The following is a 144179-nucleotide window of genomic DNA, read 5'->3' on the forward strand; positions in this document are numbered from 1 at the left end:
ATAGTGCCCTCAAAGCTCATCACTAAGCTAAGGATCCTGGGACTAAACACCTCCCTCCGCAACTGGATCCTGGACTTCCTGACGGGCGGTAAGAGTAGGTAACAACACATCCGCCACGCTGATCCTCAACACAGGGGCCCCTCAGCAGTGCATGCTCAGTCCCCTCCTGTACTCCCTGTTCACTCATGACTGCAAGGCCAGGCACAACTCCAACACCATCATTACATTTGCAGATGACACAACGTTGTCGGTCTGATCACCGACAACGACAAGACAGCCTATAGGGAGGAGGTCCGAGACCTGGCCGTGTGGCGCCAGGACAACAACCTCTCCCTCAATGTGATCAAGACAAAGGAGATGATTGTGGACTACAGGAGAAATAGGACAGAGCACGCCCCCATTCTCATTGACGGGGCTGCAGTGGAGCAGGTTGAGAGCTTCAAGTTCCTTGGTGTCCACATCACCAACAAACTAACATGGTCCAAGCACACCAAGACAGCAGTGAAGAGGGCACGACAAAATATATTCCCCCTAAAGAGACTGAAAAGATTTGGCATGGGTCCCCAGATCCTCAAAAGGTTCTACAGCTGCACCGTCAAGAGCATCCTGACTGGTTCACTGCCTGGTATGGCAACTTCTCAGCCTCCGACCGCAAGGCACTACAGAGGGTAATGCGAACGGCCCAGTACATCACTGAGGCCAAGGACCTCTATACCAGGCGGTGTCAGAGGAAGGCCCTAAAAATGGTCAAAGACTCCAGCCACACTAGTCATAGACTGTTCTCTCTGCTTCCGCACGGAAAGCGGTACCGGAGCACCAAGTCTAGGTCCATGAGGCTTCTAAACAGCTTCTACCCCCAAGCCATAAGACTCCTGATCATCTAGTCAAATGACTACCCAGCCTATTTGCATGTCACATACTATAAAACGATGTAAGACTCAACATATGTGTATTCAGACACAGCCTCTGTGCCTTAAAAACACAGAGATAAAGATGAGAAAACCAACTCACATTCCTTTACTGTAAATTATATCCTGCTGAATATGTTGAAGCACTGGGGAGTCTGGGGGATTGAAGGTGAGGATCAATATATAGCTATTTTAGTAGCACACACACACACACACACACACACACACACACAAACACACACACACACACACACACACACCTTGACTGGGCGGGCGGGCTAGAAAATAAATTGCCTCCAAGCAAAGCGTCATCCAATATATTTAACTAGTCACACATCCAAAGTCTGAAAATGCTGCCTGCAAGCTGAGCGTCATCCAATACATTTAACTAGTCACACACCCAAAGTCTGAAAATGCTGCCTGCAAGCTGAGCGTCATCCTATACATTTAACCAGAGTCACACCCCAAGTCTGCAAACACCGACACGAAGGGTGGACAAGATGTCCCTCTTGTGAGGTGACATGCGGCCGTTTATGAGATTAATGTCCATCATGAGGGTAGATCTAATCATGGTGACATCTATTGTGGTAATACCAATCAATACTGAGGAGAGGTCAATCACCAATCATGATATCAATTTATTCAAAACGTATTAATACCATTGATTAATTATTGCGATAATCAATCTGGTCGACGACCCACCCCTAGATGATTAGTTGAGAGCCCAATGAGCGGATTTGAGCCACAGCATTTTATAGCAAAGTACATCCTCCTGAATGTTCATGACAAACAACAGATGTATGGAATGGGTCACAAGATTAGGATTTGTATGAAAGATACTAATAATTCACAGCAGACAGTATCTGCTGTAAAGACTGTTCTCATTGTGTAGAAACCAGGGTCTAGCCCCCAAAACAAGGTTTTTTCTCATAATTATCCATACCGGAGCCATCTCTACCTGTTACCTTCCAGTCAAACCGGAGCCATCTCTCCCTGGTAGCTTCCAGTCAAACCGGAGCCATCTCTCCCTGGTACCTTCCAGTCAAACCGGAGCAATCTCTTTCACGTGAATAGAATGTGGCCCAAAGCAGTGTAAATCTTCTGTCAGCATTAAGCCCCAGAGGCCCACTCTCAGTTCACACAGACACAATAGAGCTCTAAGAACCCCCTATTCTGATGCAATAACAGTATTCTAAAATAATATTGTAATTTTACCCACTACACACCCACTTCATCTCCATCCATCCACCCATCTAGACACAAACCCAATCACAGATGCCTAGAAGAAACGCCAAGGCTACTGAGTTATAGGCTCCCGAGTGGCGCAGCGGTCTAAGGCACTGCATCTCAGTGCAAGGGGTGTCACTACAGTCCCTGGTTCGATTCCAGGTTGTATCACATCTGGCCATGATTGGGAGTCCCATAGGGCAGCGCACAATTGGCTCAGTGTCATCCGGGGTAGTCCGTAATTATAAATAAGAATTTGTTCTTAACTGACTTGCCTAGTTAAATTATATATATTGTTTTCAACCCTGGGGAATTCTTACAGACAAACAAAGTCTCTGGAGTTCTGGATAGGATTTCTTAGAGAAAACACCTTCATCTCCCTTCACTCTCATTAATGTTTTATGCCTTAGGAAGACAGTCCGTCTAGGTTGGTCTGGCGCTTTAGGAACCCCGTTGCCTAAGTAATGAGATGAAACATTACCACAGACTTTTAGTTCAATATTAAACGTTGTAAATTATGTACATGTAGATAGAACGTCAGCTCAGTTCACATAGTCATAAAACACCAGGACCTGTGAGCACAGCTTGTTATGGAACTCTCTGAATGCGTCAGGTCATCTAGTTTTGTTGTGCATACAGTATATAGAGGAGTAGTGGTCGAAAGTCATTTTGCATGTCTAACACATATGGTTTGATTCCCGCGGGGACTAGTACGAAAAAAGTATGAAAATGTATGCACTAACTACTGTAAGTCTGTCTGGATAAATCTGCTAAATGCTGCAATAGTAATCTTTTGACCCCACAAAAGTCGCACAGCTCTCTGCAACTTAAAGCAAAACTTTTCCTGATATCGAACTTTCAAAATGTACACAAAACGCAGCATCATATGACACAAAACGCAGCATCATATGACACAAAACACAGCATCATATGACACAAAACGCAGCATCATATGACACAAAACGCAGCATCATATGACACAAAACGCAGCATCATATGATGAAAAACGCATCATACGGGGATGACTTCTGTAAAGCTATGTATCTTAATTTGATTGGTGGCTGACTAAATACTTTTTTGCCCCACTGTACCTTAATTTGATTGGTGGCTGACTAAATACTTTTTTGCCCCACTGTACCTTAATTTGATTGGTGGCTGACTAAATACTTTTTTGCCCCACTTTATCTTAATTTGATTGGTGGCTGACTAAATACTTTTTTGCCCCACTGTATCTTAATTTTATTGGTGACTGACTAAATACTTTTTTGCCCCACTGTATCTTAATTTGATTGGTGGCTGACTAAATACTTTTTTGCCCCACTGTATCTTAATTTGATTGGTGACAAGCAAAGGTTTGATGACTATGTCAACAATAGACTTATGAAACAAATACCAAATGATAGTTTTTTGGGTGGACTCTTCCTTTTTAATACTATAATGAATCATTGATTGATTGAAGAAAACAAAAAACACAATATAGAAGCAAAGTGCTCAAAGCCCTTTACATGACGTCTCTGCCTCATCCCTCATCCGCCACCAGTGTGTACCACCCACCTGGGTGATTCATAGATCCTCTAGCACATTGAAAAGCTGTATTCCAATGCAATCCATTTTCATGATGAAGCCCGCTCATTGCTACAATGCATCATGTCATTGAGATTGAACTGAACAACAGAGTTCTATCAATAACGGATCAGAACACTTTGTTAAGCCATTTCTCCTTCAGTGAAGCTGTAATGTCTAGGCTAAACACAGTGTGAGCTGGCACACAAACACAATTGAATAAGTGTCTGAAACTTAGACTCTGAATGGATGTACAGTAGAATGTCAGGACAGTGTGATTTACCGGAGGTCCTAGTTCTGTGTGTATCTGTCCCTCTGTTTCCCCTGAATGGCCTTCACCAAGTCCCAAAACCTCCCCTCAGAAACCTAGAAGGATTGCATAGGTGTATCCTGGTAGGCTAGGTTTCCACCATATTGCCTAGACCCATTCTGATTCTGTCAGATCTCTAATCTTCCTGGATCTACTCTGTCTAGTGATGAGAGCCAGGGGCTGAATGTGACTTGTGTATACTGTGTTTTTTTTAAAGTAACCTTTATTTAACTAGGCAAGTCAGTTAAACCTCTACAGTCTAATGTGATTAGCATGAGGTTGTAAGTAACAAGAACATTTTCCAGGACATAGAAACATCTGATATTGGCAGAAAGCTTAAATTCTTGTTAATCTAACTGCATTGTCCAAATTACAGTAGCTATTACAGTGAATGAATACCATTGCTAATGTTTTAGGAGAGTGCACAGTTATGAACTTGAACATGTATTAATAAACCTATTAGGCACATTTGGCCAGTCTCGATACAACATTTTGAACAGAAATGCAATAGTTCATTGGATTAGTCTTAAACGTTGCACATACACTGCTGCCATCTAGTGGCTGGAATCATACATTATTGCCTTTCTCTTACAAAGATGATGGTACAACAACAACAAAAAACGCATGTTTTTTTCTTTGTATTATCTTTTACCAGATCTAATGTGTTATATTCTCCTACATTAATTTAACATTTCCACAAACTTCAAAGTGTTTCCTTTCAAATGGTATCAAAAACATGCATATCCTTGCTTCAGGTCCTGAGCTACAGTCAGTTAGATTTGGATATGTCATTTTAGGTGAACATTTAAAAAAAGGGTCCAATCCTTATTAAGAACAAATTCTTATATACAATGACGGCCTACACTGGCCAAACTCTGATGACGCTGGGCCAATTGTGCCTCGCCCTATGGGACTCCCAATCGCAGCCAGTTCTGATACAGCCTGGATTCGAACCAGGGGGTCTGTAGTGACGCCTCAAACACTGAGATGCAGTGCCTTAGACCGCTGTACCACTCAGGAGCAGTACAGCTGGCTGCACTGCATGTATCTGAGATCCATCCAGCCCTCTTACTTGGCGTAAGACTCAGCTTCAGCATCTGGGTCTAATGATGATGAAGCACATGCATATGCTGTCCGGAGAGTAGGCTATTCATAATGTAGAACTGATGGCTACCATCACTCTCAATGTTAGGCTGGGACAATGTGTGTGTTCCAGTACAAGTGTCCACATAATGAGTTGTACAGTACAGAGATATTCAGCATACCTGTTTGTGTCAGTACTGTAAGTGTAGGTGACAAATTCTGCAATGTTTTTGAGAGTAGGTTTTTCGAGTGTTTTATTTGGTATTTTGGTATTTTATTAGGATCCCCATTAGCTGTTGCAAAAGCAGCAGCTACTCTTCCTGGGGTCCACACAAAACATGACACAACACAATACAGAACATTAATAGACAAGGACAGAACTACATCAATAAAAAGAATACAAAGTGCACGAAGCCAACACATACATACACACTATCTAGGTCAAACAGGGGAGAGGCGTTGTGCCGTGAGGTGTTGCTTTATCTGGTTTTTAAACCAGGTTTGCTTTTTATTCAAGCAATAGGGTTGAGTGTGTGTGTGTGTGTGTGTGTGTGTGTGCGCACGATATGTGTGTGTTCATTCTCTCAGGGTGATAACTCCGCACACACAGATTACCTCCCTAATGAAGTGGCCTGTGAGAACAGCCCAGCTCATTTCAACACCGGAGCACTGATTTAGAACACTGAGCTGGGTGTAAATCACACAGGAAATGAGGAGCGCTGATTTAGAACACTGAGCTAAGTGTTAATCACACAGGAAATAAGGAGCACTGATTTAGAACACTGAGCTAGGTGTAAATCACACAGGAAATGAGGAACGCTGATTTAGAACACTGAGCTAGGTGTAAATCACACAGGAAATGAGGAGTGCTGATTTAGAACACTGAGCTAGGTGTAAATCACACAGGAAATGAGGAACGCTGATTTAGAACACTGATCTAGGTGTAAATCACACAGGAAATGCATGAGTGTTTCTGGGTATGAGCTGCCATGTGGGTGTGCATGTGCACGTGTGGGTATATTAAATATGTATGCCACTCTACACAGAAATATGGCCAGCCCTCGCTCCATTGCCCTAGGGACAAGAGAGATCATTACAGATCACCTCTAAAACCCCCATGTATGACAGACCATTACTTACCACTGTTAATCACAACACACTGGATATAGTCCTGACTACATATACAGTGAGGGGAAAAGTATTTGATCCCCAGCTGATTTTGTAAATTTGCCCACTGACAAAGAAATGATCCGTCTATAATTTTAATGGTAGGTTTATTTGAACAGTGAGAGACAGAATAACAACAAAAAAATCCAGTAAATCACATGTCAAAATATTATAAATTGATTTGCATTTTAATGAGCGAAATAAGTATTTGACCCCTCTGCAAAACATGACATAGTACTTGGTGGCAAAACCCTTGTTGGCAATCAGAGGTCAGAAGTTTCTTGTAGTTGGCCACCAGGTTTGTACACATCTCAGGAGGGATTTTGTCCCACTCCTCTTTACAGATCTTCTCCAAGTCATTAAGGTTTCGAGGCTGACGTTTGGCAACTCGAACCTTCAGCTTCCTCCACAGATTTTCTATGGGATTAAGGTCTGGAGACTGGCTAGGCCACTCCATGACCTTAATGTACTTCTTCTTGAGCCACTCCTTTGTTGCCTTGGCCGTGTGTTTTGGGTCATTGTCATGCTGGAATACCCATCCACGACCCATTTTCAATGCCCTGGCTGAGGGAAGGAGGTTCTCACCTAAGATTTGACGGTACATGGCCCCGTCCATCGTCCCTTTGATGCGGTGAAGTTGTGCTGTCCCCTTAGCAGAAAAACACCCCCAAAGCATAATGTTTCCACCTCCATGTTTGATGGTGTTCTTGGGGTCATAGGCAGCATTCCTCCTCCTACAAACACGGTGAGTTGAGTTGATCCTAAAGAGCTCCATTTTGGTCTCATCTGACCACAACACTTTCACCCAGTTGTCCTCTGAATCATTCAGATGTTCATTGACAAACTTCAGACGGGCATGTATATGTGCTTTCATGAGCAGGGGGAACTTGCGGGCGCTGCAGGATTTCAGTCCTTCACGGCGTAGTGTGTTACCAATTGTTTTCTTGGTGACTATGGTACTAGCTGCCTTGAGATCATTGACAAGATCCTCCCGTGTAGTTCTGGGCTGATTCCTCACCGTTCTCATGATCATTGCAACTCCACGAGGTGAGGTCTTGCATGGAGCCCCAGGCCGAGGGAGATTGACAGTTCTTGTCAATCTTGTCCCTGACATTCTTGGAGAGCTCTTTGGTCTTGGCCATGGTGGAGAGTCTGATTGATTGCTTCTGTGGACAGGTGTCTTTTATACAGGTAACAAGCTGAGATTGGGAGCACTCCCTTTAAGAATGTGCTCCTAATCTCAGCTCGTTACCTGTATAAAAGACACCTGGGAGCCAGAAATCTTTCTGATTGAGAGGGGGCCAAATACTTATTTCGCTCATTAAAATGCAAATCAATTTATAACATTTTTGACATGCGTTTTTCAGGATTTTTTTGTTGTTATTTTGTCTCTCACTGTTCAAATAAACCTACCATTAAAATTATAGATTATTTCTTTGTCAGTGGGAAAACGTACAAAATCAGCAGGGATCAAATACTTTTTTCCCTCACTGTAGCTAGGATGTGGCTATTCTAACTATACTTCAGTTCCTCAAACATCTCTATCCCTCAAATCTAATGGTCTGATCAAAGGGATTTGTCATCAAATCAAAGTTTATTGGTCACGTACACAGATTTTCAGATAGTATTGCAGGTGCTGCAAAATACTTGTTTCTTGCTCCAACAGTGCATTAATACTTGTTTCTTGCTCCAACAGTGCATTAATACTTGTTTCTTGCTCCAACAGTGCATTAATACTTGTTTCTAGCTCCAACAGTGCATTAATACTTGTTTCTAGCTCCAACAGTGCAGTAATACTTGTTTCTAGCTCCAACAGTGCATTAATACTTGTTTCTAGCTCCAACATTGCAGTAATACTTGTTTCTTGCAATACTTGTTTTTTGCTCCAACAGTGCAGTAATAGTTGTTTCTAGCTCCAACAGTCCAGTAATACTTGTTTCTAGCTCCAACAGTCCAGTAATACTTGTTTCTAGCTCCACCAGTCCAGTAATACATGTTTCTAGCTCCAACAGTGCAGTAATACTTGTTTCTAGCTCCAACAGTGCAGTAATACATGTTTCTAGCTCCAACAGTGCAGTAATAGTTGTTTCTAGCTCCAACAGTGCAGTAATACATGTTTCTAGCTCCAACAGTGCAGTAATAGTTGTTTCTAGCTCCAACAGTCCAGTAATACTTGTTTCTAGCTCCACCAGTCCAGTAATACTTGTTTCTAGCTCCACCAGTCCAGTAATACTTGTTTCTAGCTCCAACAGTGCAGTAATGCCTAGCAATAATAATTAAAAAAATACACACATAATCCAGAAAAATACAGAAGAAATACCAGAACGAGTGATGTCAGAGACCAGATCATACTGAATATATGAAGTATGTTTTTTCTCCAGATTACCCATTAGAGTAAGATACAGTACCACACTAGATACCAACCTATGCTGCAAATAGCTGTCAGAAACAGACACTCTTTGTGTTCCAGGAAGTACTGACATCAGTGATCGTCTCTTACTGAGGCTGAGTCAAATACAGTGAGCTGATGAAGGACCGCCCCCTGCACTGTGAACCATGATTTCTCTACTGTCGCTGTGACCTTTTATTGACCCTTTCAACAGCACAGCAATGAGAAGATTGCCCCTATCGACCTCTAATCCATCCACTATACTTCCCTTCTCTCTTCTCCCATCCCCTAATTTCTCTTCGACTCTATTTCAATCTGACGCTCTCTCTCTTTCTCTCTCAGCTTTTTATAGCTCATAAGGTTAGTTATTATCCTCTGAAAGAGAAGGTTTCAGAATCCATTTGGCTGTTAGACTCTGACAGAAACAGAAGGCATGTCGTTGACCTGTATGACAGTGTGCTTGCGTGCAGGTACGGGTATGTGACTGGGCCTGGGTCCCTGTGCGTTGGAGTGAGCGGAGCCCCGTGTAATAAATCTCCTCCATGTCTCAGTGATCTCCCCGGCTCTCTCTCCAGATCCAGCTCATTGGCTGGAATGGCAGCGTGTAGCTTCCGCTGGTCTGTCACTCTCCGCCAGGGCAGCACCAGGCTTCACTGCCTGGCCAATCCCAGTCATTGCAATAATGGGCCAGAGCAAATCACTCTGGCAGAAAGAACCAGGGAGCTCCATCTGTGGAGAATCTCCAGTACGGTAGGTGTTATCTCTGGTTCTTAGGGTGGATTTACATTAGTCAAATATGTCTAGTGAGATGTATGTCACTTCACCATCAGATCTTCCTGTTTACACTAGCCCTGGTGCAGTGAGTGCATGATTCCTGCTTCATGTGTGAGTTCAGCTTTTAGCATATACCGTAAATACCATAGTATATAGACAAATGAAATAAGGATAGCTTTTCAAACTATACAGGAGATTCTCATCTAAACCATATTGCACAGCGTTACACACTTTATTAATGCAATGATTCAGAAATGTGGGGATGTTTTTAAAGCCTTTCATTTTCAATTTGTCTAACAGTGAAAAAATGCTGTCTAGTGGTATTAAGGTAAATCTCGCAGTGAGGCGTTGTCTTTATACTGTACTACTCAGAGGGGGTGTAGATGTTGTGTGGTGTAGATGTCTCCACCCGGAGGTAGTGTGGGAGACATATCTTAAAGAGAGATAAGTCTATACACTATAAGTACAGTAACTCTCCTGGATCTAGTTTGTGTTAAAGTCGTGTAAAGACCCTCCCTCCCTCCCCTCCATGGTGGAGAGGTGTTGAATGGTCTGTGTCGAAGCAACCTTCTGTCCGGTCTACTCTGTTCACTCATTTCATGGGTGGAAGTACCACCAAAAGACCAGGGAGATGAGACCATTGATCCTGTTCCAGTCATGTGCTCAGTCTAGCTGCAACATTTACATGTGTCAACAGATTCATTTTCTTAAAATCTCCCATCGTCACAGTTCTATTAGCCATGGCCATGTCATTCTCTGTCGCACGCATGCACACGCACACACACAAATCCAGTGAGAGGGTGGAATGTATCCCATTCAATCTCATCAGCCCCACCCAGTCATGAAGGTCAGTGCTGAGGATGTGTCCCATTCAGCCTGTAGAAAAGGTCATACCCACATCCTTAAAAACAGAGGTTCTGGGCTAATATAGAATACATGTGAAGAACAGGAAGGCCCACTGTTTATGCTCCCAGTTCACCTGTAATATAGAATACATGTGAAGAACAGGAAGGCCCACTGTTTATGCTCCCAGTTCACCTGTAATATAGAATACATGTGAAGAACAGGAAGGCCCACTGTTTATGCTCCCAGTTCACCTGTAATATAGAATACATGTGAAGAACAGGAAGGCCCACTGTTTATGCTCCCAGTTCACCTGTAATATAGAATACATGTGAAGAACAGGAAGGCCCACTGTTTATGCTCCCAGTTCACCTGTAATATAGAATACATGTGAAGAACAGGAAGGCCCACTGTTTATGCTCCCAGTTCACCGCGTTATTGACAAAGTTTCCATCAGAAACAGCTCTTCGTCAGGTCAAACAGACTCAGCTATGATTTTCATGGGAGGGTTGAGCGAGGGAGAAGAGGAAACCATGAATGGCCCAGGAGGGTCAGCAGCACCGCGGACGTGGAAGAAGTGTGGGACGAGCAGAGGAGCAAGGCCGCTATTGGACACGCAGTCAGAATGCCTGAGTGTGATTAATCTTTCTTCACATCCCATCACCACTTCATGTGAGTTGGTCTTGAGTAAAGGCTGATCTTTCATCCCCACTGCATCACGTAATGGTTCTGACACTACAATAGTTTCAGAAATTATTTTGTACAATGAGACTTAGGGAGATCTTCTGCCCCATAAATGTGGATGTGTCAAGTATGGGTGAGACCAGTGTTCAGGCTATGGGTGACACAATAGAGAATGACATTTCCCAAAGAACGAAAAACCGTTCGGAGCCAAATCCACCGTTTGTCCGCCCAGATACAGAAATCCCTCCCTAGAAACAGACTGGTGGAAAAAGATGTCTCCTATTCTGAATAAGAAACGAGAATACAGAGTCTCGAATAATCTCCCTAAAGAACAGAGTCAAGCGTTAGATAAATGATAGTGCATAATGCTGATAACGGCGGAGCCGTGGGGTTGTTAAAACTGAATAATAATGTGAATGAGATCCAGGGACAATTAAACACCACCACTTTCTCCCTGCATATGTATGTGAGTCTATGGACATGATTAACCCCCTTAAGACAATGCACAATATCAGTAGTGATACTTACCGCTTGCTTTGATGTTGAATCCCTGTCTACAAACATCCCCCACCAGGGAGGCCTACAAGCTATGGCACACGGTCTTAGTCAACAGACCCACTGGTACACTGCCTAGTACCACCTGTATTGTTGAACTGGTAAGAACTTTTCCATGTTTGAAAATGACATGTTCATTCAACAGAAGGGAACTGCTATGGGTTGTAGAATGACACTGAATTATGTCAATCTGTATGTGGGGTTGTTTGAGAAGAATGTGATTTTCAGCCTTAACAATACATTCTTGCACCATCTCAAGCTCTGGAAACACTTCATTGATGCAGTATTCCTTCTATTCCAGGGCACAGCAGAGGAACTTCATCGATTCCACTCCATCAATTCAAGCAGTGAACATCTGAAATTCACCCTCACCTTTGATGCGCATGAAACAAGATCTCAACATTTTGATGAAGGGAGGGGGGGGGCTTTAGCATGGACCTATACAGGAAGCCAACTGACAGGAATTCCCTGTTAAAAACAATCAAGCATCCCAGAAAAGTGTTAGAAATAGCCCACATTAATATGTAGCCTAAGAAACAAGGTTCATGAAATCGATAACTTGCTAGTAATAGATTTTTAAATGTTATTTTACTTTATTTAATTAGGCAAGTCAGTTAAGAACAATTCAATTCATATTCTGACTATCTCTGAAACTCAGTTAGATCATACCTTTGATGATACAGTGGAAGCAATACATGGTTATAACACCTACAGAAAATACATAAATGCCAATGGGGGCGGTGTTTTGCGGTCTGTATTCATAGCCACATTCCTGTAAAGCTTAGAGAGGATTGCATGTTAAATACTGTTGAAGTAACATGGCTACAGGTTCACCTGTCTCACCTAAAGACTATTCTTGTGGGAAGTTGCTATAGACCAAGTTCTAACAGTCAGTATCTGGATAATATGTGTGAAATGCTTGATCATGTATGTGATATCAACAGAGAGGTATATTTTCTGGGTGACATTAACATTGACTGGCTTTCATCAAGCTGCCCACTCAAGAAAAAGCTTCAAACTGTACCCAGTGGCTGCAACCTGGTTCAGGTTATCAGTCAACCAACCAGGATAGTTACAAACTGTAACCAGTGCCTGAATCCTGGTTCAGGTTATCAGTCGACCTACCAGGATAGTTACAAACTGTAACCAGTGCCTGAATCCTGGTTCAGGATATCAGTCAACCTACCAGGGTAGTTACAAACTGTAACCAGTGCCTGAATCCTGGTTCAGGTTATCAGTCAACCTACCAGGGTAGTTAGAAACTGTAACCAGTGCCTGAATCCTGGTTCAGGTTATCAGTCAACCTACCAGGGTAGTTACAAACTGTAACCAGTGCCTGAATCCTGGTTCAGGTTATCAGTCAACCTACCAGGGTAGTTACAAACTGTAACCAGTGCCTGAATCCTGGTTCAGGTTATCAGTCAACCTACCAGGGTAGTTACAAACTGTAACCAGTGCCTGAATCCTGGTTCAGGTTATCAGTCAACCTACCAGGGTAGTTACAAACTGTAACCAGTGCCTGAATCCTGGTTCAGGTTATCAGTCGACCTACCAGGATAGTTACAAACTGTAACCAGTGCCTGAATCCTGGTTCAGGTTATCAGTCGACCTACCAGGGTAGTTACAAACTGTAACCAGTGCCTGAATCCTGGTTCAGGTTATCAGTCGACCTACCAGGGTAGTTACAAACTGTAACCAGTGCCTGAATCCTGGTTCAGGTTATCAGTCGACCTACCAGGATAGTTACAAACTGTAACCAGTGCCTGAATCCTGGTTCAGGTTATCAGTCGACCTACCAGGATAGTTACAAACTGTAACCAGTGTCTGCAACCTGGTTCAGGTTATCAGTCGACCTACCAGGGTAGTTACAAACTGTAACCAGTGCCTGAATCCTGGTTCAGGTTATCAGTCGACCTACCAGGATAGTTACAAACTGTAACCAGTGCCTGAATCCTGGTTCAGGTTATCAGTCGACCTACCAGGATAGTTACAAACTGTAACCAGTGTCTGCAACCTGGTTCAGGTTATCAGTCGACCTACCAGGATAGTTACAAACTGTAACCAGTGTCTGCAACCTGGTTCAGGTTATCAGTCAACCTACCAGGATAGTTACAAACTGTAACCAGTGTCTGCAACCTGGTTCAGGTTATCAGTCGACCTACCAGGATAGTTACAAACTGTAACCAGTGCCTGCAACCTGGTTCAGGTTATCAGTCGACCTACCAGGGTAGTTAAACTGTAACCAGTGCCTGAATCCTGGTTCAGGTTATCAGTCAACCTACCAGGGTAGTTACAAACTGTAACCAGTGCCTGAATCCTGGTTCAGGTTATCAGTCGACCTACCAGGATAGTTACAAACTGTAACCAGTGCCTGAATCCTGGTTCAGGTTATCAGTCAACCTACCAGGGTAGTTACAAACTGTAACCAGTGCCTGAATCCTGGTTCAGGTTATCAGTCGACCTACCAGGATAGTTACAAACTGTAACCAGTGCCTGAATCCTGGTTCAGGTTATCAGTCGACCTACCAGGGTAGTTACAAACTGTAACCAGTGCCTGAATCCTGGTTCAGGTTATCAGTCGACCTACCAGGATAGTTACAAACTGTAACCAGTGCCTGAATCCTGGTTCAGGTTATCAGTCGACCTACCAGGATAGTTACAAACTGTAACCAGTGTCTGAATCCTGGTTCAGGTTATCAGTCGACCTACCAGGATAGTTACAAACTGTAACCAGTGTCTGCAACCTGGTTCAGGTTATCAGTCGACCTACCAGGGTAGTTACAAACTGTAACCAGTGCCTGAATCCTGGTTCAGGTTATCAGTCGACCTACCAGGATAGTTACAAACTGTAACCAGTGCCTGAATCCTGGTTCAGGTTATCAGTCGACCTACCAGGATAGTTACAAACTGTAACCAGTGTCTGCAACCTGGTTCAGGTTATCAGTCGACCTACCAGGATAGTTACAAACTGTAACCAGTGTCTGCAACCTGGTTCAGGTTATCAGTCAACCTACCAGGATAGTTACAAACTGTAACCAGTGTCTGCAACCTGGTTCAGGTTATCAGTCGACCTACCAGGATAGTTACAAACTGTAACCAGTGCCTGCAACCTGGTTCAGGTTATCAGTCGACCTACCAGGGTAGTTAAACTGTAACCAGTGCCTGAATCCTGGTTCAGGTTATCAGTCAACCTACCAGGGTAGTTACAAACTGTAACCAGTGCCTGAATCCTGGTTCAGGTTATCAGTCGACCTACCAGGATAGTTACAAACTGTAACCAGTGCCTGAATCCTGGTTCAGGTTATCAGTCAACCTACCAGGGTAGTTACAAACTGTAACCAGTGCCTGAATCCTGGTTCAGGTTATCAGTCGACCTACCAGGATAGTTACAAACTGTAACCAGTGCCTGAATCCTGGTTCAGGTTATCAGTCGACCTACCAGGATAGTTACAAACTGTAACCAGTGTCTGCAACCTGGTTCAGGTTATCAGTCGACCTACCAGGGTAGTTACAAACTGTAACCAGTGCCTGAATCCTGGTTCAGGTTATCAGTCGACCTACCAGGATAGTTACAAACTGTAACCAGTGCCTGAATCCTGGTTCAGGTTATCAGTCGACCTACCAGGATAGTTACAAACTGTAACCAGTGTCTGCAACCTGGTTCAGGTTATCAGTCGACCTACCAGGATAGTTACAAACTGTAACCAGTGTCTGCAACCTGGTTCAGGTTATCAGTCGACCTACCAGGATAGTTACAAACTGTAACCAGTGTCTGCAACCTGGTTCAGGTTATCAGTCGACCTACCAGGATAGTTACAAACTGTAACCAGTGCCTGCAACCTGGTTCAGGTTATCAGTCGACCTACCAGGATAGTTACAAACTGTAACCAGTGCCTGCAACCTGGTTCAGGTTATCAGTCGACCTACCAGGATAGTTACAAACTGTAACCAGTGTCTGCAACCTGGTTCAGGTTATCAGTCGACCTACCAGGATAGTTACAAACTGTAACCAGTGTCTGCAACCTGGTTCAGGTTATCAGTCGACCTACCAGGATAGTTACAAACTGTAACCAGTGCCTGCAACCTGGTTCAGGTTATCAGTCGACCTACCAGGATAGTTACAAACTGTAACCAGTGTCTGCAACCTGGTTCAGGTTATCAGTCGACCTACCAGGATAGTTACAAACTGTAACCAGTGTCTGCAACCTGGTTCAGGTTATCAGTCGACCTACCAGGATAGTTACAAACTGTAACCAGTGTCTGCAACCTGGTTCAGGTTATCAGTCGACCTACCAGGATAGTTACAAACTGTAACCAGTGTCTGCAACCTGGTTCAGGTTATCAGTCGACCTACCAGGATAGTTACAAACTGTAACCAGTGCCTGCAACCTGGTTCAGGTTATCAGTCGACCTACCAGGATAGTTACAAACTGTAACCAGTGCCTGCAACCTGGTTCAGGTTATCAGTCGACCTACCAGGATAGTTACAAACTGTAACCAGTGTCTGCAACCTGGTTCAGGTTATCAGTCGACCTACCAGGATAGTTACAAACTGTAACCAGTGTCTGCAACCTGGTTCAGGTTATCAGTCGACCTACCAGGATAGTTACAAACTGTAACCAGTGCCTGCAACCTGGTTCAGGTTATCAGTCGACCTACCAGGATAGTTACAAACTGTAACCAGTGTCTGCAACCTGGTTCAGGTTATCAGTCGACCTACCAGGATAGTTACAAACTGTAACCAGTGCCTGCAACCTGGTTCAGGTTATCAGTTATGAAATGTAATGTCATATAACTACTGTAATGTTGCTGGACTCCATGAAGAGTAGCTGGTGCCTTGGCAGCAGCTAATAGGATTCTTAATAAATCCAAATAGCTTCCACCCTACACCCCTGAAAAAGAGCCTCCCTATCAGCCAATACAGTCGCATAGGCAGGGTCTGTAGAACACAGAGTAACTATGACAAACAAGCCGACTGTCTGGATGAGCGTTTCAGACAGCGAGGTTATCAGAGGAAAGGCTGCATGACGCAAGGGATCATTACAAAAATATGACCCAGGATGACAGCCTGACGCCCAAGCCACCTCGCCCCCTGACCAACGGGTTCAATACTTCCTTCAGTACTCCCCACTTGGTAAACAGTTCGACCACATCATTAAAAAACATTGGTACATCTTGAGCGCTGATCCACAACAGGAAAAGGCGTTTAAAGAACCCCCGCGGGTCGTCTTCAGACACGCCCCCCAACATCAGTCACATGGTGGTGAGGTCTGGTCTTCCACCGGTGCTACATAGCACCTTTCTAGACAATGTGCCAGATGGTAATTTAAGATATGGCCGATGTACCCAGTGTAACTTTACGAACAGATGCACAATGTTCAATCCCCCTATCACGGGCAAGGCCATTAAGATAAATGGCATCATCACGTCTTACACAAAAAAATGTATTAAACCTGATCAGGTGGATGTCGTCTATGCTATGAAGGAAAACAAGCTCTGAAAACAAGGAGAGCAGAAGACAGGAGTAATATCAGGACTCTTGGCCAGAGAAACCCTTTGGCTGAGCATTTTATGGAGGCTCGTCACATCAGCTCTCTGAGATACAATGGTATCGAACATGTTAAGACTCCTAGGAGGAGGGAGATACTGAGAGTCTATTACTGAGAAGAGAAATGTATTGGATTCACCGTTTGTCTCCTAAAGGTCTGAACCAAGAGTTTGATATCAGAACATGTATCACATGAATATGTCACGTTGAATTGTCCTGCCATCCAGATCTCCACGCAGACATTTTGTACATATAAATGAGATTTTCTGTAACTACTACATGTAACTACTACCTGTGTCCATCTCATGGATATAAAAGGATTAAAGGTACACAAGTTGTTTTTGAAATAGGTCACTGTAATTATATCTACGGGCACCATGCATCCTGCACATCATGGTCATATGGGCGGGTATTCAAACAGTTTCCAATGTGATCTTAACTATCACATTTTTTTTACTGTTGCCTAGGTTTTAACTTGGATGACCTTTATGACCAAATGTACCTCTGTGATTAATTAGGATTGACTGGGCACAAAAGCAGTGATGTAGTAAGGTACTTAAGTGAAGTACTTAAGTAAAAATACTTGAAAGTACTACTTAAGTCATTTTTGGGGGGTCTCTGTACTTTACTTTTTATATTTTTGACAACTTTATACTTTTACTTCACTACATTCCTAAAGAAAATAATGTACTTTTTACTCCACACATTTTCCCTGACACCCAAAAGTTCTCGTTACATTTAGAATGCTTAGCAGGACTGGAAAATGGTCTAATTCTCACACCCTTATAAAGAAAACATTCCTGGTCCTCCCTACTGCCTCTGATCTGGCGGACTCACCAAACACAAACGCTTCGTTTGTAAATTGTGTCTGAGGGTTGGAGCGTGCCCCTTGTTATCCATAAAGGGAAAAAAAGGGGGAAAAAATGGTACCATCTGGTTTGCTTAATATAAGGATTTTGAAATGATTTATACTTTTAATTTTGAGACTTAAGTATATTTTAGCAATTACATAAACGTTTATAAAACCAAATACCTTCACTCAAGTAGGATTTTACCATGTGACACACTTTTTCTTGAGTCATTTTCTATTAAGATCTCTTTACTTTACTCAAGTATGACAGCTGGGTACTTTTTCGCACCACTGCGCAAAATGAAATTTAATTGTTTCCACACCGACCATGCATCATGTACGTAACGATCATGTGAGGTGAAACGTGTATATTATGGGATGTGAGCACTCAGTCTGTTTGACCTGGCGAAGATCCGTTTTGGATCGAAACGTTGTCAATAAAGTGGTGAATTGTGGGAATAAACAGTGTGTGGGCCTTCCTGCTCTTCCCATTCAGCCTGTCTCATCAGCCCCATCCAGTCATGAAGGTCAGTGCTGAGGATGTTCCCGGTAAATCCACAACTAATCCAGACAATTTCCCATTCACACAGAAAAGCACATTAAACTTTTAACTGTGACTCTCTTTTAGTTCCTCTCCCCTTCAAGTCACTGCTGCATCCCACTGAGTTACTTAGTTTACCATCACCATGAGTTAGTTAGTTCACCCAACCTACTGAGTTAGTTCACTCTCCCACTGAGTTAGTTCACCCTCCTGCTGAGTTACTTAGTTCACCATCACCATGAGTTAGTTAGTTCACCCAACCTACTGAGTTAGTTCACTCTCCTACTGAGTTACTTAGTTTACCATCCCACTGAGTTACACTACCGTTCAAAAGTTTTATAACACCTACTCATTCCAATGTTTTTTCTTTCTTTGACTATTTTCTACATTGTAGAATAATAGTGAAGACATCAAACTTTGAAATAATAGATATGGAATCATTTAGTAACCCAAAAAGTTTTAAACAAATCAAAATTGATTTTATATTTTATGATTTAAATAGCCACCCTTTGCCTTGATGACAGCTTTGTACACTCTTGGCATTCTCTCAACCAGCGGTAGTCACCTGGAATGCATTTCAATTAACATGTGTGCCTTCTTAAAAGTTAATATGTAAAATGTATTTCCTTCTTAAAGCGTTTGAGCCAATCAGTTGTGGTGTGACAAGGTAGGGTGGTATACAGAATATAGCCCTATTTGGTAAAAGACCAAGTCCATATTATGGCAATAACAATTCAAATAAGCAAAGAGAAATGAGAGTCCATCATTACTTTAAGACAAGAAGGTCAGTCAATACGGAACATTTCAAGAAAGTTTCTTCATGTGCAGTTGCAAAAACCATCAAGTGCTACAGTGCCTTGCGAAAGTATTCGCCCCCCTTGAACTTTGCGACCTTTTGCCATATTTCAGGCTTCTAACATAAAGATATAAAACTGTATTTTTTTGTGAAGAATCAACAACAAGTGGGACACAATCATGAAGTGGAACGACATTTATTGGATATTTCAAACTTTTTTAACAAATCAAAAACTGAAAAATTGGGCGTGCAAAATTATTCAGCCCCTTTACTTTCAGTGCAGCAAACTCTCTCCAGAAGTTCAGTGAGGATCTCTGAATGATCCAATGTTGACCTAAATGACTAATGATGATAAATACAATCCACCTGTGTGTAATCAAGTCTCCGTATAAATGCATCTGCACTGTGATAGTCTCAGAGGTCCGTCAAAAGCGCAGAGAGCATCATGAAGAACAAGGAACACACCAGGCAGGTCCGAGATACTGTTGTGAAGAAGTTTAAAGCCGGATTTGGATACAAAAAGATTTCCCAAGCTTTAAACATCCCAAGCAGCACTGTGCAAGCGATAATATTGAAATGGAAGGAGTATCAGACCACTGCAAATCTACCAAGACCTGGCCGTCCCTCTAAACTTTCAGCTCATACAAGGAGAAGACTGATCAGAGATGCAGCCAAGAGGCCCATGATCACTCTGGATGAACTGCAGAGATCTACAGCTGAGGTGGGAGACTCTGTCCATAGGACAACAATCAGTCGTATATTGCACAAATCTGGCCTTTATGGAAGAGTGGCAAAAAGAAAGCCATTTCTTAAAGATATCCATAAAAAGTGTTGTTTAAAGTTTGCCACAAGCCACCTGGGAGACACACCAAACATGTGGAAGAAGGTGCTCTGGTCAGATGAAACCAAAATGGAACTTTTGGGCAACAATGCAAAACGTTATGTTTGGCGTAAAAGCAACACAGCTGAACACACCATCCCCACTGTCAAACATGGTGGTGGCAGCATCATGGTTTGGGCCTGCTTTTCTTCAGCAGGGACAGGGAAGATGGTTCAAATTGATGGGAAGATGGATGGAGCCAAATACAGGACCATTCTGGAAGAAAACCTGATGGAGTCTGCAAAAGACCTGAGACTGGGACGGAGATTTGTCTTCCAACAAGACAATGATCCAAAACATAAAGCAAAATCTACAATGGAATGGTTAAAAAATAAACATATCCAGGTGTTAGAATGGCCAAGTCAAAGTCCAGACCTGAATCCAATCGAGAATCTGTGGAAAGAACTGAAAACTGCTGTTCACAAATGCTCTCCATCCAACCTCACTGAGCTCGAGCTGTTTTGCAAGGAGGAATGGGAAAAAATTTCAGTCTCTCGATGTGCAAAACTGATAGAGAGATACCCCAAGCGACTTACAGCTGTAATCGCAGCAAAAGGTGGCGCTACAAAGTATTAACTTAAGGGGGCTGAATAATTTTGCACGCCCAAGTTTTCAGTTTTTGATTTGTTAAAAAAGTTTGAAATATCCAATAAATGTCGTTCCACTTCATGATTGTGTCCCACTTGTTGTTGATTCTTCACAAAAAAAATACAGTTTTATATCTTTATGTTTGAAGCCTGAAATGTGGCAAAAGGTTGCAAAGTTCAAGGGGGCCGAATACTTTCGCAAGGCACTGTATGTTGAAACTGTCTCGCATGAGGACCGCCACAGGAATGGAAGACCCAGAGTTACCTCAGAGGATAAGTTCATTATAGTTACCAGCCTCAGAAATTGTAGCCCATAATAAATGCTTCAGAGTTAAAGTAACAGTTACATCTCAACATCAACTGTTCAGAGGAGACTGTGTGAATCAGGCCTTTGTGGTCGAATTGCTGCAAAGAAACCTCTTCTAAAGAACACCAATAAGAAGAAGAAGAGACTTGCTTGGGCCAATGACCCCAACACACCTCCAGGCTGTGTAACGGCTATTTTACCAAGAATTAGAGTGATGGAGTGCTGCATCAGATGACCTGGCCTCTACAATCCCCCGACCTCAACCAAATTGAGATGGTTTGGGATGAGTCGGACCGCAGATTGAAGGACTAGCAGCCAACAAGTGCTCAGCATATGTGGGAACTCCTTCAAGACTGTTGGAAAAGCATTCCAGGTGAAGCTGGTTGAGAGAATGCCAAGAGTCTGCAAAGCTGTCATCGAGGCAAAGGGTGGCTATTTGAAGAATCTCAAATATAAAATATATTTTGATTTGTTTAAAACTTTTTTGGTTACTACATGATTCCATATCTATTATTTCAGAGTTTGATGTCTTCAATATTATTCTACAATGTAGAAAATAGTAAAATAAAGGCTGTTAGCCAGCCTGCCAGCTTAGTGGAGTCTGCCACTAGCACAGTCAGTGTAGTCAGCTCAGCTATCCCCATTGAGACCGTGTCTGTGCCTTGACCTAGGTTGGGCAAAACTAAACATGGCAGTGTTCACCTTAGCAATCTCACTAGAATAAAGACCTTCCTGACATTATTGAAAGAGATCGTGATACCTCACATCTCAAAATAGGGCTACTTAATGTTAGATCCCTCACATCCAAGGCAGTTATACCTGTAGTCAATGAACTAATCATTGATCATCATCTTTATGTGATTGGCCTGACTGAAACATGGCTTAAACCTGATGAATTTACTGTGTTAAATGAGGCCTCACCTCCTGGTTACACTAGTGACCATATCCTCTGCACATCCCGCAAAGGCGGAGGTGTTGCTAACATTTACAACAGCAAATTTCAATTTACAAAAAAAAAAAAACGTTTTTGTCTTTTGAGCTTCTAGTCATGAAATCTATGCAGCCTACTCAATCACTTTTTATAGCTACTGTTTACAGGCCTCCTGGGCGATATACAGCGTTCCTCACTGAGTTCCCTGAATTCCTATCGGACCTTGTAGTCATAGCAGATAATATTCAAATGTTTTGTGACTTTAATATTCACATGGAAAAGTCCACAGACCCACTCAAAAAGGCTTTCGGAGCCATCTTCGACTCAGTGGGTTTTGTCCAACATGTCTCTGGACCTATTCACTGCCACAGTCATACTCTGGACCTAGGTTTGCTCCATGGAATAAATGTTGTGGATTTTAATGTTTTTCCTCATAATCCTGGACTATCGGACCACCATTTTATTACTTTTGCAATCGCAACAAATAATCTGCTCAGACACCAACCAAGGAGCATCAAATGTCGTGCTATAAATTCTCAGACAACTAAAAGGTTCCTTGATGCCCTTCCAGACTCCCTCTGCCTACCCAAGGATGTCTGAGGACAAAAATCAGTTAACCATTTAACTGAGGAACCTAATTTAACCTTGCACAATACTCTAGATGCAGTTGCACCCCTAAAAACATTTGTCATAAGAAACTAGCTCCCTAGTATACCCCCCCCCCCCCCCCCCCCCATATCCTTGTCTCAGGATGGTAAGTTGGTGGTTGAAGATATCCCTCTAGTGGTATGGGGGCTGTGCTTTGGCAAAGTGGGTGGGGTTATATCCTGCCTGTTTGGCCCTGTCCGGAGGTTTCATCGGATAGGGCCACAGTGTCTCCTGACCCCTCCTGTCTCAGCCTCCAGTATTTATGCTGCAGTAGTTTATGTGTCGGGGGGCTAGGGTCCGTCTGTTATATCTGGAGTATTTATCCTGTCTTATCCGGTGTCCTGTGTGAATTTAAGTATGCTCTCTCTAATTCCTTAGGACCATGCTTCAGGACTACCTGGCATGATGACTCCTTGCTGTCCCCAGTCCACCTGGCCGTGCTGCTGCTCCAGTTTCAACTGTTCTGCCTGCGGCTATGGAACCCTGACCTGTTCACTGTCATTACTATTAAATGACCATGCTGGTCATTTATGAACATTTTAACATCTTGGCCATGTTCTGTTATAATCTCCACCTGGCACAGCCAAAAGAGGACTGGCCACCCCACATAGCCTGGTTCCTCTCTAGGTTTCTTAAAAAACCTGTGCACGTCGTGATTGCATTCAATTTATTCCATGTGTAACTCTGTGTTGTTGTTTGTGTCACACTGCTTTGCTTTATCTTGGCCAGGTCGCAGTTGTAAATGAGAACTTGTTCTCAACTGGCCACCTGGTTAAATAAAGGTGGGGAAAAAATGAAAAGTAAAAAATCCTTTAAAGATGGAATCCTTAATGGTGTAACTGACACGTTTGTTTGCGATATTACAACAACACAGAAGTGACTGCAAACAATCAACACTGTGACACCAGAGAGAAGAGGAGAGGAGAGGAGAGGAGAGGAGAGGAGAGGAGAGGAGAGGAGAGGAGAGGGACCAGAACATTACAGGATAAAATGTCTCTGAAGCCTGACAATGATATACATTTACTTTAATTAACTGACAGAATCCATTGATTAGGAGATGACCCCAGAACCGGGAACTCGTGTCTTGTCACATTGTCATGATCTGCTTGGTAGACATTACTTCACACAATATCACTCCACACACACACACTACATTCCCCAGGTGCAGGGTGCAGTGTGAGGGATAACAGTGGGGAGATGGCACATGGTGCTAATTAGCAACACTAGCAGCACTGTTAACCATGCCATTCTATCTACCACCTGATACAGACATGGCATAGAGGGGAGGAGACTAGAAACCGCACTAGTGGACCCTACTGACCATCACTTACCATTCAGTGACCATTACAACAGGTCAGCATGTGACCGACCGGGTACCGAACCAGGGTTGTCTGTGTGCCTCAAGACCATGTTTAGCCCACTGAGCTAAAGCCTAGGCATTACAGGTGGTAGATGAGGAAGAATGACCCCCATGCCAATACAAACAGTACTCTCTCTCAAAATACAATCAGCAGGTTAATAGATACCTTATATAGTAATCACCTTTCCTCAATTCAATGCAGCTCTGAATAGAAATCCCACGGACTACATCAAGCAGTATGCACAGTCATGATAAGAGAGAGACTGGAAGGGTTGTTCTTCACCACTGGCTTGAGGAATTGACAGAAGTTCAGATTTTCATATTCCACAGAGACAAACACTCCTATCGATACACACATTCACAACACAGACAAATCAGATGGTTTTATACCCGTACAAATAGAGTCAAGTGGCATGTAATTGCCTAAAGACGCAGCGTCGATTTCACACGTAGTTCTACGTACTTTTGTGTGGCTCAAATTTTGGTACGGACCGTATACGACGCTCGGTCGGTCTGTTTGCTTGAAGTGTATAGCTGCCTTTAAGCCCTAGAACTGGGATAACAAGAGATGGAAACTTCAGCACTCAAACATTAAGAGCAGCAGGGAAGTTGAGACTGAGACACAAACACACGCAAAGACACACAGGCACTCAAACACACACACACACACAGTCCTCCGTTTCCCTGACATCTCTGTACACACCGTAATTAACTTTGACACACTAAATCAGTGCAATAAGGTGAAGCGGGACCCCAGCCAGCCGAGCCATGGCCTGTTCTCCCCACTTCCATCACTAAGACGCGGGCAGCACAGGAGCATCATGGCAACAACTGGAAGACTGGCCAAGAGCTTCAACCCCCAGAACATCAGGCTGCTGAATAGACACCACTAGTCAGCTGTTTCTACCCCCCAGACCATCAGGCTGCTGAATAGACACCACTAGTCAGCTGTTTCTACCCCCAGACCATCAGGCTGCTGAATAGACACCACTAGTCAGCTGTTTCTACCCCCAGACCATCAGGCTGCTGAATAGACACCGCTAGTCAGCTGTTTCTACCCCCAGACCATCAGGCTGCTGAATAGACACCACTAGTCAGCTGTTTCTACCCCCAGACCATCAGGCTGCTGAATGGACACCACTAGTCAGATACCTACTCCCCCTGTCCCCCTCAGCATTGGACACAAGAGTCAAAGTAAGCAGCCCACTGCCCCAGGCGTAAGACTGAAGGTCAGTAGCCTGGTGAGCTGCACCACAATCTATCATTGGAGAATTGTAACAGTCATTTTATTGATAGAGAGAGGACACAGATTGGGATGTCAATAAGTAATGACACAGCCAGTCTTTGTCCTTGCTCAGCACCATCGATTATTCTAACCAATGTGATGTAAAAGCAATTACATGACACAGTGTGAGGAGAGCCTCTCATAGAGTGGAGGTCTGTGAGGTTAACTTCAGTCAAAGCCATGTTGTCAGCACTCGTGGGCAAAGGGCAGGTCTGCAGTATAAGGACCTCATAGTGCTGACGTTGGGAGAAAGTGACTCTGCTCTGGAGGGAACACAGGTGGTGTAGGAATATACTGTTTATTTAGCTCTGCATAGGCTAGGGTATCACTTATCCACTGTGTGTTGGGCGGGGGAGGCTGTGTGTGTGTGTGTGTGTGGGGACGGGGCCACAGTGTCCCCTGATTCCCCCCCCCGTATCAGCCTCCAGTATCTATGCTGCAATAGTCTATGTGCTGGGTGGCTAGGGTCAGTCTGTCCTATCTGATGTAATTCTCCTGTCTTGTACTGTGTGATCTTAGCTATGCTCCCATCTCTCGCTCTCCTTCTTTCCTCTCCTCGAGGACCTGGCCTGATGACACCTGGCTGTCCCTGTCCCTAGTCCTGCTGCCGACCCAGTTTTGGCTGTTCTACCTGCGACCACAGAACCCTGACCTGTTCACCGGACCATCTCCCCCTGCACACACTGCTCCAGTTTACTCAAGGTCGTCATACAACACTACACTACTTCATTGACTGTTTTCAGAGGGTGGGGGAGAGAGTTGGTTACTGTAAGCTGAAGATGTGGTTCCCATAGCGACACCATGCACTGTAGTGGTTCTTTGGATTAAAGAGAGGCGAGCCACAACAAGTAAGCGCTGGCCTAGATCTGTCTAAACTAGCCAACACTTTCCCTTTAACTAACAGCCATAGTATCTACTTTAGCCTGCCATGCACAGTCTTGCGTGGCAGACATGGCTCCGTGAGATTAGCCGTACGCATGCCGACATGACATACAGTACAGAGAGATAAACCTAAGCAATAAAACATGAGATGATGTGTGATATGGGGATTTAACACAGCCACTCTCACCAACAAACACCACAGTCATGCTTAAGTCCCCATAACGCACACCCTCTTTTGATGAAAAAAGTTTACCCTGAAAGCAAGAATTCTGACCCTAAATGAATGTGGGTCTATATCACTGAGGGTTCTAGTGAAGAGGTCTGCCAGCCTGTATGACTGCCTTCATCTATATCCATCCATGCTCATTCTAACAGCCCATTCATGCCTAGAGGTGTTTTATGAATGGCAAAGCAGAGCAAACAGAGAGGGGGAGGAAATAGGGTTCTGACTAGATGGGATACAGCTTTTGTCAGATTTGACTTTTCGTAGCAAATGAAAATAACTCACGCAGCAGGTTAGGATAATTAACGTAGCAGGTTATGAGAATTAGGATAAGGTTAGGATAAAGGTTTGGGTTAGCTAAAATGCAAAAAAAAAAACGTTAATTTGACAAAAGCTGTATCCCTTCTAGCCTTGATCAGGAAGTGGGAAAGAGATGGAAAGGAACAGCAGATAATGGAAGGAGGGCCACTAGACTAGAACACTACACCACATAACAATGGATTCTACAAAGTACAATGACATTTCCCCCAGAGACTGATCTATGGTCAGCGTTATGTATTTCCCCCAGAGACTGATCTATGGTCAGCGTTATGTATTTCCCCCAGAGACTGATCTATGGTCAGCGTTATGTATTTCCCCCAGAGACTGATCTATGGTCAGCGTTATGTATTTCCCCCAGAGACTGATCTATGGTCAGCGTTATGTATTTCCCCCAGTGACTGATCTATGGTCAGCGTTATGTATTTCCCCCAGAGACTGATCTATGGTCAGCGTTATGTATTTCTCCCAGAGACTGATCTATGGTCAGCGTTATGTATTTCCCCCAGAGACTGATCTATGGTCAGCGTTATGTATTTCCCCCAGAGACTGATCTATGGTCAGCGTTATGTATTTCCCCCAGAGACTGATCTATGGTCAGCGTTATGTATTTCCCCCAGTGACTGATCTATGGTCAGCGTTATGTATTTCCCCCAGTGGTTATAAAGAGGATTTGAGAAGTATAAATCTGAACCTAGATCAAATCTGGGGTAACTTTTATGCAGAGAGGTAGAGTAAAGTGGTGGGCTGTGTGTTGAGTCTACTACACGCAAGCTGCCTTATGTATGAGAAGTGCAGTCATGAGAAATACATTGACTACGCATCGGAGAGTTAGAAGAAGCATAGCCACTATCTAAAAAGGCTGCTTCTTTACCAGATTGAAGAGCAATAATCCCAACAAACTTTCCCCAATTCTCCTGGTCGCTGGAGACAAGGATTTATGTGTGCCACTACTGAAAGCTGACCCAGATGCACTGTAGGCTTGTACAAGCCCACAGCACAGGCACATTACACACATGTCCACGGAGTGCACAAAACATCAGGAACACAATTCTAATATTAAGTTGCACCTCCCCTTTTGCTCTCAGAACAGCCTCAGTTAGTCGCGGCATGGACTCTATAAGGTGTTGAAAAGGTTCCACAGGGATGCTGGTCCATGTTGACTCCAATGCTTCCCACAGTTGTGTCAAGTTGGCTGGATGTCCTTTGGGTGGAGGACCATTCTTGATACACACAGAAAACTGTTGAGCATGAAAAATCTTGCAGAATTGCAGTGCTTGACACAAACCAGTGCGCCTGGCACCTACTACCATGCCCAGTTCAAAGACACTTAAATCTTTTGTCTTGCCCATCCACCCTCTGAATACCACACATACACACGGTCTCAATTGTCTCAAGGCTTAACAATCCTTCTTTAACCAGTCTCCTCCCCTTCATCTACACCGATTGAAGTGGATTTAACAAGTGACATCAATAAGGAATCAGACTGACCAGGTGAAAGCTATGTCATGGAAAGAGCAGTTGTTCCTAATGTTTGTACACTCCGTGTATATTATACATGAGAAGAGATGTACAGGGGAGATATGGTAACCTAACTTCTACACTCAATGTGGACGGCTCTATTAACCTCCTTATATGTGACCAGGTAATCAACACCATCCACGAACAACAACCTGTAATCTCAGCATTACTCATAAGGCACTGCAATGAGACACTGCAGAGGAACAAAAGAAATGTGCGACCATAGAGTCTATCTATACGACCCCAGTGTAACGGTATAGATATCCATCATAGGAATGTGCAGGGGCAGCAGTTGAGTGAGATGGCACACTGGGTACAGACCTCAATTCAACGTCTTTCCATGTTGGGTCAATGGAAATTACATGGAAGCAACCTTGATTCAACCAGTGTGTAACCAGTGGGAGGCCAGCTAATGTATGGACAAATATCCTAAAAACACAACAGGTACAGTCTATATTGTATGATCTAGAGACCTATAGGCTATTAACCACAATAGCCTACATGCACTGAGAGCGAGAGAGAGGGTAGATCAAATCGGTGCATAATCATGATGAACAATAGATTAAGGTCATCAGTATACAGAGGAAATAGCACAAACACCTCAGAGACAGTCTTCAGATTGAGAGGAAGAAGCAGTTGGTGAGTTACATCATAAACAAGCAGGAAACAAAGAAGCCAGCTGCATTCTCGCGCAGTGTTGCAGCCTGCCGCGAGCTCAGCACAAAGCACATTCCCTATAGGCTCTGTCCATTCTCTCTCTTCCTCTCGCCCTCAGCTTTAGTAATGATGCATGCAAGTACTTAATGATACCGAAACGTGGTGCAATAGAAAATGATGAGCATTGGGACATCTCTTTCAGAGGTATTGAACAGTATGTGGTCGGTATAGCGCACGTCACGTTTTCAAAGCGCATGGTGGAGCTTTGATGGTTAACTTTTTCTGGGGATGAAAGAGTGTATTCATGATCTTGTCTCATGCATGTGTAGATATGGCAATACTATTAGAACCCATATGCTCTTCCAGCACGTTATCCTGAATGTTGTAGCCTACACTTAACATAACATGTATCGAATATTGCGTCCATCCATAACAATAGCGGTCCAATCCACAACAGTGGAATATGCAATGAATCAATGACTGTGCGCTGCCTGAAATATGAATGAATAATATTGAATATTTATCGGAACAGGAGAGGGGTAAGGTTGGAGTGCCAATAGGCCTATTGCAGCATTTAGCAGAAATGCTATGCATGATACATCCTCTGTTATAGCCTACAATAGCCTGCGATGGACAAAACAATGGTCAAATTCCTGTGCATCCTTACCCTCTGTGGCCTGCGCACACTGCAACAGAAGTAAGACCATTCCTATGTATAACAGACAGTTTGCAGACATCCCTTCTGCTCCATCTCTTCTCCTGGTTCTCCAAAACCACCCTGCTTCTCGCACTCTTATCCATCCCGGTGAGCGCCCGTCTCCAGCCGCCGCGCCGCAGGCATGCAGTTTGGTGAAATCTCTCCGCGCACTCCTCAAACTGGGAGTCATTTGCGTTTCCAGTGGATGCATAGTTGAAGTTTCGGTCGTGAACAAGACATCTGATCAATCAATCCGTGTCTGGACAGTTAACGAAGCGGTCCACGGGTCTCGCCTGCAGTCCGCGGCTCCGAGGAAGAGGCATTGAGCTTTTTTTAGGGATGAGTCTCGGGGAGCGCTGCCTTCGGTCCACCCATCACTATGCGGCGCAGCGCGGCACTATGAGATGCGAGTACAAACGTCTAACATTTAGCTCAGAGCAAAAAAAATTGTCCTTAAACCGATAAGGTCAGGCCAGCTTCTAGGGCCAGTTGTGACAATGTATTGTTGGGGTGTGAAATCATTTTCTGCACGGTTTTAGTGACTCCTCCAAGTCAAGCGTGTGAGAGAAAGCGTGTACATTAGTAATGAGGGAGTTACGACCTCTGGTGGTTGTGGCAGCAGGTTGCTGTTGTCAGATTGGAGGTGATGATGGGCAAGCTGGAGGCAGAGTTCAGTTGCCTTCTTCTCTCAGAGGTCAGATTGAGTGCTGATGTATAGATGCTGTTTGATGGTCCAAGGATAATGCACCATGCCCGCTTCTGTGTTCTCTCCAGATTCTCAGTAGGAAACACAGACACCTGTCAGAGTTTAGAGAGATGGTATGGACTCACATGAGGAGAGGGGATAAGAGATACAGTACGAGTCCTGGGTCATGATGTGCTGAAATTGGTATTTCAAAATGTGGGGTGTTACTGGGAATATTCAAGTGTGAAGCTGAGAATTCCCATTCTGATTTGAACACAGCATTTACCTTTACTATCTTAATCCACAAGGTGGCATTCAAGGATAACGGCAATTTAAATGAAAAAGAAAACTTAAAAAGGTGACCTCTGTATAATAGAAGCCATTTAGCAGGCCGCTTTTATCCAAAGCAACTTAGTCATACGTGCATACATTTTACGTATGGGTGGCCCAGGGTAATCGAACCCACTATCCTGGCAGTGCCAGCACCATGCTCTACCAACGGAGGCACCATGCTCTACCAACGGAGCCATACAGAGAAGACCTGGACGAATGAGGTGAAAAAGAGAAGAACCACCGGGAATGAAGAAAACCGTCCAGAACAGAGTCCGCTGGAGATGCACTGCTAAGACTGTTTGTTCCACGAGGAGCTGAAAGGAGTCGAGGAAGTCAGAGGATACCTTTCATCAACCCCATTAAAGACGAGTAAGACGAGAGAGAAAGAAATCACACCAAGACTAAGTGGATTTGCAGCAATAGATGATTTGTTTAATTCAAAGTGAATCTTGACAATAATACACCATAGAGTCTTATTTTGACACTCACCAAAAGAGTCACCTGGAAACCCGCTTAGCGTGACTAAGTAGCAAAGGCTTGGTCACACCTAAATCACTGAGAACTAGAGGAAACACTATCAAACTGTTAAGAGACATCACATCCAGATCATTCCTTTCCCCAGTCCTCGTACTGGAAATATTGCACAGTGCAATTGCTACATGGCAAACTAGTGTGGCATAAAACCAACAAAAGCAAAACAAAAAATAAAAACAAAGCCACAAAAAAAATCTACAAGTATTAAAAACAGTAACAGTTCAGATTATAACAAGTGTATTATTTAGATGATCTAAACAGATGATTCTATAAGTTGCAGCATGAATTGACCTTTGACCGGACACAGTCGACCAGAACGCCCAAAAAGGAGAAAACAGGTTGAGAACTGATCAAAACCAAATAGTAAGTATTGAAGTGTAACACAGTCACACATTGAACAAACACATAGACCCTGAATCAACATCTTCACAACAGATTAGAGGATTCTTCAAAATCATAAATGAATCATACTGATCATTTTACAAACTGCTATGTCTTCTGTTGTTACGTTTCATCTCAAACATGTTGTACGAGTTCTCTGACAACGGTTCATTCATGTGTTCAGTCATATGGAGTTATAACTGGAGAAATAAAAACAGTCTAGGATCATACTTTGTATCCATCTGTGTTTTTAAGTGTGGGAGAGTTTGTGCAGGCGCATTGCTGGTGAATACCATTACAGAGGAACAAAGTTACAGTTAACATGCTTATATCACTGGAGAACACATATCAAGCACTCCAGGTCTGCCAAGTTCATGCCTTGTCGTAATTTCAGCTTTTTACCTAAATAAAAGATGCCATAACAAAAGCATGAAACTGAAAACATGGTTGATAAAACACCTGTCCGGCAATATTTTGGTGTTGAAATGTGTAATACCTTACGCTCCTCAAGAGTAATGAATTTCAAGTGGTGCCACAATAATCTCCAGAGAGCTCCTTAACACACCGCAAACTAAATGTTTATTCCAGAGCAATTCTCTAACGTCTTATATTAACAGACTCTGTTTGGTCAATCAGCCCTTTGCGAACAGCAACAGTTTGTGGTTAAAGTCTAGAAGTCCTCTGGACTCAGTTCAGAGTTCTCCTTAACTACTCAGTCCTACAATGAGTCCACCATGTGTTATCCACTGGTTCTGACTGTCATGGTTGCAAGGTGTTTGGTTTATTGACAATGAGTCCACCATGTGTTATCCACTGGTTCTGACTGTCATGGTTGCAAGGTGTTTAGTCTATTGACAATGTGGGGAAAATGACAGACTTGGAGTCAGTATTTCCCCACAGATTAGTGCAGCTGACTCGGTGGTGTATTTGCACAGTATCGGAGCTGGCAGGAGGAGATGTAAGAACACTTGGTGGTACAAAGACCATAACGTTAAAGTATTGCATTTGCTGTTCAACAAGAGTGACTATCGAGAGGACTGTTAAATCAGCACGTCACTCAAAGAGCCTCTCGGTGTGTGTGAGTGAGAGACTTTGTTGGCCTATATCTATTAAACACATATGCCCTCTACACTACTGTCATGACAACGCTCATCAAACAAGTCTTTTTCTAATCCCTGTTATGAGAGGTTGAATGACAGGCAGGTTGTGAAACGTTCCATTTTCTCTAGGTGATTTTTGGTCAAGTGGCCATTACTAACTCATTACTAACTCATTACTAACTCATTACTAACTCATTACTAGCTCATTACTAACTTAATTCTGCAGGATGGATTTTTGTTAGATCCTCAACCCCTCCTCCCCCTCCAACACAGAGCAGGTAGAGGAGAGGGGTACTGTTACTGTATATGTGACTACCATTGTCCCTGTCCCTATTTCGCTGACCCTCTGATTCTCAAGGCACAAGCACAGTGCTGCTCACACTGTCTGAACATCAGTACAGAACATATATGCCCAGAGACCTCCATTGATAAACACCCCTCTGTTATGAGACACTTCTAAAGGGGAGAGCGATACAATGGAGAAACCTCCTAAACAAACAGAAGACAGATTATTCCAATATGGAACCAATGTAGAAGGGGAACCACTCATGTCACGGACAGTGACAATACTGAACAGATATAAATGTTTGAGTAAAATCCATATTTTAAAAGGAAATAATCATTTACATTTATAAAATATTGAATGGGAACAAACACCTTGGGCTAAATTAGACATATTTTGTGTTTAATTCCCCGCGGGACCATGAGGAGTCAATACGACAACCCCTTACTAGCAGACTACTGACAGGTTGTTAGTGGTGTGACTTGGGGATAACATGTTACATACTGTAAGCCTTCCATTGAGTGTCCTGCTACCTCACAGTGCTCCTGCCATACATAAGACGCTATTAGAACTGTATAGTCAAATTACTACCATGATGAAGAAAGTTAAATCAATCTTGCAAGCTATAGCTTTACATGTTTACAAAACGGCAATATGAAAACATACAAAAAAATGAAATGACATTGATACATCCATTTATATGCAGTGACGAGCCCAGAACGGTTAATAAGGATAAAATACTGCAAAAACACACAGACCCCCAAAACCAGAACGAATGCAACTAACGCCCATCAGCAATACAGTAGTTACAATGACGCTTCAAACATGAACGCAGAAAACCCCACAAAAATCAAAACCACTTCTATTTCAGATAATTAGGGACCTATACAAAAATAGGAACGCTAGTTTTGAACTAAGAGAAATCACCTAATTTCACAGCTGTGGATCATATAGCAGCTTGTCTATGATACATTCAAGAAAAATGAGACGGCTTATTAAAATGTCCGGAAAAAGCTAAACATAACCTCAGCCATGTATTATAAATGTTTTTGTTTATTTTTAAATACCATTTGTTGAGATGTAACCCCAGCTCTACGACTATAGTATACTAGATAGAGGTCTATTGTGTGAAAACATAATATATCTAGCTACCTTGCTCAGGAAATGAATTACAGTCTTTGGTGCTGCACAAGCAACTTCATTTGGAAAGACGAAAAACGTAACGCACAGAACTAGCAAAAACAAATGGAAAAATGCACACAGCATATATATATATATATTCTCCCTGACGGAATGTATAAAATAAGCAGTAAACACCAATAAACCTTAAACAAATGGTATAATGTAAAGGGGAAAAAGTTAACTTTGTCACATGCATAAATGAGAGAACTGCACGCGACAAACTCACACCTTATTAAGCATCTGCACTAAGTAGACTAGCTCATGTATATGTATATATATGTGTGTGTGTGTGTATGTGTGTGTGTGTGTGTCAAATACTGCATGGTCTGCTCAGGCTTAGAAGAATCCATACGGTTAGTGAATTAGCATTGTTGTCCTCAGCTAGTCAACGCCCACCACACTGGTAACGCAGATAGAAAAAAGAAAAACACACTCAAACACTTCTTTTTTTAAATACAAAGACAAAAAAATTAAAATCAACATCTATTTAGAGATTGTATTGCAGTTTCATCGAACAGTACAAACACTGTTAGTAGTAAGAGTTTCACTAAATAGAAATTGATTATGAAATATTAAGCAAATATTCAATGCTTGCTCTTTGTCCACTAGTTCATTCAGGGGGGAGGACGATGTCAGAGAAGGAGCATGTAATAACGGACCAGCGAGCATCTGCTACAGCCAAGCACGTCGTCCTTCTTTAAGGAACAAAAGACTACCTCACTACACACTGAAATATACACCGAATCCAAACCATGAGCACCGCTATCCGCGATACCTCACGTCCACGCAGGCTGTGCAGGGATATATATCCACACACAGGATGCATGGACTGGTAGGACCTTCAAGTGCTGCAGTCCAGTACATTAATATATTCATGGATATATTTATATATAAGTAGTAACATCAACCACCTCAAATATATAAGGCACTATGGCTGGGGACAAGTATACGATGCAGCGAGTCTCGTGACGCCATCAACAAGAGCGACGTCTAACGTATCAACTTCCTGTTTACATTTTGATCTGCTCATGCAAGATCACATGCAGCTTGAGGAGCAACAACCCTACTTTAAATCGGTTAAGTGACTCCACATTTTTAAATCACCAAAGACACTGAGAAAAGGTAGAAATACTTCAAACGCGGTACGACACACACCGTGGACAACAACCTGTCGGCCTATCGAGCTAGAGACGGGGATGGCTTTACAAATGTGGATGTGTCTTGCACACGTTCAGAAGGCAATATAGAAAAATAGCTGGGATAAGGTCTGACCTAGCAACGCCACCCGATTAGTCACCTGTTTTTTGAGGAGTATTGGTAGAAGAGCCTATGTGAAGGTATATTAAAATGTGCAAAACACAGAGAGTGAGTTACTTATCTACATTCAATCATTCCATCCATCCTTCCTTGCCCCCCTTCCTCATCCTCCATTTCACCCTCCTCCACCCAAACTTTGTGATTTTATTTTTTATAGCTCATATTTCAATTGCACCCAAGTCTACATGATTGATAAAAATAGCTTGTTTCTCTGTGGTTGTGCCATGGCTCTGGACATGAAAACCATGTTGTGGTTGTTTGTTGTGTATTCTGAGAAGGCGGCCCCTCCTGCTCGCTTGGCCCCCGGGGGGGCGCGAGGTGCATCTGGAGGGTGGGCCGCTCCGGGACCCTGTCAGATGTAGGGGTACTGGTTGAGTTTGGTGGGGCTGAGGGGGAAGGTGGCGTAGGCAGGCGAGGCCATGTAGGGGTGCGGTGGGAAGAGGGCCTTGAACTGGCCCTGGGGGTGGATAGTGGGCGAGGGCAGCAGCCGGGGGTTGATGCCCACAGTGACCTGGTGGACGATACCGCCCGGGTGAGAGATGCTGTAGGCGGGCTGCAGGACGGGCCGTGAAGCCCCGGGGGAGGCCAGGATGTGGGCCACAGGGGCTGCTGTGACCAGGGGCCCAGGGGGGGGGTAGGACAGAAGAGTATGCTGGCCGTGCGGGTGGGGGTGATGGCGGGGGCCTGAAGTGTGGTTGGGGCTGCCGTGGGGTAGGGTAAAGGAGTGCCCATGCATAGTGGGGGGGATGTAAGCCTGCGGGCGCCGGTGGGCATAGTTTCCATTCCATTCCTGGTGGCAGGAGCCGTAATGCTGGAGCTGGAAATGGAGAGAAAGAGGGATGGTTAGATATCATACACAGATTACGTGTGTGTGTGTGTGTGTGTGTGTGTGCTGACCTGTCCAAAGCCCATGGGCTGCTGTTGCTGGTGCTGGAATGCAGTGATCTTCTGTGGCCGGTTGAGGAGGGGGATGGAGTGGTGCGGTTGACGGCCCGGGATACCTCGCCCTTTGAACTGGAAAGACTCTAAGACTGGAGGGAAGAGAGAAACAGAGAGCGAGACGGGGGGGGATGAAAGAGAGGGATGAGTTTAAACACAGACATCATGACGGGCAGCAGCATCAACCCACAGAGACAGACAGTAGAGTTAAACCCTGACTGTAGTATCCATCAGCCATTGTGACAGTAGAGATTTTGCATGCTCACCACTGACTTCCACTGGGTTTGACCAAACACAGCTCCTTAACAAGTGCCATCTGTTCCCCAAGCATCATGTGGGTGTTTATAAATAGACTAGAACTGATCTGGGATCTTGTGAAGGGATGGAAGCCAAATGGGTAAGTAAGCTGGTTCGTATTCATAGTGGGGGTCATACCATTGGCTATTAATACCCCCCTAGTAGCACTAGAATAGCAAGTTGTGGCCTTTTCTGTGGGCTTTAGCTGGGAAGTGTTTCTGAATGTCAGCTATGGGAGGGGCCTGGCTGGGACATGAGAGGCCATAAGAGACTTATAAATTACCTATAAAACGGGACCTTAAAAAAGCCCAGCCCCAGGAACAGAGGGAGAAGACCACAGCTGTTATAAAGCCTACATATGACATACATAACCCCTCGGTAACACCCCACGAACGCATTCATAAACATCTAGGTGTTCATGACAGCCAGCGAACACAATGTGGCGCATGTGTGCGTGTCTGGTTGTCATCCATGTCTATGAAGGCCTAAGTCAGGTTGTAAAGCGTTCCAGGGGATGTTACGCCTGTCATACGTAGCTTCATAAGCTCCAGATCCACACAGGTAGAATAAAGGATAGATTCAAAGAAAGGGCTGTCAACAAGAAGCAACTAGATTAGACAGTCTACAGGAAACACAAGTCCACTCCAGAGGCCGAAGCCAAGAGGTCTGAGGTGAGAGGTCAGGGCTGCAGCCATAATCACCTGCGAGTACCTCTGTGCCCTATAAACGAGGAGTAATCCCACACCATGTGACCTGTGGAGCAGACATCATCAGCAGTGACGAGGTATCTGACCCGCTGTGACCCTGTTAGCCCTGTGTCCGTGTGTGTCTGATCACTGACAGTCCTGACAGATTAAGGTTACTACTGGGTTCCAGGTTCCAGTGTGTACTGTACATGTGACCTGCTGTGTTTTCTGTTGCCCTGTCTGCCCTGGGCAAGGTGTGTCTGTTGTGGTTACCTATGATGAGAGAACTGTGGCCACCTGTTCATGACTACTGAACCTGTTTGTTCAACCATAGGGCTGTGTGAACCAGGTGTGTCAAGTGTACGTCTAGGGTGAATCAGCAGTTTCCTGTGGGTGAATCAGCCGGTTGTCTGTTTCCTGTGGGTGAATCAGCCGGTTGTCTGTTTCCTGTGGGTGAATCAGCCGGTTGTCTGTTTCCTGTGGGTGAATCAGGTGTCTGGTGTGTGTGTGTGTGTGTGTTAGATGCTTACTGGTGTTGCCTAGCGTCTCGTTGATGTGTGGGTGGGGGTTGTTATTCTGCACCCTCATGGGCGGCACCACCATGGTGCGCACCGCCGGCTTTCTGGGCTCCGTTACCGGGGCGACGCACGCTACACGGGGCCCGCGGTTCTGGTTGCCATCAGCGATGTAGCGTTGTTCGGTGAAGGGGCTGTTGCTAGGGCCAGAGGAGTCGGAGGAAGGCGAGCCGTCCACAATGTCACAACCGCTCTCCTGCTCGTCATCTGACATACTGTAACAGACCAGATCGCACACAGAGATTATACATTCTATATTGTAACAGACCAGAGCAAGCACACACAGATTATACATTCTATACTGTAACAGACCAGATCGCACACAGAGATTATACATTCTATATTGTAACAGACCAGAGCAAGCACACACAGATTATACATTCTATACTGTAACAGACAAGAGCAATCACACACAGAGATTATACATTCTATACTGTAACAGACAAGAGCAATCACACACAGAGATTATACATTCTATACTGTAACAGACCAGAGCAATCACACAGAGATTATACATTCTATACTGTAACAGACAAGAGCAATCACACAGAGATTATACATTCTATACTGTAACAGACCAGAGCAATCACACTATGACAGGTGTAGGTGCAACATTTAGGTTAGGGCCCAACATGTATGTGTGCGGCTGTTGTCATTGGGTCATACCTGTTGGGGCGTTTGCAGGGTGAGGTGCTGGATTGGGCTGAGGCAGAGGAGCTGGTGCTGAGGGTGCTGTCTGGACTGCTGAGGGAACATACTCTCTCCATACTCACTGTGCTCTGACACGCCTCACACTCAGCACTGCCCTTACACCTGGGGGGAGGGGGAGAGAAAGAGAAACAGAAAGGGGGGGGAGAAGAGAGGGTTTTAGTTACAAGTTACATACAGAGTTTGAGACGATAATGACTTCGATATTTGAAGAGACTGATTGTGGACTGTAGTGGATATTTGAAGAGACTGATTGTGGAGGAGCTTGAGAGTTACTTACTCCCCCAGTGAGTGTCTCCGTGTTCTCTCTTCCTCCTCCTCTTCCTCATCACTGCTGATACTAATGACAGTAACAGTGGGGCTGGCCAGATCAGACATCACCATGGCCTGCCGCTGCTTATAAGAGGCAGACTGCTCTTCAGAGTCTGAACCTGCCTTACAGCAGCTAGGCTCCTCCTCCTGCTCTGGTTCAGGTTCCAGCTGTGCAGCTCGCCCCGCCTCTGGGAATCTACCCTCTGGGACATTCCTTGTGGTGTCGGCCATCTTTGGGGACTGGCATGATGAGTTTTGGGTGTTGGTGCTGTAGGTGAAATTGCTGCCTCTAGGGAGAAATAAATGACGGGAAGGGTTTTTTTATGATCAGATTGTATGTGTGTGTGTGTATGTGTGTGCGTGTGCGTGTGTGTGTGTGTGTGTTTACCTGTTAAAGCAGGGCTTGTTTCTCTTGTTTGCAGAGGGCTGTGGCCACACCACGTGTGCGATGCCTATGCTGATTGGCTGGTGGGCAGACATGGTCATCTGGTTGGTTAAGAACGGCTGATGGTGGTGGGGCATCATAGAGCTGTATTGGTTGCCATGGGGACGCACCTTCCTGCAAATGACAATACGGGATAACGAGCCAAAGGTTATTATCTATATTAGAGACTTAACTGACTGATCTCACTCGCCTGCTTCAAAGGAGAGGCATGTGACTCATTCTCCATCAGTCTGACAGACAGCCATCACACTGTGTCCTATATTCTCAGAGAAGTCCTTGTCAAGGGTAGAGCATAGCAACAAAACAGACTGACAGACAAAGCAGTTTCAAAAAATTCATTTGGAGCTTCCCTATTGGCTCCCTACGGAGAGAAAAAATGAATTAGTCACTGACGGTCGCTAAAGAGAACAGACAGTCAACAGCTGACAGACAGCACTCACCCCCATTCTCCCAGTCTCTGTGGGCCTGCCACAGTGTCAGACGCCATGGTGGCTGATGGGGGCGCCATTGAAGTCACCTGCTGCCAGGCGGGCACCAGGATCTGCTGGGGGCGGTTAGACCAGGTCTGCTGCAAGGGAGAGGAACACCGTTTCCATGGTTTCTATAGCTATCTAAACTTATTCATTCAGTGGTATAGAGTTGCAGGTAGCCTAGTGGTTTGAGCGTTGGGCCAGTAACTGAAAGGTTGCTGGATCGAATCCCCGAGGTGACATGGTAAAAATCTGTAGTTCTGCCCCTGAGTAAGGCAGTTAACCCACTGTTCCCCTGAGGAAGGCAGTTAACCCACTGTTCCCCTGAGCAAGGCAGTTAACCCACTGTTCCCCTGAGCAAGGCAGTTAACCCACTGTTCCCCTGTGCAAGGCAGTTAACCCACTGTTCCCCTGAGCAAGGCAGTTAACCCACTGTTCCCCTGAGCAAGGCAGTTAACCCACTGTTCCCCGGTCACCGGAGATATGGATGACGATTAAGGCAGCCCCCCGCACCTCTCTGATTCAGAGGGGTTGGGTTAAGTTGAATGTATTCAACTGAAATTCAACATTTCAGTTGAATACATTCAAAACATCCCCAGCACAAATGCATCCAGGATGTGTCTTGCTGATTCTCCATCACTGTCAGTTTCTCTGTTGGTCTGAATCACTCAATCACAGCTAGCCCGAATACTAGGGACTCTCTCTCTCCCGCTCCCCCCTCTCTTCTCGTTACCTGTGTGATGAGCCCAGGTCTGATCTGTAGGGGCTGGATGGAGGGAGCTTGGGTGACCAGAGGCACAGCAGTCTCCATGCGTACGGAGAAGCCCTGAGGCTTGGCCGCGTTAGTGGGGATTCCTGGAGGACCGGAAAGGGAAACATGTGTTCCACAGTAAGTCCAAGTCAGTAGATTTTGCTATAGAGGTGGATGGAAAGGAGGGAGAAAGAGGAGGGGGGAGGAGAAAGAGAGAAGAGAGGAGGGGGGAGGAGAAAGAGAGAAGAGAGGAGGGGGAGGTGAGAGAAAAGAGGAGGGGGGAGGAGAAAGAGAGAAGAGAGGAGGGGGGGTGAGAGAAAAGAGGAGGGGGGAGGAGAAAGAGAGGAGGGGGAGGAAGAGAGAAGAGAGGAGGGGGGGAGAAAGAGAGAAGAGAGGAGGGGGAGGAGAAAGAGAGACGTGAGGAGGGGGGAGGAGAAAGAGGAGAAGATTAAGAAGTCATACCCTGCATCGTTGGGGGGCACAGGATGAGTGCCTGTTGAAATGAGTCGCTGCAGCCAAACTGGCCATTTCCTGTTTGGTGCGGTATCCCAGGGTGCATCACTGAGGGGGCCGAGGGGGCTAAAGCCTGAAGACAACACAGAGACATGAGCCCCCTGACATCTACTACAGAAACTAATGGGTTAGATCAACACAGAGACATGAACCCCCTGACATCTACTACAGAAACTAATGGGTTAGATCAACACAGAGACATGAGCCCCCTGACATCTACTACAGAAACTAATGGGTTAGATCAACACAGAGACATGAGCCCCCTGACATCTACTACAGAAACTAATGGGTTAGATCAACACAGAGACATGAGCCCCCTGACATCTACTACATAAACTAATGGGTTAGATCAACACAGAGACATGAGCCCCCTGACATCTACTACAGAAACTAATGGGTTAGATCAACACAGAGACATGAGCCCCCTGACATCTACTACAGAAACTAATGGGTTAGATCAACACAGAGACATGAGCCCCCTGACATCTACTACAGAAACTAATGGGTTAGATCAACACAGAGAAATGAGCCCCCTGACATCTACTACAGAAACTAATGGGTTAGATCAACACAGAGACCTCTACTACAGAAACTAATGGGTTAGATCAACACAGAGAAATGAGCCCCCTGACATCTACTACAGAAACTAATGGGTTAGATCAACACAGAGAAATGAGCCCCCTGACATCTACTACAGAAACTAATGGGTTAGATCAACACAGAGACCTCTACTACAGAAACTAATGGGTTAGATCAACACAGAGAAATGAACCCCCTGACATCTACTACAGAAACTAATGGGTTAGATCAACACAGAGACATGAGCCCCCTGACATCTACTACAGAAACTAATGGGTTAGATCAACACAGAGACATGAGCCCCCTGACATCTACTACAGAAACTAATGGGTTAGATCAACACAGAGACATGAGCCCCCTGACATCTACTACAGAAACTAATGGGTCAGATCAACACAGAGACATGAGCCCCCTGACATCTACTACAGAAACTAATGGGTTAGATCAACACAGACATGAGCCCCCTGACATCTACTACAGAAACTAATGGGTTAGATCAAAACAGAGACATGAGCCCCCTGACATCTACTACAGAAACTAATGGGTTAGATCAACACAGAGAAATGAACCCCCTGACATCTACTACAGAAACTAATGGGTTAGATCAACACAGAGACATGAGCCCCCTGACATCTACTACAGAAACTAATGGGTTAGATCAACACAGAGACATGAGCCCCCTGACATCTACTACAGCAACTAATGGGTTAGATCAACACAGACATGAGCCCCCTGACATCTACTACAGAAACTAATGGGTTAGATCAACACAGAGAAATGAACCCCCTGACATCTACTACAGAAACGAATGGGTTAGATCAACACAGAGACATCTACTACAGAAACTAATGGGTTAGATCAACACAGAGAAATGAACCCCCTGACATCTACTACAGAAACTAATGGGTTAGATCAACACAGAGACATGAGCCCCCTGACATCTACTACAGAAACTAATGGGTTAGATCAACACAGAGACATCTACTACAGAAACTAATGGGTTAGATCAACACAGAGAAATGAACCCCCTGACATCTACTACAGAAACTAATGGGTTAGATCAACACAGAGACATGAGCCCCCTGACATCTACTACAGCAACTAATGGGTTAGATCAACACAGACATGAGCCCCCTGACATCTACTACAGAAACTAATGGGTTAGATCAACACAGAGAAATGAACCCCCTGACATCTACTACAGAAACGAATGGGTTAGATCAACACAGAGACATCTACTACAGAAACTAATGGGTTAGATCAACACAGAGAAATGAACCCCCTGACATCTACTACAGAAACTAATGGGTTAGATCAACACAGAGACATGAGCCCCCTGACATCTACTACAGAAACTAATGGGTTAGATCAACACAGAGAAATGAGCCCCCTGACATCTACTACAGAAACTAATGGGTTAGATCAACACAGAGACATGAGACCCCTGACATCTACTACAGAAACTAATGGGTTAGATCAACACAGAGACATGAGCCCCCTGACATCTACTACAGAAACTAATGGGTTAGATCAACACAGACATGAGCCCCCTGACATCTACTACAGAAACTAATGGGTTAGATCAACACAGAGACATCTACTACAGAAACTAATGGGTTAGATCAACACAGAGAAATGAACCCCCTGACATCTACTACAGAAACTAATGGGTTAGATCAACACAGAGACATGAGCCCCCTGACATCTACTACAGAAACTAATGGGTTAGATCAACACAGAGACATGAGCCCCCTGACATCTACTACAGAAACTAATGGGTTAGATCAACACAGAGACATGAGCCCCCTGACATCTACTACATAAACTAATGGGTTAGATCAACACAGAGACATCTACTACAGAAACTAATGGGTTAGATCAACACAGAGAAATGAACCCCCTGACATCTACTACAGAAACTAATGGGTTAGATCAACACAGAGACATGAGCCCCCTGACATCTACTACAGAAACTAATGGGTTAGATCAACACAGAGACATGAGCCCCCTGACATCTACTACAGAAACTAATGGGTTAGATCAACACAGAGAAATGAACCCCCTGACATCTACTACAGAAACTAATGGGTTAGATCAACACAGAGACATGAGCCCCCTGACATCTACTACAGAAACTAATGGGTTAGATCAACACAGAGACATGAGCCCCCTGACATCTACTACAGCAACTAATGGGTTAGATCAACACAGACATGAGCCCCCTGACATCTACTACAGAAACTAATGGGTTAGATCAACACAGAGAAATGAACCCCCTGACATCTACTACAGAAACGAATGGGTTAGATCAACACAGAGACATCTACTACAGAAACTAATGGGTTAGATCAACACAGAGAAATGAACCCCCTGACATCTACTACAGAAACTAATGGGTTAGATCAACACAGAGACATGAGCCCCCTGACATCTACTACAGAAACTAATGGGTTAGATCAACACAGAGACATCTACTACAGAAACTAATGGGTTAGATCAACACAGAGAAATGAACCCCCTGACATCTACTACAGAAACTAATGGGTTAGATCAACACAGAGACATGAGCCCCCTGACATCTACTACAGCAACTAATGGGTTAGATCAACACAGACATGAGCCCCCTGACATCTACTACAGAAACTAATGGGTTAGATCAACACAGAGAAATGAACCCCCTGACATCTACTACAGAAACGAATGGGTTAGATCAACACAGAGACATCTACTACAGAAACTAATGGGTTAGATCAACACAGAGAAATGAACCCCCTGACATCTACTACAGAAACTAATGGGTTAGATCAACACAGAGACATGAGCCCCCTGACATCTACTACAGAAACTAATGGGTTAGATCAACACAGAGAAATGAGCCCCCTGACATCTACTACAGAAACTAATGGGTTAGATCAACACAGAGACATGAGACCCCTGACATCTACTACAGAAACTAATGGGTTAGATCAACACAGAGACATGAGCCCCCTGACATCTACTACAGAAACTAATGGGTTAGATCAACACAGACATGAGCCCCCTGACATCTACTACAGAAACTAATGGGTTAGATCAACACAGAGACATCTACTACAGAAACTAATGGGTTAGATCAACACAGAGAAATGAACCCCCTGACATCTACTACAGAAACTAATGGGTTAGATCAACACAGAGACATGAGCCCCCTGACATCTACTACAGAAACTAATGGGTTAGATCAACACAGAGACATGCGCCCCCTGACATCTACTACAGAAACTAATGGGTTAGATCAACACAGAGACATGAGCCCCCTGACATCTACTACAGAAACTAATGGGTTAGATCAACACAGAGACATCTACTACAGAAACTAATGGGTTAGATCAACACAGAGAAATGAACCCCCTGACATCTACTACAGAAACTAATGGGTTAGATCAACACAGAGACATGAGCCCCCTGACATCTACTACAGAAACTAATGGGTTAGATCAACACAGAGACATGAGCCCCCTGACATCTACTACAGAAACTAATGGGTTAGATCAACACAGAGACATGAGCCCCCTGACATCTACTACAGAAACTAATGGGTTAGATCAACACAGAGACATGAGCCCCCTGACATCTACTACAGAAACTAATGGGTTAGATCAACACAGAGACATGAGCCCCCTGACATCTACTACAGAAACTAATGGGTTAGATCAACACAGAGACATGAGCCCCCTGACATCTACTACAGAAACTAATGGGTTAGATCAACACAGACGGTCTATCAACAGGGATTTCATCAGCACAACATAAGGGGAATTGTGGCCTCAATAACTATTTTCATAAAGAAAGTGTTTCAGAGAACAAAATAAGGAAAACAATAACACAACTTTGACTCTCCATAATTAAAAACCTCCTAGTGCAAGTCTCGACAGATTCCAACATATAATCCGCATTAGCCTCACATCCCCAGTAGATGGCGACCTGCCTGTCTGGAGTCTGAGCCAAACAGCAGTGCCGTATGCACCAAGCATATCAGAGTAAGAGTACAGATCTAGGATCTGTCCATATAATCGTATTATTAAATAATTCAAAAGGCAAAACTGATCCTAGATCAGCAGTCCTACTCCGACACTTTATGAATAAACAAAGAACAGAGCAGGAGCCTGTGCCTGTGGTTCAGAGGTCACTGCTCTGACCTCTTGTGCCCGGCCTACAATATTGAATCCAGGGAATTAGACCAGGGCTGAATCCAACATGATCAAAGGTCTGGAAAGTCCAATAAAAAAGTCCACCCAGAACAGGGACCGGCCCCCCCCATACACATGACAGTCAACACAAAGCATTCTGAGAGGTGAATACTGGGAGATCTGGTGCATTTTCCCACCTAATACTTCCTGTAACTGGAACCAATCAAAGTTCACCTACATCAGAGCGGATGTGTTTTACACACACAAGGCTTTCCTAGAGACCACCCATTCTGTTGCCCCCCCGGGGTAAATACTGAACACAAATGCACTAGAATTAAGGATGTGTCGATATATCAACTTGATTCAATTGGGCTTGTGGTATATGAGGTTCAGACGCCATCACCTTCACATTGTACCAACAGTTGATATGAGAATGGACTTCTAATGTATTGACAAAGATGGACTTGTATTTCCAGAAATAGCTGGTTGGTATTTAGAATAACAAAGTGAAAACATGACAGGATGAGGCCAGCTGTCTAATAGGATCAGATGGCTCCAAACTTCAACCATCTCTCTCCTCAGCAACACAACGCACCCGCGCTGTTGCCATGACATAGCCTACGTAACGTCCTGGCGTTGCCACGACAGCGAAGTTGAACGGCTACAGTTCCACGTGAGGACGAGGGGGGCGATAAAGCCCCATGTCATCCACTCCGACCATCTGGAGGTCTGGGTCAGGTGAAAACACGCCTTGGTCTAGCTGTTTCTCAAATGAAGACTTGTCTGATAAAACTGTCTCCATTCAAATCTAATATACAGTCTAACAGCTCTAGCAGTGGTACATTGTCATATAGCCGTCTATTCATATAAACGGAAATGTTTCCCTCCATGTGACGGCTACTGTATTGATGTGGTGAAGCTACTTACTTGGTTGTGGATGGCAGCCATCTTGCTGAAGGGCCCGGTCAGGTTAACTGTGGTGGTGGTGGTGGTCACCGGTCTGATGAAGGGGGCTTTGTTCCGGTTGAGCGTGTCGTAAGGACCGGGACGAGAGCGGGTAACGTCCATGATGTGGAAACATGATTTGACACTGATGGAGAGAGGAAAGGAGGGGGTTGGAGTTATTTTCATCACAGTACAGCAGGCCCCAGCTATTCTTTATGCTTGTCCTCCTTTTACAAATAACTAAATGTTTCAACATGTCTCTTCTCTACGAAAAGGTCGACCCGTCTGAAAGACAGTGGGGGAAACTCACTGGTTGCTATGGGGGAAGTCGAGCAGGTGTTGCATGGACATAAAGGAGTGGCTGAGCGCCTCCGCAGGGGCGATCCTCTTCTCCGCATCGATCCACAACATCCTCTTCAGCAGGCCTACAAACTCTCTTCGGTCCACCTTCTCTGCCAACAGGTCACTACCTTCCAGATTCATCACCAAGTTGACCTGGGAGAGAGGGGCAGGTCAGGGCTCAGGAGAACTGGTCATCTGTTATCTTTCCCAGTGTTTGTGTCCATTCCATCTGGAGCCTCAGGAAGTTTTAAACCAGCTTTACAAGTCAAGGGAGACTTGGTTAAGGAACAAACAGTATAAACAGTCACAATGCTGGAATAATCCTTTCCTAAGTTAAAAATACCAGACATTTTGCAGAAGTTTATCAAATATGAAAACATCAAACCAACCATTGTGATAAGTGGAACGATGAGGCATTTTTCATATCTACAGCATTCTACATCCCCCCGTCTCTACACATCTACGCCCCCCCCCGTCTCTACACATCTACGCCCCCCCCCAGTCTCTACACATCTACGCCCCCCCCCAGTCTCTACACATCTACGCCCCCCCCCCCCAGTCTCTACACATCTACGTCCCCCCCCCCAGTCTCTACACATCTACGCCCCCCCCCCAGTCTCTACACATCTACGTCCCCCCCCCAGTCTCTACACATCTACGTCCCCCCCCCCAGTCTCTACACATCTACGTCCCCCCCAGTCTCTACACATCTACGTCCCCCCCAGTCTCTACACATCTACGCCCCCCCCCCCCCCCAGTCTCTACACATCTACGCCCCCCCCCCAGTCTCTACACATCTACCCCCCCAGTCTCTACACATCTACGCCCCCCCCCAGTCTCTACACATCTACGCCCCCCCCCAGTCTCTACACATCTACGCCCCCCCCCCAGTCTCTACACATCTACGTCCCCCCCCCAGTCTCTACACATCTACGCCCCCCCCCAGTCTCTACACATCTACGCCCCCCCCCCAGTCTCTACACATCTACGTCCCCCCCAGTCTCTACACATCTACGTCCCCCCCAGTCTCTACACATCTACGTCCCCCCCCCAGTCTCTACACATCTACGCCCCCCCCCCCCAGTCTCTACACATCTACGTCCCCCCCCCCCCAGTCTCTACACATCTACGTCCCCCCCCCCAGTCTTTACACATCTACGTCGTCGTCCCCCCCAGCCTCTACACATCTACGTCATCGTCCCCCCCAGCCTCTACACATCTACGTCATCGTCCCCCCCAGCCTCTACACATCTACGTCGTCCCCCGTCTCTACGTCGTCCCCCGTCTCTACGTCATCCCCCGTCTCTACGTCATCCCCCGTCTCTACGTCATCCCCCGTCTCTACGTCATCCCCCGTCTCTACGTCATCCCCTGTCTCTACATATCTACATAATCACCCCCCAACTCAAAAAAACATCATCAGGGAAATGTTCAACCCATGATCTCATTGTCAGGGAATTTCCAGCTGTGGTTTCACCTGAGGCTTGACTTTCAAACTAAGTGTTGGGTGCTTAACCTTAGCATGTCACTCAGCATATGACTAGAGATGTGAGAATGGGTTTTTTCCAGCAATGAGATGTACGTACATGTTCTAGCTTTTTCAGTCAAACAGCTGAAGGTGAACTTCCTCTCTCTCAGACCTACGGCCCCATGTCATCTAACCATCTGACCATGGGCTTCCTGAGTAGAGACTCATCAACACGGTCTAGTTAGACCAGCTGAAGGTGTCCACATCCTGTGGAACAAGACTTACGTGCGCCATGTCATCCAAACAGTTGAAGATGTACTTCCTTGCTTCCTTCGATTTCATCCCCGTCTCGGTCTCATGCTCATCAGTCGACTGGAGAGAGACAGGGGGAGAGAGAGAGACAGGAGGAGAAAGAGAGAGAGAGAGAGACAGGGGGAGAAAGAGAGAGAGAGACAGGGGGAGAAAGAGAGAGAGAGACAGGGGGAGAAAGAGAGAGAGAGACAGGGGGAGAAAGAGAGAGAGAGACAGGGGGAGAAAGAGAGAGAGAGACAGGGGGAGAAAGAGAGAGAGAGACAGGAGGAGAAAGAGAGAGAGAGACAGGGAGAGAAAGAGAAAGAGAGACAGGAGGAGAAAGAGAGAGACAGGGAGAGAAAGAGAAAGAGAGACAGGGGGAGAAAGAGAGACAGGGGGAGAAAGAGAGAGAGAGACAGGCAGTGAAAGAGAGAGAGAGACAGGGAGAAAGAGAGACAGGGAGAAAGAGAGAGAGAGACAGGGAGAACAATAAGGATTTGGTTTATCCCTTCAGCCTTTATCTCCAGAGTTGGTTCAAGCGGTGAAAAAGAGGATGCTTGTGTTGGGGTTTTCTTCTCTGGTGGGAGAATGTTTGGTGATGGTGAGAGATAATATGAAGGTTTGTTTTCAGTGCCGGGCTAGGTGGTGTGTTTTGGTGGAGAGGAGCGAAAGAGGAGGGGTCAGTGTATGGAATGGTTGAGAGAGGGTGCTGGGGGGAGGGGGGTTCTGCTGGAGATGTCTTTTGGGCTTAGGGGTCCTTCTTACTTTCAATCGCCATGCTGAGTAGGGGGAGTCAGACTCCCTGCAGAAGAACCGTGCCGTCTTCGTCCCCACATTCAACAGATGCTCCCCAGGCAAACCCTGCGTCTGAGAAATGTAGCGAATCTGTGAAAAGAGGAAGCGAGGGAAAAACAAAGATGTGAATAGACCGAGCAAGAGAGAAAAGGAGGAGATAGAAGAGAAAGACACGTGGATAGACCGAGCAAGAGAGATAGAAGAGAAAGACACGTGGATAGACCGAGCAAGAGAGATAGAAGAGAAAGACACGTGGATAGACCGAGCAAGAGAGATAGAAGAGAAAGACACGTGGATAGACCGAGCAAGAGAGATAGAAGAGAAAGACACGTGGATAGACCGAGCAAGAGAGATAGAAGAGAAAGACACGTGGATAGACCGAGCAAGAGAGATAGAAGAGAAAGACACGTGGATAGACCGAGCAAGAGAGATAGAAGAGAAAGACACGTGGATAGACCGAGCAAGAGAGATAGAAGAGAAAGACACGTGGATAGACCGAGCAAGAGAGATAGGGAAAGGAAAAATGCATTAGGAAAGAACATTCCCTGTATGCTATGACTGTAACAGAAGGGGAAAGAACATTCCCTGTATGCTATGACTGTAACAGAAGGGGAAAGAACATTCCCTGTATGCTATGACTGTAACAGAAGGGGAAAGAACATTCCCTGTATGCTATGACTGTAACAGAAGGGGAAAGAACATTCCCTGTATGCTATGACTGTAACAGAAGGGGAAAGAACATTCCCTGTATGCTATGACTGTAACAGAAGGGGAAAGAACATTCCCTGTATGCTATGACTGTAACAGAAGGGGAAAGAACATTCCCTGTATGCTATGACTGTAACAGAAGGGGAAAGAACATTCCCTGTATGCTATGACTGTAACAGAAGGGGAAAGAACATTCCCTGTATGCTATGACTGTAACAGAAGGAGAAAGAACATTCCCTGTATGCTATGACTGTAACAGAAGGGGAAAGAACATTCCCTGTATGCTATGACTGTAACAGAAGGGGAAAGAACATTCCCTGTATGCTATGACTGTAACAGAAGGGGAAAGAACATTCCCTGTATGCTATGACTGTAACAGAAGGGGAAAGAACAGTTCAATATGACCATTTCTCCCCCATAATATTACCATAACATCATACAGTCTAAACATCCCAGCACAGTTCTCTTCTCCATTCCTGCGGTGCCTTGTTCCACTGTAAACAGCCAACTCCTCCCATACCCACAGTCCCCCACCTTCAAGCCCAGGTGCTGACCCCTTTCTCCAGCCTCACACATCCCGAGAACACAGTCATTACCTAGTGGTAATACATTCAGGTTATGCACAAGTGTCTTTCACACTACCATCACCCTGGGAATGAGGGGGGTGGGGCTCTAGGAATGATTGACATGTGTGTGCGTAACAGTGTAGTTTCTGTCCCTCTCCTCACCCTTACCTGGGCTCGAACCAGGGACCCTCATCGACAAGTCACCCTCAAAGCATCATTACCTATCGCTCCACAAAAGCCTTAGAGCAAGGGAAACTACTTGAAGGTCTCCGAGAGAGTGACGTCACCGATTGAAATGCTACTAGCGCGCACCCCGCTAAATAGGGAGCCATTTCACACCAGTTACATGTGGGTGTGTCCGTGATCAGGGCCCTAGCTGGAGAGGGAGTATGACTGTATGCCGCTGCCTGCATGGGGTCGTGTTGACTCAGGATTCTGCGTTTCACACAGAAAGGGAAAGAAGAGACGCAGATAAAACATCTTGCTGCGTTATGTAAACGCAAATCTAAAAAGGCTTCTTACTGTAAATTCTGCTCAGCTTCAGTCAGGATTCGCTCCAAATCATGAATGTAAAAGGAGTCATTTCCTGCTTCAGTTGCACTTCTCCACTCAGATGGAGTGTATTTGCTCGTCATTGGATCACCAGCAGGTCATTTCCTCCAGTGTAGTTTTTCTCCGGTATAAAGTTCAAATGCAAAGCTCAATTTCAAGAAAAAAGGTGGAAATGTAGCTGGCTGCATTCTTCTATGATAAACATTGCCTACTGGATGGTGGGATGATTGTCTGTGTCTACCTACTGGATGGTGGGATAATTCTGTCTGTGTCTACCTACTGGATGGTGGGATAATTGTCTGTGTCTACCTACTGGGTGGTGAGATGATTCTGTCTGTGTCTACCTACTGGGTGGTGAGATGATTCTGTCTGTGTCTACCTACTGGGTGGTGAGATGATTCTGTCTGTGTCTACCTACTGGGTGGTGAGATGATTCTGTCTGTGTCTACCTACTGGGTGGTGGGATGATTCTGTCTGTGTCTACCTACTGGGTGGTGGGATGATTCTGTCTGTGTCTACCTACTGGGTGGTGAGATGATTCTGTCTGTGTCTACCTACTGGGTGGTGGGATGATTCTGTCTGTGTCTACCTACTGGGTGGTGGGATGAGTCTGTCTGTGTCTACCTACTGGGTGGTGGGATGATTGTCTGTGTCTACCTACTGGGTGGTGGGATGATTCTGTCTGTGTCTACCTACTGGGTGGTGGGATGATTGTCTGTGTCTACCTACTGGGTGGTGAGATGATTCTGTCTGTGTCTACCTACTGGGTGGTGAGATGATTCTGTCTGTGTCTACCTACTGGGTGGTGAGATGATTCTGTCTGTGTCTACCTACTGGGTGGTGGGATGATTCTGTCTGTGTCTACCTACTGGGTGGTGGGATGATTGTCTGTGTCCACCTACTGGGTGGTGGGATAAAGAACAGGGAGGTTTATGAGAACAGTTGTAGAGAGAGGCCTGTCTGACGTCAGTCACACCAAGGTGTCAGGGAAAACATCCATTAGAGGCTTAGTGCTGCCTTGGGGGCGAGAGGAGGGCAAGAGGAGGGCAAGAGGGGCAAGGGGCGCGTCGGCATTCCACTGGGGTGGAGGAGTTGTGTTTGAGAAGGGCTAGGGAAGAGGAACGAGGGCTGTGTTGGCATTCTTGAGACTGCAGGGCACTAGCCCCTAAACTATCCTCTCTGGGACTCTGGGTCTTAGACAGGCTTAACCCTGCCTGTTTGGGCTCAAATTCAATGACTTCCAGCTTTCAAGGTTTCATCTACCATATCTTTTAAATAAGAAAATGTCATCTAACCTCATATGGATCTAAATGCCAAAGCAGACGCACAGACAGAAAATCAATTATAGAGACGAGATGATATAAACATAAAGAGGTGTGTGTGTAGCTCCACTTAGTCACGTCAATACATCTAGGATTAACATCTTACCAATAAAAAACTCTGTTGGATCCCTCAAGTGTCCTGTACACAGAGAGTCTTGACCTCTCCCTCTGAACCAACAACCAGCAGGCTACAACCATCACTAGTTAATAAAACACACTGTTCTTATCAGATGGCCTTCTCTGGTGAACCCTGCCAGCATGAGCATGAGGACCCAAGGTCTGTATGTGTTTACAGTTATGTCCCTCTCAGCCATTCAGTGTTAAAGGTATTCCCTTCCTGTCTGCAAACCAGATGGAAATATGTCAAGTCTGACTTGGTAATGGGGAAGGGAGGAAACATGTCAAGTCTGACTTGGTAATGGGGAAGGAGGAAATATGTCAAGTCTGACTTGGTAATGGGGAAGGAGGAAATATGTCAAGTCTGACTTGGTAATGGGGAAGGAGGAAATATGTCAAGTCTGACTTGGTAATGGGGAAGGAGGAAATATGTCAAGTCTGACTTGGTAATGGGGAAGGAGGAAATATGTCAAGTCTGACTTGGTAATGGGGAAGGAGGAAATATGTCAAGTCTGACTTGGTAATGGGGAAGGAGGAAATATGTCAAGTCTGACTTGGTATTGGGGAAGGAGGAAATATGTCAAGTCTGACTTGGTATTGGGGAAGGGAGGAAATATGTCAAGTCTGACTTGGTAATGGGGAAGGAGGAAATATGTCAAGTCTGACTTGGTAATGGGGAAGGAGGAAATATGTCAAGTCTGACTTGGTAATGGGGAAGGAGGAAATATGTCAAGTCTGACTTGGTAATGGGGAAGGAGGAAATATGTCAAGTCTGACTTGGTAATGGGGAAGGAGGAAATATGTCAAGTCTGACTTGGTAATGGGGAAGGAGGAAATATGTCAAGTCTGACTTGGTAATGGGGAAGGAGGAAATATGTCAAGTCTGACTTGGTAATGGGGAAGGGAGGAAATATGTCAAGTCTGACTTGGTAATGGGGAAGGAGGAAATATGTCAAGTCTGACTTGGTAATGGGGAAGGGAGGAAATATGTCTAGTCTGACTTGGTAATGGGGAAGGAGGAAATATGTCAAGTCTGACTTGGTAATGGGGAAGGAGGAAACATGTCAAGTCTGACTTGGTAATGGGGAAGGAGGAAATATGTCAAGTCTGACTTGGTAATGGGGAAGGGAGGAAATATGTCAAGTCTGACTTGGTAATGGGGAAGGAGGAAACATGTCAAGTCTGACTTGGTAATGGGGAAGGGAGGAAATATGTCAAGTCTGACTTGGTAATGGGGAAGGAGGAAACATGTCAAGTCTGACTTGGTAATGGGGAAGGAGGACATGCAGTGTATTCAGAAAGCCCCCTGTTCTTATTTTTTTCCAACAAAGGAAAAACTAAATAACGGAATGTTTTTGCGAGTGTAATTACAGGCCTTGTCCTGTTTTCTCTGTTTGTTTGTTTACTGCTGAGGAGTTTGGGTATTTGTGGTGTCCTCCACCGTACTTACAATGCTTTCAGGAAGCATTCAGTACCGGCACTTCTTACAAAATGTGTTCCGTTACAGCCTTATTCTAGCACTTGTCCTCATCAATCTATACACAATACTCCACAATGACAATGGAAAAACAGGATTTTAAAAATCTATTTCATATTTTTTTAAACAGAAATACCTTATTTACATAAGTATTCAGACCCTTTGCTATAGGACTCGAAATTGAGCTCAGGTGCATCCTGTTTCCATTGATCATCCTTGAGATGTTCCTACAACTTGATTGGAGTCCACCTGTGGTAAATTCACTTGATTGGACATGATTTGGAAAGACACACGTCCATATGAGGACCCACAGTTGACAGTGCATGTCAGAGCAAAACCCAAGCCAAGAGATGGAAGGAATTGTCTGTAGAGCTCAGAGACAGGATTGTGTCGAGGCACAAATCTGGGGAAGGGTACCAACAAAAATGTGTGTGTGTGTGTGTATACAGTGTGTGTGTGTGTGTGTGTGTGTGTGTATACAGTGTGTGTGTGTGTGTGTGTGTTTACAGTGTGTGTGTGTGTGTGTGTATACAGTGTTTGTGTGTGTGTGTGTGTATACAGTGTTTGTGTGTGTGTGTGTGTGTGTGTGTGTGTGTATACAGTGTGTGTGTGTGTGTGTGTATACAGTGTGTGTGTGTGTGTGTGTGTGTGTGTGTGTGTGTGTGTGTATACAGTGTGTGTGTGTGTGTGTGTATACAGTGTGTGTGTGTGTGTGTGTGTGTGTGTGTGTGTGTGTGTATACAGCGTTTGTGTGTGCAGTTGATGTGCGTGTATGTACATGTGTGGGAGGGAGGGATGGTGGTAGAGCAGAGATGAGGGAGTGGTCTCATTGCCATTCCTCGTGCTGACATCATGGTGTTACCATCTTCCTATGAAGACTTGACATTAACATGTATTGTCTGCAGCAGTACACCTCACCCACTGTGGCCTTAAAACAGCTCTTCATAAAACACTGTTGCCTCAGTGTCACACCCTCTCTCTTTCTCACACTCCCTCTATTGCACGCCCTCCTCCTCTCCCTCTATTGCACGCCCTCCTCCTCCTCATCCCTCTATTGCACGCCCTCCTCCTCTCCCTCTATTGCACGCCCTCCTCCTCTCCCTCTTTTGCACGCCCTCCTCCTCTCCCTCTTTTGCACGCCCTCCTCCTCTCCCTCTATTGCACGCCCTCCTCCTCTCCCTCTATTGCACGCCCTCCTCCTCTCCCTCTATTGCACGCCCTCCTCCTCTCCCTCTATTGCACGCCCTCCTCCTCTCCCTCTATTGCACGCCCTCCTCCTCTCTCTATTGCACGCCCTCCTCCTCATCTCTCTATTGCACTCTCCGCCTCTCACCTCCCTCCTCTACCACATTGGCCTGAAGACTGTGTGTGTGTATACCAACCTGCGTGCCTACGTATGCGAGTGCATGTGCGTGTGTATGCGAGTGCATGTGTGTGCGTGTGCGAGTGAGTGCGTGTGCGAGTGAGTGCGTGTGTGTGCGAGTGCATGCAGTTGTGGCCAAAAGTTGAGAATGACAAATATTAATTTTCACAAAGTCTGCTGCTTCAGTGTCTTTAGATATTTTTGTCAGATGTTACTATGGAATACTGAAGTATAATTACAAGCATTTCATAAGTGTCAAAGGCTTTTATTGACAATTACAGGAAGTTGATGCAAAGACAATATTAGCAGTGTTGACCCTTCTTTTTCAAGGCCTCTGCAATCCGCCCTGGCATGCTGTCAATTAACCTCTGGGCCACATCCTGACTGATGCCAGCCCATTCTTGCATAATCAATGCTTGGAGTTTGTCAGAATTTGTGGCTACCATTCTTTATTCATGGCTGTGTTCTTGGGCAAAATTGTGAGTGAGCCCACTCCCTTGGCTGAGAAGCAACCCCACACATGAACGGTCTCAGGATGCTTTACTGTTGGCATGACACAGGACTGATGGTAGCGCTCACCTTGTCTTCTCCGGACAAGCTTTTTTCCAGATGCCCCAAACAATCGGAAAGGGGATTCAGAGAAAATGACTTTACCCCAGTCCTCAGCAGTCCAATCCCTGTACCTTTTGCAGAATATCAGTCTGTCCCTGATGTTTTTTTTGCCCTTCTGTTTTTGCTGCCCTTCTTGACACCAGGCCATCCTCCAAAAGTCTTTGCCTCACTGAGCGTGCAGATGCACTCACACCTGCGTGCTGCCATTGCTGAGTGGTGGTGCCCCGATCCCGCAGCTGAATCAACTTTAGGAGACGGTCCTGGCGCTTGCTGGACTTTCTTATGCGCCCTGAAGCCTTCTTCACAACAATTGAACCGTTCTCCTTTTAGTTCTTGATGAAGCGATAAATGGTTGATTTAGGTGCAAACTTACTGGCAGCAATAACCTTGCCTGTGAAGCCCTTTTTGTGCAAAGCAATGATGACGGCACGTGTTTCCTTGCAAGTAACCATGGTTGACAGAGGAAGAACAATGATTCCAAACACCACCCTCCTTTTGAAACTTCCAGTCTGTTATTTGAACTCAATCAGCATGACAGAGTGATCTCCAGCCTTGTCCTCGTCAACACTCACACCTGTGTTAACGAGAGAATCACTGACATGATGTCAGCTGGTCCTTTTGTGGCAGGGCTGAAATGCAGTGGAAATGTTTCTTTGGGATTCAGTTCATTTGCATGGCAAAGAGGAACTTTGCAATTAATTGCAATTCATCTGATCACTCTTCATAACATTCTGGAGGATATGCAAATTGCCATCATACAAACTGAGGCAGCAGACTTTTGTGAAAATGAATATTTGTGTCATTCTCAAAACTTTTGGCCACGACTGAATGTGAGTGCATGTGTGTGTATATGAGTGCGTGCGTATGCGAGTGCGTGCGAGACTGCATGCGTAAGCGAGTGCATGCGTGAGCATGCATGTGCACGTACGAGTGCATGTGTACGTGCATGTGCATGTGTATGTGTGTGTATACAGTGTGTGTGTGTGTGTGTGTGTGTGTGTGTATACAGTGTGTGTGTGTGTGTGTGTGTGTGTGTGTGTATACAGCGTTTGTGTGTGCAGTTGATGTGCGTGTATGTACATGTGTGGGAGGGAGGGATGGTGGTAGAGCAGAGATGAGGGAGTGGTCTCATTGCCATTCCTCGTGCTGACATCATGGTGTTACCATCTTCCTATGAAGACTTGACATTAACATGTATTGTCTGCAGCAGTACACCTCACCCACTGTGGCCTTAAAACAGCTCTTCATAAAACACTGTTGCCTCAGTGTCACACCCTCTCTCTTTCTCACACTCCCTCTATTGCACGCCCTCCTCCTCTCCCTCTATTGCACGCCCTCCTCCTCCTCATCCCTCTATTGCACGCCCTCCTCCTCTCCCTCTATTGCACGCCCTCCTCCTCTCCCTCTTTTGCACGCCCTCCTCCTCTCCCTCTTTTGCACGCCCTCCTCCTCTCCCTCTATTGCACGCCCTCCTCCTCTCCCTCTATTGCACGCCCTCCTCCTCTCCCTCTATTGCACGCCCTCCTCCTCTCCCTCTATTGCACGCCCTCCTCCTCTCCCTCTATTGCACGCCCTCCTCCTCTCTCTATTGCACGCCCTCCTCCTCATCTCTCTATTGCACTCTCCGCCTCTCACCTCCCTCCTCTACCACATTGGCCTGAAGACTGTGTGTGTGTATACCAACCTGCGTGCCTACGTATGCGAGTGCATGTGCGTGTGTATGCGAGTGCATGTGTGTGCGTGTGCGAGTGAGTGCGTGTGCGAGTGAGTGCGTGTGTGTGCGAGTGCATGCAGTTGTGGCCAAAAGTTGAATGACAAATATTAATTTTCACAAAGTCTGCTGCTTCAGTGTCTTTAGATATTTTTGTCAGATGTTACTATGGAATGCTGAAGTATAATTACAAGCATTTCATAAGTGTCAAAGGCTTTTATTGACAATTACAGGAAGTTGATGCAAAGACAATATTAGCAGTGTTGACCCTTCTTTTTCAAGGCCTCTGCAATCCGCCCTGGCATGCTGTCAATTAACCTCTGGGCCACATCCTGACTGATGCCAGCCCATTCTTGCATAATCAATGCTTGGAGTTTGTCAGAATTTGTGGCTACCATTCTTTATTCATGGCTGTGTTCTTGGGCAAAATTGTGAGTGAGCCCACTCCCTTGGCTGAGAAGCAACCCCACACATGAACGGTCTCAGGATGCTTTACTGTTGGCATGACACAGGACTGATGGTAGCGCTCACCTTGTCTTCTCCGGACAAGCTTTTTTCCAGATGCCCCAAACAATCGGAAAGGGGATTCAGAGAAAATGACTTTACCCCAGTCCTCAGCAGTCCAATCCCTGTACCTTTTGCAGAATATCAGTCTGTCCCTGATGTTTTTTTTGCCCTTCTGTTTTTGCTGCCCTTCTTGACACCAGGCCATCCTCCAAAAGTCTTTGCCTCACTGAGCGTGCAGATGCACTCACACCTGCGTGCTGCCATTGCTGAGTGGTGGTGCCCCGATCCCGCAGCTGAATCAACTTTAGGAGACGGTCCTGGCGCTTGCTGGACTTTCTTATGCGCCCTGAAGCCTTCTTCACAACAATTGAACCGTTCTCCTTTTAGTTCTTGATGAAGCGATAAATGGTTGATTTAGGTGCAAACTTACTGGCAGCAATAACCTTGCCTGTGAAGCCCTTTTTGTGCAAAGCAATGATGACGGCACGTGTTTCCTTGCAAGTAACCATGGTTGACAGAGGAAGAACAATGATTCCAAACACCACCCTCCTTTTGAAACTTCCAGTCTGTTATTTGAACTCAATCAGCATGACAGAGTGATCTCCAGCCTTGTCCTCGTCAACACTCACACCTGTGTTAACGAGAGAATCACTGACATGATGTCAGCTGGTCCTTTTGTGGCAGGGCTAAAATGCAGTGGAAATGTTTCTTTGGGATTCAGTTCATTTGCATGGCAAAGAGGAACTTTGCAATTAATTGCAATTCATCTGATCACTCTTCATAACATTCTGGAGGATATGCAAATTGCCATCATACAAACTGAGGCAGCAGACTTTTGTGAAAATGAATATTTGTGTCATTCTCAAAACTTTTGGCCACGACTGAATGTGAGTGCATGTGTGTGTATATGAGTGCGTGCGTATGCGAGTGCGTGCGAGACTGCATGCGTAAGCGAGTGCATGCGTGAGCATGCATGTGCACGTACGAGTGCATGTGTACGTGCGAGTGCATGTGTACGTGCGAGTGCATGTGTACGTGCGAGTGCATGTCTACGTGCGAGTGCATGTCTACGTGCGAGTGCATGTCTACGTGCGAGTGCATGTCTACGTGCGAGTGCATGTCTACGTGCGAGTGCATGTGTACGTGCGAGTGCATGTGTACGTGTGAGTGAGAAGAATTCCTCTCTGAAGGGAAAAACTTATTTTCCTGGAAGGTGTTTCACTGCAGCCTTTCTAGGACGAAAACAACCCACCATCCCTGCAGTACAACACACAGACAGAGAGAGTGGTAGAGAGAGAAAAAGGGAGAGAGAGATAGAGAGCGAGAGAGAGGTAGAGAGAGAAAGAGAGGTAGAGAGAAAGAGAGGTAGAGAGAAAGAGAGAGAGCTAGAGAGAGAAAGAGGTAGAGAGAGAAAGAGGGAGAGAGAGAAAGAGGGAGAAAGAGGGAGAGAGAGGTAGAGAGAGAGAGAGGGGTAGAGAGAGAAAGAGGGAGAGAGAGAAAGAGGGAGAGAGGTAGAGAGAGAAAGAGGTAGAGAGAAAGGGGGAGAGAGAGAGAAAGGGGGAGAGAGAGAAAGGGGGAGAGAGAGAAAGGGGGAGAGAGAGAAAGGGGGAGAGAGAGAAAGGGGGAGAGAGAAAGAGGGAGAGAGAGAAAGAGGGAGAGAGAGAAAGAGAGAAAGAGGGAGAGAGAGAAAGAGAGAGAAAGAGGGAGAGAGAGAAAGAGAGAAATAGGGAGAGAGAGGTAGAGAGAGAAAGAGAGAGAGAGGGGTAGAGAGAGAAATAGGTAGAGAGAGAAAGAGGGAGAGAGAGAAAGAGGGAGCTGATTGGGGACACTACCAGGGCCCTATCCTTTAGCGCCATATATATCACGGTTGTTGAAACATTGCCCAAATGTTGAAAGAAGGTTTGACGTGGCTGAGAGGTGAGAGGAGGAGGAAGAGGCAGAGGAGGGTTATAAATACATTCTGCTGTGTGGGATGGAACTAGACCCCATGCTGGGAGTGAGGGGTGACGGCAGCCCCTTCTGGCCCCCGGGGCCCATGGTGACACCCTACACCCTGGGAGGGGAGGGGGGGTTAGTGTTGAAGGCATGGATTAAAGTACACCTGTTAATGTCCATGTGAACGCCCACAGGGCATGGGCATGATAACTGACTGAGGGGCGTACACTAGAAGATAGCTGGCCAGAGAGAGAGAGACTGTAGGTCAGTGGCGGTAGTACCGTAGCGGTAGGTCAGTGGCGGTAGTACCGTAGCGGTAGGTCAGTGGCGGTAGTGCCGTAGCGGTAGGTCAGTGGCGTCAGTAACAGCGGTAGGTCAGTGGCGTTCGTAACAGCGGTAGGTCAGTGGCGTTCGTAACAGTGGTAGGTCAGTGGCGGTAGTGCCGTAGCGGTAGGTCAGTGGCGGTAGTACCGTAGCGGTAGGTCAGTGGCGGTAGTACCGTAGCGGTAGGTCAGTGGTGTCCGTAACAGCGGTAGGTCAGTGGCGTCAGTAACAGCGGTAGGTCAGTGGCGTTCGTAACAGCGGTAGGTCAGTGGCGTTCGTAACAGTGGTAGGTCAGTGGCGTTCGTAACAGTGGTAGGTCAGTGGCGTTCGTAACAGTGGTAGGTCAGTGGCGTTCGTAACAGCGGTAGGTCAGTGGCGTCAGTAGTAGTGGTAGGTCAGTGGCGTTAGTAACAGCGGTAGGTCAGTGGCGTCAGTAGTAGTGGTAGGTCAGTGGCGTTAGTAACATAGTGGTATAGTGCTACAACGATGAAGAAATCTAATAAGAACTCTATAATCAGACCCAACTACTCCCACCATGAATCCCCTTTTTCAGTCCTCTCTTATTTAGTGCTCTCCCTTTATCTATAATTTTTCTGTGTATCTCCTCCCTGTTCCTTGGCTTCACACTCCGTATCTCCTCCGTGCTCCTTGGCTTCACACTCCGTATTTCCTCCCTGCTCCTTGGCTTCACACTCCGTATCTCCTCCCTGCTCCTTGGCTTCACACTCCGTATCTCCTCCCTGTTCCTTGGCTTCACACTCCGTATCTCCTTCTTTCCTCTAATCTCTTTGAGAGGCTTCCGCCAGGCCTCTGGCACCAGCGGTCAGGCCTCTGGCACCAGCGGTCAGGCCTCTGGCACCAGCGGTCAGGCCTCTGGCACCAGCGGTCAGGCCTCTGGCACCAGCGGTCAGGCCTCTGGCACCAGCGGTCAGGCCTCTGGCACCAGCGGTCAGGCCTCTGGCACCTATCGTTGGTTCACTCCCTCAGAGGAGGATCCACCAAGGTTCTGTCTGTGTAATGCGGCTTTGGGACATTGTGATCTGCCCCTATAAAAACAGATGAATTACATTTAGTGCTGCCGTGCTCAAGTCAAATCTCTTCGGGAGGTGTTGAGTTATCCCTCCTGCCTCTGGGCCGGAGCGGAAAGCGTGAAAAATGATGCTGGGAAGTAAAAATACTTTGGCGAGGACACAGTCCGTCTGCAGAGGGGGCTTAGGGGGTGTACTGCAGGATAATGTATAGGAAAGGTTGGGGCTGGACTGAAAGGCTTGCTGTGGATGGGTCTCCAGGGCGGGGGGAAAGCCGTTCAACGTAAGCCCCAGATTCATTTAACTCTGGGCAGCTGCTGTTCGGGGCTCCGCTGGGTGGGATCCATCACCTCCAGCCTGCTATGCCATCAGTCATTGGGAGAGACCATCCACACCTCCGCCCTGCCACTGGCACATCCACAGGGGAGCCCTCCCCCGCCGGAGGTGGCCAGGAAATACGGCACTAATCTGGGCCTGTCGCTGCCTGTCACTCCCCTCCTCCGTCTCTCACTCCTCTCTACCCTCTCAATTCATTCCCACACACTATGTTCATTTATTTCTTCATCAATATTTCCTCTTCCAAACTCGCTCTCCCTTTCTAAATCTCCCCCTCCTTTCCACCCCTGCTGCCTCAAGCAGTCCCAGTACAGTATATTATCCTTTATCTCCTTCTCCTCCCCTCTCCCTTCCATTCCTCGTTTCCAGTGCCCCCCCTCCCTTCTCCACAGGTCACTGCAGGATTCAGCCCGATCATCCTGAGAACCCAGCAGGGGTAAAGTGTTAATAACAGGGCTACGGAGGAGTGGGAGGTCTGAGTCCATGTCCTAATACAAGCAATCACCTCATAGCATGAACGCACACTGTTAGAGTACAGTAGGAGGGGCTAGACAGACTTCACTCAGCTAGAGAGGAGAACAGATGCCAGAGGAAATTAGACGGGAGGAGATGGAGGAGGACAGCAGACTAAAAAGAGAGTGCGTGAGCGAGTGGGAAGAAAAAGGGGGGAGGAGATAAAGGAACTTCAAGGAGAAGGAGGAGGAGATGATAAAGGAACTTCAAGGAGAAGAGGGAGATAAAGGAACTTCAAGGAGAAGGAGGAGATAAAGGAACTTCAAGGAGAAGGAGGAGATAAAGGAACTTCAAGGAGAAGGAGGAGATAAAGGAACTTCAAGGAGAAGGAGGAGATAAAGGAACTTCAAGGAGAAGGAGGAGATAAAGGAACTTCAAAGAGAAGAAGGAGATAAAGGAACTTCAAAGAGAAGGAGGAGATAAAGGAACTTCAAAGAGAAGGAGGAGATAAAGGAACTTCAAAGAGAAGGAGGAGATAAAGGAACTTCAAAGAGAAGGAGGAGATAAAGGAACTTCAAAGAGAAGGAGGAGATAAAGGAACTTCAAAGAGAAGAAGGAGATAAAGGAACTTCAAGGAGGAGGAGATAAAGGAACTTCAAGGAAGAGCGAATGAGAAGATGTGAAGGGAATAGCAGGAGGAAAAAGAAGATGAGGGAGGAGGTCTACAGTTCTTAAGATCTGGACCAGTGAGCCTCAGAGGAGGGTGTACAGTAATGTAACAATACACTTCATTACCTGGTCGTACTCCAGGGCCCCTGGGTAGAGGGGCCAGCCCAGGAAGAGCTCAGCGATCACACAGCCCAGGGACCACATGTCGATAGCTTCACAGAAGGGCAGGCCCAGGATGATCTCTGGAGCCCTGGAAGGAGAGAAACACAAAGTGGTTAGCTACACTCATACACTGACTCCACATAACCCAGTTTGAACTGACTATTTGAGAAAGGGATCGAGTCCAAACATGCCTTCAAGCATAATTTCTAGTCAGTCGTATCATGATAAAGCTGAGACGGCAGAAACACAAGACGCCAAAGCTAAAATACAGCAGTCTCGTGTGTGTCACCTTGCCAACTGACCCATGTACCAATACTGATCAAATAAAATATTATTGGTCACATACACATGGTTAGCAGATGTTAACGCGAGTGTAGCAAAATGCTGGTGCTTCTAGTTCAGACTATGCAGTAATATCTAACAAATTCACCTTAACTACCTTATACACACAATTAGACAAATGTAAAGAGATGAATAGAATATGTACATGTAAATATATGGATGAGCGATGGCCTGCGGCATAGGCAAGATGCAGTAGATGGTATAGAATATAGTATATACATATGAGATGAGTAATATAGGATATTTAAATATTGTTAAAGTGGGGTTATTTAAAGTGACTAGTGATACCTTAATTAAGTCCATTTAATTTGAGTGGCCAGAAATTTGAGTCTGTATGTTGGCAGCAGCCTCTCTATGTTAGTGGTGGCTGTTTAACAGTCTGATGGCCTTGAGATAGAAGCTGTTTTTCAGTCTCTCGGTCCCAGCTTTGATGCACCTGTACTGACCTCGCTTTCTGGATGATAGTGGGGTGAACAGGCAGTGGCTCGGGTTGTTTGTCTAGGAGCAAGATGTCGACGTCCACGACGAGGCTGGTTCTTTTTGTAATCTGTGATTGGCTGTGGACCCTGCCACATACGTCTCGTGTTTGAGCCGTTGAGTTGCGACTCTACTTTGTCTCTATACTGACGCTTTGCTTGTTTGATTGCCTTGCGGAGGGAATAGCTACACTGTTTGTATTCGGCCATGTTTCCGGTCGCCTTGCCATGATTAAAAGCAGTGGTTCGCACTTTCAGTTTTGCGCAAATGCTGCCATTAATCCACGGTTTCTGGTTAGGGAAGGTTTTAATAGTCACAGCGGGTACGACATCTCCGATGCAATTTCTAAACTCGGTCACAGAGTCAGCGTATACATCAATGTTGTTGTCTGAAGCTATCCGGAACATATCCCAGTCCACGTGATGGAAAGCAATCTTGACGCGTGGAATCTGATTGGTCAGACCAGCGTTGTATTGACCTGAGCACGGGCGTTTCCTCGTTTAGTTTCTGTCTATAGGCTGGGAGCAACAAAACGTATTCATGGTCAGATTTGCCAAAGGACGGGCGCTGGAGGGCTTTGTATGCATCACGGAAGTTTGAGTAGTAATGATACAGAATTCTGCCAACACGTGTTGGGCATTCGATTTGCTGATATAATTTAGGGAGTATTGATCTTAGGTTAGCTTTGTTAAAATCCCCAGCTACAATAAATGCAGCCTCAGGATGTATGGTTTCCAGTTTACATAGAGTCCAGTGAAGTTCTTTCAGGGCCGACGAGGTATCTGCTTGGGGGGGGATATACACGGCTGTGACTATAATCGAAGAGAATTCTCTTGGAAGATAATGCGGTCGGCATTAGATGGTAAGGAATTCTAGGTCAGGTGAGCAAAAGGACTTGAGTTCCTTTTTACCAGAGAGATGTTTGTTTGTCGGCGCAATGCGTGAAGAAACCGGGTAGCTGTACCAACTCTGACAACGTATCCCGAGTGAGCCATGTTTCTGTGAAACAGAGAATGTTACAATCTCTGATGTCTCTTTGGAAGGCAACTCGTGCCCTAATTTCATCCACCTTATTGTCTAGAGATTGGACATTGGCGAGTAATATGCTTGGAAGTGGTGGATGGTGTGCTCGCCTGAGTCTGACCAGTATGCCGCTCCGTCTGACACTCCTGCGGCGACCGCGTTGTTTTGGGTCGGCCTCTGGGATAAGATCGCATGTCCAGGGTGGAGTTCTGAACAAAGGATGCGCTTCAGGAAAGTCGTATTCCTGGTCGTAATGATGGGAAGTTGACATCACTTTTATATCCAACAGTTCTTCCCGGCTGTACGTAATAACACTTGAGATTTTCTGGGCTAACAATGTAAGAATACATAAAAAACTAACTAATAACTGCATAGTTTTCTAAGGATCTGAAGCGAGGCGACCATCTGTTGGCGCCATTATCATCATATCAGGAGCCAGCTTAGTGCCACCAGCCAGAGTAGGAGGAAGTTTTCCACTAGACACTGAGCTAAAGCCAGTTTAGCCTTTTCCCTGCTTCTAGTCAATGTAGCTACCATTGTGAAGCGAAGCTATGGTTGATATCTCACAGGGGAATCTTCTTGGAGAACCACCAGCCTCTGTCAGTAATTTATCAGGTCAGGGTGTAAGCTGGATAAGAACAACCAGGAAGTACTGTACATCTACAGCGTCACTAAGTGCTGGCTCACGGTAACCCTGGGTAACTCCATGGTGATGATGCCGTTAAACAGTAGGCCTAATGCGCTGTCACACATCGCCAGGCTAGCAATGACGCAGCCAAGTCAGAGCTGATCTGGGTAAAACAGACTGACAGCTCCTTAGAACATACTAGAACTAGAAACCTTACTGGGACATGACCCCACTGCAATAAATTGACAAAATATTAGAATTGGGCTGCCTGTGAAAACACAGCCTAATTGCTCCAAAACAAGACACATCCCAGTGGGAAAAACCAGTTGAAATTACATTGTCGCAACCATTTCTGGTTGTAAAAAGATTCTAATGACATTTTAACCAACTGGGATGACGTGTCATGTGTAAGAAAACAAAACAACAATATATATCGTCACAAGTTTACAGTCATTTAGCAATAGCCTACATACCCCTACAGGAACCAAATAGTCAAACCTAACTCCATAGCATGACGTTTTCATTAAGTTCTGTAGAGTTATTATAACTCAAAGATAATAACTAGTATTAGTTGCAGATAAATACACACTGCAGAATACAGACAAGCCCCATGTTCCTCCTTTAGGATTCCTGTGATTCTGATAGGGGCATTTCTCTGGGCACTTGAGCGGACCCTCTACGAATGCCTGACCCAACTTGTGCTCTGTTGACAATGTCAGATGCCACCAGTGTCTGTACACAGGCCCATAGAAAATGGCAGCTTGATAAACCCAAGGCCAATGTTTTAACAGGTATATTTGGTCAAGCATGAATATCTTGGGGAGACAAATGGTGCTCCGTATGTTTAAAACACCCTATACTGTCAGGAGTATGTTGGTAAGGGGGAACTAAACAAACCTCAAACACGGGATTGGGTGCTTGTGGTGGTCTGGGAACAAGTATTTATTATGTCAGTTAGCCTATTCAGAAATACAGTACCAGTCAACAGTTTGGACACCTACTCCAGGGGTTTTCTTTATTTGACTATTGTATACATTGTAGAATAATAGTGAAGACATCAAAACTATGAAATAACATACTGAATCATGTAGTAACCAAAAAGTGTTCAACAAATCCAAATATATTTTATATTTTCAAAGTAGCCACCCTTTGCCTTGATGACAGCTTTGCACATAGTTTTGATGTCTTCACTATTATTTTACAAGGTAGAAAATAGTAAAAAAAATAAAGAAAAACCCTGGAATGAGTAGCTGTGCCTAAACTTTTGACTGGTACTGAATGTGTGTGTGTCAGTCTAGTATGTGTGAGTGTGTGGGTAGAGTCCAGTGAGCGTACATACAGCCAGTGCAAGAATGTCTGTGCAACAAAACAATGTAAATAGTCCGGGCAGCCATTTGATTAACTGTTAACCTCTTGAACCTCTGGGGGCAGTATTTCATTTTTGGATGAAAAACGTTCCCGTTTTAAACAAGATATTTTGTCACGAAAGATGCTCGACTATGCATATAATTGACAGCTTTGGAAAGAAAACACTGACGTTTCCAAAACTGCAAAGATATTGTCTGTGAGTGCCTCAGAACTAATGCTACAGGCGAAACCAAGGAGCAAGGAGAGAGCCTACACTTTCTGTCGTTTCCCCAAGGTGTTTGCAGCATTTATTTATTTACTTTTCTGCTCTTTTGCACACCAGTATCTCTACCTGCACATGACCATCTGATAATTTATCACTCCAGTGTTAATCTGCTAAATTGTAATTATTCGCCTACCTCCTCATGCCTTTTGCACACAATGTATATAGACTCCCCCTTTTTTTTCTACTGTGTTACTGACTTGTTAATTGTTTACTCCATGTGTAACTCTGTGTTGTCTGTTCACACTGCTATGCTTTATCTTGGCCAGGTCAGTTGCAAATGAGAACTTGTTCTCAACTAGCCTACCTGGTTAAATAAAGGTGAAATAAAAAATAAATTAAAAAAAATTGTGACGTATTTTTTCTCAGCCAAACGTGATGAACAAAACGGAGCGATTTCTCCTACACAAATAATATTTTTGGAAAAACTGAGCATTTGCTATCTAACTGTGAGTCTCCTCATTGAAAACATCCGAAGTTCTTCAAAGGTAAATGATTTTATTTGAATGCTTTTCTTGTTTTTGTGAAAATGTTGCCTGCTGAATGCTAGGCTTAATGCTATGCTAGCTATCAATACTCTTACACAAATGCTTGTTTAGCTATGGTTCAAAAGCATATTTTGAAAATCTGAGATGACAGTGTTGTTAACAAAAGGCTAAGCTTGAGAGCTAATATATTTATTTCATTTCATTTGCTATTTTCATGAATAGTTAACGTTGCGTTATGGTAATGAGCTTGAGGCTATAATTACGCTCCCGGATACGGGTTTGCTCGGCGCAACAGGTTAAGCAGTTTTATGGCTTTGGTGTAGAAGCTGTTCAGGAGCCTTTTGGTCCCAGACTTGGCGCTCCAGTAGAAGAGAGAACAGTCGAAGACTTGGGTGGCTGAAGTCTTTGACAATTTGTTTTACTGTTACAGTACAGCTACCACAAACATTACGGTAACAGTACAGCTACCACAAACATTACGGTAACAGTACAGCTACCACAAACATTACGGTAACAGTACAGCTACCACAAACATTACAGTAACAGTACAGCTACCACAAACATTACGGTAACAGTACAGCTACCACAAACATTACGGTAACAGTACAGCTACCACAAACATTACGGTAACAGTACAGCTACCACAAACATTACGGTAACAGTACAGCTACCACAAACATTACAGTAACAGTACAGCTATCATAAACAGTACGGTAACAGTACAGCTATCACAAACATTGCTGTTACAGTACAGCTACCACAAACATTACGGTAACAGTAGAGCTATCACAAACATTGCTGTTACAGTTCCATGATAGGATTAAGATAATCTATATAACTGATGAGTGAGGGATTGAAGGGCCAGCCTAGCATCGCTCCCCTGGCTTACAGTTCTCCACAGCTGGCAAACCAGACTAGGGCAATCCTTAGCTTTTTCTATTAGGCTTATCTAATCGCATCTAGCAGAAAAGGTAGCGTGGCTAGTCTGTAAAATCTTTAAAGCCGTAGGTCATCGAGCTGTAAGTGACGGTGGCGGGTGGCCCAACTATGACCTGCTAACAGTTTTAGTCCGTTTTAACCACATTGTCATACCAACTGCAGGTGACAGCAGGTGGGGGGCAAAGGCCACAGACCACTGCCTGTTAATAAGACCCAGGCTCTCCCTAGGAGGCTGAGAGGAGACTCAACAGAAAGACAAATACAGCCAGAGGCCAGTCGAAGACTGAATAGACAGAGAGAGAGAGAGACCAGTGGAAGACTGAATAGACACAGAGAGATATATTGTGTCCTTTAACCATTTGTACATTGTTAAAATACTGTATATATATATATATAATATGACATTTGTAATGTCTTTATTGTTTTGAAACTTCTCTATGTGTAATGTTCACTGTTAATTGTTATTGTTTATTTCACTTTATATATTATCTACCTCACTTGCTTTGGCAATGTTAACAAATGCTTCCCATGCCAATAAAGCCCTTGAATTGGAGACAGAGACACACAGACACACAGACACACAGACAGACAGACCAGTGGAAGACTGAATAGACAGACAGACCAGTGGAAGACTGAATAGACAGTGGAAGACTGAATAGACAGACAGACAGAGAGGCCAGTGGAAGACTGAATAGACAGACAGACAGAGAGGCCAGTGGAAGACTGGACAGACAGACAGCGAGGCCAGTGGAAGACTGGACAGACAGACAGCGAGGCCAGTGGAAGACTGGACAGACAGACAGCGAGGCCAGTGGAAGACTGAATAGACAGACAGACAGAGAGCCAGTGGAAGACTGAATAGACAGACAGACAGAGAGCCAGTGGAAGACTGAATAGACAGACAGACAGAGAGGCCAGTGGAAGACTGGACAGACAGACAGAGAGGCCAGTGGAAGACTGGACAGACAGACAGACAGAGAGGCCAGTGGAAGACTGGACAGACAGACAGCGAGGCCAGTGGAAGACTGGACAGACAGACAGCGAGGCCAGTGGAAGACTGAATAGACAGACAGACCGAGGCCAGTGGAAGACTGAATCCAGTCAGTACAGTTCAACTGGCTTGATGTTTGCCTTCCAGCTGTCCTGCCTGACACTCCTTTTGCCTCCACCTTAGATATCTGTGATTGATTCATACTGTCTGTCAGTAGTAGTGACAGCGCAACACAGGCTACATGTCCAGAAATGAGACAAATCAGCAGGCTTCAACACAATTACATAGGTGTTTCCCCTCTCTCTTCCCCCAAACATAAAACCAAATTAGTTTGAAATGAATGTTGCGGAGTTTGTTTGTGGCCTTAGGTGTAGCTTTGGGGGACTTTGCACCCTGCCTAGGGGGGGGGGACCGATGTAGGGGAAACACTGATCTCAGTGTGATGTAACCCAGCCCATCACTCTGGCTTTGGCAGAGGAACTATTCTTATCCAAGAGTTAAAATACATTCTGCCTACGTTAACACCTTGGTGGTGTAGGGGGAGGGAGGGAGGGGTACTGGAACAGTCAAACTGGCCGGTGTTTTTTCCCCACTGTATGACTGGACACATCTTTTTGATTACCACGGGGCTGTTCAACTAATCATACACTCAGGGGTGTAATTACTATTACACTGCTAGCCAGGCTCAATAATGACGGCAGCACTAAAAGCCCTTTCACCACTCAGTGGTGTGGTACAGAGGTTGAGAGGGGAGAAGCTCACAGGAGCAGAAGTTAAAATGTCAGGACCAAAGGTACGGTGTTTATAAGAGAAAACAAGAGAAGACTCCAGAAGAAAGAGCCAGGTGAATGACTAACACATCTTACAGGGATAAAGGAGGAGGCTGATCCACATGGCACCACGTATAACAGACAGAACGGTGGACGTGAGGAAGAAGGATCAAGGGACAGATATGAACGGTTTCAAAACAGAGGAGAGACACTCAGATCCAGCATGGGGTGGATGAGTGGTCGTTGTCATGGCGACGGTGCACTTTCCTGATTGACGCAACCCTAGCAGCCGGTCTCCAGTGAAACCAAATCTATTTTCTATCCTGAGGATGTGACGTGCGAAGCCCAGGGGACGCAAGCCAAGCAGAGGCCCCGTGATCACATACACTCACATGTACAGGATCCACGGGAGACACACAGGGCCCCCTGAGGACACACACACACACATGTACAGGATCCACGGGAGACACACAGGGCCCCCTGAGGACACACACACTCACATGTACAGGATCCACGGGAGACACACAGGGCCCCCTGAGGACACACACACACTAGGGTTGTCACAATGCCAGTACGGCGGTACTCAGAGGTACGGTAACAAGGAAATAAAACAGTCCTAATGTTGGAGACAAACAGCCTGATGATGTCATGTAGAATCCCATGTTTATTTCCAAGCTGTATTACACTATATTGAACCTGAAGTAGGGTATTAGAGGACCATAGACTTTAGTCTGCTTTGGGTTTTCCTTTTTGTCATGGAAAATCTGGTATCGTAGTATCGTGATATTGGTACCGTGACAACATTAACACACGACCCTGGGGTGCTGCTCACCTGTATGGGTGAGGGGTACAGGGGTACTGTGTGTTTGGGTGTCAGGTGGGCCATCACAGAAAGGTGGCATTGAGTCACTGAAGAGCATATTGCTCAACAACTGGCATTTTGCTAAAGAAACAGATGAGGTCAGTCGCATCAGAGATCAGACAGAAAATCCACCCAGAATGGGACAAATCCTCCAGCATGACTCAGGGCCTCGATAGCAGACATTAAACATTTAGATTCAGTATGACTTAAGCCTAATGAGTTGACTGAAAGATAGACAACATGGTGCCTTTTGCGGTCCTGTAATTGTTATATGCATGAAGGCTGAAACACACATGTACAGTGGTGCTTCTGAATATAGCCCAGCACCCAGCAGCCTTCAGTACCACCATCACCACCCTCCCCGACTCCCATCCCTAATGGATCCCTAATGGTGTTAACCGTCCGGCTGGCACCTAAGACACATCAAAACTCTGACCTAATCGCCTCTCTCTCCATCCGCCCAGACACAGCTCCACCACTTCCTGCTGCTCATTATGTCCCAGAATATAGCCAATTAAAGTAGACAGGGCAGGGCGGAACTTGTGGCACATTTCAGAAGAAGAACGTGCAGAGACTGTCGACACCTGTGGCAGAACAAACTGGCAGAGACGTCATACTGGGCTTAATGATGACACGCAGCAGTGGGCCTGGACAGCCAAGGCAGAGTCACTTTGAGAACAGAGAGAGAGGTTCAAGCTCTTTCTCCAACATTAGCGCAAGTTGATGGGTGACCTCTGGAGTCTGGAGTTATGTTTAGCGCAGGAGGAGAACTGAAACCTGACTAGAAATGAACTGACAGACTGAAACATATACATTCACAATATTATTCCAGAGTACGTTATTGGGATGGAGAACTTTCCTTTGGAAAATACTGGGCGGTTCATCAAGCTGTTTGGATTTACCCTAGAATGGGAGGGGAGCGGATCACTTTAAGTCAAACATGAGGGTTATTACATAAAGATTATCCATCCACAACTTTCTAGCCAAATAACCAGGTGCTAGGGACATTATTGGATTGGACAGTGGTTGAAGACCAAATTAGGCAGTTCAAAAACCATAACAGAAAAAGACATGGGAGGACTTCTTAACTTAAGCAGCCAACAAGGTACTCACATCTGCTTCCCATACTTCATTTAAACTGGACAGGCCTCGCCAGAGAAAACATCTCAGCATGCCATTTCATAACAGCAAATACTGAGAATTGAAGGGTGAGTATCAGGCGTATCGTTGCTCAACACTACTGTGTTCCTAACAGGCTAAGAATGGATGATGTCAGCCAGGTGAGAAATATCAGCCAGTTCAGAGGTTTCCAACAGAACACTGTGTGCTATAGAAGAGAAAACCCCTTTACAGTCTGCACAGGGGGGGGGGGGGGTTACATCACCAAAAGAGCCTTTCAAACTTCCCACGTTGCATCTAAGGTTTCAACCGTCTGCCTTGCTGCTAGCTAAATACCATATTGCATTTTCTTGGCAAATGGATTACACTCACTGAAGACAGGAGAGGGGATAAGAACATTCCAAAATGGGAAATAGTCATTGCGATGGCAGAACATGGATGAGCGCTATACATATTCTCAGATGAGGAGAAAGGGCGAAATGGTTGCAATGTTCCACACATGCATGATTCTAAAACAGATTCAACTCATATAGATTTAAAGTCTGTGATTAGTCTTTTTGTGGAAAACAGAGGTTAGACTATAGTCTAGCAGGACAATGGCAAGGCAGAATACTTCAGTGAGGCCTCTCCATACACGTCAAGGAGAGAGTGCTTATTTACTCCACCTGGTAGGCTACTCTCTACCGTCTATTAGGAGACAAGGAAAAGGAGATCATTTAAGTGAATCCTATTGTATAGGTACCGCCTGGTGTGCAGCTGACTAAGAGTAATGTCACCAGATAGGCTTTGGCGGTGTAACGGATATACCGTACACCAGGGTATTTGGAAAAATCCCCAGGATATTATACCATCAAAAGAAAAAAAAGTTTCAATAAATTTGAATATGTGGAGCTACTTTAAAATGAATAACTGCAGTCAACTTGGGCAAAACGTTAAAACATAAAGCAAATTGCGTTCTTCATTTCACCTGTCACAGTATTTTACAGTATGAAGCTTAGCGTCATTCCCCAGGACAGTTGAACCAGCCATGTGTTTGTTTGTAAATAGCACAATGGGAGAAAGAGAGCTGCTGAGTCCATAGAGTTCCAAACTCAGCAGAAAAAGAAACGTCCTCGCTGTCAACTGCATTTATTTTCAGCAAACTTAACATGTGCAAATATTTGTATGAACATAAGATTAAACAACTGAGACTAGAGGTCGACCGATTATGATTTTTCAACGCCGATACAGATTATTGGAGGACCAAAAAAGCTGATACCGATTAAATAGGAAGATTTTTATTTATTTATTTGTAATAATGACAATTACAACACTTATTTTAACTTAATATAATACATCAATAAAAATCAATTTAGCCTCAAATAAATAATGAAACATGTTCAATTTGGTTTAAATAATGCAAAAACAAACTTTTGGAGAAGTAAAAGTGCAATATGTGCCATGTAAAATAGCGAACGTTTGAGTTCCTTGCTCAGAACATATGAAAGTTGGTGGTTCCTTTTAACATGAGACTTCAATATTCCAAGGTAAGAAGTTTTAGGTTGTAGTTAATATAGTATTTGTAGGACTATTTCTCTCTATACCATTTGTATTTCATATACCTTTGACTATTGGATGTTCTTATAGGCACTATAGTATTGCCAGGGTAACAGTATAGCTTCCAACCCTCTCCTCGCCCCTACCTGGGCTCGAACCAGGAACACATCGACAACAGCCACACTCGAAGCAGCGTTACCCATCGCTCCACAAAAGGCGCGGCCCTTGTCGAGCAAGGGAAACAACCACTCCAAGTCTCAGAGCGAGTGACGTTTGAAACGCTATTAGCGCACACCCAGCTAACTAGCTAGCCATTTCACATTGGTTACACCAGCCATTAGGCTGATAGGCTTGAAGTCATAAACAGCGCTGTGCTTGCAAAGAGCTGCTGGCAAAACGCACGAAAGTGCTGTTTGAATGAATGCTTACGAGCCTGCTGCTGCCTACCATCGCTCAGTCAGACTGCTCTATCAAATCATAGACTTAATTATAACATAATAACACACAGAAATACGAGCCTTAGGTCATTAAATCCGTTGAATCCGGAAACTATCATTTCGAAAACAAAACATTTATTATTTAAGTGAAATACGGAACCGTTCGGTATTTTATCTAACATTTGGCATCCATCAGTCTAAATATTCCTGTTACATTGCACAACCTTCAATGTTATGTCATAATTATGTAAAATTCTGGCAAATTAGTTTGCAATGAGCCAGGCTGCCCAAACTGTTGCATATACCCTGACTCTGCGTGCAATGAACGCAAGAGAAGTGACACAATTTCACCTGGTAAATATTGCCTGCTAACCTGGATTTCTTTGAGCTAAATATGCAGGTTTTAAAATATATACTTCTGTGTATTGATTTTAAGAAAGGCATTGGTGTTTATGGTTAGGTACAGTCCAACCATTGTGCTTTTTGCGCAAATGCGCTTTTGTTAAATCATCCCCCAGCGTTGCATCGATTATATGCAACGCAGGACACGCTAGATAAACTAGTAATATCATCAACCATGTGTAGTTATAACTAGTGATTATGATTGATTGTTTTTATAAGATAAGTTTAATGCTAGCTAGCAACTTACCTTGGCTTCTGCATTTGCGTAACAGGCAGTCTCCTCGTGGAGTGCAATGAGAGGCAGGTGGTTAGAGCGTTGGACTAGTTAACTGTAAGGTTGCAAGATTGGAGCCCCCGGGCTGACAAGGTGAAAACCTGTCGTTTGGCCCTGAACAAGGCAGTTAACCCACCGTTCCTAGGCTAGATATCTTAGAAAGGCTTTCTGCTAGAAGTCAAAGAGTGCTTGATGAGTTCTGGATGAGTTCTGTACAGCTGCCATTTTTTTGTCCCTCCGTTCTTCTCCCCCCTGCTCAGTGTAAACATGCTGCTCTTCCTTCAGAAAAGCATGCCTCACAACTTTGTTCATTGGCACAATCACTCTCATAAATGTCCACACGCAAAGTAAAAGACATTCAGTAGCTACTGGCTAAGCTTGTATAACTTCATGAGCTGGATTTGCCCATCTTTGCAATTAGTTTTAGCTCGTTAGCATTTAGCTAACAGCATCTATGTGATGTCGATATTAGTTTGCGCTAATTTTGTTAGCATTCTGGTAATATAGCCCCAGTGGGCTTGTGTGTTTTTAGCACCCCTTTGTATTCCATTCCGGTAATACCATAAATCCCGGGATGAGAGAAGGATGGTATGATGATCTGAAAATCTGGATACTGCCCAAGCCTAACGCAACTCCAATGCCAGAGAGAAGAAGCACAGTGGTAAGCCCAGCATTGGCACACTGCTGTGCAAGCAGACTCACCCATGCTAAGGACATCAGTGGGGGCTAGTGCCATGAGAGTAACCTGACAAAGACCATTTATTATGTTCGAAATGTTGTAAACTGTCAAAACTAGTTTCCAAAATATGTCAGAAATAACATTCTTCCTGTGCAAACAGAAAGCATGTTTAGATTAACATGCAGTGGAGTCTTCTGTCTTTGAGGTGATTTGTTTGGTTTGCTTCCTACTGTAAATAGGGAGCCAAATGTGCATGATTGCAGCAACCAAGGAATGGCCAGTTTCCCTTAGCTTTTTCACTGAGTAATAACACCAAAACGATCCTATTTGTTTTTATCAAATAGCCTTAAGCTTGTACTGCATTTCTTGCCTTGCCTTTTCCCTCGTGCACAGTGTCTGTAGCCAATGAAATAAGCCCTTTTCCCTCGTGCACAGTTTCTGGTCACTGAGTTCAGAGGCCTGTTCTGCTACCTCAGACATGGCCTCCCTTCCTCCCTAGTTCCTTTCCTCCCTAGTCCCGTCGTCCCTTCCCCCCCTCCCTTCTTCCATTCCCCCCACCCGTCGTCCCTTCCCCCCCTCCCTCCCCCCCCTCCCTTCGTCCCTTCCCCCCCACCCTTTGTCCCTTCCCCCCCTCCCTTCGTCCATCTCAGACTTTCCCAAACAGTTTGTCACTATTTTTCCCTTCCCTTCCAGTCTCTCTCTCCCTCCTCCCCACTGAGAGACACTCACTAAGCAGAGGCATCATTAAGCCTAGGACTGTGGGGACTGTAAAAACACCAACATGGTAAAGGGCCGGATTCCACAGAGCACAGGAGGATGTTAGCTCCTCTTGGTGACCTTGGGCTTGGGAAGGAGTCCCACGATCCCAGAAAAGGAACGGGGTCCTCACCGCCAACATCTGCTACGCTAATATCCCACGGAAGACCAGGCTCTGACGCCAGAGCTGCTAGAGGGTGGACACACACACGCCATGGAAGACCAGGCTCTGAGACCAGAGCTGCTAGAGGGTGGACACACACACGCCATGGAAGACCAGGCTCTGAGACCAGAGCTGCTAGAGGGTGGACACACACGCCACAAACAAACATTTCAAACGGAGAGCCGTAGTGCTAAAAACTCTGGAATGGCAAAGGAAGAGAATGAAAAGTGTAAATCATTCTAAATTACAGGATTTAACTCAATAAGAAGGAACTAAGGAGTGCCCACCTGAATTTCTAAATAGTTCTGAGAATGTAAAGCAAAGGGGATCTCAGAACTGCATTGATCACTTATGTTAATGTTAAGTCCAAGTCATATAAAGTGACAGGTCCACTTGGTATTCAAGGCCTGGTTTCAGTTACTGACATGACTTTTACTGGATCAATTCTGAATTACATTAGTGCAAGTCAGCATGGGACGACTTTGAAGATCCACAGGGAAACACTTAAGTTATGTGCTATTCCATATCATAAATCTGGCGTCAGTCGCTACCCCTTTTCCCCCTGCTGAGACGAGCGAATACAGTAAACTGTAGATGCAAATTAAAACAATATTCCACAATGACATAAATATATGGAATGTTATTTTCTCTTATTAGAACTAACACATTGTCAAATGCCCTCTGCAGTAAGAGAGGACATTGGCAGGCAGCAGTGCGGTTTCTAAGCTACTGTAGAACAAAGGTGTAGGGTGTCGGCTAAGCAGTGTTTAACCAATATTCCTTCTTGCCACCGCTGCAAAAGATATGACTTTTTATACAGTGCCTTGAAAGTATTTTTCCCCTTTCAGATTTTCTCTGTTTGCATATTTTTGATACTGAATGTTAGACCTTCAACCAAAACAAAATATTAGATAAAGGGAATCATCAATCTACACACAATATCCCATAATGACAAAGGTAAAATTTGAAAATGTCATTTAAAAATAAATAACAGAAATATCTTATTTACATAAGCATTCAAACCCTATGGCTATGAGTCGAAAATGAGCTCAGGTGCATCCTGTTTCCATTGGTCATCCTTGAGATGTTTCTACAACTTGGAGTCCACCTGTGGTTCAATTGATTGGACATTGGAAAGGCACACACACCTGTCTATATAAGGTCCTACAGTTGACAGTGCATGTCAGACCAAAACCCAAGCCATGAGGTTGAAGGAATTGTCCGTAGAGCTCCAAGACAGGATTGTATCGAGGCACAGATCTGGGGAAGGGTACCAAAAAAGTGTATGGAGCATTGATGTTCCCCAAGAACACAGTGGCCTCCATCATTCTTAAATGGAAGAAGTTTGGAACCACCAAGACTCTTCCTAGGGCTGGCCGCCCGGCCAAACTGAGCAATCAGGGAGAAGGGCCTTGGTCAGGGAGGTGACCAAGAACCCGATGGTCACTTACAGAGCTCCAGAGTTCCTCTTTGGAGATGGGAGAACCTTCCAGAAGGACAACCATCTTTGCAGCACTTCACCAATCAATCTTATGGTAGAGTGGCCAGACAGACGCCACTCAGTTAGAGGCACGACATCCCGCTTGGAGCTTGCCAAAAGGAACCTAAAGTACTCTGACCATGAGAAACAAGATTTAAATCTTTGGCCTGAATGCCAAGCGTCACGTCTGGAGGAAACCAGGCACTGCTCATAACCTGGCAAATACAATCCCAAACGGTGAAGCATGGAGGCAGCATAATACGGTGGGGATGTTTTTCAGCGGCAGGGACTGGGAGACTAGTCAGCATTGTGGGAAACATGGAGTAAAGCACAGAGAGATCCTTGATGAAAACCTGCTCCAGAGCGCTCAGAACCTCAGACTGGGGCAAAGGTTCACCTTCCAACAGAACAATGACCCTAAGCACACAGCCAAGACAATGTAGAAGTGGCTTCGGGACATGTCTCTGAATATCTTTGAGTGGCCCAGCCGATCGAACATCTCTGTAGACCTGACAATAGCTGTGCAGCGACCCTCCCCATCCAACCTGACAGAGCTTGAGAGGATCTGCAGAGAAGAATGGGAGAAACTCCCCAAATACAGGTGTGCCAAGCTTGTAGCGTCATACCCAAGAAGACTCGAGGCTGTAATCGCTGCCAAAGGTGCTTCAACAAAGTACTGAGTAAAGGGTCTGAATACTTAAGTAAAATGTCATAGTTGAGTATTTTTTTAAACCAGTTTTTACTTTGTCGTTATGGGGTATTGCATGTAGATTGATAAGAAAAAATAAAAACGATTTAATACATTTTAGAATAAGGCTGTAACGTAACAAACAGTGGAAAAGTGAAGGGGTCTGAATACTTTCCGAATGCACTGTAGGTTGGTAGATATTTCTGCCGGGAAGAGCTTTTAAATGGATAGTCGTTGGCTCAATGACTGGAAGTGTATGGGAACAGCTAGCATGTCATTGAAGTAACGCTAGTAGCCGCTACCTTTGCCACAACTGTTGAAAACAATCCTAGGGGAAACACTGGTATATGCTAGGTGCAGCTGGCTACTGAGAGAAATAATCTATATGGGCATTTTTCTATTCATGGCCCTGATCTCACACTCCAGAAATAGGTCTGCGATCCAGGCTGCCTCTTCCCTGAGAAACAGAGATGGGTGTAGAGTTACGGTCAACCCCCACACAAGCAACAACAAACAATGTAGACTAGGCTTCATCTGAGGTGAGGGGTGAAGGTTTCCATGCATTTGCTCAGGTAGGCAAGTAGCTACGCTAAATAAACCATGTGTCATTCTAGATATAGACCCAGGCTACAAATACTGTGCTGCTGGTATTCAAGTGATTTTATCTGAGTTCTGACTGACACATTGGCTCAATGAGAGAAAGAAAGAATGGAATCTTCCAGGAACTGCAATTCCACAAACCCTCGTTGCATTCTGAATTATGAACAGGAACACAGAGCTGGCTCCAATCAGGGATGACGTAGCCCATGCACACAGCTAGCAACAACACACCTCCGCTGCTCTGCCTGACACAAACACATGCAGAGGAGGACATTACGGCACTAATGTTATCACCATGTGGAAGTAGCCAGGCGATAGGCCTACTTTCTGCTCAGCTGAATGGAGTTCGGGAGGAAAACATGTCAAATAGAGTAGCAACACATCAAACCAAGGATAGAAAACAACACTAGGAGATCATGAATGAGCTCTCTGCCTTTCCTTAGCCTGGAGTGAGTGAGTGAGTGAGTGAGTGAGTGAGTGTACGAGTGAGTGTACGAGTGAGTGTACGAGTGTTCATGTTTGAATGAAAGAGCTATTCAATGACACCTCATATTCAGCACTTCTATCCCAGAGTGACTCCTCGTGTCCTTGCCTTTGTTGACAAACGTCAGCCAGACACGTCATGGAAAGTATCTGAACTAGAAAATTGAGGTCAGGAGGAACACTCAACTGAATCAAAGCATGTATACAGGCCAGCATGCAGGTGTGTCTATAACAACGTAACCACACTGTGTCTATAGAAGATGGAGGCAAGGCCAGTGATTGAATAATGATAACACACACCAAACTCAGGCCTAATATTTATAGCTCAGAGTTCTGAGCCTAGCTAATATAACAGGCTAGTTATGAGAAAGGGCCTATGTTGCAACACCCACAACGATAAAGTCCAGCGTAGCCTTTGGCACGTTAATCTCTCGTGGACAGACACACGTAACATAACTGTGGGATGACACGACTAACGAGGACATCTGATTCGGTGAGCACGTTTGTGTCACTGATCATTTGGCCAAATCACGATTTTCGCAGGCGTTCACATCTTTTCCAATTTCGGGAGGTGAGGGGACATTTGGCAAATGCTTTGGCTGAGAGTTTCACTTTAGGGGGGTGGAGACTTCACTAGTCTTGTTAGCATTGTTTGTCCTGAATCCCCCAGAACCTAATCGGGTGTCTAATGTAAATACACAACATTTTGGTTCTGGGTTTGTGAGATTATACGGCGTATGAAAGCCTTTCTAACAAGTCGAAACAAGGCAGGCAGTCAGATACAAAACACTGCTTGAATCCCACATCCGTCTGTACAGTGGTAGTAGGAAGGCATGCGTGACAAACCCATATCATTATCATGTCCCCCCTCCTTTCAGTTCAGGCCCTTATATACATGACATCATCTAAAGATCTTTTCTTGCTCCGCTGCTATGTGAGACGCTGGGACGGTCTGAAAACACTAACTCAAACAGGCAGGGACAAGTGACAGAAGGACATGTTGTACATTCCAGAGAGAAAAATACTTCCATTTCACTTCAGAAAGCCAACACATCGCTGACTCCAAATCTGGCTCCTTGATCCATCTCTCTCTCTTTGCACGCTTCTCATCTCGTACCAGTATTACAGCCAGCTTCACACATCCAACTAGAACTTCAAAAGCACCAAAAAGTATTTTTTTTAAACATTTCAACAAATAGACATTTTCATAAGGTGCACATTAAAAATAGTCTGTTTTTAAATGGAGAATGTATTTGTTGGACACTTTCTCCAGTGGGAACAGCAGAGGTAGCGAAGGACCTCCGAGGGGGGAAGAGTCCAGATTCTGAAGGCCAGTGGACCATCCACCATTTCATTCCCTCACCACATCCTGACCCAGACATTACCCTCGCTCCATCATCCACAACTCTTTTCCAGTCTGCCTCGCTAAACGCTGCCCAGGCCAAAACACAGGCCTGCAAATGTGAAAACAATTCAATTAAATCAAAGCCACAACACACTACCAAACAGAAACACACATGCCTATGGAGGCATCAGAGTGAAATATCCTCGTTACCTCGTTACTGAACTGCACATTGAGTTTTACAGGAGCTCCACTGGTCCACCCACTTACTGGAAAACCTCCAGGCTAACAGTCAGCAGGGCTCTCCTCCATCTCCACAGCAGGGAGAAGAGAGAAAAACACAGCAATTGGAGCTGGATGCATCAACCATGAGGGCAAACGGCATAAAACTGAAATATGTTCTACAACAATAGTCAACGGAGCACTAAATTTACCTTTCAAACACTTGATTTTGTGTATTTTTGCAGAGCAGCCTTCCCTGTCTATCAGTACAAAAGGGGCCTGGGTGTTAGGGGGACTTGTAATTGGTGGAGCTATGTGGAGAGGGAGAAATGTGTGGAAAACCTGACTGAACACAGCAGTCTCCTCTTGCCTTCTGTGTGAACTTTCACTGGCTCGCGTGAGCTGGCCCCCTGAATTTACGAGTGAGTGAAGCAATGAGATTGTTTTGAGCCTCAGCATGTGTGCATGTGTGTAATAGCCACCCTCACAGGCCACCCTCCGACATACAAAAGCATCTGCCTCGCAGCACGCTCTGTGCAGATTTTAACCCAGATGTACTGTAGCTTGTTTCAGACTCCTTTTTCTGGAGAGGCCCATGGAGAACTAGACACTTGTCTCACTGACCTAGACACTTGGCTCACTGACAGCACTTCTTGTTACTTAAACATTGCTTATTGTCGCTGTCATATTTTCTTTTTATATTTATTGAAAGTAGCAAATCTCAACGTACACTGAACATTTCAGGACTCAAGAAAATGTTTCAAAATAGCTTCTTTAGCTTCGTAATTTTATGTTCCCTTGGAAAATATGGTCATTTTTTTATTTCCTAAAGTGTTTTGGAGATAAGGTTTTCAACAGACATGGACATTATGTAATTCACCACATTGGTCTATTTGCAGACAGCCAGGGGAAGCCAGGAGGAAATGGCTAGCATTTTTACATGGGCAGGGCTCGGCCGGTCTGTAGATTACTGCTGTGTACACTGGAGAGTTGTGACAAAGGTGCTAGCTAAGCTAATGTTTAGTGGGTACATGAGGCTGGGGACCATGGATGAAGTGTTGTTACTAGCTCCTAGTTGGGCCACGGTCTGCTACAGCCGTCTTCTTCCTTTCAGTTCAAAAGGCAGCATAGAACCCCAACTCAGCTGATCAGGCTAAACCAGTCCAAGGCAGCATAGAACCCCAACTCAGCTGATCAGGCTAAACCAGTCCAAGGCCGCTGGCTAACTAATCATGAGCCAGTCAGTCACATCCCAATGAGCAGTGTTGAGAAACAGAAAGACTGATGTGGAGTTCAGGGTGTCAGTGACTGATAGCCAGGGATCCCTCGACTACTGCATTATTGATGCTCATGAAAGAGCCATAGCAACCAAAACAACCCAACAAACACATTAGTATCTGTTATTTCTAACTATTTCTTTTTTTTTTAAACTCTGTTTATTAAGTTTTGAACATACACACATACAGACAAGACAAAGCAATATAAATAATATACTCAACTAGAAAAAAAGAAAAAAAAATACAAATAAAAATACAAATAAAAAAATAGCTTTAAAGATACCATACTTTAGACAAGTTAAACACACCAGGCAGAAGGCTACAGAGGTTAAAGGGCAATCTATAGTACAGGGACAGGGCAAACACCTCACCATTGTTCCTGTAAACAGTCAAGGGATAAGGGTGGAGAAATGCAACCACTCAACAGAGAGTCATGGCCACAGACCGACAATCCACTGGACAAAAAAAAAGTTTACAATGCTTTAAAATAAAAAAAATAAAATGATTATTCATGTAGGTGTGAACAAAATGTAAAAATAACTGGGAAAAACAAGCTCACACTTCAGTCTCTGCCTGGGCAAGATGAACAAGGCATCTGCGGACCACAATCAATAAGCACATGGATCTTAATCCCCCCCCCAGCAAAAACACAGAGAGAGACTCCCCCAACCCTTAAGTCACAGACTTATTTTAGTATTAATTGGAATGCCATCAGAGGATGGACTGTTTAAAGTAAGACCGGAATGGAGACCAAGCCTCATCAAACAGTTTGGGGTTCCCACGTGAATTTAATTTAATTTTTTCTAGTTTCAGAGAGCACAACACATCCCTCACCCAATATTTATAAGATGGGGGAGCTGCCATCTTCCAGTTCTGTAGTATTAGCCGTCTAGCTAAAAGAGTTGTATAAGCAACAGTGTCCGACTGGATTCTTGATAGGGGGGTACCCATGGGCAGTACTCCAAAAAGGGCTGTAAGGGGAGACGGATCTATAACAGTGTCATATATATCAGAGAAACATTTAAATATTAATTCCCAGAAACCTGACAGTTTATGACAGCCCCAAAACATATGCAACAGTGTGGCTGGTTCCACCTTACATCTGACACAGGTAGGATCAAAATCAGAGAATATTCTTCCAAGTTTGGCCCCCGACCAGTGGATACGGTGAACCACCTTGAATTGAATGAGGCTGTGTCTAGTGCTAAAAGAGGACGAGTGTACCCTGTGCAGCACAGATTCCCAGGCGTCTTCCCCAAGTTCCTCCCCCAAATCCTTTTCCCATCGAGTCTTTAAAGGCACCAAAGAAGGGTTCTGTAAGTCATGAATGATTGCATATACATCTGAAATTGCGCCCCTAGGAAGCTTGTTCAGCTCCAAGATGCTCTCTATAGCTGTATTCGCAGGCCTATTGGGAAATCCAGGTGTATTAGCCCTGACAAAGTTTCTAGTCTGGAGATAGCGGAAAAAGTGGGATTGGGGGAGATTGAACTTTTCCTGCAGCTGAGAAAAAGAGGCAAATGTACCATCAAAGAATAATTGGGCTAGCGAGGAAAGGCCTAGTGAGTGCCAAATGCCAAAAGCCCCATCATTCAAAGATGGAGGAAATAAAATGTTCTGATTGATTGGGCCTGATAGAGAAAAGCCTCGGAGGTTAAAGGCTAAACGGAACTGATTCCAAATTTTAAGAGACTGCTTTACAATTGGGTTGGCACACCTTTTGCCTAGGGACACTGGGAGAGACGAGCACAGCACAGAGGAAAGTGCTGCAGGTTTACACGATTCAGACTCCATCTGGACCCAGAGTGGTCTAGGGCCAGTAGGATCAGTCTGCAGCCAGTACAGAACGGCTCTAAAATTTGCAGCCCAGTAGTATGTCTGAAAATTTGGTAGAGCTAAACCCCCCAATGACCTAGGCTTCTGTAAATGTTTTCTACCAATCCGTGGTACCTTGCCATCCCAAATAAAATGCATGAATGTTTGATCCAGTGAAATAAAAAAAGATTTTGGAATAAAAATGGGTAAACATTGAAATAAATATAGAAACTTGGGCAACACATTCATTTTAATGACATTAACCCTTCCGATAAGAGAAAGGGGTAGCGAATTCCAAAAAGTAAAAGATTGTTTCAATCTGTCTGCTAGAGCAACAAAGTTTTCCTGAAACAAATTTGAATATTTCCTTGTCACTTTTACTCCCAAGTAAGTGAATTGATCCCGGACAATCCTAAACTGAGAACTTGTGAAAGAGCACTTTAAAGCAGCCTTGTTTACCGGAAAAAGCTCACTCTTGCCTAGATTTAGCTTGTACCCTGAGATTGATCCAAACTTTTTAAGAACAGATAGGGCACGTGGCAATGAGGTATCGGGATTGGAGATAAACAAAAGGAGGTCGTCAGCATATAGCGAGACTTTCTGCTCCCAACCCGCCCTGATTATGCCTTGAATGGCATCATTAGAGCGTAGTGCAATGGCGAGAGGCTCGATTGCCAAAGCAAACAACAAGGGGGAGAGTGGGCAACCCTGTCTGGATCCGCGGTGCAAGGGAAAATAGTCAGAGGACAAGTTATTAGTCCGTACCGAAGCCATGGGGGAAAAATAAAGAATCTTTATCCACGCAATGAATTTGGGGCCAAAGCCAAATCTATAAAGGGCAGCTGTTAGGTAATCCCACTCAACGCTTTTTCGGCATCAAGTGAGACCACCACCTCCGGGTCCTCCGACGCTGGGGAGTACAGTATATTCATAAGGCGCCTAATATTGAAAAATAAATGCCTATTTCTCACAAAGCCAGTCTGGTCAGAGTGTATTACTTGGTGCAGCAAGCCTTCCATACGGATGGCTAAAAGCTTAGCTAGGATTTTGTAATCACAGTTTAAAAGCGAGATTGGGCGATAGGATCCACATTCCAGGGGATCTTTGTTTTTCTTTAGTAGTAATGAAATTGAAGCCTGATAAAGACTAGGTGGCAGCTTTGAAGTATTGGGGCACTCTGCAAATAGTCAGGACAAGAATGGGCAAAGCAGACCAGAAAACATCCTGTAAAATTTGGTTTGGAAAACCGTCCGGACCCGGTGATTTACCACTTTTCATTGCGGACACTGCTGTTACAATCTCCTCAAGCGTAAATTCTTCTTCTAGACAGTCATGGGAGTCTGTATCAATTGAAGGCATATTCAAGCCATTAAAGAAGGAGTCAATCAGCAAAGGGTCTTGAGGGGATTCAGAGGTGTATAGCGCAGAGTAAAATTGTTTAAATTGATCATTGATCTCTTTATGTATAACTGTGGTGGCACCAGACGGGGTCCTTATTTGTGGGATTAGCCGTGAGGCCTCAGATTTACGGATCTGATGTGCAAGGAGTTTACTGGCCTTGTCGCCTTGTTCATAGACTTTGTATCGAGCTCGCAAGAGTAACTGTTCAGCTTGCCTGGTAGAAAGCTCATCAAATTCAGATTGGAGTAGTTGGCGCTCTTTATGCAGATCAGAGGAAGGATCCGTAGCATACTTCTCATCCAATGTGGCTATGGACTCGCTCAGGTCCCGAAGTCGCTGGGAGCGAACTCTGTTTTCGTTGGCTGTATAAGAAATAATTTGGCCACGTAGGTATGCTTTGAGAGACTCCCATATGGTAGAGCAGGACATACCTGGTGTTGAATTAGTTTCTAGGAATAAGGCAATTTCAGAAGAAATGAAATTGACAAACTCCTTATCTGAGAGTAAAATGGGGTTGAGACGCCATTGATAACACCTAGGGGGTCGCTGGGGAAACTCTAGTTCAAGCACTAATGGTGAATGGTCAGAGATAACAATACTCTCGTAAGTACACTGCCGAAGGTTAGGCAGAAGTTTTTTGTCCAAAAAGAAGTAATCAATCCGGGAGTATGTTTTATGAACATGAGAATAAAAGGAATACTGTCTATCTGTAGGATGTAGGAAACGCCAGGCCTCAAACATAGCATATTTCTGAAGAAAGGATTGAATAAGTAGGGCACATTTAGATGGGCCTGTATTTATTTGTGAGGACTTGTCCAGAACTGGGGACATTTTACAGTTGAAATCCCCCCTAAAATCAACAAATGAGAATCTAAATTGGGAATAGCAGACAGAAAGGAAGAAATGAAACTTGTGTCATCCCAATTGGGAGCATAAACACTAGCCAAAACAAGAGGGGTAGAAAACAGTTCACCAGTTACTATGACGTATCGTCCCTTAGGATCAGCAATAACCTCAGAAGCTACAAAGGGAGTAGCTTTATCAACCAGAATAGCAGCACCTCTTGATTTACTATGAAAGTTTGAGTGGAACACTTGACCAACCCAGTCCTTACGCATCCTAAAATGCTCACCAGTCCTCAAGTGAGTCTCTTGTAGAAATGCAATATTTGCATTCAAACCCTTTAAGTGCGTCAACACCCTCTTACGCTTCACCGGGTTGTTAACCCCTTTCGTATTCCAAGAAATGTACTTGATCGTATTATTTCGGCCCCTCTGGGCATTCCCGTTATTCAACCCTGTCATCAGAGCATAGAATGGAAAAGCAATGAGCGCCCAAAACCCATAGAATAACTTGTCCCAGAGTAATAATGTACGGTGGTAAATGTTTGGAAAAAGTACAGAAAAAAAAACAGAAAAAAAAACTAAAAAGACAGAATGACAACATTAGAACTGAACAATTCAACCGGCCCCCCCACCCCCTCCCAGACAATACCTCCCCAAATGAGGTACAAGCCTAAATAGAACATGTTCTCTTCGCACAGTATGTCTGTGAGAGTGCGGTCTTAAACCTAAACCCACAGTCCCGCTCTTTAAAGTCGTGTTTTGTTAGTGGATCAAGCAGCAAAAAGAAAGATTTGTATGTATTTTTTCAAATAAAAAAAAGGCGAATCCCTTGTGCAAACGGAGTGACAAAAGCACCACTTGTAGATGTCTATAATTGTATTCACCCGTCTTATAACAGGCATTGAGAGAGAAAATAAATAAAATGTATAAAGGCTCTCAGCCAAAAATCTAATTTGAAGTAAGGAAATCGTAGTTAGACAATCAAAAATAATAGTAATTATAATAGTAGTCTAGTTGAAGCTGAGACAGCTTACAACCAATACCAAAAAACTACGTGTGCGCAACGTTGAACGTTTGCTGGGCATAAATGATGCTCAAAACTTTTTAAATGAAAGTGAGGCTCCAGAAACCATGTAGCCTCAGGAGACATTTACTGTTTACTGGGTCAATGCAAACGGATGCAGTCAACAAATAACCAAAACTATTTTGAATCACTGAGACAATGTGTAAACAAACTAAATAGGTGAGCGAGATAAGGCACGCACGCACACTAGATAATCAAAACATTAGATCACATCAAATAAGCCTGAATAGTTTCACCAGCTATACAAGACTAGCCTGTTATATCTAAACATAATTGTACCACAAGTGGGGTACTTACAATCCACACTGTGAGCATATTCAAGACTTCTTGATGTGACGTTGAATGCGAGCCATAGCCTCATCCGGAGATTCAAATGTGTGGTCTTTACCCTCATGAGATATCCATAAACGGGCCGGGAATCGCAGTCCATACTTCACACTTGGATGGTCCCAAAGTACTCGTTTGGCCTGTCCGAATGCTGCGCGCTGCCTGGAAACAGTGGGGGAGTAGTCCTGGTAGATGGAGAAGCTCTGTCCTTGAAAGCTCAGAGTGGTATTGCGGGCTCGTCGGAGGATCTCCATCTTCTCATGAAAAAAGTGCACTCGAAGAATTATGTCACGGGGCCTCTCCCCATCCCGGGGCTTTGGGCGCAGCGACCGGTGGGCTCGATCAATCAGGGGCTTTTTATCTAAGGCAAGAACATCCTTCAGCAGCCCTGAAACGAAATCCGTGGCGCGATGCATTTCAGCGGACTCTGGGATTGATACAAGTCTCAGATTATTACGTCGAGAGAGTCCCTCTAACTCACACAGCGCTCCCTCACCTTTTTCAAATCCGCAGCTAGTCGTTTAACTTCAGTCTCCAGGGATGTAGTTAAATCGGAGACATTAGTAGCGGAGGCCTCCAGTGCTGCAATCGTTGTAGTGTGTGACGCAGTTGTTGTTTTGAGTAATGTAATTGCCGGCACAGTCTCGTTCCGCAGGATAGTTAAATCTGCTTTTAAAGTATCAGAAACCTCCTGTATTCTGGCCTCAATCGTAGCAACCACCTGTGTTTTCATTTCAACTATCTCAGAGCGTAGTAGCCTGATGGCCTCGAGAATGTTCATTTCAGCGCCGCCAGGCCAAGCCGCGCCCCCGGGTAAAGTGTGCGTCCCCGGGCCCTCAGACTCAGGGGAGGGCGGTGATGAGAGCGGGTCTTGTAGGCCGGGTTTTCTCAAAGTCATGCTCTTGGCCTTATGTTTGGTCGACATGCTGACATTCGGAAGCAAAGTAGTCTTGGTTTTTACGGAAAGGGATCACCAAATTAATATTTGAAAATAAATACGGTTCTGCTGCAGAATTCACATAAACTTTAAGAATACCACGGGAGCAAACGGAGAACACGTCAGTCACACATGGCGTCCCCTACCATCCCCTATTTCTAACTATTTCACCCAGGCCTCTCTTGGGATATTTTCCTGGAGTAAGTCAACCTGAAACCTCAGGTCCGTGTCAGAAAAAAAATGCAACTTAGGCTACAACTTCTCCAGACGTGTCCCAGCGAGCAGGCGTGTCCCAGCGGGCAGGCGTGTCCCAGTGGGCAGGTGTGTCCCAGTGCCTTTATCAGAATGTCAGATCTTGTCTCCTGTCATCTGTATTTGACCAAAACTGACAACACAGTGCCTGGACTGAACAAGCAGGCCTTAGCAACAAGTTGTCCATCCTTGACTGAACCCAACATAGACGTGGCCTTCAAAACAACATGGCCTCCAGTCATCTCCAAGGCAGCTTGGTGTTTTCAAGGCGAGGCCTTGCTGCAGCTCCTTGGTCTTTCACCCCGTAAGAAATAATTTCTGAGAGAACCACAGTGAGACTCCAGCAGCAGGAGAGAGAGATGTCATTACGCTAGATGGACAGGCATTCAATAAAGAGCAGACAAAGTATCAAAGACCATAATCAACCCCGTAGCATTTCACAAAGCAGGAGAGAGAGAGACAGAGAGACAACGTCAAACCAACACCCAGCGATAGAAGGGGAATCCTTGGCTGGGACAGTCTCACCTCCGATTCAGTGAAGTTGGTGCCACGTTTTTAGTGAGTCAAATTGGGTTACAGGATAAATTAGCCATGTTCTCCGTTGTAGGACATAATGTGATTGGCTGTGTTTACGCTGTTGCTAACACCAGTTCTCTGGCTAGGAGCTGTCTTTGATGAATGATTGATGAGCTTGCTCTGCAAACCAAAACAGAGGCCTAGTGTTACCTGAGGAAGGAGATACGCCTGATCGGTCGGTAGCACCAGGCCTACGCCCAGCGACACAGGAAAACGCACTAAAACAACACACACACTCAAAGAAAACACACAAGGGATCATATACTGTATACACAAACAAACACTAGGCTTTTTACACACCCACACAACAAACAGAGATCACAAACACACATGTTTACCTGCCAAAACACACACACACAAAAGCAGCAGTCTCCAGTAGAGTGATACAAAGCACAGTAATGTTAGACACCAGTGGGTAATTAGTGGTGTTAGCTGGCTTCTGATAAGCTACTGGTCTATGATGCAGCACCCAGCATGGCGTCCATGTTGAACCGATGCAGACACACTACCAAGACAAAAGCAGGGGACCGTCCAAAGCTACGGGAGGTTTAAGTTCACAAACGTTCATTTGAAAGTGCAAATCCTATTTAAAATACATTTCTATTTCAAATTGCTACTGGCAATGAAAACGGGAGAGTATGAAATTGAGGGAATAAAAGTTGCAGAGTGGAAAGAAATTAAAGGGTAACGCACCAGGAGAATCAACTGCAGAATGAAAGCAATTAGAGGTGGGGGTTTGTGTTGAGCATTTTTTCAACGCAGAGTCCTGTAAAGACGTCAGAAACAGGACGCCTGACACACACACACACACACACACACACACACACACACACACACACACACACACACACACACACAGAGAGAGACAGAGAAAGAGGTTGAGGGTGCCGGGGCGTAATTAAGGGAACCTTCTCGTGGCTCGCTGGCATTTGGGCTTCAATCTGAAGACTCCAATTAGAAGGTTCAATCAGAGAAACAAACATGCCTCAGTCTGGAGAGAAGGGCTGAGGGGAGCCGGTGGTTCACCAATAACCAAGCACAGAGAGGAGAAATGTTAAACTAATTAAAAGTGCCAGACCAAAATGGCTACAGGGTTTTAAAAGGGGAAAACAAAATAAAGAGTGAATCACGTCTGAGGGCCCAGGCAAAGGCCCCAAACGTGGAAGTCTGAGGGGGTGAAGAAACCACAGACTCACATTCAAATAGACTCCACGTGAATATTTCCACCCACTATGTGGACACAGACACACACACATCCAGACTGCAAACACATTGCAAAACAGCTGACGTTGGAGCTGGTTGACCTTGAACCAGAAAGCACGCTCTCTCTTGCATTTCACCCGGCCCATATTTTGCTCCGACTGCCAGCGAGCTTCACCATCTATAGAAGTCCAACGGCGCTGGTCGCCTTCCCATCAGCTATTTTAAGCAACCTCTCCACCCCTAGCCTTCCACCTCCTACCACTCTCTGCCTTCCACCTCCTACCCCTCTCTGCCCTCTCCCTCCGTATGTCTGGGAGATCCTCTAACCAGAGGAGCAGCGACAGCAGGAGGCAGGATCATTATCATGTAATGTGATGTTAGGGTAGACCTGTGCAATTCTCTCATGGCCAGAGGCCCATGGGTTTACCAGGCAGAATAATCTGTAGCAGTCCTTGCCTTGTCAGGACACCACTTCCACAACCATTCCCTGGGGGCTAGTGGTCATGGTGGCAGATTGGAAGCAACCAAAGTATTGAATCGTATGATTAGGCAGGCCAATAGGTCTAGCCAATGGGAAAGGCCAAAACATTCTCTGGATCCACATACTGGTAAAGACTATGCTGTTCAACATTGAGAGAGCCAAGGGACTGTTCAACACAGAGAGAGCCAAGGGACTGTTCAACACAGAGAGAGCCAAGGGACTGTTCAACACAGAGAGAGCCAAGGGACTGTTCTACACAGAGAGAGCCAAGGGACTGTTCTACACAGAGAGAGCCAAGGGACTGTTCAACAATTGAGAGAGCCAAGGGACTGTTCAACAATTGAGAGAGCCAAGGGACTGTTCAACATTGAGAGAGCTAAGGGACTTTTGAAAATTGAGAGTGGGCTTTGGTGATATACCATTTATACCGTATAGCGGGGTATTTAGGCAACAAAAAAAGGGGGGGGGGCATCCCCGCCTCGCGTAATGCATGCTACGCCACTACTTATAACTATAAAGATATCGAAGATATTTCAAATAAATGATATCCAGCTCAAGCCTCCAGATATGCGTTTGGTTTGCTAACTGGCTAGAAGACCTGATCAAGCTTCTTGGTTATAGCAGACACATTCAATCCCCTCCTCAAGATCCTTGTTGTCTAAATTGTTTTTGCGTCAAAAAAAAAGTATATATTAAGAAGTTTTTTTTATTTTTATATCAGCCCTTGTGTGTAGTTGCGGTAATGCAGTATACCCCGGTACGGTACAGAACGGGTCTGACAGTATAAACATCTACAGTATACCCTGGTACGGTAGAGAACGGGTCTGACAGTATAAACATCTACAGTATACCCTGGTACGGTACAGAACGGGTCTGACAGTATAAACATCTGCAGTATACCCTGGTACAGAACAGGTCTGACAGTATAAACATCTACAGTATACCCCGGTACGGTACAGAACGGGTCTGACAGTATAAACATCTACAGTATACCCTGGTACGGTACAGAACGGGTCTGACAGTATAAACATCTGCAGTATACCCTGGTACAGAACGGGTCTGACAGTATAAACATCTACAGTATACCCTGGTACGGTACAGAACGGGTCTGACAGTATAAACATCTGCAGTATACCCTGGTACAGAACGGGTCTGACAGTATAAACATCTACAGTATACCCTGGTACGGTACAGAACGGGTCTGACAGTATAAACATCTACAGTATACCCTGGTACAGAACGGGTCTGACAGTATAAACATCTACAGTATACCCTGGTACAGAACGGGTCTGACAGTATAAACATCTACAGTATACCCTGGTACGGTACAGAACGGGTCTGACAGTATAAACATCTGCAGTATACCCCGGTACAGAACGGGTCTGACAGTATAAACATCTACAGTATACCCTGGTACGGTACAGAACGGGTCTGACAGTATAAACATCTACAGTATACCCTGGTACAGAACGGGTCTGACAGTATAAACATCTACAGTATACCCCGGTACAGAACGGGTCTGACAGTATAAACATCTGCAGTATACCCCGGTACAGAACGGGTCTGACAGTATAAACATCTACAGTATACCCTGGTACAGAACGGGTCTGACAGTATAAACATCTACAGTATACCCTGGTACAGAACGGGTCTGACAGTATAAACATCTACAGTATACCCTGGTACAGAACGGGTCTGACAGTATAAACATCTACAGTATACCCTGGTACAGAACGGGTCTGACAGTATAAAACATCTACAGTATACCCCGGTACGGTACAGAACGGGTCTGACAGTATAAACATCTACAGTATACCCTGGTACAGAACGGGTCTGACAGTATAAACATCTACAGTATACCCCGGTACGGTACAGAACGGGTCTGACAGTATAAACATCTACAGTATACCCCGGTACAGAACGGGTCTGACAGTATAAACATCTACAGTATACCCTGGTACAGAACGGGTCTGACAGTATAAACATCTACAGTATACCCCGGTACGGTACAGAACGGGTCTGACAGTATAAACATCTACAGTATACCCTGGTACGGTACAGAACGGGTCTGACAGTATAAACATCTACAGTATACCCCGGTACGGTACAGAACGGGTCTGACAGTATAAACATCTACAGTATACCCCGGTACGGTACAGAACGGGTCTGACAGTATAAACATCTACAGTATAACCCGGTACAGAACGGGTCTGACAGTATAAACATCTGCAGTATACCCTGGTACAGAACGGGTCTGACAGTATAAACATCTACAGTATACCCTGGTACAGAACGGGTCTGACAGTATAAACATCTACAGTATACCCTGGTACAGAACGGGTCTGACAGTATAAACATCAGGATACAGACCAACAGTTCCCTTTTCTATTTCAAACAACCCGGATGCAGTGAAGGAGGGAAAGTCATCAATTGATTTTGGGGGAATTGTAAACGGCAAACTGCATGTTGAGGGGAACTTTCTCCATTTGTTCAACTGAATGAATATTGTGCTTTGTTCATGGCATACATGATATCACTGCCCCTCTTGCCTTGTGAAATGACATCCCCCATTAGGTTGAATAGAAACCTTCATTAAGCCAGCTCTTCAGACACAAAGTACCACTGGTGGGCGAGGCTTATCATCATTCTGTGTGGTCCTCCATTGAAAGTAGGCAATATACTGCTTTAAAATTGTATCTGAAGATAAATTGGCTGGTGAGAAGGACTTGGCGACCTGTGCTTTTGATGGGTTGAACTGGCAAATGGAGCAGAGAGCAGCTGCACACTGTATTTAACTTCCTGCCAAAAGTCACTAAAGTACAGTGTAGGGCTACAGTGAGACGTTTCTATTTTGAGACACTTCCTAAAATATGGTGCATTTACCAGAAGTGAGTGAAAGGAGGCCTGTGTGTGTCAGCCTGGGTTGTGTGTGTTAGGGTGTGTGTGTCAGCCTGGGTTGTGTGTGTGTTAGGGTGTCTGTGTCAGGCTGGGTTGTGTGTGTGTTAGGGTGTGTGCGTGTCAGGCAGGGTTGTGTGTGTGTTAGGGTGTGTGTGTGTCAGGCTGGGTTGTGTGTGTGTTCGGGTGTGTGTGTGTCAGGCTGGGTTGTGTGTGTGTTCGGGTGTGTGTGTGTCAGGCTGGGTTGTGTGTGTGTTCGGGTGTGTGTGTGTCAGGCTGGGTTGTGTGTGTGTTAGGGTGTGTGTGTGTCAGGCTGGGTTGTGTGTGTGTTAGGGTGTGTGTGTGTCAGGCTGGGTTGTGTGTGTGTGTTAGGGTGTGTGTGTGTCAGGCTGGGTTGTGTGTGTGTTAGGGTGTGTGTGTGTGTCAGGCTGGGTTGTGTGTGTGTTAGGGTGTGTGTGTGTCAGGCTGGGTTGTGTGTGTCAGGCTGGGTTGTGTGTGTCAGGCTGGGTTGTGTGTGTCAGGCTGGGTTGTGTGTGTGTCTGTTAGGGTGTGTGTGTTAGGCTGGGTTGTGTGTGTGTCTGTTAGGGTGTGTGTGTTAGGCTGGGTTGTGTGTGTGTGTTAGGGTGTGTGTGTGTCAGGCTGGGTTGTGTGTGTGTTAGGGTGTGTGTGTGTCAGGCTGGGTTGTGTGTGTGTTAGGGTGTGTGTGTGTGTCAGGCTGGGTTGTGTGTGTGTTTGGGTGTGTGTGTGTCAGGCTGGGTTGTGTGTGTCAGGCTGGGTTGTGTGTGTCAGGCTGGGTTGTGTGTGTCAGGCTGGGTTGTGTGTGTCAGGCTGGGTTGTGTGTGTGTTAGGGTGTGTGTGTTAGGCTGGGTTGTGTGTGTGTGTGTTAGGGTGTGTGTGTTAGGCTGGGTGGTGTGTGTGTCAGAGAGCAGAGAGATGAGCTGAAGCCAGAGGATGTTGTGGGAGACTCTTCTGCAGCTGACATGCACACCAAGAGAGTCAACCAGACTGAACTATCAGACCAGAGAAAGCAGATATGGTCATCAAAGTGGTAATGTACTGTAAACTCATTTCTCTTCAGTACACACATCTGGATATAGCTTGAGCATTCTTGTTTAAATTATTCATTGAAGAGATGTCTCCCCTGAATACAGAAATGCACACACCTGTCAACAAACTTACACCTATTCTGTAACTAAACTCCTAATGTTTAGCCTGCTACTGGTGGACAACTAGAGAGAAGACAAATGACAGACCATGAGAGATCATCACTCCTTTTTATTACAGACACGTTGCTGCAGCTTCCCCGTTCATACTGGAACTGCTATGAACTCTGTGTGCATGGCTACTAAAGCATAGGACTACATTACCCACAAAACCTCACATTCAGGTATGACTGTGAATTAAACACATTTTTCTTTCTTTGTGTACGGCTCTTTATCATTTGTGAAATTGTTCTGCGGTACTGTATGATGAATTAGACAGTTCATTTTTCTCATAACACCGTCCTTAAACTTATGTCAAACAAAGAGCTGTGGGACTGCAGCCAAAGTACGATACCACACCTACAGAGAAGCAGCAGTAACAGGCCTAGGCTACACAGAGATACCACACCTACAGAGAAGCAGCAGTAACAGGCCTAGGCTACACAGAGATACCACACCTACAGAGAAGCAGCAGTAACAGGCCTAGGCTGCACAGAGATACCACACCTACAGAGAAACAGCAGTAACAGGCCTAGGCTGTACAGAGATACCACACCTAGAGAAGCAGCAGTAACAGGCCTAGGCTACACAGAGATACCACACCTACAGAGAAGCAGCAGTAACAGCCCTAGGCTGCACAGAGATACAACACCTACAGAGAAGTAGCAGTAACAGGCCTAGGCTACACAGAGATACCACACCTACAGAGAAACAGCAGTAACAGGCCTAGGCTACACAGAGATACCACACCTACAGAGAAGCAGCAGTAACAGGCCTAGGCTACACAGAGATACCACACCTACAGAGAAGCAGCAGTAACAGGCCTAGGCTGCACAGAGATACCACACCTACAGAGAAGCAGCAGTAACAGGCCTAGGCTACACAGAGATACCACACCTACAGAGAAGCAGCTGTAACAGGCCTAGGCTACACAGAGATACCACACCTACAGAGAAGCAGCAGTAACAGGCCTAGGCTACACAGAGATACCACACCTACAGGGAAGCAGCAGTAACAGGCTTAGGCTGCACAGAGATACCACACCTACAGAGAAGCAGCAGTAACAGGCCTAGGCTACACAGAGATACCACACCTACAGAGAAACAGCAGTAACAGGCCTAGACTGCACAGAGATACCACACCTACAGAGATACCACACCTACAGAGATACCACACCTACAGAGATACCACACCTACAGAGAAGCAGCAGGCAGTAAAAGGCCTAGGCTGCACAGAGATTCCATTTGAATAATCAAGTCATCTATGACAAGCATGCGGTTTTCTAGTGTTCTGAAGAACGCCAGTCTCAACTCGGGTCAATGCAACTAATCTCACCTCAGTGAGCAGGAATCTACAGACACTGCATACAGAGAGGGAAATGGAAAACCCAGCCCCAAGTCTCCCATTTTAATAGGAATTATTCTAATTAAATGTAAATCCCCCTGTACTAAGACATATAGCTGCCGTGTGACAGTCATTCTACAGTATCATCCCTTTTCCACCAACCCAAACATTACTAAGAGACGAGGCCACATCTAAATGACATAACTAACAGCCTAATACTGTCATCTCTTAGGAAGTGTTTCTTTTTGTTGTTGTTGTGACTTTGACTCAAAAACTACGAAACAGAATTACCTCACAGAATAGGCTGCAACAAGCAGATAGGCTCATTTGAAATAAATGTGGCAGTTTCTTTTTAAACGTCTGAGAGAACCAAACAGGTCTCGCCGTCTCTGAGATGATACCACAGAACATGATTAGGCTACGTGATACTGTGTGACAGACGAGCCGATGGTGTTCACTTCCACGAGAGCAGTTCCAGTAACTGCATTCAGCTGACGAACAGCACCCATCTGTTCCCTATGGATACAACTTAGCTGAACATTTTAAAGAGGCCTGTTCAGACTCTCTCCGATCGATTCTCCTCACTTTCAGTTTGAACTTGCAACGCGTAATTGAATGAGATACCATCAAAATGACATCCTCTGTTCATACTTCAAACTAAATATCCCATCAGTTCTTTAGACAAAGAGAGAAACCTCCAATTCCCAAGTAATAACACTAGTATTTAAAAGGCTCGCTTTAGAGTCTAAACCAGTCCAAAGAGAGGTACTCCCCGGACACTAAGACATAACATTAGGAGTACAAACTAATCCCTGACTCCTTCCATCTCACTTTGAGGAATTAAACCGCTCACTCAGCCAGTGACTACCATTAATCAAACGAGGGCAGGGGAGACTCTCAAAGATGAGTTCCACGGCTTTCAGCACAATTTACCACCCAATATGTCCTCGCATACGTGGTCTGCTGGCCTGGCACCTCACATGAATTATGCATTCAGCTAGCCCAACAGTCATTCCTCAGATGATCGAGCCCAGTGAATTGTGAGGAGACAAACGCTCCTCAGTAAGAGATCAATGACGTCATCACTTTTAGTCATATGTACAGGGCCTATAAAAATTAGAATCATACCACAGAACGTCTGCCAACACCACCCCTGCCACACATGTAGAAATTGAAGATGAGAGAGTTGTTATATAACATGAAAAGTCAGTCAGCACATCACAGGCCCAGGAGACTTGAGAGGGAGGCTACACTTACTGGAGTCTCATTACTGACTCTGCACGCTCCACCCCAGAGTCTGGTTTATACCGTTTGTTCAATGGCTATACGGTATGAAAGTGACGCACCGCTTTCCAGGAAGTAGTATTGTAGTTACATTTCTGTAGTCTTTTTTTGTGGTTTTCAGATGGGTGAAAAACGAAGCGGAATGGTCTTTAACATAGCTTCATAAAAGGCATCTGGCAGAAGGAAATTCCACAAACACTAATATAATTTTCTATATACTGTATCTTAAATGACTGCGTTGTGATGAATGTGATGATATCATCGCCACGCCCATTCAAAAGGTTGACCTTAGGAATCATCACTTGCACAACGTTTTCAGAAGTCAAAAGGGGCTGTTGATGTTCAAAATGAAATGACTGACTGGAGTCAACACCAATCAGATATCAGGGAGGGGAGGGTCTCAAAAACAACTGCCTGGAGTAGGATGATGGGCTCTGCTTTTGAGGGCAGGGGAGGAGCTTACCGGGGAACCAATTGCATCATCTTAACAGCCGAATGCAAAGTAATGCCGCACAGACTACTGGAGTCTAGTCCAGGGCAGTAAGATGCTGGTATGGGCTCAGACAGACTGTGTCATCAGATTTAATCAGAGAGGGAGCAGCAGGGGCATGTGGGGATTAGGCGCCCACACCTACATAACGACAACATATTATCTACCAGGTGCCAAGTCTGCAATACAGACAACAAGTACAGTATACTCCAACTCCCATGGGGCTTTAGGAAAATGTATCAAACTCTGGAAGCATACATGTATGATCCCTAAAAAAATGGAAGCTCTGTGTGTTTAGAGCAGGATACACAGCAGGGGTGTATTCATTATGTCGTGCAAAAGAAAACGTTTATTGTTTAAGAACAGAAGCAAGCACAGCAAACGGAATAAAACGGGGAGGGACATACCAGAATTTGTCCAATAGAAACTCTAGTTTTCATTGCAAAACAATTTTTTTTTGTTTGGAGTAAACTAAATGCAACAGAATCGGTGTAATGAATACACCCTAGAGCTCTCCAAAATTCCCCTGGACATTCCTGACATTTTCACCAAGGGAAAAGCTGACAGACTGTTGATCTCTGGGACACAAACAGACACTGCTGTCTGGCTGCCCCGGTTCCTCTGGATACCAGGTGTGTCAGTGGACTTGAGTTACTGTGCTGTGGATGGGCTTGTTGTGGCTCTATTGAATTACCAGACAACGATGCTGGACACTGTACCAGACAGACAAACTACTCTGAACTGACGATAGGTCTACAACATGCTTTAGTTAGTGTGTGTGTGTGTGTGTGTGTGTGTGTGTGTGTGTGTGTGTCTTCAAGCCTCTCCAACATGCTTTGTGAAGACATGCAGCAAAAAGTTGGAATTGGAATGAGATGACGCACATGAATTTGAGCCGTGTGAGTCAGTCCCTAGTGGCTGACCTCGTCTCTGTGAGAGCCAGCAGAAGACCCAGGGCTGGGAAAGATACACGGGATGAAGGGATTTTAAAGTGCAAATTAAAACACGCACAGGACTTCACGTCTCTGTTGTGGTACAGACATAATCTCAATAGAAATGTTACTTTTATGCTGTCACTTTTACAACGGCTTGCAAAAATGACAGCCTCCTTCTTGGGTGTTGGTCTGTTCAATTAACATGGCAAATAGCAAACCACTAGCGAACCAGACAACAGAGAAGCCTAGCCTGTGTTAGGCCCACTTGCTGAGGACATGGCTGCAGTGCCCAAGGGCCCATTCTCTCCCCCTCCTCCCCTCAGAACCAGAGCAGAGACTTTAATTAGAACTGGGTAATTAGAAACATCCATCCTCGTGCAGTAAGGCTGCCTGATGATGCTCTTCTGAGGCAGTGGAAAACAGGAGAGCTGCCAGGTCCTCCACCAGGCAGACCTGTGCTACCACAACAAGGGGAAAAGAATAGGCTGCTACTTCTTCTACCTCACAGACCGACCAAGGTGGATGAATTGAAGGAGAAACCCAGTCTGTGATACTCAGGCCTTTTCAGGTTCAGTAAAAAGGTGCTTCCTAAACCGACTGGTTTCAGCATTAAAGCCTTCATCAGGGTGTCATCATTCACCACCACCACACAGAACAGGATCTGGTACCAGAGGAGCTGGAAGCTCACGGTGGCTAATGCAAGGCTATGACATTATATGGTGCAGCCAGCTATGACAGAACCATTACAGTCATTACATTAGAACGACATTTTACAAGACAGACCTCTGTGCTGTTTAACAGTCAAACCAGCCCCCCCTATATATAATGTATGTGAATCACTAAATAGGCCTAGCTGCCCCTATGAGATGTTCTGAGAGACAGTACAGTGCTTTCTATTTAAGGAGAACACATGTATTTTCCGGTCACAAAAACAAGTCATCCTGCGTGTTCTTCCTCTGACGAGACCTCTCAGGAACTGAGTACTGAATGGGGCTTCACTAAACATCCTCCTCATCACACAAACAGCCTGCCAGCACAGCAGCTACGAGGTAGAACCCACAGACCACTGACTGACAGTAAACCATTAGGTAACAGTTCATATCATTTCAGGGCCCCGTTTCTCAAAACTAAAACTACCGGCGCCCATAGGGTGCTGCCAAGAGTCATTCTTCTGGTGAGTTTTCCGTTCGCCTGTCCAAGAGCAGAAGAAACATTATTCTCAGCATAAACAAACCAGACAGGCTGCCAGGTTACGCATCAGGGTTCGTAACAGAGTTCCGTTCAGACTCGGGAGGCGTTGGGCTGAGAGAGAAGTTGTTCATCCTCAAATGGTTAGCATGGTCTGTATGCAACATGGCCTCACGCTCTTTACACAACATTCACATTTCCTTCCAAGGGAAACACTCATACTGTACAGATGCAGTGGGTCTTTCTGCTCTTCACAGATATTTCATCAAACGGGTGTAAGCCTTGGCCTGTGCATTAAGCCTTGGCCTGTGCATTAAGCCTTGGCCTGTGCATTAAGCCTTGGCCTGTGCATTAAGCCTTGGCCTGTGCATTAAGGCTTACACTTCAAATATTTGCCTACAGGCAGTTCCTTGCTCACCGTGACATCTTGACATATCCTACAGACTGGGGACCGCTCAATCCTAACCCAGCCTCACCATGACATCTTGACATATCCTACAGACTGGGGACGGCTCAATCCTAACCCAGCCTCACCATGACATCTTGACATATCCTACAGACTGGTGATGGCTCAATCCTAACCCAGCCTCACCAGGACATCTTGACATATCCTACAGACTGGTGATGGCTCAATCCTAACCCAGCCTCACCAGGACATCTTGACATATCCTACAGACTGGTAACGGCTCAATCCTAACCCAGCCTCACCAGGACATATCCTACAGACTGGTGAAGGCTCAATCCTAACCCAGCCTCACCAGGACTGATAACAATGTGTGAGATGTTCACAAACTCATACAGACAGTTATTGATTTTTTCCCCGCCTCATTGTGTTGCAGTCTGTTTTCAGAACACTGTTTCCTTTCCCAGGCTGAGGGGACGTGAGCGGGCTACCCCCTGCCAGTAATACTGTGGGGTCACATTTTTTCACAGGTCGTGGTATGCGGCTCCTGAACACGCAGGATGTTAGGCAATAGAGGAGACATATCCTTGTCTGATCTCAGAAGGGCGTTTTTTGTCATGGTAGGGCTGCACGATATGAGCAAAATGTTTTAATTGTGATTATTTTATTATTGCGATTGTGATTTGGCGTGTGATAAAAATCCAAACACTTTAGAATAATTTAAAAATCATTATTTATTTTAAAAAGTAAAGTGGACCGCAGCATCGTTCTTGTTTGGAACAATCGGTTGACTGCATTTGAACTAACAGAACAGAGCGCAAACTTAGTGGATGTAAGAGGAGGAACTGCGATCCTTGAGGACAAGCCTTGCTGTGTGTGGAAAGCAGCCACAGGAGAAAAACAGGATTAAACTAGAAAAACGGATGTTACACACGGCTTTTGCCATGTTACACATGGCATTTCAAAATATTGTATGTGATATGGATATAGAACGTGTCCGTATTGCGGTTTCAATGTAAAACCGATAAATTGTGCAGCCCTACCTCATGGTTGCGGCCCTACCTCATGGTTGCGGCCCTACCTCATGGTTGCGGCCCTACCTCATGGTTGCGGCCCTACCTCATGGTTGCGGCCCTACCTCATGGTTGCGGCCCTACCTCATGGTTGTTGCCTATATGTGGACACCAGAGAATTAGATTTCACGATGATCTCAGCTCCCTACCAGAAGCTCCAGCATATCTGGGAGGATATGCCATTACTCTTAAACTTTAAGGATTCACTGTCAGAATTTGATCATCCTGGCCTTTCCTGCGCTGACTCACTGACTTATTATAGACAGCCTGTATTGTACACAAACAACCCAGCATTGAATGTGTAACCCTCCATCCCCAACCTCTGTGGACACTGACCTGTAGTACCGGGACTGGAGGTATGTGGAGCACACTGCCTTGGACACGTGGCTGGCTGAGCCAAAGTCTATCACCTTCACCCTGTAGGGCTGCCTGACAGGGTCCACCAGCATAATGTTCTCCGGCTTTAGGTCAGCGTGGATCAGGCCCATGGTCTTCAACTTCCTCAGGGCCGTGGCCACCTGCTGCAGCACGGGTCGGATCACCTTCAGCGGCAGCGGGCTGAACTTGTTCTGCTTGAGGAAGTCATAGAGGTTCTGCTCCAGCATCTCAAACACCAGGCATGTGTGGCTGCGGTGCTGGAAGCACTCAAAGGCCCGCACCAGGTTGTGCTCATCCGCGTTCTCCCCGCTCAGTCGGGCTAGAATGCCCACCTCTATTTGGCCCTGGCGCGCGTATGAGGGGTGGTTCTTCAGGATCTTCACCGCCACCACCTCCCCAGTACCCCTCTTCCAGCACTTTACCACCTGTCCGAAGGTGCCGCGGCCCAGGAAGTCCAGCACCTCGTACGTGTTCTTCATGGAGCACAGGACCTCGTGCTGCACCAGCTGGTAGTCCCCGTCACCCCCTCCTGCTCCGCCCGCCGCTCCCTGTTTGGTTGGGGGTCCTCCTCCGCCCCCTACAGCCGTGGGCAACCCAGATGGATTCCCCCCATTGGTCGTTTGCATCATGGCTGGCAACATGGACAGGTCCTCCACTATCTGCATGGTGCTCCCGCGGTTATCAAGCTCCTCGCTCTTACGTTTCAGCCCACATCGCTGAGCGCTGTCGGCCAAGTTCAAACCTCCACAATCACCCTCTTCCCAGTCACCTTCTGTCTCTTCCTTCCTACCTCCTCCTCTACCTTCCTCCCCCCTTCCCCCTCCTCCTGTCGCTCCACTACTGCTGCCTCCCCTGTCTCTGTCCGTCTGCTCCTGCCCTTTGCCCTGCCAGGGGACTGGCCCTGTGTCCTGGGGCTGCTGGGCCTCCGCCGGGCCTGTTCCTCCTGTTCCGTTCTGCTTTCTCCGTACCCCACGCACGGCCACCGTCTGTACAGGGAACTCCTGCCCGCCGCAACGCGTTCTCTCGCCCACTGCCAAGTCTCGGGTCGCAAAGGAGGGAGCGAGTCTGATCGGGTGCGCTATGCCAAGGGTTCTGCCGTTCAGAGAAGTCCGCGGTTGGGCTCTCTCATGGTACACACAGCTGCTGGGCTCCACTTTGACTTTCTTCACGCTGCAAAGGGCACTAGTCTGGGTTTGATAAATGTGTGGTGGGTAGATCCAGACTTGTGAGGCCATACCTGGACAGAGACATTCAAACGAGAAGAAAGACAACGTTAACATATTATCAAAGCTTGATCCACCTACTTAGGGAACGTTGTTTAGATGCTCACACCCACACAACATCTAAAATATTAAACAGCAACTGTAAAGGTTCTAACTATAGCGTTAATGCAAAGAGCAGTGTGAAAGGTCAAAGTGTCCTATGGGAATCAATTTCACCACGGACATGACATGTGATTTCAGTTAGGTCAACGAGGTAAGTGGCTATGAGGGGATGTCAAGTCAAATAAAATGACCCTGGGCCTAAATAAATGTAGGTGTATTTTCATGTATTCCTGCTGGATGAGAAAGTCCAGTCTGCATAGTGATATAAAAAGACCATGTCAACAAATGACTGGAGGCTGCCGATTGGCTGATTGATTTGCATAGTGAAAAGAAAAGGTGACCTTTCCAGTTGTTCTGAACAAGCTGCGCGCACACACACACCTGTGGTAAAAAACGTCACTATACAGGCTAAATATTTTCTATACAGGCTAAATATTTTCTTCATAAACAAGACGGAAGCTTGGACGGCTTCACTGCTGCATTTGTGCTTTACACCACGGTGCCATTTCTCAAGAAAACGATGGAAAAGTACTGGGAGGGGGACATTTTTTCCAGAGCCTGCTCACTCTGAATGTTTGCATGTGCAATTGCATAATAGCAACACTAAATTCAGCAACACAGCCCCTCCATTAAAACATCATGAATGGAGATAAGTGCATTAGCAAATATAACCAAGCAACAATCTTGCCGAGTTCAGCAAGAACAACCAGAGGCTTCCACACTGCTCTCATAATGACACTTGCATCACTCAAGGGATGACATCACAGCTGACCTTTAGCCCGTTACAACCCCACACCAAACACCTCCACAGAAAGAAACCCCACTCCCACCACAGCCAGAGACACCAAGCTGACCAATCAAGCGCCTAGCAGAGGGAAGAAGATACGCTCCGGTGGAGTGTTCTAGAACACCCTCACCATTCCTGCCTCATCCACTGGAGCCCCCCTACCACCTCCACCGTAGGGGATGACTAACTTCTCAAAAAGGTTTGGATGACCTTTCCCTGCCGTTACCATGCATCCCACAGCGGGTCTCTAGGCAACCGATGTGTTCGAAGAGAGTGGTTGAGAGAGAGAGAGAGAGAGAGTCTCTGAGAGAAGTGGGGGGGGCAGAGCCCTAGCATCAGGTCTACATGCCAGCCAGCTCCTCTCACATTACACAGCTCAGAGAGGAATGCTCCTCCCTCACACCCCCCTCTCATTTTGAGAGAAAAAATAAAAACAAGAAGCGACGCCATCCCAGCAAATACCATGGAAAATACTTAGAAAATGGATGAGGTCTTCGGGCTGGGCTAGTGAGGGACTAGGATAACGTGATACGTTTTTATTCATATTCTGTGGGATTTTTTTTGGGGGGGGGGGTCTAAAGAGAGGTGGCAGCTGGCAGGGCGCCCTGGCACAGTGACCTTATCAGAATAGCTGTCCGTGTGCCCTGCCTGGTGAGCCCACGACCTACTTCCTTTCATCTGGAGCCCGTCCAGTGACATCAAAGTGTCTCTTCCCTGTTGGCTCGTTGACTATAAATCAACGGTGCATTCACCTTGACGGATTTAGATGCAGAGCATGCTCGTCCCAAAGCCCCGTCGCTAGACTGCTAGAGCTTCCAAAAGACAACCCTGTCTCACAAATAACAAGACTGTGGGTGGTGAGTCACAGACAGAGTAGACAGCACCTCTCCAAAATGAGAAGAAAATAATTATTCCCAAATTACACCTTCCAGATTTAGTGGAAGGAGCTATAATTACAGGTGCCAAATGAGAGAACAAACACCTCGCTCTCAAGTCCCCAACTTTTCAACGATAGCAGGAACATGAGGCTCAATAGCCAAGAATCGGAACTAACGTTCCTAGTCATTGCCTACCTGTCTTCACTCTCATTCTCCTCCATGTTAGGAGATGTGGTCCTCTCTCTGAAGTTCAGTGAGACACACCCTGATGATTCCCTCCATGGGAGTTATTAGGAGGACGGTGGAGAACTACAGTACACAGTCTGCCCGGGTTGTGCTCAGCAGCAGCAGTGCAAAGCAAAAGGGAACTTCAGAAGTGCGCACTATTCAACAGGCTACAATCACGTGCTCACAGAAAGGGGAGCCTGCCAATTCCTGACTCGCTAGACTGACTAGGCAGGCAACACTGGGTAGCTTCTGGACTGCTTGTCGTTTCAGCTTTTCTACACACACCTTTTAGGCTTTAGCTTTATTCAGAGGTTGGCCTTGCTAGCAGGCCAATCGGAGAGGGAATTTTCAAAATAAGAGCTTAACAAAATATTGTTAATAATAGTGTGCTGCTATGTTCCAGTCACTAATGCAGGGGTGTCAAACTCATTCCACGGAGGGCCTAGTGTTCCCTTTCAATTAAGACCTAGACAGACTAACTAAATAGTGGCATTAATCCATCAAAATCAGGTACAAAGAAGGAAAACCCCCAAAATATTAGGCCCACTGTGGAATGAGTTTGACACATGTGCACTAATGTGATGAGGCACAGATTAGGGTAAGGTTGGTCAGAATAAGACCAAGTAACCCTTCTCCATCAACATAGTGTTCAGAACAAGCTCAAACTGGAGTGGTAGGGTGAGAACAGGAAATGGCTTTTGGTCCCGGAGGCCTACAAGTTGAGACTAACCCAGTTCCTAACAGTGGAATCAATGATTACGTAATCTAACAAGTAACTCAAAGGGATGTGTTTAGTTTTGAATGATGGCGTCACATCAGTTGGCACCACAACAAGGCTTTCAGTCAGAGAATTAAGACAGGTCACCAAACAAAAGTAGAGGCAATTCCATTTTGAAAAGGCCATTTCAAATCCAATTGAAATATTCCCTGTTTGGCCTTTACATTACGGAACTGTCCCAAAGGAACGCTCCGTTAAATTCCTGAATTAAAATGAACGCACATGGAATCCACCCTAACTCTGGTTGTTGCTTGTCCTGAATGGCAGAAACCAGCTTGGTCCTAAGAGAAGGCCATCGAGCTCTCAGCAGTTGTGCCGTGTCACCACAGAGAACACTCATCATTGTGTGCACCATGTCCTGCTGTTCCTACAGTATGGAAAACAACCAAATCGCCCAGTAATCAGCAACACATTAATACTGGCCGCTCCACTCTCCTAATGTTCTGTATAGCCAGCCGATGACGTTAGACCTCAGCAACTGACACAGTCAAACCCTGATACAGATAAGGTTATCTAAAACGTTAACCAACCTTTACCCCTCCTTCCTCATTCAACTCCAGCCATAGACAAACTACCGCCTTACTATACATGATCTCTGCTCTGCCAAGAAGGGAGAGGCTAGTCACAACCTGCAGGGGTTAGGTGACTGCACAGGCCCACTGAGTATTACATAGGCCATCACATCGATCTCAGGCAGGAGAGCGCTAGCTTACAGGAAATGATGCTGCTCTCCTCATTTAGCCCCCGGGGCAGGAGAAGACAGGTCGGTGGTGCTTTCTGGAAGAAAACGAGAAGAAAAAGACTCCCTGCGCCCTGTCGCTGACTGTGGCAGACCATTACTGCCTGAACGAAGGACGAAAGAGAAAACAAACAGATGCTGGGAGGAGACTGAGACTGGACTGCTCTGGAGCCTGAGGGAGTAGCTCTGGTGCAAGATGGATAGCGCTCCAGGAAGGGTGGTGTCCAGTTTACTGGCCTGATTAGCAGCCCACACTGTGCAAATATTAACCCAGCGGCCATCCCAGTGTTTGTCTGACCAACACCAGTGACTGGGAGAGGAACAGAGGCAGCGAGAAGCCAAATAGCTGCTCTGCTTGAAAAAAAAACCCACAGAACATAGGAAACACAACCGGGCTCCTCAAAACAGCTCTCAACCCCTGTGGCAGAACAGTGGACCTGTTGAGATTAAAAGAAAGTAAAGGAATAAAAGCAAAAAACATCCCAAAGTTTAATGCCGAACTGTCAATCACTGGGCCTGATAGAGACTGATGGTAAAATCCCTCTCAGCTGACAGAGTTGTGTTAAATGATGTCGCCTGCGTCGTCAGTTTAGACCACGTACTGACCGTTTCACATGAGCAACCAAGCCTCCAGTCTCCCCGGTCTGAATAAGACCATGTGGTGGAAAAACACAGCAATCCTTGGCTGCACTCGGGCTAACTGCTCAAATCCCCTGGCTTCCGCTTACTCAGACAACAAAGTTTCCAGAATCCTTGTTCAAGAAACCGGCAGACATTTAAAAGAGAAGAAAACAAGCGTAAAGTCCGACCACAGGAAATGCGGGGCTGTCACAAACCACTGCGGAGGGCCCAGCCTCCTCTAGAAAGCCTGCTCAACGGAAAGCACCACACAGGCTGTGTTGATGACAACGGTAGGTCTGTGAGCCACCGCTCCAGCCCCTATTCTGAGCAGGCAGATAAGGCCTGTCCTATTCCTCCGACTGCTCTACACAATCAGGCCCTATGGTGCCGTTTGGTGACAGGGCACCGAGAATCCGGCCTTTGAGACACAATAATGCTATCAAGCAGTGATCATTTTCCCTCTAAATGGGCTTTTTGTGTGAAACATCAAACTGATAAGCTAGCGGAGCTATAAGTGGACAGTGTATAGTCCCGTTCTGAAACACCCTTCCCCCCTTTAACAGTGGTGAAGAGGCTTCTGGGACAAAAGGCGACTGATGACTCGGTTCTGACTTAGAATACGTGGACAACTACAAATACCTGGGTGTCTGGTTAGACTGTAAACTCTCCTTCCAGACCAACATCAAACATCTCCAATCCAAAGTTAAATCTAGAATTGGCTTCCTATTTCGCAACAAAGCATCCTTCACTCATGCTGCCAAACATACCCTTGTAAAACTGACCATCCTACCAATCCTCGACTTCGGCGATGTCATTTACAAAATAGCCTCCAATACCCTACTCAACAAATTGGATGCAGTCTATCACAGTGCAATCCGTTTTGTCACCAAAGCCCCATATACTACCCACCATTGCGACCTGTACGCTCTCGTTGGCTGGCCCTCGCTTCATACTCGTTGCCAAACCCACTGGCTCCATGTCATCTACAAGACCCTGCTAGGTAAAGTCCCCCCTTATCTCAGCTCGCTGGTCACCATAGCATCACCCACCTGTAGCACGCGCTCCAGCAGGTATCTCTCTCTGGTCACCCCCAAAACCAATTCCTTCTTTGGCCGCCTCTCCTTCCAGTTCTCTGCTGCCAATGACTGGAACGAACTACAAAAATCTCTGAAACTGGAAACACTTATCTCCCTCACTAGCGTTAAGCACCAACTGTCAGAGCAGCTCACAGATTACTGCACCTGTACATAGCCCACCTATAATTTAGCCCAAACAACTACCTCTTTCCCTACTGTATTTATTTTATTTATTTATTTATTTTGCTCCTTTGCACCCCATTATTTTTATTTCTACTTTGCACATTCTTCCACTGCAAATCTACCATTCCAGTGTTTTACTTGCTATATTGTATTTACTTTGCCACCATGGCCTTTTTTTTGCCTTTACCTCCCTTATCTCACCTCATTTGCTCACATCGTATATAGACTTGTTTCTACTGTATTATTGACTGTATGTTTGTTTTACTCCATGTGTAACTCTGTGTTGTTGTATGTGTCGAACTGCTTTGCTTTATCTTGGCCAGGTTGCAATTGTAAATGAGAACTTGTTCTCAACTTGCCTACCTGGTTAAATAAAGGTGTTCTCAACTGGCCTACCTGGTTAAATAAAGGTGTTCTCAACTTGCCTACCTGGTTAAATAAAGGTAAAAAAAAATGCCAACTGGAGGCTCTTTAATTTAGCAGAGCCTCCAGAGTGTCAGCTGCAGGGCCCTGGATATTATTACCTCCTGAAGCCCAATACGCCCCCGTCGTCATGTTACATCACTCAGAGCTGCTGGGGGTTTTCAGCAGCCTTCAGCTCAAAGTAATTGCACATGGTTGACCTTTGAACCAGGCGGTCATTAAATTGAGGGGTCGAAAAAAATAAAAAGAACACACCTGTCCTCAGACCAAATAACCCAGTGAGGGGAGAGAAAGAAACTGTTTTGCCCGAGATGTGAAAAGGAGCAGGGCGCGAGAACTATAACAGCCCATACTGGTGGAAAAACGGTTCAAACTAATTGTGGAAAACACATCGCCATGTTAAGGACTGCAAGTAGGCTTAGTTGGGATTGAGGCAGTAACAGGGTGCAAAGACACCCCGACTTTAAGAAAGCCTACCCTAGGGGATGTTCTCCACATGGGCTTCTTTGAGGTTTGATTCATTTGGGGATCTAGGACTTTACAAAGCACATCTCTCTAGCATGTCCCGCACACCAGTTATATTGCAAGCACAACCAAAATGTCAGTGGACCTGGTGGTTGAGGAAGAGAATGTGTAATACACAGCTCTGCCACACAGTAAAACTCTAATTTGGTTCTCCAACTCTACAGGTCAAGCGGTGCCAGGCACCCCTGGCCCTATCCCAGCCCTGGCCCTATCCCAGCCCTGGCCCTAGCCCAGCTCTGGCCCACCCCTGGCTCTGGCCCACCCCTGGCTCTGGCCCACCCCTGGCTCTAGCCCAGCCCTGGCCCACCCCTGGACCTAGCCCACCCCTGGCCCTAGCCCGGCCCCGGCACTAGCCCACCCCTGGCCCACCCCTGGCCCTAGCCCGGCCCTGGCCCACCCCTGGCCCTAGCCCACCCCTGGCCCTAGCCCACCCCTGGCCCTGGCCCACCCCTGGCCCTAGCCCACCCCTGGCCCACCCCTGGCCCTAGCCCACCCCTGGCCCTAGCCCACCCCTGGCTCCTCAATGTATGTGCCTTGGAAGATACAAAAAAATGGCCAAAACCTTCAGCAGCAAACAGAAGAACAGAGAAAACAGGGACGAGGCTGTAATTTCACTTAGAAAAGAAATGAACCCCAAGACCAAACAAATTCCTCTAAAAGTTGGCTACATTTGGATCTATCTTATAAAGTGTTTCTTTATTTACGTTTTCTATATGTGGTAAGCAATAAAAAACAATATAAAGAGGTGTTTCATTAGTAAAGGCCTTCGGGCTTTAGGCATCTTGTCAGGATCAAGGAGATAAGATACTGGGCCTGAAAGCAAAGAAACAGTGCAGGAGTCTCAGAGAATTCCTCTCATAAAAGACTGGAGGAACATTTCAGCTGGAAATGCTCTCTCAGGGGATAGTCCATCAACAACTGTCCAAGAGAACGACACCCAGATACCTTCCCAGAATATATCCCTGGCCTCCCCATGTAGGTTGAAGGGCAAATGTTATCATGATGTCTATCAGACTTTGGACATTGCTTTTGCTTATGTTCCTATATTCCAACTCAACATAATGCAAAAATGAGTTTCTCACCTCAGAACCATGTTTGGCTAGGACTCAAGTCCTAAGTTCAGCACATAATCATGAAGGCAAAGCCCTTTGTAAAACCCAGTCAACCCATGGGGGGGATTTCATTTTGGTGCTCCAATTCTAAAACAGATGAGGTGTAACGTCGTCAGCAACACATGCTCAGATAGACTATCCTGCCTGTAGACCATCCATCTGCTGTCCTCCCTGGCAAGACAGCAGAGACTCAGAGGCTGTCCGTCTCACCGCTGACAACACCAGATGCTTAGTGGCTGGCTGCCCAACACACGGACACAGGTGCAGTAACCCAACACTACTCAGCATCCTTAGTGTACCCTGAAATGGAGCACCTGGACACCCCAGCAGTGACTACCTCAACTGCAAAACACCTGAAGAACGACTAATAGGTTACTGATTGTTACACAACCACTTGCATCTTATTTAGGCCCATCAGTCACAGTTGGGTTATTTAGGCCCATCCGTCACAGTTGGGGTTATTTAGGCCCATCCGTCACAGTTGGGGTTATTTAGGCCCATCCGTCACAGTTGGGGTTATTTAGGCCCATCCGTCACAGTTGGGGTTATTTAGGCCCATCCGTCACAGTTGGGGTTATTTAGGCCCATCAGTCACAGTTGGGGTTATTTAGGCCCATCAGTCACAGTTGGGGTTATTTAGGCCCATCAGTCACAGTTGGGGTATTTAAGCCCATCAGTCACAGTTGGGTTATTTAGGCCCATCAGTCACAGTTGGGTTATTTAAGCCCATCAGTCACAGTTGGGTTATTTAAGCCCATCAGTCACAGTTGGGTTATTTAGGCCCATCAGTCACAGTTGGGTTATTTAGGCCCATCAGTCACAGTTGGGTTATTTAGGCCCATTAGTCACAGTTGTTATCTATACTCTTTGAATTTAAATTAGAATTTAAGAATTGCATTTGAATTTAAAATCAATTTCTGAGTGGACTACTAGACTTCCAAACTCTGTCTCTCTTCAGTAATTAGGAGTGAACCACTCAGGGTCTGGGCAACATGTGCCCTATGCCTCTTCAAAGACTATGGTCATATGGGCTTGTCTTGTGAGTGGAGGACTGCTAAAGCAGACAGCCTTGGGCACAGATAAAGCATCATGAGGTCCCGTGCTCCAGAACATAGAGGCCTTTATCCAATAGCATGGACAGTCACATTCAACAGTCCCAGCAGAATGACGTGGTGTGTTTTGAGTGGTCACTTGGCACACCTTCCAAAATGTACTACTACTGGCTGATAAACGCTAATGGATAAACAAAAGCTGATGTGCAACAAACTGTGTACAGCGTGCCTCACTTAGAGACAAGGGAGACCAACAAACTGTGTACAGCGTGCCTCACTTAGAGACAAGGGAGACCAACAAACTGTGTACAGCGTGCCTCACTTAGAGACAAGGGAGACCAACAAACTGTGTACAGCGTGCCTCACTTAGAGACAAGGGAGACCAACAAACTGTGAACAGCGTGCCTCACTTAGAGACAAGGGAGACCAACAAACTGTGAACAGCGTGCCTCACTTAGAGACAAGGGAGACCAACAAACTGTGTACAGCGTGCCTCACTTAGAGACAAGGGAGACCAACAAACTGTGTACAGCGTGCCTCACTTAGAGACAAGGGAGACCAACAAACTGTGTACAGCGTGCCTCACTTAGAGACAAGGGAGACCAACAAACTGTGTACAGCGTGCCTCACTTAGAGACAAGGGAGACCAACAAACTGCGTACAGCGTGCCTCACTTAGAGACAAGGGAGACCAACAAACTGTGTACAGCGTGCCTCACTTAGAGACAAGGGAGACCAACAAACTGCGTACAGCGTGCCTCACTTAGAGACAAGGGAGACCAACAAACTGCGTACAGCGTGCCTCACTTAGAGACAAGGGAGACCAACAAATTGAGTGCAGGGCAGGTCAATACAGGGCGGTGACACACGGCGACACACAAAATTGTAAAAAATTGACCAAAAATGTTATCCGTACGCACTTCAGTAATGATCATTTGGCGTGAAAATGTACAAAATTCAGGCGAAAAAGTACAAATGTATTTAAAAGACACATTGTCAAAAACTAGGCATCTTAATCCTGAGAATGATAGTTGTTTTTGCAGATGCATCATGGTTTTGTAACTCAATTGCCTACAGACATGTTTAAAACCGGTTTCATGAGAATCCCCATTCTATCTCCAGGCCATTAGACTGTTAGTCACCACGAGCCAGCCTCCGCCCAGTTCCCGACCCTGAACCTTAGCTGGCTAGAACTGTTACTCTAGCTTGCACATTAGAGACTGCTGCCCTATGTACATAGAGTCATTGAAAACTGGTCATTTTAATAAATGTTTACTTACTTTATATGTATATACTGTATTCTAGTAATGGATCATCCTATATAACTACTTCTATAAACACACCTTTTATTCATATTCTGTCCACACACTCTCTTCAGAAAGTATTCAGACCCCTTCCCTTTTCCCACATTGTTACGTTACAGCCGTATTCTAAAATGTATTACATTTCATTTTCCCCCTCAATCTACACACAACTTTTTTTTGTTGTGCTAATTTACTAAAAATAAAAAACAGAAATACCTTATTTACATGGGTATGGCATCCTGTTTCCATTGATCATCCTTGAGATGTTTCTACAACTTGGAGTCCATCTGTGGTAAAGTCAATTGATTGGACATGATTTGGGAAGGCAGACCCCTGTCTATATAAAAAGTACCCAGAGATGACAGTGCATGTCAAAGCAAAAACCAAGCCATGAGGTCGAAGGAATTGTCTGTAGAGCTCAGAGACAGGATTGTGACTGTCTCGGAGATCTGGGGAAGGGTACCTAAAAAAATGTATGCAGCATTGAAGGTCCCCAAGAACACAGTGGCCTCCATCATTCTTAACTGGAAGAAGTTTGGAACCACCAAGACTCTTCTTAGAGCTGGCAACCCAGGGAGAAGGGCTTTGGTAAGGAAGGTCACAAGAACCCGATGGTCACTCTGACCAAACTTGTAGTGTCATACCCAACAAGACTTGAGGCTGTAATCGCTGCCAAAGGCACTTCAACAAAGTACTGATTAAAGGGTCTGAATACTTAAATGTGATATTTCAGTCATTTATTTATTATTGCAAAAAATTCAAAAAAAATGGTTCTTGCCTTGTCATTATGGAGCATTGTGTGTAGCTCTGAAGGGGAAAAAACAATTTAATCCATTTTAGAATAAGGCTGTAACATAACAAAATGTGGAAAAAGTCAAGGGGTCTGAAAACACTTTAACTATCTATCCATCCATAATATGTATAGGCCTATATATTATATTCCGGGCTCTGACATTTCTCATTCTGATATTTCTTAATTTTTCTGGATTGTGTGTGTATTGTTTATTTTTATTGCTAGGTATTACTGCACTGTTGGAGCTAAAAACAAGCATTGGACTGCGATAACATCTGCAAATCTGCGTACGCGACCAATAAACGTTGATTTGAAGACACAGGCTGCCCTGTGTCCACACCATGTGTCTACTTCCTTAAGCCACTGTTTGACTTCATACCAGAATGAGCTCAGGGTAAAAAAAACAACAGCCTTCATGCATTAATGCCCAAGGGGGGGATAGAGGGGCGGGGTTGAACAAGCACACTCAACGCAAGATCACGAGTACCACAACTTAATCAAGTATGCTGCTTCAAATCAGGAGACCACGAGATGGTGAGCAAGGCATCATCCCCTTCTCACTCTCTCGATAGTTGTGCATCCACTCCTGCACTGCTTTCAGATTAATAAAATAAATAAACATCTGATTTTGACTTATTGGGGGGCACGCAGTAGGTGGTAGAGTAAGTATGTGTCAGCAGGGCTTATAGCAACGGCTAATGTTGCTAAACACGCTAATCACCTTAAATGATTAATCTGGGTATTCATTAGCTCTTGTTGTTGCATGAAATAGCACATTGTGAGAACACTTCACTCAGAGACAAGAAGACTGTTCGGGCACCCTGTCCAAACTCTCAAGCTATCACTCTCCCCAGAAAAGGTTGGCTGGCTCAAACCATGCCAAGGGCATTCAGCCTCCACCCAATGCCTCTTACACTACCAAAAGGCCTGGGTTTAGTGCCTTCATTAGTTTCTCTCTTAGCACAAATAATGTGCTGGCAAGGAAGTCACAGAGCAGAGCCCCTTCAACCGAGATGTTTGTGTTTTTACAAGGGGAGGGGTGGTGAGTTTAAATGTCAGACTGAGGCAAGAACAGATAAAGATGTCCGACTGGCAGGATCAATGTAAAGTAGGCAGAAGAATGCTAGGCCATGAAACAAGAATGGTCATTGAAGTGGTCATTTTTCAGAATGTGTGTCAACACAGGATCAAGGAACGTCTATCAGGATGTTTTTCGGGGAAGAGGGTTGGTTGTTTTGAAGGTGGCATAGAGCCGGGTACAGGAGAGGGTTGGTTGTTTTGAAGGTGGCATAGAGCCGGGTACAGGAGTGGGTTGATTGTTTTGAAGGCGGCATAGAGCCGGGTACAGGAGAGGGTTGGTTGTTTTGAAGGTGGCATAGAGCCGGGTACAGGAGTGGGTTGGTTGTTTTGAAGGTGACATAGAGCCGGGTACAGGAGTGGGTTGGTTGTTTTGAAGGCGGCATAGAGCCGGGTACAGGAGAGGGTTGGTTGTTTTGAAGGTGGCATAGAGCCGGGTACAGGAGTGGGTTGGTTGTTTTGAAGGTGGCATAGAGCCGGGTACAGGAGAGGGTTGGTTGTTTTGAAGATGACATAGAGCCGGGTACAGGAGTGGGTTGGTTGTTTTGAAGGTGACATAGAGCCGGGTACAGGAGTGGGTTGGTTGTTTTGAAGATGACATAGAGCCGGGTACAGGAGAGGGTTGGTTGTTTTGAAGGTGGCATAGAGCCGGGTACAGGAGAGGGTTGGTTGTTTTGAAGGTGGCATAGAGCCGGGTACAGTAGAGGGTTGGAGGAGGGGGAACAAACTGAGTGAGGAAATAACTACAATTTACCATGTATGCTAATCCCACACACATCTATTTCAACCTCGGATTTTCCCAGTGACAGTGAATATAAATTGGTCCCTGATCTGCTCTGTTCTTAAATGGCAGACGTGACGATACCCTGTTGACTACTTCTGCATGAGATAATTCCGTGCTTGGAAACAGCAAAAGGCTGGTGACGTTAATGAGGGGGTTGCTGTGGGTGAAACTAGATAGCTGACTGTCTGAAACCAACTGGCTGTATTAGAAAAACACCTTGAAGATGCATTGTTAGCCTAATCTCACACAGAGAGACAGACCTGTTTAAATAACACCTGACGTGATTTAACTAGCTAGCTACTACGGTATTCAAATGACATGTAAACGTTACAGGTATTGCCAAATGGTGAACTTGTCAATATTCTGACAAGTATTGGAGCTATAGGCTAATTTTACATTGATGAACATGTCAACACTTACTTGCTAGCCAACAGTTAACTAGTACCGTTGGATCGGCTTCCTGTCGACAAACTTCTAAATAGATACCGTAGCTAACCAAAAAAAGCACTACCTATAACAGACAAATCAAATTCACAGCGTACACCAGAAATACAACCTACTATAGCTTCCTAGCTGGCTTGCCTTCATTTTTTTTATATAGCTAATGGTAGATACAACTAATAATTGTAATGATAAAAATGTGCCAAATCTTTTTTCTACATGTTTATCCTTCCAAAAAATATCAAAGACAATAGAACTGACTGCTTACCTTCTTATAGAGTACCAATACGTAGAATCCAGGGCTTCTCTGAACATGTTGTGGACTTAGCTATATACCCATACCATGCAGAGTTTGCCTGCACTGCTGCCATCTTGTCCTGGACAACAGGAGGGGAGACCTCGCTCTCGACAACACCCCCATCTCCCACATTTTAAACTTCAAATAACTTGAGCATATAAAGGTTCAATGACACCAATTTAGCCCAGGATGTAACTATACAGTTCAAGTTATTCTCTTGCCTCTTTGGGCGAGAAAGCCCATCTCTGAAAGGGCGTACGTTAGCCCTATTTCCCGAAAGATCTTCCCGTTCTGTCTGTCTCCAACACGTCCCTCTGCTCTGTCTAGCCCAGGCTGTGTGAAAATGTTTCTGAGTTGATGGCATTGAGCTAGACTAGACGAATCGATAGTCGAGCTGCGCGCGCCCAATGAAAAGCGCGTTCACAATGTGGCAGCTGTCAACATGTATATAATGGGCAACAGGGCCACTCATGCGTAGGATTTAGAGATGCAGTGGTCAAGACAAAAATATTTTCTTCCCAAAATAACATTAGATTCTTATTCTCATAAACTGTTTTATCATTCAAATGAATGGCAGACGAAATTGCAATGTAGGTGCCTGTTTATAGTAATATGCTTCAAGACAAGTAATACAGAAACGTCATTAAATTCAAAATTGTCCATACTGATATGCGTTCAAAGATTATACATACCGAAGAAAAATATTTCCGAAGCTTGTCTAAAGGTGTTTTTTAATAATATTTATAATCTATTTCTATTCCAATGGGACTATTAGTCAGTCACTTGTTCTCCAAATTCATTCTCATGTTTGTTCAGTACAGTTGTGAATGTTTGGTTGATTTCTATATAGGTTTACAACTGTGACATATTATAGAGATGTTCATACTTTTTTGTATTTCTAAATTCCAGCAAAATGTTGACACTTATTTTTTTTAAATAAAACTTCACCAGTAAAGCAATAACTCAAGAGGAAATGGTTGTGTAAAATAATGTGTGTTATCTTCTTCGGGTCATACTGTACAATAATCCACAAATGTGTTGATGGTCACCAACTGTATCTTCCTCCAAGGTAGTCATTGGAGGAGGGATCATTGATATGCAAGTTACCAAGGAAACTGCCTTCTTCTTTCTCAAAAGGTCCTTCTATAGAACATGTTGTTGTCGATGGTTCCTGATTTGGAATTCAGTGTAAATAATGTAAACTGCTAAAATGAGTTACATTGACAAATATCAATGGCTGCCATTACCACAGTGATCAACTTGGCAGCACGTGAGGCACTGCAGGGAAAGAAAGGTTTCAGGGGTTGGAAATACTCTGAAATGGTATTCTCTCCTAAAGAAACACATGGGCTTGCAATTGGGCTTGTTTTGGACATGGTCTCAGGGAACAAAACAAAATAAAGTTTGAAGCCCACTCTTTCTGCATGATGTCATTGACATCAACTCAACGTATCTCCTCATACACCACTGCAGATACACCAATGAAAGGCAAAGACATAAATGTACAAACATCTGACATGCTGCCTTACAATAACACTACAGTATAGGAACATGGACAATATGATTGCCATAGCAACTGTTCATGTTTGTCTCAGACATCTTGCTCTGTCCAGCTGTCAGGAACTGCATGAAGCATAAAAAGCCATTCACAAAACTTAAGATTCTGCAGATTCCCTACACCACACTAAAGTGAGGCAACATGAAATAACAATTCCCTTTAACCAATGTCTATTTTCATCATACATTCCAGATGACATGACAGCTGCACTGATTGATATTGGATAAAGGATGTAACGGGATTCTTCTTGGGAAGGAGAGGCGGACCAAAATGCAGCATGGTTATAATTCATGGTTCTTTAATAATGAAACTATACATGAATAAACTACAAAACAAGAAACGTGAAAACCCGAAACAGTCCCATGTGGTACAAATACTGACACAGGATACAACCACCCACAAAACCCAACACAAAACAGGCTACCTAAATATGGCTCCCAATCAGAGACAATGACTAACTCCTGCCTCTGATTGAGAACCATATCAGGCCCAAACACAGAAACAGACAAACAAGACATCCAACATAGAATGCCCACTCAGATCACACCCTGACCAAACAAAACATAGAAACATACAAAGCAAACTATGGTCAGGGTGTGACAAAGGACGTGTTTTATGGACTTAGTGTTGAATGGGTTAACAGACTTTAAAAAGTTTGCCTTCTCCTGGTGGCAAAGATGAGTCTCCTGTCAGCTGGTCACACATGGCTGGTCAAATGGCTTCATAGTTGTCCAGCCTGTTTTCACATGTATTTGGAAAATGACAGAACCATCTGCTTGCCTCATCTGGTCTGGCACTTGAAATAAAATCTCGGAGTATAGCCTGGCTATGTCTGATTTGGTTGAGTTTTTGACCGATCATCCATGTGCTGGGCACTGCCAGCTAAAGGGGGTTGTCCTGTAGGGGACATGTATCATCAACAACATCTAGTCTCATTCATTTCTAAATAGGAATGACCAGGCTAAAGGGGGCCTTCAAGTCTTGTCCTCACTCAAAGGCCACAATGTATGCTGGTTCACTCTACTAAACGCTTTATAGGCCTAGATCAACATAACTAACTAATTCATGATGTGCAAGATTACCATGTCACCTGGCACTTCATTCCATATCAAATGACGATAGGAGGACAGTAGGATCCAGCATTGTGTCCCTCTTGGATTGGAGCTGAAAGCCCCTGAATCATAGTGTGGCAATACACTGTCTTGAGGTAAGGAGATTGAACTTAATAAGACTGAATAGACAACCCATCTGTCTGATTAGACTTACAGCTCATCCTTAATAACTGTGTCTCTGCTGTTTGCGTTAATGATTAGCATGTCATAGACAAGAAGAGATCTATAAAAATAGAAGATTCAGTGGTGTACCCAAGACTAAGTAAATACATTCACCACGGAGCCAAAACTTAGACAAAGCACAATCCTAGTGTAACGGATGTGAAACGCTAGCTTAGTTAGCGGTGGTGCGCGCAAATAGTGTTTCAATCGGTGACGTCACTTGCTCTGAGACCTTGAAGTAGTGGTTCACCTTGCTCTGCAAGGGCCGCGGTTATACTGTTACACTAGCCCTAAAAGTGTATTCTACAGTTTCTTCAGAAATTCAGAACATTCATGTCAACCAGTCATAATGCAGAGTTCCACAAAAACCACCCAAAGCAGTTATTAGAAATGTTCTGAAGACAAAGTGGAATCTTGCAGATATTGTTTTCTTCTTCCTGAGAGCGACAAGCAAATACACAGCACATCCACAAACAGCCTGGAGGCACCAGCCTGACAAAGAGAGTCCTCACTGTCTGAGGTGGCCAACTGGGGTTCAACTGCAACCTAATCCAACAAGAGGCAACTGTCAATCCCAGCCCCCATCTCTGGCAGTGACAGCTCCTGTCCCTGCCTCCAGCCCCACCGTTGGGGACAAACCAAACTCTAGGCCTGGCTTGGCTCAGCCAGTGGCCTCAGCTGGTAAAGGCAACAGGTGTGAGAGGAGGGTTGTAGGGTTCCCCTCTCGCTGCCCTGTAAACCCTTGCATCTGTCTGTTCAGCGGCTTTAGCTCCCCAGTCTTTGCAGGGAATTTGGACATATTTTTTCACTGTAGCACCACACTAACAAACCTAGGGGCCAATAAATAGCACCCAATTCAATTCCTTATATAGCCTACATAAATTCATTATATAGCCTACATTCCTTTCTGAATTTGAAATTAATCCAATAAGTAATCATCTAGTTTTTCAAAAGTATCTGTAATCTGAATACAATATGTTTGCGGGTAACAAAACTGATTAGTTACAGTTTTCTGTAATAGGTTTAAATGTAACTGATTATGTAATCAGTCACTACCCAACCTTGCCAAGATAAAATATCAAAGGCAAATAAATGTTCATTTTAAAGAAAAGGTAAATCTGCAGAGACCTGGATTGAGTGGGAAGTCTGTACCATTAATGGCCTGACCAGCTGTTTGATGTAGGTCTATGTTGTGTATTGGCCTAAAAAAAAAGGGTCTCCTTCACATATACTATCTTGCAGTTGACATGGCCGTTAAACGTGAAGTCGTCTCACACCCTGTTGTCACCCTATGGACCTGCTCTCGTTAATCATTCCTAAAGTGAGCATTGCAATGCCTGCAGTGAGTGCAAATTACAGCAGATAATGTTTTTTTATTACTATTATAGCAGAACGTGTACGGATGATGAGCTCTGTGCTCGGTTGATATGGTCTGTATATTTAGTCATAGTGTTGATGTGCATTCTGTCCCCCTCTGCTGTCTTAAAAATATATTACATTAAAAAAAACGAGCTGACGCACACCCAGAATAATAGTTTGTGTGATGCTGACTAACGGCGAATAAACTATAAACTATCAAAATAAAGAAAGTCACACATTCCATGTATAATCTCCCAGCAATTTAATGGGTATTTCAGGCACAGTGATGCCGAATCGTTGGTAAATACCCATTAAATTGCTGGTAGATTATACATGGAGTGTGCGACTTTCTTTGTTTTGATAGTTTATAGTTTATTCGCCGTTTGTCAGCACCTCCACACAAACTATTATTCTGGGTGTGCGTCAGCTCATGTTTTTTTTTATATTGTAATGAAACAGCAGGGAGCAGGTCTCGAACCCTCGACCATGCAATAGCATGCTCATGCGGCAGAGTCGATCTCCGCGCTTATAAACCCAGGGTCGTAACACTACTCCCTCCTTTCAAAGAGCGCGTCCTCGCGCTAGCTTGCGACTCTACGTCTTACAGGAACGCGCTCACCGGTCAAGCACACGCACTGTCGTGGATGCAAGGTCCGATCACTTCTGACACCAGTGTAATGAAACAGCGGGGAGCAGGTCTCGAATCCTCCACCTTCGAGCCCGAGGTCCGGCGCGCAAAAGCATGCTCATGCGGCAGTCCACAGAGTCGATTTCCGCGCTTATAAACCCAGGGTCGTTACAATATTATAAATATATTACAACAACTAGCTATGCAGACCATTTTCGGACCCAGACGTCATAGCCACGGCGTTTATAAACCTAGAGGCGCATCGCGAGACTTCCAGAACGCTTGCAAAACAGACCAAACAGAGTTTGGTCTTTTACTCAGTTATAAGGAATTCTTATCACTTTACAAGGTCCCTGTAACACCTAAAGATTTTGCAATTGTTTTAGATGCCATTCCCTCAGGTGTTACTCTGTTATTCAGAAACGTGTCAAGACCTGGCCCTCAGAGCCTACCTTCTATTGACCCTGTTGACTCATCAGTAGGAAAGATTTGTTTCTCTTTTGGTCCATTCAACAACAGATCGATACGAACCTTGTTTCAGCAGGATGTTGTGTACCTTATGTCATGCCTTATTGGAATGGATTTATTGATCATATATGTTGGAAAAAAGTTTGGATGTTGCCACACACATACCTACTTGTTAACAAAATTAAGGAAGTTTCCTTTAAAATTATTCATAAATATTATCCTGCCAACCACTATATGAAGAAGTTTAAGGAAAACATCAACTCAAATTGCTCCTTTGTAATGACCACCCGGAAACAGTGTTGCATCTTTTTTGTCATTTTATTAATGTAAGAAAACTGTGGCAAGACATCAGTAGATTTATAATTTAACACATTTATGAAGATTTTACACTATTGTGGAGAGATGTACTGCTTGGATTCTTTACAAATGGTAGAAATAAGCTGAAACATTTTTATGTCATTAATTTCCTTATTCTTTTGGCCAAATTTCATATACACAAATGTAAATTTACAAACAAACAAAAAACATTTTCTTCCCCACAAAAATAAATTTAACTGTATTTTAAGACAATTAAATACTCTACTAACAAAAAAGCGGTTAGATTTATTAGTGTACGTATGTCCCTTAAGGTCCTTGTGTAATTGCAATGTGATATTGTACACCCTAGCTCGATTGTCCATTGTATATAATCTATATATACTTGTGTTCCCTCATGTACTTTTTGTATTGATTTGTTGTTAATAAAAAATATATAATAAATAAATAAAAAGAGGCGCATCGCGAGACTTCCGGGAACGCTTGCAAAACAGACCAAACAGACCAAGATGGAGTTTGGGGTTTGAGAAGTCAATGAGAAAAGTGAAAAATGATTCCTTAGTTGTTAATTTTCTCCAAATCTAAAGGTATAATCAAGAATCGAACCAATGTTTTAAGTGGTTGAATATGTTATTACTCAACATTCATGAAATTTACAAACTGACACGTTTTAATTTTCGTCAAAAACAACTTTATATCGAAGGAATGCCTTTGATTTGACGTCTTTGCTAGTCGACGTCGCCATGACATGACAAATGTGATCGGGGTTTTCTATTGGAGAAGCAGTTTTAGCCTGTCTTCATAATGTACTGTTTTTGTCATAACGATCAAAGAGAGTAATTACATTCGTGATTCAAATGTGTTAATAATTCAATGACCCAGATATCCTATGAAAGATATTCCATTAGTGATTCAAATGTGTTGATTCAATTGCATTTTTGTGCTCTAAATATTGGTCTCATCCATACAGATATATAAAACATTAAAATGCTGTACAGAGCAACCTCAAATGTGATTTTTTTTGTCTGTAGGGGCTACATCCTCCAGAACATAAGGAAGTGAGCATTCAGCCACGCCATTTTGAGAAAACGGCCAGTCACAGCAGTGGGCAGACTGTGTTCATAGCTACTGGAGTCGTCGTGCAGTCATGCGATATAGCTGTTTTTAATTCAATATTTCTATGTTTAAATACTGTTGAAATTTGTAATATAGGTAAACTAAACGTAACCAGTAATGTCCACGGAAGCAACCGCCGACCAGGTAGAGCATTTCAGTTGTTTGTAGCGAACAGTTGCTAGTTAGCTACGTTACATTTTCACTCGTGTTGCATGGTGGTTCACTGACGTTAGCTAGCTAGGCCTACACCCTAGATACCGTTTAATATAGAATCTATGGATTTGAAGCGCTTTCTACATAGCTACCACACACTATTGACAATAATTACGTTGCATTATGTTTGAGAGATCTGCGGCTAAGCTAATTACGTGCTAGCTAGGTAACCTGCCAATGATTTTGGTCAGAAGTTAATGTCAGTCGACCAACTAACGTTAGCTAGCTTGTACAGGTAACACGACCTGATATGGTCTGAACGTCATGCTAACACGACTAGTTAGCGTGTGCTAGTTAGCTTTTGGCCTGTTGCTGAGAATAAACACTAGTTAATTTCGTTGCAAGCTGAAGTTAGCTACCTATATAACATTACTGTTGCAGTTGGGCCGCGCTTTTTTGTTACGCTAGCTGACTAGCCCAAGCGTATGCAGCAATGGGTGCACGTTGTATTGCATTTATACAGTTGAGAGCTAGCTTATGGAGTTAACGGTGCGGTGTTAGAAGTTGTGCAATTGTGTTTTACATGATTAGCGAACTACCTTAGTAGCCAACTAGCTAACCATGTAAACAAGCAAGCATTTCCTCGTGTCTGCCGTTGTCCTACTCGGTTTCTTATGTGGCTAAATAAAGTAGTCCAAACTGGAAACAAGTGTAGTAGGTCAATTATAAACGAGATCTTCTAAAATGTACTCTTAAAATTGTCTTTAATATTGGCACCCTGATTGATTTGTTTTCCAAAGCCACCTCTTGTTGCAGTGTATGCATGTCTGTAACCCCAATCATCTTTTCATGTCTTGCAGGCAGCTGAGTATATCCCGGAGAAGGTTAAGAAAGCAGAGAAGAAGTTGGAAGAAAACCCATATGACCTTGACGCATGGAGCATTCTGATTCGAGAAGCACAGGTTTAGTGACTCAGGGTTGCATTCCTCTTACCTGGGGTAATCGATTGGGTCAAGGGAGGGAGAGGGTGGGGCTCAAGAGGGTGGTGGGTGGGGATCTAACAGAAAAATTACAAATGTGTCATATAGGACTGTTTCAACTTGTTTGTCAACAAGTGTACATGTAAATGCATTCTACCCTTTTAGAACCAACCAATAGACAAAGCAAGGAAGACGTATGAACGACTTGTGGCCCAGTTCCCAAGCTCGGGCAGATTCTGGAAACTATTCATTGAAGCGGAGGTTAATATTTTTATCAATTTCTCACAACTACATGTGTGCATGGGCGTGCATATCCTAACAGGATCAACAATGTGACTTTCACACAACAAATAGGTCCACTTCATCTCAATGGTATTTTTTTAAAGTACGAGGGGTTTAGGTTACTATCTTAACCATTTATTTTTCAGGACGCAGACTGTATGTTCCTCAGTAGAAAAAACAACTATTTTCTACGTCTTTAAATGGGGTTAAGTGCATTTGTTGCATGTTTGATCTGCAACAGCATTAAAACTTTTTAATGGTATTGGAGTGCTTTAGCCTTTTATTCACTTGTCGTGTCTATTTATTGCCTCCTGTGTCATTTCTTTGAGGTCATTTTTGTTTTTGATCATAAACCGTATGAGTGAATGTGTTCAACTTAACATTTTTTTCCCCCAGCACAGTTACGCTACCTTACCCCCAACAAGCGACCTATGTTTACTACGGAAGCTGTAGTATTTGTAGGTCCCTGTTTATGCAGGCGGATGTTCACCCTGGTTTTGACCCAGCAAAGAATCCACATTACTCCAATATGTCTTTTAAAATGGTAGTTCACCCACATTACAAAATGACTTTGGGTTTTTGTGGATGGTACCTGCTCCCATTCCTGCCCCCGGCCCTTATCACACCATATTGCCTACATCTTAGATGAGCCTTAAACCCCATTCCTACATAAGATAAGCTCCATCATTTCATGAGTATGCCATTAGTTTTAGACATACAAATGGATGCTTGTAATCCACTTATTTAGGGGAATAAAGTGGGTAAGTATGTGTGAGTTAAAAGCATGACTGACCAAGCCTCATTAATTGATGCCCACTACACGCAGCTCTGATCCGAACTAGTCATCTGGGCCCTGGGCTGTCTACAGCAGGTGAACAGAAGTCTGGGGAGGAGACCAACTCGTGCCCAGTTTAAAATCATGCCTTACTACTTGTAGGTCTGAAGGGATTGAGTGGGAGTATGTGAACAGGTAATGCTTCACGGAGCCCCCTTCTTACACCCACAGCTTCCTTTCACATCTACAGGATTGACTAGTACATGGTGTCCCATCTTGGTCCGGCAGTATGCAGGCTTTTGTTCCAGCCCAGTGCAAATACACCTGATTCCATGTTGTTGAATCTGGGTAAAGTATTTTTTTCCCCCTGTTAATTGTGCCTACAGAACGTGACCCATGTGTGTTGGTTCTGGACTAGAGGGGAAAAGCCTGCACATACTGCTGCCCTACAAGATTGGGTTTGGACACCCCTTGTCTAAGGGTTAATTGATACCAGATTGCCTAATAGTCTCTAATGTTCAGACCGTCACCTTTGTTGGTGTATAGTGACTGGAATACAATCAGACTAGACCCTGGGGTATTTGCACCGTGCACATCCGTGAGGAGTTGGGCACATTGTTTTTAAGTCTAGAAGCTCTCCCATTCTATACACTGCTACCCTTGTTAGAATGGCCTCATTCAACACTGTTTAGCACAGCCTGTAGGTCATTCTGTAAAAGTTCAACCACCTGTTGACTTCATTTGTTTATAGCTATGTACCATAGTTAAAGTTGGTCATTTGCATTAAAACACTTGAATTGTTTTTTTTCCCCTTCCAGTTTGGGTAGCCTTTGATTTATTTCTAGACTGCAGTCTTTTTATCCCAGTTTCATTTGCCTCAACATGAGCAACCTGGGAAAAAAATAACACATTTTTGAACTTAACCGCAACCTGTCAAATAATATGGTGGTAGTTACTGCAGTATAGAAAAAGGTTACGTCAACATTCTAGTTTGGATCTAATGTGTAGAAAACGAATCATACGTTTGAATGTCTGACCTCTTCACTAACCTTTCAAGAAAATAACGTGTGCTTGTGAAGGAGTTATACAGAAACAATCCAGTATTGGGAATTCGGGTGTTTTACTTGTGAATTCACACATCGCAGGACACCAACGTTCAGGTACAGCTTAGGGGACCATTGTCTTGGTTCTGGGTCACATTTGACCTTTTGTGGCACATTTCGCGCTTTGTGGTTTTTGTCTTCGTTTCAATACAGTTTCACTCACCTTGGTGAACTCAAGTGGTTGATCTGTGCATGCACAAGAATAAGGAAATGCATAAGTTGCGTTGTACTCAATTTGACTGTACCCTGCGGTTTGTTGAAAGTGATTTTGAGTTGCATACTGTTTAATAAAACAAATGACCAGAATTCTCTACTGTGACTTATTGCATCTTTTTCTTTATGGTGTTGATGGTTACTGCAGTCCAGTTCACAACCACCTCCTTTCCCCATAAACATTCCCATACCTAATCCCATTTTAAAGAATGCATTAGGCCTGGTGCTCTTGATTATCCCACATAGAAATTGTGCCTGTTACCTTCCTAGTTAATGTTTTTTTGGGGGGGGGTTGGCTGCTGAGTGCGAGTTAGGTGGTAGGCCTAGTGATGTTGTGCTTGTAATGTGAATGCTTAGTTGATAGAGAACTGGAGTAGTTTTGAATGTTGTGGAAGCTTTATATATATGGACATGTTAAACATTTGCATAATGAAGTATTTCTGTGTTGATGGGCTTGGGTTTTTAAGCCTGGATTGTTGTGACTTCCTGATAAAAGCCCGTATTACTAATAGAATGTATTTTATTTGGTTGAGATTTATACAATATTAGACAATTGGATGGATTGATATTTAATTCCCCACTCGACTGGTTTGCCTGCACCGAAATAGAACAAAGTGCTTTAGAAGACTTAGTCTCTCTTGTAGTGTCTTCTGGGTCTGGTTCTCATGTTGTAGCTAGGATAACTGAGTGAGACGCTAAAACTATTGTTAGTGAATGCTAAAGCCATGGGCTGCCGTGTATTCATACAATGACAATGTTTGCTGGCTACAGATTGTGTGGGTGTGCGTGTCTGCCCTCGAGGTGAGATTTTATCTATGTGGCCTACCTAAAGCTATGTCACTCATGTCACGGGGTGTACTTCTCTATGCCTGCAGCTGTCACGGCTGGGGTTACGTCTTCTGTGTATTTTTATGTTGATTTATCTAGTGATTTACTTCAATAAATTATTGTTTACCAATCTTGTTTCATGTTGTCTGTGTAAAACTAGTGTTATTTTTCATGTCTAACACACTTCCATAGGCTACATTTGACATAGGCCTAGTTCTCTTTAGGATCTGACTTTTTGAACAAATGTGAAATTGTTCGTTGTAATCTTGCAAGGATACTTCCCACCTCTAGATGTATACATATTGAATTAGTTATTTTCTTGCGCTGCTTATTGTTATTCCTGAAAAAGTACTTATATTCAAGCCATACACTTTGAGGCCTAGGCAATATTTAACGTTGACAGATAATTTGAGAGCCCCTCTAATCAGTGATTGTGTTAAGTGGCTTGCACAACAAGCTGAAAGCCAACCTGTGTGCTTAGTGACATTCCGCTGTATTGCACTTAGAATGGATCAGGGAAAGAAGCAGATGGAGAATTATCGAGGCAGGATTCATTCCAAGTTCAAATGTATTCTCACATTCAAACACCTGAATGTTTCTTGTTACTGTGTGTTTTGTCGTTAAAATTTTAGGAGCTACTTGCCTTGCAATTGCAACAGCAAAAGGCCTACAGTACAGGACATGCTGCTAGGCTGCTGCATTTGGGAGTCCTGTGCCTGTCAAGGGCCTTTTGTCAGGGCCAGGCCAACCAGTAGCTCCAGTAAAGATTGATGTTTCTCATTATGCTTAGTTGACACTGGTCTATGCTGGCAGGCCTTGGTAGAGGGAGAGTTGGAACTCCACAGGGTTTGCAGTAGGGACAGAACTGATTGAGGACTCCCTCTCCCACCCAACATCAGCTGCCTGCCAGTGTGGAGACTCTTTCCTGCCACTGTCAGCCAATGAGTCACCTTGATGTCTGGCCAGGCTGACTGTCAGTAACATGTTTAGGGATTGGCACGAGCGTGGTCTTTTCCAGTGTAGTGAAGGGGCTAATATATGATCGTTTTTTTAAATGCTGATGAAAATGTCAATTTTATAGTTTTTATTGAGCTTATATGTCTAAGTCTACAGTTTATTGGGAAGGGTGGGTATTCACAAATGGGAAAATGTGTTCTTTATCCCCATGGAACAATGTCTAGACATCAAAACCCATTTTTCTTACAACCGCTTGATCATGTGACTCGTGTATGGTCCATGATGTACAATGAGAATAAACCCCATATCTTACAAAATTGATCTTGAAATGGTCTTTCTTGTGTGAAATTCACTTTGTTGATCTGAAAGGGATTGTATGTGTGTGTCAGAGGGAGTTTGCATGCGTGCCTGTTTGTCCATATATACAATGGAAACACCTGCCTGTTGAATTAACACTTCGTTTACACTCTGTCCACAGATCAAGGCAAAAAACTATGACAAGGTAGAAAAGGTGAGTGCCAATCATACCAAAGTCTCCTCCCATTGGCCTTTACAGGGGACTGAGACTGCCATGGTTGGTTGATTCTAAGGGAGGTTCCACCTCCCTGTCACTGGATGGAAACCAACATGGTTCTGACTCATCCAGTGTTGCCCTTAACAACTGAAGAAGCCAATTAAGTAACCTCTAATATATCAAGGATCAAGCCTAACCCATAAAATGTAGCTGCATGCTTTACTGCAGTACAACAGTAAATCTACAGTTCACAGGAGTGGAAAATCATTGTTTATTGCCACTTGTTAAAGTCACAGAACATGTATTGATAACCCACAGGCAACACTACACACTTAGCAGCTCAAACTGTTCTGTCTGGTGCAGATGTTTTTACTGTGTTGGTACTGTCTATTAACCATCCCCTGAAACTGAAAGGAAAAGTAGTTCTCTCATTTTCACCAAGGTGGGTTCAGTCTTTTATAGCAGCAGGGTGTTGCAAAGCCCTCGTGTACACTGCTGTTTATATCTCCAGCTGTGGTACAGTGTGCCTGCTGTCTGTCAGTGAGCTCTGTTCCGCTGGTTCTCCTGCCAGGGTAGGCTTTAGGTCACTTTCTATTAGGCAGCCCTCCCTAGAGGGAATCCCCTACTTCCCCTTTTATACAAGGAAACACACACTACAAATCACCCAGCGTATTGATTTCTCAGTATGACAGTGGGGAATGATTGAGTGCACACTGTTGTCTGAAGCGTTAATTTTCAGTAGACAGATATGTTTTTGAATAGGTGAAACTGAAACGAGGCCCTTCCCTCCTGCTGTAGTTGTTTCAGAGATGTCTGATGAAAGTGCTGCACATCGACCTGTGGAAATGCTACCTCTCCTACGTCCGAGAGACGAAAGGAAAGCTACCCAGCTACAAGTAGGTTCACCTGTTACCCAGGAAAGGAATTGGAGGGGGACGGGCTCTTCGTGTGCTCACACACAATCTTAACCATTCAGCAATGCATTTCACAGTGATAACACAACACCCTATTTTGACAAATGTTCCCAGTGCATATCTTGATATTGTAACACAAGTCCTAACCCAGCCCTGCTTGACCTTCACCAGAGAGAAGATGGCGCAGGCGTATGATTTTGCGCTGGATAAAATCGGCATGGAGATCATGTCCTACCAGGTAAGTCAAAGCATATTGGCAATTAAATGTTAAAACAAGTTGGTTGAAAATGTGTGATCTGAAATGGGTTTCCAAGCCATGATTTCTAATTCTTCTGCTCTCCCCTCAGATATGGGTGGACTACATCAACTTCCTCAAAGGAGTGTAAGCACTGCTCTTAACACAACACTTTGTTGTTTTCGTTCATTAAAAAGTACTTGAAGTCCCTAATTCCCAGGCCTTGTGTCCTTCCAGTGAGGCGGTTGGTTCGTACGCTGAAAACCAGCGAATCACGGCGGTGCGCAGGGTCTACCAGAGGGGCTGTGTGAACCCCATGATCAACATCGAGCAGCTCTGGAGAGACTACAGCAAGTATGAGGAGGTAAGACCAATGACCTATGACCCCTATGGATGGCTGAATAAGGAACCACAGAACATTGTTTTCGTGTGTCATTGGTCTCATCTGTCAGTGGTGCTAAGTAGCATGGTGTTGTACAAACAGGGCATCAACGTACATCTGGCCAAGAAGATGATTGAGGACCGCAGCAGAGACTACATGAACGCTAGGAGAGTGGCCAAGGTAAGGTACTCACAAACACACTATGATGAGGTAAACGGATTCATACTGTCTGGTAGATGATTTAATGATTGTGAGCTGATGTTAAACTGTCTCTTCAGGAATATGAGACTGTGATGAAGGGTCTGGATAGGAACGCCCCCTCGGTGCCCCCACAGAACTCCCCCCAGGAGGCGGTGCAGGTGGAGATGTGGAAGAAGTACATCCAATGGGAGAAGAGCAACCCGCTCCGCACAGAGGACCAGACACTCATCACTAAGAGAGGTGTGGTGGGGGGAGCAGTGATTCATATAGCTAGTGGTGGTGGGGGGGGAACAGTGATTCATATAGCTAGTGGTGGTGGGGGGGAGCAATGATTCATATAGCTAGTGGTGGTGGGGGGGGAACAGTGATTCATATAGCTAGTGCTGGTGGGGGGGGAACAGTGATTCATATAGCTAGTGGTGGTGGTGGGGGGGGCAGTGATTCATATAGCTAGTGCTGGTGGGGGGGAACAGTGATTCATATAGCTAGTGGTGGTGGGGGGGGGAACAGTGATTCATATAGCTAGTGGTGGTGGGGGGGGGGAACAGTGATTCATATAGCTAGTGGTGGTGGGGGGGAACAGTGATTCATATAGCTAGTGGTGGTTGGGAGGGGAACAGTGATTCATGTAGCTAGTGGTGGTTGGGAGGGGAACAGTGATTCATGTAGCTAGTGGTGTGGGGAACAGTGATTCATGTAGCTAGTGTTGGGGGGGAACAGTGATTCATGTAGCTAGTGGTGGGGGGGGGACAGTGATTCATGTAGCTAGTGGTGGTGGGGGGGGAACAGTGATTCATATAGCTAGTGGTGGTGGGGGGGGGGGACAGTGATTCATATAGCTAGTGGTGGGGGGGAACAGTGATTCATATAGCTTGTGGTGGGGGGGAACAGTGATTCATATAGCTAGTGGTGGTGGGGGGGGAACAGTGATTCATGTAGCTAGTGGTGGGGGGAACAGTGATTCATATAGCTAGTGGTGGGGGGAACAGTGATTCATATAGCTAGTGGTGGTTGGGAGGGGAACAGTGATTCATGTAGCTAGTGGTGGGGGGAACAGTGATTCATGTAGCTAGTGGTGGTGGGGGGGGGGAACAGTGATTCATGTAGCTAGTGGTGGGGGAACAGTGATTCATATAGCTAGTGGTGGTTGGGAGGGGAACAGTGATTCATATAGCTAGTGGTGGGGGGAACAGTGATTCATATAGCTAGTGGTGGGGGGAACAGTGATTCATATAGCTAGTGGTGGGGGGAACAGTGATTCATATAGCTAGTGGTGGGGGGAACAGTGATTCATATAGCTAGTGGTGGTTGGGAGGGGAACAGTGATTCATGTAGCTAGAGGTGGGGGGAACAGTGATTCATGTAGCTAGAGGTGGGGGGAACAGTGATTCATGTAGCTAGTGGTGGGGGGAACAGTGATTCATGTAGCTAGTGGTGGGGGGAACAGTGATTCATGTAGCTAGTGGTGGGGGGAACAGTGATTCATGTAGCTAGTGGTGGGGGGAACAGTGATTCATATAGCTAGTGGTGGTTGGGAGGGGAACAGTGATTCATGTAGCTAGAGGTGGGGGGAACAGTGATTCATGTAGCTAGTGGTGGGGGGAACAGTGATTCATGTAGCTAGTGGTGGGGGGAACAGTGATTCATGTAGCTAGTGGTGGGGGGAACAGTGATTCATATAGCTAGTGGTGGGGGGAACAGTGATTCATATAGCTAGTGGTGGGGGGAACAGTGATTCATATAGCTAGTGGTGGTTGGGAGGGGAACAGTGATTCATGTAGCTAGTGGTGGGGGGAACAGTGATTCATATAGCTAGTGGTGGGGGGAACAGTGATTCATATAGCTAGTGGTGGTTGGGAGGGGAACAGTGATTCATGTAGCTAGTGGTGGGGGGAACAGTGATTCATATAGCTAGTGGTGGGGGGAACAGTGATTCATATAGCTTAGTGGTGGTGGGAGGGACAGTGATTCCTGGTGGTGTGAACTTGATATAGCATGTCATCAGACTTTATAGTCACAGTAAAGTTGATAGAAATCCAGTGTTGCCTAGAGGTTTTGTTAGCATTGCAGCCCTAACGTTGTAATTGTGCTCCGTGTTGCAGTGATGTTTGCCTATGAGCAGTGTCTGTTGGTGCTGGGTCATCACCCTGATGTGTGGTATGAGGCTGCCCAGTATCTGGACCAGTCCAGTAAACTACTGGCAGAGAAGGGGGTAAGAGAGGCCACTGATGGCACAATGTGTCCTAATTGGAACAGGGTTTCCTCCACATTTGAAAAGATACGTTTGTTATTTTAGACCTTACTGTTGGTTTGGTTTTTAAATGCCAGACTAGAACCCTTTCTTCCGCTCCTCAGGACATGAACAACTCTAAGGTGTTCAGTGACGAAGCAGCTAACATCTACGAGCGCGCCATCGGTACTCTACTGAAGAAGAACATGCTGCTGTACTTTTCATTCGCTGACTACGAGGAGGTGAGCTGCACAAACACCAATCATCTGTCACGGAACACTTGCCAAAACATGAGGTCATAATATGAAGATGTCAAGGGTTGCCAAGGAAATGTATAATTGACTGTCATCCATAAATTATCAGTGCATCTTTCACTGCAGACGTATTAATTTGTCTCGTCTCGTTCCTATTAAGATGAATTAATTGGATTATTCCGGAGCAATCCTTGTGTTGAGTAAAGTTGTGGAGTGTGAACCAGTATAAATGAATGTTGAATAGAGGTCCAGGAAATGTTTGACAGGCATTTAATTGATGAATGAGCTAACCCACATCTCTCCTCTTTTCAGAGTCGATTGAAGCATGAAAAGGTCCACAGCATCTACAACCGTCTGCTGGCCATCGAGGACATCGACCCCACGCTGGTCTACATCCAGTACATGAAGTTTGGCAGGCGGGCCGAGGGCATCAAGTCAGGCCGCATCATCTTTAAGAAGGCCCGGGAGGACATGCGCACGCGTCACCACGTCTACGTGACTGCAGCACTGATGGAGTACTACTGCAGTAAGGTGGGTATACATAGGCTACGGAAAATTGTCTGAACATTTGGGATTGAGGCAATGGGACGGAGTCATCGGTTGACGGATGATGGAGAACCGAAAACAGTCGACTTGAAAATAGCGTTTGACGGACAAAAACTGATAATTGATGAATGCATATATGATTTAATCTGTGTTCCTGTGTCTCTCTGGCCTTAGCCTGACACCCATGCCAACAGTGCAAAGAGAATATAAGGGGAAACATTCTTTGTCTCAATGTTTGACTGGTCTTCCGTTACCTTCCCTCACAGGACAAATCAGTGGCCTTTAAGATATTTGAGCTGGGCTTGAAGAAATATGGAGACATTCCAGAGTATATACTTGCATACATCGATTACCTCTCACACCTTAATGGTAAGTGACAAGTGACGGATTCATTTATTGAGACTTGTCATTCACCCTCTTGTGTAACAATAACACAACCACGGGTAGCTGCCATGGCAACAGTCATTGAGATTGTATAGTTGTTAAGCGATGGTATTGAAGACTACAGGGGATCTAATATCAGTGTATTTGTTCAACATGCTGATCCTATTCTCTCTATGACATGGACCCAGTGACATCCTCTATCAATTACTCATATAGTCAAACTAGATCAAACCCAGGCAGAGGCGGTCTATAGACGCTGGTGTGTGTTTCTTTATTTCATTGACGTGTATATACTGAACAAAAATATAAACACAACATCCAAGATTTTAGTCAAGTCAAATGTATTTATATAGCCCTTCGTACATCAGCTGATATCTCAAAGTGCTGTACAGAAACCCAGCCTAAAACCCCAAACAGCAAGCAATGCAGGTGTAGAAGCACTGTGGCTAGGAAAAACTCCCTAGAAAGGCCAAAACCTAGGAAGAAACCTAGAGAGGAACCAGGCTATGTGGGGTGGCCAGTCCTCTTCTGGCTGTGCCGGGTGGAGATTATAACAGAACATGGCCAAGATGTTCAAATGTTCATGAATGACCAGCATGGTCAAATAATAATAATCACAGGCAGAACAGTTGGAACTGGAGCAGAAGCACAGCCATGTGGACTGGGGACAGCAAGGAGTCATCATGCCAGGTAGTCCTGAGGCATGGTCCTAGGGCCTAGGTCCTCCCAGAGAGAAAAAGTAAGAGAGAATTAGAGTAGCATATTTAAATTCACACAGGACACCGGATAGGACAGGAGAAGTACTCCAGATATAACGGACTGACCCTAGCCCCCTGACACACAAACTATTGCAGCATAAATACTGGAGGCTGAGACAGGAGGGGAGACACCCCAAACAGGTAAGATATAACTCCACCCACTGCCAAAGCACAGCCCCCACACCACTAGAGGGATATCTTCAACCACCAACTTACCATCCTGAGACAAGGCCGAGTATAGCTGAGTTAGTTTTAATATAAGGAAATCAGTCAATTGAAATAAATAAATTAGGCCCTAATCTATAGATTTTACATGACTGGGAATACAGATATGCATCTGTTGGTCACAGATCGCTTAAAAACAAAAGGTGGGGGCGTGGATCAGAAAACCAGTCCGTATCTGGTGTGACCACCATTTGCCTCATGCAGCACAACAAGTCTCCTTCGCATAGAATTGTTCAGGCTGTTGATTGTGGCTGGTAAACTGTTGTCCCACTCCTCTTCAATGGCTGAGCAAGTTGCTGGATATTGATGGGAACAGGAACACGCTCAATGGGTGACATGTCTGGTGAATATGCAGGCCATGGAAGAACTGAGACATTTTCAGCTTCCAGGAATTGTGTACAGATCCTTGCGTCATGGGGCTGTGCATCATCATGCTGAAATATGAGGTGATGGCTGCGGATTAATGGCACGACAATGGGCCCCAGGATTTCATCACGGTATATCTGTGCGTTCATATTGCCATCGATAAAATGCAGTTGTGTTCATTGTCCGTAGCTAATGCCTGCCCATACCATAACCCCACAACCACCATGGGGCACTCTGTTCACAACGTTGACATCAGCAAACCGCTCGCCCACACCACGCCATACACGTGGTCTGTGGTTGTGAGGCCTATTGGACATACTGCCAAATTCTCTAAAAAGATATTGGAGGTGACTTAACATTACATACTCTGGCAACACCTCTGATGGACATTACTGCAGTCAGCATGCTAATTTAATGCCCCCTCAACTTCAAACACCTGTGGCATTGTGTTGTGTGACATAACTGTATATTTTACAGTGGCCTGTTATTGTCCCCAGCACAAGGTGCACCTGTGTAATGATCATGCTATTTAAAACCTCCTACAGGGTCGGTGTTCCCCCCCGCGGGACAGTTGAGCTAACGTAGGCTAATGTGATTAGCATGAAGTTGTAAGTAAACAAGAAAATTTCCCAGGACGAAGACATATGTGATATTGGCAGAAAGCTTAAATTATTTTTTATCTAACTGCACTGTCCAATTTTCAATAGCTATTACAGTGAAATAATACCATGCTATTGTTTGAGGAGAGTGCACAGTTATGAACTTGAAAATGTATTAATAATCCAATTAGGCACATTTGGGCAGTCTTGATACAACATTTTGAACAGAAATGCAATGGTTCATTGGATCAGTCTTAAACGTTGCACATACACTGCTGCCTCTAGTGGCCAAAATCTATTCCGCTTAGATTTCGAAGTCATATTTTGGCCTTTCTCTTACTCACTTTCTCATATTTTGGCCTTCTAACAGCATGTTTTTTTGTAATATCTTTTACCAGATCTAATATGTTATTCTCCTACATTAATTTCACATTTCCACAAACTTCAGTGTTTCTTTTCAAATGGTATCAAGAATATGCATATCCTTGCTTCAGGTCCTGAGCTATAGTCAGTTAGATTTGGCTATGTCATTTTAGGCAAAATTTGGGGGGGAAAGGGTCTGATCCTATATTAATCAGCTTCTTGATATGCCACACGTCAGGTGGATGGATTTTCTTGACAAAGAAGAAATTCTCACTAACAGATGTAAACAAATGTGCACAACATTTGAGAGTAATAAGCTTTTTGTGTGTATGGAACATTTCTGGGATGAAACATGGGACCAACACTTTACATGTTAACTTTATATTTTTGTTCAGTGTGGATAGTGTTATGCTGTAAATTAGGAGACTGATTCTGAGGCATTATCTGAAACATAGTGGTAGATTCATGAGTTTGAAGGCCTCACCTCTTTCTCTACCGCCCTCCAGAGGACAACAACACCAGAGTTCTGTTTGAGCGTGTTCTCACCTCGGGAAGCCTGTCGCCAGAGAAGTCTGGGTATGAGGAATTATGTTCTTACAACACCCACATTAGATCTGTCTGTTGTTGTGTTATTATAGAACACCCACATTAGATCTGTCTGTTGTGTTATTATAGAACATCCACACTAGATATGTCTGTTATTATAGAACACCCACATTAGATCTGTTATTATAGAACAGCCACATTAAACCTGTCTGTTATTATAGAACAGCCACATTAAACCTGTCTGTTATTGTGTTATTATAGAACAGCCACATTAGATCTGTTATTATAGAACAGCCACATTAAACCTGTCTGTTATTATAGAACAGCCACATTAAACCTGTCTGTTATTGTGTTATTATAGAACACCCACATTAGATCTGTCTGTTATTATAGAACAGCCACATTAGATCTGTTATTATAGAACAGCCACATTAAACCTGTCTGTTATTGTGTTATTATAGAACAGCCACATTAGATCTGTCTGTTATTATAGAACAGCCACATTAGATCTGTCTGTTATTATAGAACAGCCACATTAGATCTGTCTGTTGTTATAGAACAGCCACATTAAACCTGTCTGTTATTGTGTTATTAACGGGCCTGTGTGTTTGTCAACACCTCTCCCTCAGTGAGATCTGGGCACGTTTCTTGGCCTTTGAGAGTAACATCGGGGACCTGGCCAGTATCCTGAAGGTGGAGCGCAGGCGTTTCACGGCCTTCAAGGATGAGTACGAAGGCAAGGAGACAGCCCTGCTGGTGGACAGATACAAGTTCATGGACCTGTACCCCTGTTCTGCCAGCGAGCTCAAAGCCCTCGGATACAAGGTCTGTACAACTGGTGATTTCTTCAGCTTCATTTACACAGGAAGATGATTCTGACTGCTATGGTCTCTTCACCTGTTGAAGACTTCAATAGAATAGATCTATGGCTATGAAACAACTGGACCATTTGTGTTTCTCTCTTGTTCAACTCTTCAATCATGTGAGGGTAAAGGATATCTGTTTGGAATTCTATGATTTAAACCTGTGTGTGTGCAGGACGTGTCCCGTGCCAAACTGGCAGCGTTGCTCCAGACAGAGACGGTGGTGACTCCATCGGCTCCCACGCAAAAGGACGAGGCCGACCGTAAACCAGAGTACCCCAAACCTGACACCAGCCAGATGATCCCCTACCAACCACGACACTTGGCCCGTACGTACCTTACCCCCTCCTCTACCTCTACCAGCTACAACACCTGTCTAGTAGGTACCTTACCCCCTCCTCTACCTCTACCAGCTACACCTGTCTAGTAGGTACCTTACCCCTCCTCTACCCCTACCACACCTGTCTAGTAGGTACCTTACCCCCTCTACCAGCTACCACACCTGTCTAGTATGTACCTTACCCCTCCTCTACCTCTACCAGCTACCACACCTGGCTAGTATGTAACTTACCTCTCCTCTACAGCTACAACACCTGTCTAGTAGGTACCTTACCCCTCCTCTACCTCTACCAGCTACCAGACCTGGCTAGAAGGTACCTTACCCCTCCTCTACCTCTACCAGCTACCAGACCTGGCTAGAAGGTACCTTACCCCCTCCTCTACCCCTACCAGGTACCACACCTGGCTAGTAGGTACCTTACCCCCCCCCCCTACCCCTACCAGCTACCACACCTGGCTAGTAGGTACCTTACCCCTCCTCTACCCCTACCACACCTGTCTAGTAGGTACCTTACCCCCTCCTCTACCCCTACCAGGTACCACACCTGGCTAGTAGGTACCTTACCCCCCCCCCCTACCCCTACCAGCTACCACACCTGGCTAGTAGGTACCTTACCCCTCCTCTACCCCTACCACACCTGTCTAGTAGGTACCTTACCCCCTCCTCTACCCCTACCAGCTACCACACCTGTCTAGTAGGTACCTTACCCCCTCCCCTACCCCTACCAGCTACAACACCTGTCTAGTAGGTACCTTACCCCTCCTCTACCTCTACCACACCTGTCTAGTAAGGTACCTTACCCCCTCCTCTACCCCTACCAGCTACCACACCTGTCTAGTAGGTACCTTACCCCCCTCCTCTACCTCTACCAGCTACAACACCTGTCTAGTAGGTACCTTACCCCCTCTACCCCTACCAGCTACCACACCTGACTAGTAGGTACCTTACCTAAGACGCTCCAGCCTTTAGGAATCTCGCTCCACACTCCAGTCAAGTTGGGCTCCACTCCAGCTCCTCTCACATGCTCTGGTCTCTCCACACAGCTCCAGGACTGCACCCTGTTCCAGGGGGGGTGTTCCCGGTCCCCCCGGCCGCAGTCATCCTGATGAAGCTACTGCCTCCACCAACCTGCTTCGTGGTCAGTACCAACACCTCACCACTCACTGTTGGTGACATCACAGTACCAACACCCCACCACTCACTGTTGGTGACATCACAGTACCAACACCCCACCACTCACTGTTGGTGACATCACAGTACCAACACCCCACCACTTACTGTTGGTGACATCACAGTGCCAACACCCCACCACTCACTGTTGGTGACATCACTGTACAAACACCCCACCACTCACTGTTGGTGACATCACAGTACCAACACCCCACCACTCACTGTTGGTGACATCACAGTACCAACACCCCACCACTCACTGTTGGTGACATCACTGTACAAACACCCCACCACTCATTGTTGGTGACATCACAGTACCAACACCCCACCACTCACTGTTGGTGACATCACAGTACCAACACCCCACCACTCACTGTTGGTGACATCACAGTACCAACACCCCACCACTCACTGTTGGTGACATCACAGTGCCAACACCCCACCACTCACTGTTGGTGACATCACTGTACAAACACCCCACCACTCACTGTTGGTGACATCACAGTACCAACACCCCACCACTCACTGTTGGTGACATCACAGTGCCAACACCCCACCACTCACTGTTGGTGACATCACAGTACCAACACCCCACCACTCACTGTTGGTGACATCACAGTGCCAACACCCCACCACTCACTGTTGGTGACATCACAGTGCCAACACCCCACCACTCACTGTTGGTGACATCACAGTGCCAACACCCCACCACTCACTGTTGGTGACATCACTGTACAAACACCCCACCACTCACTGTTGGTGACATCACAGTGCCAACACCCCACCACTCACTGTTGGTGACATCACAGTGCCAACACCTCACCACTCACTGTTGGTGACATCACAGTGCCAACACCCCACCACTCACTGTTGGTGACGTCACAGTGCCAACACCCCACCACTCACTGTTGGTGACGTCACAGTGCCAACACCCCACCACTCACTGTTGGTGACATCACAGTGCCAACACCCCACCACTCACTGTTGGTGACATCACAGTGCCAACACCTCACCACTCACTGTTGGTGACATCACAGTGCCAACACCCCACCACTCACTGTTGGTGACATCACAGTGCCAACACCCCACCACTCACTGTTGGTGACATCACAGTGCCAACACCCCACCACTCACTGTTGGTGACATCACAGTACCAACACCCCACCACTCACTGTTGGTGACATCACAGTACCAACACCCCACCACTCACTGTTGGTGACATCATGTGGCTGTTGTGCTGATGTTGTGGTGTTTCTGCAGGGGCCCTTTGTGCAGGTGGATGAACTGATGGAGAGCTTCAGGAGATGTACACTACCAGAGAGTAAGTAGCTTTGAAACTGTCAGATATCACCAAGCTTTCCTTTAGATGTTCCTTTGCCTGAATAGCACACTTAATGTTGATGTGAATATCTCTCTCTCAGCTGTAGATGCAGCAGTAGAGTTGATAACGGGCAGGCAGCCTGATACCGGAGGAGAAGGGAACGGTTCCATGGAGAACCACGCCATGACCAAGTCACTGAAGAGACCCAATGCAGACTCTGATGAAGAGGAGGACAAGGGCGCTGTGGCCCCACCCGTTCACGACATCTACCGCGCTCGCCAGCAGAAGAGGATCCGGTGAACACACACTCACTCAGACACACGCACACTTGGGATGGACTCTGTACAGGAATGTAACCCATTACGTCAAACCTTTTAGGGCAAACAGACTCGTCTGCAGTTTGTCTGGAAGATGCTTTATATCCAACCATCGTTGGTCCCTCTACACACACCTGTGTTTGTTTTGTTGTTGGTGTTTTTTTAACAGTTTTATTTTTTAAAGCTGGGTGACTAATACTGTACAAAGTTTTTAATTCAACCCTTAATTTGACACTCAGCTGTTTGGCCTTGTGAACCTCTGGTGATGGACAAATGGAATCGACCTGTTTTTCAAGTCAAATTGAGAGAATACATTTCCTTTCAATAAAAAGAGGAGAAAAGAACCCAAACTAAACTGGCTCCTGTCTTGTGTGTTACTGAAATGATCACGTCTGTTCTCTTAGGTTATTTTAATGTTATTTCAAGGTCAATCATGTTTGAGGGGTAAAAGTCTACAGTATATATCTGTGGCTGTGCACATTTAATAGTCACCACTAGGGTTCAGCGTGGTGCTGTCCAGACCAGAGATTTCCAGCTGTGTGTATCAGTGCATCAGCAGAGGAGCCTGATAAAACCAGTCTCCATCTATCTAATCATATTCCCTGCCTTGATGATGAGACCTGCTCAGTACCAGACCATCATCTGTCTGTTAGGGCTGAGACAGGTCTGCCTCTGGTCACCTCCACCAGCCTGTGATTAACTTAGTAACAATGATCTACGTACGGGTGCATTGTAGGCCGGTATCACACCCAGATCAATCCAGAACTGGCTAATCTAAGGGTCTTTAAAGGGCCCTGTATTTGTGTTAACTGAATAGGTTCTGGGAGAACATCCAAACCAAAGTTTAAACGTGATGGCTAATGTGTTGGGAGGGGAGAAGTTGGTCCAGTGAGTTTAAAAATAGTGTTCTTCCCTCCGGTCCAAATCTCCACTGACCGCATTCCTCATGAGTTAAGGGTGTGGAAGAGAAGATGTGGAGAGGGGACTGATTTAAATACCTGCTGCTATTTCCTGCTTACACAACCTAATATGTAACAATCTGATATGGACGGTAAAACTAGCCAATCAAAAATAGTCTTGTTGAACGGGGATATGTGTGTTGGTGCATTTCACATGGATACATGCTAGAATACATTTTAAGGGTGCATTGGCTGTACTCTAGTTGTGTGGTTTGGAGGACAGGTGAGTTTAATATTGGCCAAGGACAGGAAGACACACTCAATAACATGCTTCCTAGAGGAAATCTTCCTGCTGTTCATTAAGGCAGGTACATCAATATTTATCCACCCTGCACACAATAGCTTCCACTACGGCTGATAATCAACTGACAATGAGTTGTTTGGCAGCTCACTTACCCTGGGAACTATTAAACCTATTCACAGTGACAACGTCCTCTGTAGGAGAGAGATCCATAACAGATCACAACACTAACGATGTGCCCTCCACACCATAATGTCATATCATCTGGACACCTAGCCCCAAGTCAATCAGCCCTTTACCAGACACCTAGACCCAAGTCAATCAGCCCTTTACGAAACACCTACTGTAGCCCCAAGTCAATCAGCCCTTTACCAGACATCTACTGTAGCCCCAAGTCAATCAGCCCTTTACCAGACATCTACTGTAGCCCCAAGTCAATCAGCCCTTTACCAGACATCTACTGTAGCCCCAAGTCAATCAACCCTTTACCAGACACCTAGACCCAAGTCAATCAGCCCTTTACGAAACACCTACTGTAGCCCCAAGTCAATCAGCCCTTTACCAGACACCTACTGTAGCCCCAAGTCAATCAGCCCTTTACCAGACACCTACTGTAGCCCCAAGTAAATAATTTGCAGATTGTGCTGTAGGTTAATAGTAGGGAGTTTTCACTCTGGCAGGCAGGCAGAGGTTGCCCAACACCACTGTGTGAGAGAGCTCCTCCACTCCTTCTCTCCTCTCTCTCCTCCACTCCTCTCCTCTCTCTCCTCTACTCCTTCACTCCTCTCTCTCCTCCACTCCTCTACTCCTTCACTCCTCTCT

At 45.1% G+C, this 144179-nt stretch overlaps 2 protein-coding genes and 1 long non-coding RNA gene across 9 annotated transcripts; 2 read left to right on the forward strand and 1 right to left on the reverse strand.

Moving 5' to 3' along the window:
- The first annotated feature begins 30958 nt into the window (after positions 1–30958).
- Positions 30959–34330, forward strand: LOC139411704 (uncharacterized). Its single transcript, XR_011634620.1, has 2 exons — positions 30959–32239; positions 32307–34330. It is a non-coding gene; the product is annotated as an uncharacterized lncRNA (long non-coding RNA).
- LOC139411702 (homeodomain interacting protein kinase 3b) lies at positions 33239–117959 on the reverse strand. 7 transcript variants are annotated; one of them, XM_071158357.1, is made up of 16 exons: positions 117591–117957; positions 103156–104434; positions 63441–63564; positions 49605–49724; positions 48834–48920; positions 47049–47233; positions 46721–46883; positions 40995–41118; positions 40515–40636; positions 39752–39876; positions 39255–39425; positions 38835–39155; positions 38513–38659; positions 37802–38061; positions 36247–36380; positions 34466–36166 (listed from the first exon to the last, which is right to left on the reverse strand). In XM_071158357.1, the coding sequence occupies exons 2-16, from the start codon at positions 104430–104432 to the stop codon at positions 35702–35704; spliced, it is 3825 nt and encodes a 1274-aa protein (XP_071014458.1). In that variant the 5' UTR covers positions 104433–104434; positions 117591–117957; the 3' UTR covers positions 34466–35701. The 7 variants fall into 7 exon arrangements, with proteins under 7 accessions (XP_071014461.1, XP_071014459.1, XP_071014458.1 ...); XM_071158356.1 differs by having other exon boundaries at positions 39752–39879; XM_071158355.1 differs by lacking the exon at positions 117591–117957 and adding an exon at positions 106383–106704.
- A 6315-nt stretch (positions 117960–124274) lies between these two features.
- Positions 124275–142512, forward strand: LOC139411705 (cleavage stimulation factor, 3' pre-RNA, subunit 3). The gene is made up of 20 exons (XM_071158361.1): positions 124275–124482; positions 125352–125453; positions 125637–125732; positions 130108–130140; positions 130942–131039; positions 131229–131295; positions 131405–131439; positions 131530–131656; positions 131777–131854; positions 131953–132115; positions 133978–134087; positions 134231–134347; positions 134672–134890; positions 135172–135274; positions 138107–138176; positions 138776–138971; positions 139185–139338; positions 140393–140487; positions 141780–141840; positions 141941–142512. The coding sequence occupies exons 1-20, from the start codon at positions 124456–124458 to the stop codon at positions 142138–142140; spliced, it is 2151 nt and encodes a 716-aa protein (XP_071014462.1). The 5' UTR covers positions 124275–124455; the 3' UTR covers positions 142141–142512.
- Positions 142513–144179: the final 1667 nt, after the last annotated feature.

This window comes from Oncorhynchus clarkii, chromosome 6 (genome assembly GCF_045791955.1).
Source record: "Oncorhynchus clarkii lewisi isolate Uvic-CL-2024 chromosome 6, UVic_Ocla_1.0, whole genome shotgun sequence".
Taxonomy (NCBI): Eukaryota; Metazoa; Chordata; class Actinopteri; order Salmoniformes; family Salmonidae; genus Oncorhynchus; species Oncorhynchus clarkii.

Excerpts from the sequence above, each read along its gene's own strand:
- LOC139411702 (XM_071158354.1), bottom strand. Across the intron at positions 63,565-103,155 it reads CTCCAGTCCCGGTACTACAG|GGCTCCAGAGATCATCCTGG; the intron begins GTCAGTGTCCAC and ends CTCTCCTTCCAG. Across the intron at positions 38,062-38,512 it reads CCCTGCAAACGCCCCAACAG|TATGTCAGATGACGAGCAGG; the intron begins GTATGACCCAAT and ends GGTCTGTTACAG.
- LOC139411705 (XM_071158361.1), top strand. The coding sequence starts at position 124,456 with ATGTCCACGGAAGCAACCGCCGACCAG. Across the intron at positions 131,855-131,952 it reads ACGCTAGGAGAGTGGCCAAG|GAATATGAGACTGTGATGAA; the intron begins GTAAGGTACTCA and ends CTGTCTCTTCAG. Across the intron at positions 134,891-135,171 it reads TGGAGTACTACTGCAGTAAG|GACAAATCAGTGGCCTTTAA; the intron begins GTGGGTATACAT and ends CTTCCCTCACAG.